The following is a 144179-nucleotide window of genomic DNA, read 5'->3' as shown; positions in this document are numbered from 1 at the left end:
AGTACCTGCTGGCAAAGTGTCCTACTTATTCCACATAGGATTAATCCCTCCCTGACATGATTAAAAGTAGCATGCATGTGTGCTAAGTTGCTTCGGTTGTGTCTGACTCTTTGCAACCCTATGAACTGGAATCTACCAGGCTCCTCTGCCCATGGGATTCTCCAGGCAAGAATACTGGAGGGGGTTGCCATACTCTCCTCTAGGGGATCTTCCCAACCCAGGGATCAAACCCACCATCTCTTACATCTCCTGCACTGGGAAAAACCTCACCAGTAAATCACTGATACATTTTTTTAAAAGACACTGGAAAAATCAGAACTAAGTTCAACTGGGAATTTGGATTTCCAAGTGTAATTTTAGTATTAAATAATAACTATATTAAAATTACTGACAGCAACTATCATTTACCGATTGTCCAGCATGGCTAAACACCATGCTAAAACCCTACATTAATTTTCTCAGTTATTCATTACCCTTCAGGTCACCATGTATATTCCGACCTCATTCAGTGTTGCCATTTCTTGCCACGTCATGCTCACGCTCACTGTCATCTCTAGATTTTTGCATGTACAGGCTGTGCTTTCTCCTCCATCACTGCTTCCCATTTTCTATGCACAGTGACTACCTGTGGCAGATTACATTTGGGGTCTGTATTCTCATAACGCTTTCCCTCATCTCCTTCATGGGCAGGAACGCTCTGAGGTCAGTGTAGCCCCACTGCCTGCCCCATATTTATAGAAATTATGAATTCAGTAGGATTATTTTCTTGATTTACCAATGAACAAATTGAAATGCACAGAGTTTAAATTTCCCAGCATCAAGGAGCATGTGCATAACTAAGATTCAATTTCAAGTCAATTGGAACCCAGAATCTGAATTTTAATAACTCTGTTTTTTTATGGTTGAGGGAGGATGCTATGTTATTATTTAAAATTGAAGTAATGTTGTGTCAGTTGTCAGTACACACTAAAGTGATATCTACATGTATATATTCTTTTCCAAATTCATTTCTCTTAGATTATTATATAACATTGAGTATAGCTCCCTGTGCTATACAAAGTAGGTCCTTGTTGTTTACCTATTTTATTATATAATAGTGTGTATATGTTATGTTGGATATATGACTTTGGACAAGTTACTTAAACTCTTGGAATCTTGTTTTGCTCATCTATAAAATTCTTAGTGTATATTGGGATGGGGACATGGTGGTAGACCAGATGAACTCTCTAGCTCATTTCACCTCTAGCACTCATGAGTCTAAGTATCTGTATGAAAGATGATTTATAGATAGAAAGTATTTGACAAGTAGACAAACATATTTATTGTTGAATTCACTCAAAGTCAAGACTATGGGCATATGAAACACTTTTCCACATTCAGCAATACTCACTCTCCTTAGCCAGTTTTGAAATGACCCATTCTTTCACTTTTGGGGAATTCTCACTCTTATTCTAATAGCAAAAACAGGTAGGTCTGCTCTTTTTCTACAAGAAAATTGCAGTTCCTTGATAGGTTAAGCTCCTTGGCTTTCAACCTCCTTGTTTATCCACTCAGGAAACTGGTTTACTGCCTCACAAAATAGCACACCCATGTGATTAGCACTTAATTATTCCCGAGTCAGTAGCTGGACTATAAGCTGAGGTTGAGTTAACTCACTCAAAATAAATCTGGATGTTGTTTGTTTCATTTGGATTGCAAAGTGACAAAATTTTGCATACCATCTACTACAGATTTTACTTATTCTGAAAGAATGTGAAAATTTCATCCGTTTCTCTTTTAATGTCAAAGCAAAAATAAATTACTTGGAATCTGATATCAAATCCTTCCACGTAAAAAAATATTTTAAAAATTGGCTAGATACACTTAGACACATATTTAAGTGTAAGCATTGCTCTGTTTTACTAACTTGGAAATCGTTAAAAATTTACGAAAATGGTTCACTAAGATATACATTATAACAAACTTTTGGGGTTCATTTTGTTTAGTTTTCATTAACTGTTTCCAAGACAAAATAAGCATTTAAGATGAAATATGAATGGGATTCCCTTTGTCAGGTGCAGTAGGCAACCTGGTATCCAGGTTTTTGTGCCGTTTCCTCCTAAATCATACTAGCGTTGGTCTGTGACTGAAAGGGTACAGCAATAATGTTGTCATGTCACTTCTAAGACTAGGTCGTAAGCTTCCTCTGGTTTTCCACTTTTGCTTTCTTTCTTGGATCAGTGGCTTTGGGGGAACCAGCTGCCCTGTGTTGAAGAGACCCTCAAGGAACTGAGGCCCAAAGCCAACAGTCATGAGAGGGATTCTAGGAGCAGACCTTTGGGTTTAGTCAAGTCCTTAGGTGACTACAGCCCAAACCAACACCCGGACTGCAGTCTCATGAGAACTACCCAGCCAAACCACTTCTGAATTCCTAACCCACAGAAACTATGACCTAATTAGTGTCTGTTGTTTTTAGCTGCTACATTTTTGGGTAATTTTTTCTGCAGCAGCAGATAACTAGGGAATGCACAGAATGAAGACGTTTCAATTATCATTTATATATCATCCTTTATTAAAACTAAAAAAAAAATGGAAACTGCAGTGGGTGGACTATATATAATATTAAGAAGACGGTATTATTATTTTCAAAGTAACATCAAAATACATAGTTTTTGACTTGTTGGTTTCTGGAATTACTTGGGTGTTAATAGAGCATTTGATTACTAAAATTTAAGAGGGATGTAGAAAAAGGAAAAGATTCAGTAAAGAAAATACAAAAAACTGGAGAAATTAGTCTCACTGGAAAATCTATGCATTATAATAACAGCAACTAGAGCAGTAGTTTTGAAAATTTTTGTGTTTTGGGTTGAGAAAGTCTTTTTTCAAACGAAAGCTTTTAGGGAACCTTGAGAGAGTGTAGCCAATATGTCCCCATAGTAGCTTCAGAATAAACAGAAAAGAAACTGGAAAGAAATGAGCAAAGGGAATTGAATGGGCCTCCTACTTGAAAAACTGTCATACGGTGTTGACTAGAAAAGCTGATAGAAAATATACTTACTTGCTTCTTAATGCCAGGGAGAAGCTTTCAGTATTTTACCATTCAGTATGTGGTTTGGTATGCAATTTTTGGTCGATATACTTTATCATGTTAATGACGTTCCTTTTGGTTTGCTAAGAATAGTTTTTTCATAAGTGAATGAAGAATTCTAGTACTGTTCTCAGACATAGGTAAATAGGAACCTTGCTCTTGCTTCGTGTTTTATAAGGCTTCACTCTGCTCTTCTCCAGCTGTGTCCTTTCCTGTAACTGATTATACAGGTCACATTCCAACTTAATAATGTTTCACCCTTCAACATCCTCACTACATTTGCTTCTTGACATCAAAATATAAGTATTATAAATGTATAAAATGACAATGTGAGCATTATAAATTATATACTGGTACAAAGTAATATATTTTTCTAGAAAAATTGTTATTATCTAGGTATAAAAAAAATAAGAGAACTCCAAATGCCAGAAATAAAAATAATACAAAAATTAAATAAAAACGTGATGTCTTTATTTTCCTGTGGGTAAACCAATAGATAAATTTTGTTTACCCGTGTAAACATTTGAAAGTCAGGAAATTTCACTTAATATGTGCACTTCAAAGTTTTATTAAAATATTTATTAAGATATTTGATAATACAAGGCAAAGAGTCTCAAATAAAAACAGCTGGTTGGAGCCATAAGCTAGTCTATGGAAAATTATTTAAAACTTACAGCTTATATGTGAGAGAAAATTTGTTAGAAGTTTTTCTAAAATTTAACATATGTCCTAAAAAGGTATTTGACATTAGCAATATAAAGTAGTGGAGTTGAAACAAAATCTAAACAATCAATAAAAAAGAACAATCTGTCATGCTAGAGGAAAGATTCAAATATATTCACTACAGAAGACATAAGATCATTGTCAAATAAAGAGGCAATTCAAAGTATGCAGACAAAAATGTAAAAAAAAAAGTATTATAGATACATGTCAACTAGTTATTTAACAAATATATTTTGTTACTTTTCTGGATTTTATGATGTTTGAGATACTTGTCAGATTTTATAATTTATAATTTATTGTGATTCCTTTGCTAAATCTAAATAAGTATTCATTGTTTATTTATATATACATATATATCTAAGCTTCCCTGGTGGCTCAGATGGTAAAGCATCTGCCTGCAATGTGGGAGACCCAGGTTCGATCCCTGGGTTGGAAGATCTCCTGGAGAAGGAAATGGCAACCCACTCCAGTATCCTTGCCTGGAGAGTCCCAGGGACAGAGGAGTCCCTGGGGTCGCAAAGAGTCAGACATGATTGAGCATGTGCACATTTATAAAATGAACTATTTTATTTTTATAATTTTGTATTATTTACTGGTTCCACACAACTTGGATCTATCCTTACCAGTTATCAACTGAGAGAGAGAACAGGACAAAAGATAGTCACATGCTAGATAATTCAAAAGAATATAGCTAGCACAGTGAGACATTAAGGAATGCCTTGGGAAAATTTATGAGGCCAAAGAACATTCTAATTCTCATTATGATCATTCCACAAAAAGCACAAATGAAGTGAAAATTGCTCTCATGCAATTTTGTTAGGGGGGAAAAAAATCACAAAAGAAGCAACAATGTGGAATGTTGGATCTGTTTTTAACAGATGCAATTTATGGGCTATTTTCAAGGTATCTATTATCTATCAAAACTATAGAGATGAAAATTCCCAGGCAGGTTATGCTATGAGACTATCATAAGTAGTTAAATTCACTGTTGTCTGGTCACTAAGTTGTGTCCAACTCTTTTGCAACTTCATGGACTGTAGCCTGCCAGGCTCCTCTGTCCATGTGATTTCCCAGACAAGAATACTAGGGTGGGTAGCCATTCCCTTCTCCAGGGGATTTTTCCAGCACAGGGATCGAACCTGAGTCTTCTGCATCGGCAGGCAGATTCTTTACTGATGAACCACCAGGGAAGCCAAAAGTAGTTGAACAGTAGTAAATTAGAATTACTTCCAGAGAATTCAGTAACCATTTTTCCTGCCTTCCCCTGGTATCAAATTAAAGATAAGAAGAAAAAAAAATGAAGATGAGAATGAAGGAGATAAGAAATGGGAAAGGACAGTGTGGGGGAAGAATAAAGGTGAAAATGAGATTGGTGGGAAAAAAAGCCATCCCATGCTCCATTATATATACACATTAATTTCCACTTAGACTTTTCCAGACTGAGTAAACTGAATTTTACTTAAGCACATTGTTCTGTAATGCAGAGCTGGAGTGCAAAGTTGGGCATGTATGCCTAAAAGACTTTTATAGTTATAGATCATTATTGTGCACTTTGTGAGTCTCAGTGCCCAGCAGAATCAGTTGTATGTGGAAGAAGACCTCTTCCAAAACTGCACTGCAAAAGTTTTCCTTTGGAAGGAATTTCAGGTAAATAAGACATCACTTAAGATCCAGATTGTGTGTGTGTGGTGTGGTGTGGTGTGGTGTGTGTCTGTGTGTGTGTGTTAGTCCCTCAGTCGTGTCCAACTCTTTGTGACCCCAAAGGTAGCCCACTAGGCTCCTCTGTCCATGAAATTCTCCAGGCAAAAATATTGGAGTTGTTAGCCATTTCCCTCTCCAGGGGATCTTCCCAACCGAGGGATCTAACCCAGTTCTCCTGAACCATAGGCAGATTTTTACTATCTGAGCCACCAGGGAAGCCTCATGAACCTGGTTTGGATAAGGAAATCCATAATCACCACAAAGCAACTCTGTGAACCAAATTTTGGAGGAAGACAAACATGATTTCTGATTACAATGAGATTCTGGCCACAATGAAAGGAGAGTCATTTTAACTCTTTGGTATGCAGCCAGTTTTTTCTTTTTTCATATAGGTAAGTATCATGAAATTTCATATTTTCTCTTCTATAGTATAATGATCAAGAGAAGAGTGCACAGGAGTCAGGCAGACAGGGATTCATTCTGCTTTCACACTTAGTAGCTGTTTAACTTGCATAAATTCTTAACCTCTGCAAGGCTGAATCTTCTTATCTCTGAAATGTGGATAATAATATTGACTTTATAGGGCTTTTGTGATGTATAAATGAGGGCCAAGGTCAAGTACTAACTCATACTTGACATACAATAGCCACTACTGACCACTCAAAAACATCAATTAATAAAATGATAATGAGAAACAAAACCACTCAGAAGATACAACTAGCTTCAGAGCAAACAGCGGTGTAATTTTCTTCCAGAAATAACTTTGGGATAAAGACCATTGCCAAGGAAGATATGAAACACGGCAGCAAATTTTCAAGATGATTTCTCCAATTGCGTGTATTATGGATTCCAAGAACCCTTCAAATCAGGAAAGAATGACAGAAGCAAAGACCTCCTTGAAAAGCTGTAGCTACTAGAAAGGACACGGGGAAGAAGGCAGTTGTTTGCGATCTAGCATCTTACTCGGAATTCAGACAAAGGCCTCTGTCCTCAAAAAAAAAAAAAAAAAAAAAACAACCAAACTCTATCCCAGCAGCTGCCCCTCAGCTAGAGCAAATATCAGCTTGTTTTTCAATCATTGCCCAGAATGGTGTCTTATCACTTCACCCATAACATAGGACTATTCTACAAAAATGGTGCTGTTGCAGGCCTGGCAGTGAGAGCTTCAGTTCATCTCAGCTAAGCTTATTTCTTTTGTTCAAAGGAGAGAAGCTGTTTACAAATAATCTGTGTATAATTAGTTACCTGGTTCTTAAACTGTTTTATTTTTATTTCCTCTCTTCTTGTGAAGCCATCTGGGAAAGCTGATTACTCCTAAGTCATTATAAGCTAATACGCAGTCTAGGTAGGCTGGGTTTTGAATCTCTCTGTTAATGCTGGTTAAATACTTAAAACTAATTAGACCATTTTAATAGGAGTCATTTATTATTATATAATGCTTCTTAAAGAATCTTATAGTTCATGCTGAGGTGTGCTACCAATTACATATTTATTAATCATAGTTTACATGCTCAAGTTCTATTATGTAGGTGTATAAGAAAAAGGTAATTCTCAAATGAAAGAAAATTACATCAATGCCTCTACAACTGCCACCAATACAAGGAAAGTTAGACACTCCTATGGCAACCCAGTCCAGTATTCTTGGCTGGAAAATCCCCTGGACAGAGGAGCCTGGCAGACTACAGTCCATGATGTTGCACAGAGTCGGACACAACTGAGCGACTTCACTTTCACTTTAAGGCTTAAGAGAAACCTTAAGACATTGAATACTGATATACTTTTCACATATCTCTCTCATTTCCAGATGCAAACACTTGATTTCTTGTCTTAGTGATTGGTCAAAAACAATGTAATTCAGACAGTAAAATGGAGCTGTGCAAAGTTTTCACATCTATCTTAATTCTAAGCCAAAGAATTCACCACCTCTCTGAATCTCTGATAGGTTAACTGCGGTTTCCAATTCAAGAGCTTCTAAGTATTCATGTAGTTCTAAAGAGACAGCTAATTCTAATATGAATGCCAAGTTCTCTTTTATGTTCCTTTGAGATAAATAAGAAATGAGTATCTACTTAAAAAGAAATTTTATGAGATATATGCAGGCTTCCTTCTCTCCTGCAGGAGCAAATCCGTGCTTGCTTAACTTTTTGTCTTTATTTTCAGCACCATAGTGCTTAAGCTCATTATGTGGTGGTGGTGGTTGGTGGTTTAGTCACTAAGTTTTGTCCGACTCTTGTGATCCCATGGACTGTAGCCTGACAGGCTCTAAGCAAGAGTTCTCCAAGCAAGATACTGGAGGGGTTGCTATTTCCTTTTCCAAAAATGCAGATAAAAATCTCAAGTCTCTCCTTGGAGCTCTGGTACATTCTAGAGATCCAAATGAGAAGTAAAAGGGATTGAAATTTCTTACTGATTCTAGTAAGTACTCACATACATACATACATTAAAAAGAATATAAAAAAGAATAAAAAATGTAACTGGCTTTCAGTTAACGCACTAGAAATGGGACTTACACCTAGGCAGATTTGGGTTCATCCTCCTGAATTTGCATCTAGTTCTATGCAGAAGTATCTTAAAACCTTATTAAGGCATCTAATTAAAGTAATGACAGAGAACTTCCACCAAATCTAATGAAAGAAAACAAAGATTAAATTTAAGTTAATCAGCTTTGAAATGTAAACAAGCACATTCAATCATTGAATGATTCCATTTATTTTTAACAGGTTCTTAGGAGTGAGTCTAAATAAACATCCCACCATTTTTCCTTGGTCTGCCCCAAATGTTCATTAGCATCATTAATCCATCAGTCAAAATCCAAAGGGACATTTCATGCCTGGGATAAACTGATTCCAAGTTTTTGATGAATGGAGGCAAGTAAGTAGCCAAGATCTTTCACACAATAAATTCTAAAATAGTGCTCAGAAGTGTTGAGAGTAGAAACTTAAAAAAAATTAAAATACGAAAGCAACCGGCTCGAACAATGAAGGTTGTCACAGGTCTGCGATCCCAAGACAGTAGTTCACTGCTTTGAGAAAACAGTACAGCTAGCGTTCCTGGTAAATTTGTCAGCAGTGCATTTTGGAATCTGTTTCCAGCCACCAGATAGTCGAGAGCAGAGGGAAATGTTTTTACATTTTGCAGAGTTTGGAGATGAAAGAACAAATTTCAGGGTTGATGAGGAAAGGTATCACTCAGCAGACGAGGAGCCGTCATGATGTAATCACATTCCTCCAAACAGTTTCACCAGTACCAAGAGTTAGCAGCCCAGAACCCATTTTGACATGAGGAAAAGTCTGGTTGATTCTCTGTATTCTTCCTAAGACAATTAATGGCTTGCTTTGTTGGTTTGTTTTGTTTTGCGGTTACGAGAGGTTTGCACTTCTAATTGAACAGAAGTTATCATTTCCCTGTGGGAGCTAGATTTACTATGAGCTACCTCAGCATCCTCACCATTTTTCTTGCCGTGACACATGATGGAAGAGGGAGGTATTCTCTGCTTAAACTTAGGGTTACTCATTAGTTCTGGCATGCTAGCTCTCATTTCTCTCTGATGCAATAAAACATATGAGTGAGCAAATGATCAAAAATAGCCAAATTAGTGAGGTCACAGCAAGTGTGCCTTCTAGTTTATAAGGAAAGTAAACCATTCTTAAATTCAGGGACATTGCCTGTGTCATTCATTCAGTCAACAATTATTTTTTTATTGTTGTAAGAACAATTTAACATGAGCTCTACCCTCTGAGCAAATATTTAAGTGTACAGTAGTGTATTGTTAACTAAAGGCAAAATGACCATACAATGGATAGAACACATTCATCTTGTGTCACTGAAATTTTGTAGCCTTTGAATAGCATCTCCACATTTTCACCCACCCTGTCCCTGGCAAGCTCCATTCTATTCTCTGCTTCTAAGTGGTTGACAAATTTTAGATCCCTCATGTAAGTAGAATTATGCAATCTCTGTCTTTCTGTGATTGGCTTATTTCACATTTGGCAGGATTTCCTTTTTTATTAAGTTTGAATAATATTCCATTGTATGGATATACCACATTTTCTTTATGCATTCATTCACTGACAGATATTTAGATCATTTCCAGATACTGGCTACTGTTAACACTGCAATGCAGACACCTCTTCAAGATTCTGGTTTCACAACTTTGAGATAAATATCTAGAAGAACTCATTAGGTGGCAGGCACAGTTCTCAGGGAAAGGGATAAATTATCAAGGAACAAATGACATGCAAACCCTTAATAGTGAGCTCATTCTACTAATCTGTTACAATGTTGTAGTTGTTCAAATATCCATTCTCCATGCAACCTCCAGAGTAATTTTTTGGAAAACAAGTGCAATCATATCACTCTCTTGCTTCAAACACTTCAATGGCAGACTTTGCCCTCAAAATACAATCCCAGATCCTTCCAGTAGTCCTGAAGTCCTGCACCTGCTAACCTCTGACCCTTTCTGAGTCCCCTCCTGCATCGTGCTCATCTTATTATTTCCATTGCTGCATTTCTGCCACCATGCCATCCTTTCAGCTCCTTGAATGCATCAATCTTCCTCAAGCCTGTTCTCTGAGGGGAAAAAAAAAACACCTCTTTTTTATTTTTAGTAAACCTGTCCAAATATTTTGTCCTTCAAATTTAGTTTAACTATAAACTCCCACAGGGAAACCTTTCAGGAGTTTCAGATTAGGCTGGAGGCCTCTATTACCCATTATTACAGAGCCCTGTATTTTTTAAATAATACAAATTATCTCAGCTTTAACTAAAACATATTTGTCTAAGACCCATCTCTCTCAAAGGACCATAATGGGAGGCAGGGGCATAAGGAGAGAGACAATATCTTCCTTACTTTCTACTACTGTGGGCAGCACAGTATCTGGTATGTAATAGAACCTTAATAAATATTTATTGAATTACTGCATGAGTGAAATATGTAGCATCCCAATGGCTTTCAAGCCCTCTTTAGTTATAGGACCCAGAGAGGACAATGGCACCCCACTCCAGTCCTCTTGCCTGGAAAATCCCATGGACAGAGGAGGCTGGTAGGCTGCAGTCCATGGGGTTGCTAAGAGTCAGACACGACTGAGCGACTTCACTTTCACTTTTCACTTTCATGCATTGGAGAAGGAAATGGCAACCTACTCCAGTGTTCTTGTCTGGAGAATCCCAGGGACAGTGGGGCCTGGTGGGCTGCTGTCTATGGGGTCGCACAGAGTCATTCACGACTAAGCATCTTAGCAGCAGCAGCAGCAGTTATGAGACCTCTTGTGTTAAGTGATTGTTGGGGAAATGGGTTAATTCACCCACCTTGACAGTTTTTAAGACACTGTGAATAACATAGTTTTTAAATTGCTGCCATTCAAAATCATCCTATACAATGGGATACTATTCATCAATAAAATTATCAATGACAAATGCTGCATCATGGATGAATCTCAAAAGCATTGCTAAATGACAGAAGCAAGATACACAAGACCACATATTGTATGATTCCATTTATATAGCACATCCAGAGAAAAGTGAGTTTCTGGATACAGAAAGTAGGTCCGTGGCTGCCTGGGAATGGGAAAGGGGATCAGCTGTGAGTGGTCATGAGGGATCTTCTTGAAGGGATGAAAATGTTCTAGTACTAATTTATGGTGATGGTGGTACCACTCACTCAAGTTACAAAAGATCATATACTTAAAATGGGTGGTTTTCATGATTTGAAAAATATATCTCAATAACGGGTTTTCTAAATTATTACTATAAACTATAGCTGAGCTATTTCAAATCCTAACAGATGATGCTGTGAAAGTGCTGCACTCAATATGCCAGCAAATTTGGAAAACTCAGCAGTGGCTACAGGACTGGGAAAGATCACTTTTTATTCCAATCCCAAAGAAAGCAATACCAAAGAATGCTCAAACTACTGCACAATTGCACTCATCTCACACGCTAGTAAAGTAGTGAATTCTCCAAGCTAGGCTTCAACAGTACTTGAACCGTGAACTTCCAGATTCCTAAAGGAAATCAGTCCTGAATAGTCATTGGAAGGGCTGATGTTGAAGCTGACTCTGACACTTTGACCACCTGATGTGAAGAAATGACTCGTTTGAAAAGACCATGATGTTGGGAAAGATTGATGGCAGGAGGAGAAGGGGAGGACAGAGGATGAGATGGTTGGATGGTATCACCGACTCCATGGACATGAAATGAGTAAAATCTGGGAGTCGGTGATGGACAGGGAGGCCTGGTGTGCTGCAGTCCATAGCGTCGCAAAGAGTCGGACACGACTGAGCGACTGAACTGAACTGATAGCTGACTTTCAACTGCCTTTCTTGACACTATTGTCTTTTGTTTCACTTCTTCCAATTTGACATTTAAGAACACATTAAGCTTGCATTGTTTCCTAACAGTTTCATGGGGATTCATCTTGTCCAAAGATGGATTACCTGTAGCAATCATATTTCTCTAAAAGCTCTATTCAGGCATCTAACAGGTAATTAGATACTCATTGGCTGGCTGATCCCCAGTCATAACATATTAGCCTTCTCTGAGATAGGCCCTCTAAAATCTCTTTCAGGGAGGAAAACGTTATGGAAAAGATGAGGCTTGAAATAGGAAAATGCTGCCTCTGTGGGTAAAATGGAAGAAACTTTGAAGAAACAAATGGAAAGCATCACACTTTCAGGCAATTACAGACTCTTGGCTGAAATTCAGCTTCAGGCTTATCTCGTGGGGAGGAATTTTTAAACACTTCAAAGTCCCACCCAGCGTTATAGCTGTCACCTTAATCTACCCCAAAAACATCCATTTCAGAAAGTTAAAGTTTCAGAGTATACTGCTGAAGAAATCTGTAATTGGAGTAAAATATAACTGTGAATGCCTTCAGGGATTTTTTTCTTTTGATATTGTGTGTAAACTGAAGTCAAGGATAAATGACTAAAGAACAAGAATTTCTTCAAACCGCACTGCAAAGCATAACGGCTCATTCCAAAACAAGGTTGAAGGAACCCAGAATAAAAATATCAGATTTTTTTTATTGCATCATGTTACACCTATCATCTGTGTCAATTATGGACACTAAAATGACTTCCAGAAAGAGGAACAAATATTAGTAGCGTAGGTTATAATCCAGAGATTTAAAGATTAAAGACATTCACAAGACATAAAATAGATCTAAGATTTCATTCTATTTTTAGAGTTACAGGACATGTCTATTTGATATTTTCACTGACAGTTTCTCCAGCTCAAAAATATGTTCTGGAGGAAAGGAAAATAGATTACTAAACTTTTAAAAGTAAAATATTGTTGGAGGTATAATACCCATATTAAAGAGCAAAATTTTCACAAGTGCAAATTGATAGCATAAAAAATATATATATATTGTGTGTGTTTACTGCTATTCCTCCTATTATTGTTTTCATTTACAAGATCCAACAGTGATCTTTACTTTTCACCCCTTTATTTTCCCACTCTATTTTGGAATACCTGTAAATGAATGTAAACTCAGTTCAGTTTAGTTCTGTCACTCAGTCATGTCCAACTCTTTGCGATCCCATAGACTGAAGCACACCCATTTCAAATCCTAAAAGATGATGCTGCAAAAGTGCTGCACTAAATATGCCAGCAAATTTGGAAAACTCAGCAGTGGCCACAGGACTGGAAAAGGTCAGTTTTCATTCCAATCCCAAAGAAAGGCAATGCTCACACTACCACACAATTGCACACATCTCACAAGCAGCAAAGTAATGCTCAAAATTCTCCAAGCCAGGCATCAACAATACGTGAACTGTGAACTTCCAGATGTTCAAGCTGGATTTAGAAAAGGCAGAGGAACTAGAGATTAAATTGCCAACATCCACCGGATCATTGAAAAAGCAAGAGTTCCAGAAAAACATCTATTTCTGCTTTATTGACTATGCCAAAGCCTTTGACCATGTAGCTCACCACAAACTGTGGAAAATTCTGAAAGAGATGGGAATACCAGACCACCTGACCTGCCTCTTGAGAAACCTGTATGCAGGTCAGGAAGCAACAGTTAGAACTGGACAGGGAACAACAGACTGATTCCAAATAGGGAAAGGTGTACATCAAGGCTATATATTGTTACCCTGTTCATATAACTTATACACAGAGTATATCATGAGAAATGCTGGGGTGGATGAAGCACAAGCTGGAATCAAAATTGCTGGGAGAATTATCAACAACCTCAGACATGCAGATGACACCACCCTTGTGCCAGAAAGTGAACAGGAACTAAAGAGCCTCTTGATGAAAGTGAAAGAGGAGAGTTAAAAAGTTGGCTTAAAGCTCAACTTTTAGAAAACTAAGATCATGGTATCTGGTCCCATCACTTCATGGCAAATAGATGGGGAAACATTGGAAACAGTGACAGACTTTATTTTCTTGGGCTCCAAAATCACTGCAGATGGTAATTGCAGCCATGAAATTAAAAGATGTGCACTCCTTGGAAGAAAAGTTATGGCCAAACTAGACAGCATATTAAAAAGCAGAGACTTTACTTTGCCAACAAAATCCATCTAGTCAAGGTTGTGGTTTTTCCAGTAGTCAAGTATGGATGTAAGAGCTGGACTATAAAGAAAGCTGAGCGCCAACGAACTGATGCTTTTGAACTGTGGTGTTGGAGAAGACTCTTGAAAGTCCCTAGGACTGCAAGGAGATCCAACCAGTCCATTCAAAAGGAGATCAGTCCTGAGTGTTCACTGGAAGGACTGATGTTGAAGCTGAAACTCCAAAACTTTGGCCACCTGATGCAAGGAATTGACTTATTTGAAAAGACCCTAGTGTTGGGTAAGATTGAAGGTGGGAAGAGAAGGGGACAACAGAGAATGAGATGGTTGCATGGTATCAACGACTCAATGGACATGAGTTTGAGTAAACTCTGGGAGTTGGTGATAGACAGGGAAGCCTGGCATGCTGCAGTCCATGGGGTCGCAAAGAGTCAGACACAACTGAGCTACTGAACTGAACTGAACTGAGGCTTCCCTGTCCATCACCAACTCCTGGAGCTTACTCAAACGTATGCCCATTGAGTCAGTGATGCCATCCAATCATCTCATCATCTGTCATCCCTTCTCCTCCCACCTTCAATCTTTCCAGAATCAGAGTCTTTTCCAAGGAGTCAGTTCTTTCTATCAGGTGGCCAAAGTGTTGGCGTTTCAGCTTCAGCATCAGTCCTTTCAGTGAACATTCAGGACTTATTTCCTTTCAGATAGACTGTTTGGATCTCCTTGCAGTCCAAGGGACTTTCAAGAGTCTTCTCCAACACCAGAGTTCAAAAGCATCAAGTCTTCGGTGCTCAGCTTTCTTTATGATCCAACTCTCACATCCATACATGGCTATTGGAAAAACCATAGCCTTAACTAGACAAACTTTCGTTGGCAAAGTAATGTCTCTGCTTTTTAATATGCTGTCTAGGTTGGTCATAGCTTTTCTTCCAAGAAGCAAAGATCTTTTAATTTCATGGCTGCAATTACCATCTGCAGTGATTTTGGAGCCCAAGAAAATAAAGTCTGTCACTGTTTCCATTGTTTCTCCATTTATTTGCTATGGAGTGATGGGACTGGATGCCATGATCTTAGTTTTTTGAATGTTGACTTTTAAGCCAGCTATTTCACTCTCCTCTTTCACTTTCATCAAGAGGCTCTTTAGTTTCTCTTCACTTTCTGCCATAAGGGTGGTGTCATCTGCATATCTGAAGTTATTGATATTTCTTCCAGCAGTCTTGATTTCAGCTTGTGCTTCATTCAGCCCAGCGTTTCTCATGATGTAATCTGCATATAAATTAAATAAGCAGGGTGACCATATACAGCCTTGACATTTTCCTTTTCAATTTGGAACCAGTCTGTTTTTCATGTCTGGTTCTAACTGTTGCTTCTTGACCTGCATACAGATTTCTCAGGAGGCAGGTCAGGTGGTTTTGTATTCCCATTTCTTTCAGGATTTTAAACAGTTTATTGTGATCCACACAGTCAAAGGCTTTGGCACAGTCAATAAAGCAGAAGTAGATGTTTTTCTGGAACTCTCTTGATTTTTCGATGATCCAACAGATGTTGGCAATTTGATCTCTGGTTCCTCTGCCTTTTCTAAAACCAGTTTGAACATTAGAAGTTCACAGTTCATGTACTGTTGAAGCCTGGCTTGGAGAATTTTTAGCATTACTCTGCTAGCATGTGAGATGAGTACAATTGTGCAGTAGTTTGAGCATTCTTTGGCATTGCCTTTCTTTGGGATTGGAATGAAAACTGACATTTTCCAGTCCTGTGGCCACTGCTGAGTTTTCCAAATTTGCTGGCATAGTGAGTGCAGTTCTTTCAAAGCAACATCTTTTAGGATTTGAAATAGCTCAACTGGAATTCCATCACCTCCACTAGCTTTGTTTGTAGTGATGCTTCCTAAGGCCCATTTGACTTCGCATTCCAGAATGTCTGGCTCTAGGTGAGTGATCACACCATCGTGATTATCTGGGTCATGAAGATCTTTTTTTGTACTGTCCTGTGTATTCTCTCTATGTCTTCTTAATATCTTCTGCTTCTGTTAGGTCCATACCATTTCTGTCCTTTATTGAGCCCATCTTTGCATGAAATGTTCCCTTGGTATCTTTAATTTTTTTGAAGAGATCTCTAGTCTTTCCCAGTCTATTGTTTTCCCCTAATTTGCATTGATCACTGAAGAAGGCTTTCTTATCTCTCCTTGCTATTCTTTGGAACTCTGCATTCAAATGGGTATCTCTTTCCTTTTCTCCTTTGCCTTTTGCTTCTCTTCTTTTAACAGCCATTTTTAAGGCCTCCTCAGACATTCACTTTGCCTTTTTACATTTCTTTTTCCTGGGGATGGTCTTGATTCCTGCCTCCTGTACAGTGTCACGAATCTCTGTCCATATTTCTTCAGGCACTCTGTCTATCAGATCTGGTCCCTTGAATCTATTTCTCACTTCCTCTCTATAATTGTAAGGGATTTGATTTAGCTCATACCTGAATGGTCTAGTGATTTCCCCTACTTTCTTCAATTTAAGTCTGAATTTGGCAATAAGGAGTTCATGATCTGAGCCACAGTCAGCTCCTTTTCTTATTTTTGCTGATTGTACTGAGCTTCTCCATCTTTGGCTGCAAAGAATATAATCAATCTGATTTCGGTGTTGACCATCTGGTGATGTCCATGTATACAGTCTTCTCTTGTTTTATTGGAAGTGGGTGTTTCCTGTGGCCAGTGCATTCCATTGGCAAAACTGTGTTAGCCTTTGGCCTACTTCATGTTGTTCTCCAAGGCCAAATTTGCCTGTTACTTCAGGTATCTCTTGACTTCCTACTTTTGCATTCCAGTCGCCTGTGATGACAAGGACATCCAAGACAGATGGGTGATTGTGGAGAGTTCTGACAAAATGTGGTCCACTGGAGAAGGGAATGGCAAACAACCTCAGTATTCTTGCCTTCAGAACCCCATGAACAGTATGAAAAGGCAAAAAGATGTGACACTGAAAGATGAACCCCCCAGGTCGGTAGGTGGCCAATATGCTACTGGAGAAGAGCAGAGAAATAACTTCAGAAAGAATGAAGAGAAACAACACCCAGTGATGCATGTGCCTGGTGATGGACATGAAGTCTGATGCTGTAAAGAGCAATATTGCATAGGAACCTGGAACGTTAGGTCCATGAATCAAGGTAAATTAGAAGTGGTCAAACAGGAGATGGCAAGAGTGAACATCAACATTTTAGGAATCAGTGAACTAAAATGGACTGGAATGGGTGAATTTAATTCAGATGATCATTATATCTTGGAGAAGGAAATGGCAACCCAATCCAGTATTCTTGCCTGGAAAATCCCATGGATGGAGGAGCCTGGCGGGCTAAAGTCTGTGGGGTTGCAAAGAGTTGGACATGACTGAGTGACTTCACTTACTCACTCACCATTATATCTACTACTGTGTGCAAGAATCCCTTAGAAGAAATGGAGTAGCCCTCAAAGTCAACAAAAGAGTCCAAAATGCAGCACTTGAGTGTCATCTCAAAAATAACAGAATGATCTCTGTTCATTTCTCAGGAAAACCATTCAATATCTCAGTAATCCAACCCGTAATGCTGAAGAGTGTAGATTACCATGCTGCATCTTCTCGTATGTGACTAAGGACACATGAGCCATGATAGTTCAAGTAAGTAGAGACTTACTTGAGTTAGTTCCATGAAATGTCCTGATTAGGATTTGAGACACAGAAACCAAATGTTACATTTTAATTATTGAACTATTAAATTTTTTTTTAATGTATGTGATATGTGAATTAGAAAGAGAATCTATTATATAAAAATCAGGTCGTATTTCTTCAAGAATTTGCAGGGACGATTCAGGTACTGGGCTTTGTTTTGAACATGGTCAAGTTTCTCCATAAATGAATCTTGAATAGACTCCCTAAAATAACCACAATCTTTCCTAACTCATATTGAAACTAGGAAAAAAACTCTCCTCTTGCTTTAAAATAATGAAATGAATTATTTTTCTGTGTTTTATAGCATTTCAGGTGTTTCATAATGGAGCATTTTCATATTGGCAGAAAAGGGGGCACCTGGTTCTTCTTTACTTTCCTCTGGTTTTCACTTGCAGAAAGTGGTGAGGGAGATGGTCTGGTGTATATTTTCAGAAGTACCATTTGGTGTTTCACTTAAGGAGACTGGTTCACCATCAAATCTGTAAATTTTACATGATATTGAACCTTTCTGGACTTAATTTCTTACTTATGGAATAACAGGGTAAGTATATAGTATGATCTTTAAGGTCTTTCCCAGTTTTTTAAAAAAGTAGTGATCCCTACAAACAGATCCTCATAGCCACGTAGAGCATGAGCCCTGCTCATCAGATTTGTAAAGATAGCTGTAGGCCATGCCACGGCAGGAGGCAGCTAGCAACATTATTTCTAGAGAACAACTAAAGCACCTTGTTCAGTCCAATCCAGTCACTCAGTTGTGTCCGACTCTTTGTGACCTCAAAGCCAGGCTTCCTTGTCCACCACCAACTCCTGGAGCTTGCTCAAACTCATGTTCATTGAGTCGGTGATGCCATCCAACCATTGCATCCTCTGTCGTCCCCTTTTCTTGCCTTCAATCTTTCCCAGCATCAGTGTCTTTTCCAGTGAGTAGATTTAACCAGAAAGCATAATGACACTTATGGCATCATACAAGTATCTCTTTGTTGCCCTTGTTAATTTTTCATCATATTTTAAAATTTGTGATTTGCCATGTAATTTGTGTTTATGCACATGAATATGTGGTATAATATGGGGGATATCTATGTAGAAATAAAATGAATACATTTAATAAATTAATTATAGGAGACAGACACATATGGAAGAGATATTTTCTAAGGCCTATTGGTGTATGCTTTTCTGTGTATGTGTGTGTGTGTGTGTGTGCGCGCGCGCTTGCGCGCGGACATAAGTGAAAGAGATGAACACATGGTTTTTACCCATCTGATGTTTATCCCTGCTTTGTTCTAGCAGCAGCTCCTCCCCCAGTTTTGTCACTGACACAGCCCCTCATTGTTGAGCCGTGTGAATTGGTGGGTTTGACCTTACCCTGGATAACAGAGGTGGGCAAGTGAGTCAAGATATCTGAATAGAGCAGTTTATCTCTCTGGTCACATTGACTCCGTAGGAAAAGGGCAGATTTTGAGCCAGATCAATGCGACTTGAATCTTGGGCTTTATTGGTGCTCTTAGGAAGGCTGAACTTTCTCATTCTCTGAGGATGTGTGAGATGGCAATCAGGAGGAGGGATCTGCAGCTACCAGTGACTGTCTCATTCCCATGAATGAAAATCGAGGAGGAGAAAGTCAACCAAGCGAACAGCAGAAGCAGAAGAGGGAGAGAGAGAGAGAAAGGGAGAGAGAGAGAGATGAAGATTTGAGTCTCCTGACCTAACCTGACCTAACCTCCTTCTTAAGTCTCCACCAGACTCTTCAACTCTTCAATTCTGGGAGTCAATACATTCCTCTTCTTTTTGCAGCCACTTTACTTTGAACTCAGAGACCCATGATTCAAATTGAGCATGTTTACCAGAGGTTATCTCTGTCTCCTTCTTTACTTCCCTTTGTGTGCACCTTTCAGATTTAACTCAGGCATTATGCTGTCTGAGAACACTTTCCTGAGTCTATTTTTCTTGAGTTAGATGAACATCCTTTGTACTGTGTTACACTAACCACATACTATTGTTATTATTTGTTAACATCTGTATTGCCTTCACTATATTTCAAGCTCTGTGTGATTAGAAACCTTTTTTCTCTTCCTTTGTATCCTCAGAACCTATGGGAGGCAGTTGGCTGCCATTTGATAAGTGAAGTTGCTCAGTCGTGTTTGGCTCTTTGTGAACCCATAGACTGTAGCCTACCAGGCTCATTCCCATGAATGAGCTAGCTCATTCCCAGGCTCCTCTGTCCATGGGATTTTCCAGCCAAGAGTACTGGAGTGGGTTGCCATTTCCTTCTCCAGAGGATCTTCCCGACCCAGGGATCAGACCTGGGTCTCCCGCATTGTAGGTAGACGCTTTACCTTCTGAGCCACCAGGGAAGCCTTGATAATTGACTAAATATCATGCAATAAAATTGCAGCCTTCCAAATTTTAAAGACAGAGAAGATGTTCCTGGTTGTCTTCACATCTCTGGGCCAACATGTTTAAATATACTTTTATTTTTACTTTCAACCTATTCGCCTATACATTTCCCCACCCCATCCCACTCAGTGGCCTGTCTTTCTCAATCTCTCCCTTAGGAGATTTTCACTTAATTATCCATTCATTCAATAAAAGTTTAAGGGTCTCTTAAGTCTTCCCAGGTGGCTCAGTGGTAAAGAATCTGCCTGCCAGTGCAAGAGATGTCGGTTTGGTCCCTGGGTTGAGAAGATGCCTGAAGAAGGAAATGGCGACCCAATCCAGTATTCTTGCCTGGGAAACCCCATGGAAAGAGGAGCCTGGCAGGCCACAGTCCATAGGGTCACAAAGAGTCGAACACGACTGAGCAACTGAGCATGCACGCACATGACTTAAGAACTGCACTAAACAGGAAGAATATAATGTTAGACAGAACTCAGGTTCTCATGTACATTATAGTCCAGGGTGTGAGATGGAGAACAATTGCAGTAAAGTCTGATTTGTGCTAGAACTGAAAAAAAGGTGAGAAAACTACAGTGGGATATAGTTTGGGCAAGTCACTGGATGTCTGCTGAAGGAAATTATTTTATACTAAACTCTGAGTGGTGAGCCATTGTTAACTGGTCAACTTGCCTGGGCCATTTCTTGATCTTCTTTGAGGCTCAAGACTGACCCAAATGTTATTTAGCTAATATGAAGAAATTGAGGTCTAATCCCAGATTCTGAACTACTGCACCATTTTAACTCTCTTCCGTATTCAATAGTGGTCCTCCTAACATCTGACTCTGAGGTAATACAAGTTTTTATGAGGAAGGTCATTTGGGATGAGGGCGAAGAAAAGTGAGATGATTTGAAACTTGGATTGGGAATCAGAGTAGTCTTGGAGAATTGCTAGGCTAAGGGTTTTGGTTCATTAAAAGTGATCAATAAAGGAAGTGATTGTACTAAGAAAAAGAAGATATGTTGGCCAGGAAGGAAGGAAAGATTAGGGAATGAGTTATCATCAGATAAAATTGACTTGACACTTTGATATTACATTCAAGAATGAGATAGAACTATTAGTTTAACTTACAAACATACAGTATGTCCAGTATTCATCATCTAACCCAGAAGTTTCCATTCCCAAAGTAGGCTATTAGAGTGTACTGATTTCATGGGCGTGTAGTACTTCTCAAGTGGAGAATCACATTATTCTCACCGAGGTCTTTGTGGATATAAAACAGCATTTTAAGAGAAAGCACGGTTTAGGTAACTGACTTCCTAACTCTAGAATTTTATATCATTAATAATCTGATAGCTTGACATAGCTGATTTCATGTGCTATTAGTAGATAGTAGTAAAATCCACTGTTACTTTTTTGCTTTTGGTTTTCACAATTTCAGTATAAATTTACTAGAGTAAGAGAATCAAATGATATAGTAAACTTCCAGAAAACAAACAAGGTGAAGTATCAAAGATGAAAAAAAAAAAAGATGTTAACAAGGCCCTAGGGATATAAGATTTCCCTGCACATTACATAGGGCTACTAGTGAGAATCCAAAATGTAAATAAGGTTTTGACATTCGAACAGCACAAAACTCCTACCTGTTTTGTTGTGTGAAATGTAGAGCATAGTGTTGCTAACTACAGAGAAATAGGAATGCGGACCACAGTTGGCCAGAAAGTCACTATTACAGAGATTCTGATGGCAGAATGCTCTCTGAGTTTAGGGGCAATTTATTCTGAATATTCACTTTCAATCCTGAGTCAAGCTAACTCCCATTTCAAGTAAAAAGATGCTTTAGATATTGATTAGGGAAGAGCTAGGTACTCTTCCAAAGAAACCTGTATGACTGAAGTTAATTTATTGCTTATGTGGAATCCAAATGTCTGTTTCTAATCAGCAGATGGCTCTCCTCCAAGCCCTTCCTCAGTTTTGGCTCCTCCATCTTCCATAGGAGGCTCCCAAGCTTGTCAGGATCACCTGCGTTAGGTCAGAGCCAGAGCTGAGAGGGTGGAAGAGGCTCAGCCACTGAAAGTCAGACACAGCCTCCACTCATCCGCATGGCCCCACTGATGGAGCTTGGAAAGCAGATCCTGCTGGGCAACTGGGCTGCTGAGGAATGGACCACATGATTTGTGGAATGAAAGTCTTGATACTCCCTCCTGGTCTACTTCTATCAACTCACCATTCATTTTTCTTTCTGGAACAACAACGGAACCTCTGTGACAGCTGACCTTTTGACAACACAGGGGTGAGGGGTAGCAACTCTCTGTGCAACTGAAAATCTGAGTACAGCTTTATAGTCTGCTCTCCATGTCTGTGGTTCGAGATCAATGGGCAGATATAGTCATACTCAATCGTGAAGTATTGTAATAGTGTGTGCATGCACGTCATCTCTTGGCGACCCCATGTACTCTAGCTCGCCAGGCTCCTCTGTCCATGGGATTCTCCAGAAAGAATACTGGAGTAGGTTGCCATTTCCTTCTCCAGGGGATCTTGCTGGCCCAGAGATCAAACCCATGTCTCTTGAGTCTCCGGCACAGGCAGATTCTTTACCACTGTGCCACCTGGGAAGCCCTATTATAATATTATAGTAAAAAATCCACAAACAACCAGACCCTTGGAGTTAAAATCTGTATTGTTCAAGGATCAGCTTGAACTGACTGAAGCTTAATAGTTCTCAAAGCTTGGTACATATTTTCAAACCAAAATTTTTATTAGATACAGGAGATAGATAGATAATAGGTAGATAGATAAATGCATAGATACTCAAAAAGTTTGCTACATATAAACCACCTAGGTAATTCAGACACATATGCTTTTTGAAAATTTTTGGTACCTTAATTTTTCTTTTCAATGTAATAATAAGTTGACTTACTTTTACATATTCTCAGTAGCAATTTTACCTGTCCTAGTCATCAGAACGGAGAAGGCAATGGCACCCTACTCCAGTACTCTTGCCTGGGAAATCCCATGGACGGAGGAGCCTCATAGGCTACAGTCCATGGGGTCGCTGAGTCGGACACAACGGAGTGACTTCACTTTCACTTTTCACTTTCATGCATTGGAGAAGGAAATGGCAACCCACTCCAGTGTTCTTGCCTGGAGAATCCCAGGGACAGAGGAGCCTGGTGGGCTGCCGTCTATGGGGTCGCACAGAGTCGGACAGGACTGACGCGACTTTGCAGCAGCAGCAGCAGCAGTCATCAGAAGGCAATGGCACCCCACTCCAGTCCTCTTGCCTGGAGAATCCCATGGACGGAAGAGCCTGGTGGGCTGCAGTCTGTGGGGTCACTAAGAGTCGGACACGACTGAGCGACTTAGCAGCCGCAGCAGCAGCAGTCATCAGAAAAACAGACTTCCTTTTTAGTCTTCACCCTTCTAGGTCTTTCTTCTGAAAGACAGGGCTGTGCCTGCGTAGTTCCTATCTCTTCATCAGCTCCCTTTCTTAGTCAGTCACATGTTATGTTAAATTGACTAGAGAAATTGTTTCCTAAAGGAAATTAAAGTGCAGGGTTAAGTGTTATACTGACTTCTATTGGTCACTGGTTCCAGTTCCAGCGATGCTCATACCTCATCAGAAGGCACACTAGAATTAAGACTTCACTTTCTTTGCAGACATAACAAAAGAAAATGACAGGGCTCAAACATTGCCTCAGTGATCAATATAATTGAATGATCTTAATTCCAAATTTAGTCCTATCTGAATTATTAACTTGTATTAAGAATAAAGTCAGAGTGAATTTTATTTGTTCAGTGTCTATTTCCAAAACTATAAATGTTGGCCATCCCAATGCAATTTTGAACCATTTTGTCTGCTTCCTTTTTTCTCAGTAATGTGAGAATCATCATCGGATCAGATGATATCATTTCATTCATTCTGTCTGTTATAGGAAGTATTGAATATAAACAATTTCAGAAGAAAGATAACTAAGGGAAAGGAGAAAAATGGATGACAAGTGGATGCTACTCAAAACTGGTAAGAAAAGAAGAATGGGCAAATAGCAAAGCAAAAATTAGCACCTGAAAATAACTGGAATCCAATAGCTCTTGAAACTGTGGAAAAGTGTTTTTGCATTCAGAAAACATGCCTTTATATTAAGAAAGAAACACAGAGCTTACTAGGTACTTTTGAAATCTAAACCCACTCCTATTCTCTCCTGCATTTAGAAACCAGGCCCTCTTCCTCTCTGAACCTCAACTTAATGCCCAGACTTGATGGGACAGTTCAGTGGTTTGGCTAGAACCTGTCTGAAACATGTATCAAAAGGTTTAGTGGCTCCCACTCACCACCGTTCAGCAGTCTTCATTTTTAAATGGATATCAGTCTTGTTGAAAGATTTACTTTATTGTGGGGAGTTGCAATATTTCTCTATCCTGCCAATAAGCTTCTGTGGTAAGATTAGCTCTGTCTTTTTAAAGAAAATAACTCTAGACGTTTACTTTATGGGAGCTGCCTTACTGATCATAGCTATTCATTCACATGGAATATAAATAAATATAAATACAATCAATCATGAGAAGACCTCAAAAATTCTTGTAACTCATTACAGATCAGTAGCCCAAAGTTTGGGTGTATATTTAAAAAGCTTATAAATTGAAAAGTTCCTAGCCTCTAATTTCTCAAAGGCATTCTTCTCCTTCTTATCTATTTTTAAAAATTATTATTCCCAGAGAATAAATACAATGGAAGCCATTATTCCTTCTTTATTCACAGATTTCCTTCTTAATCTCCAAGATTTACTATCAACTTTGTTATGATAATCATCTGCCCCAGTGATTCCTGAACTTTGTAATTTTACTTAAGAGCAATCACTTCATACATAAATAAAAATTGGAAGGCAACATGAGATTAACAGTCTTTTATTTTGCAAATTCACATATTACAAAAAGTCTGAGTAATGTCATTTTTTCATGAATCAAAAGACAGTTTTATACCCCCATTAAATCAATATTCTTGTCATGAAAAGTTTGCCACATTTTCCTTACGTTTCACATTCTGTTATTCTTTCAAAAACCAGCACATATCCATGTACCGATCTATAAGAACTCTTTTCTACTATATGATCACATAGTGTTCTTTAGTTACCTTGTTAATTTCATACTATATCCTATTTAGCATACTTTGAAATACATTTGAAATGCTCTTATGTGTGTAAGGGCATTCCTTTTAGTGAGTCAGTCTCTTGCCTTCTAATGTATGTCTAAGTAGAGAAGCAGCTCCAAATGAATGAATAAAATGCAAAGATGGAAGTATCTCCCAATCCTCTTTACATAAAAGGAGAATCTCCTCTACTTGATAGAAAAATTATTACAACTAAACAGTGCTGTACATAGTTGTTAATTTTCTCATCAATATGCACACTTATTCATGGACAAGGAGGACTTGCTAAGGTGGCAGTCTCCTTTAGAAACACTGGATGCTCACTCAAGGTAGCTCTAGTTGGGGGGTACTTATGGTAAGGATTGGGAGTTTGAAATTGTCAGGTACAAACTAGCATATATAGGAAGGATAAACATCAAAGTCTTATGGTACAGCACAGGGAACTGTATTTAATATCCTATGATAAGCCAGAATGGAAAAGAATATGAAAATTTGTGGTGTGGCATGTGTGCGGTCAGTCATGTCTGACTCTTTACGACCCCATGGACTGTAGCCTGTCAGGCTCCTCTGTCCATGGAATCTTCCAGGCAAGAAATACTGAAGCAGGTTGCCATTTTCTTCTCCAGGGGATCTTACTGACCCAGAAATCAAGACTTCATCTCTCGTGTCTCCTGCACTGACAGGCAGATTCTTTAGCACTTGTACCAACCAAGAAGCCATATAGCAACCTGGCTTCCTTGGTGGCTCAGAGGTTAAAGCGTCTGCCTCTAATGCGGGAGACCTAGGTTCGATCCCTGGGTCAGGAAGATCCTCTGGAGAAGGAAATGGCAACCCACTCCAGTATTCTTGCCTGGAGAATCCCATGGATGGAGGAGCCTGGTGGGCTACAGTCCACGGGGTTGCAAAGAGTCGGACATCACTGAGCGACTTAACTTTCAACTAACATGTATGCATACATACATATATATATATATATGTATATATGTATATAACTGAGTCATGTTGCTGTATACCAGAGATTAGTACAACACTATAAATCAACCATAGTTCAATAAAATGAAAAAAATGTGGGAAATTCCCTCAGAAATGCTTCAGAGGGACAACTGAGGGATAGAATCTTACCATCACCGCATAGGAAAGTGTAGAAGCATCTTTCCTCAAGAGAACAGGATATAGGTTTTAGTTTCAGGAGCCACAGAAGCAATAAAATCTGGACTTCTAAAATAGTGACCCACAAGTTAACATAACTTTCTACCCTATAGCTTTACTTTTCTCTCAATACCTATTGGCATTTTTTTTTTTGCTTTGCTACGTATCAGTTAAACTTCTGCTTCTTCATCGTTTCTGTTTCTTTGCAATTCCAGTTCACAATATAGCATAATAATAAGGATCATGGGTTCTGTACTGATATAGATCTGGATTTGACTGCAACCTCTATAAATAGTCAACAACTCAGACATATGTAATAAAATTTATCTCATTAAATTTTCAAAAATAATAATTAATTTAAATTAAAAGAAGAGATAATGCTAGTAAAATAGCTTCTCTCTTGCAGTGGTCAATACTAACGATCATTATCTTATTACTTTATTAGTTCCATATTGTGTGCATGCTAAAGTCGCTTCAGTCATGTTCAACTGTTTGTACCCCTATTGACTGTAGTCCACCAGGCTCCTCTGTCCATGGAATTCTCCAGGCAAGAATACTGGAGTGGGTTGCCATGCTCTCCTCCAGGGGATCTTCCCGGCCCAGGGATCAAACCTGCATCTCCTGCGGCTCCTGCATTCCAGGCAGATTCTTTACCACTGAGCCACTGGGGAAACTGTATTTCCATATTACTAATTTAAATTCCAAAGGAAACTATCTTTTCACTATCACCTCCCATAGCAAGACACTTCATGGGTATATAGTGAGCCTATAAATTGGCTGTCTTAGAGTAAGTTACCCAGTCTTGTCCTAATCACTATGGAAGGGACATAAAGTTAAGGTTCCAATAACTAATGTAAAATATAGTCCCATAGATTTACCCTCTAGTAGAAACCTAAGACAAGGCTGTTGTGCTTAGAAGAGCTGTGGGTATAATAGATTTATGGTATAATTGACACACTGAGTTCATTTACCAAGAAAGAATTAGGAAGATACTCTTTTGTGAAATAAGTGCACCTTATCCTATGATTAGCTATTTATGTAATATTGGGATTTGAGAGATCCTGGTATCTTACTAGTATTTCGCTGGTATATACATATGACATGCTGAAACTAAGAAATGGAAACCAACCAAAGGGAACTAAATAAACAGGCAATGCATGTAGTTAGAGGGTTTTGAACCTGTAGACATGTTTAGACCAGGTTCATTTCAACATACGGGCAGAACATTTGGTTAGTTTATTCTTACTGTATCCAAACCCATGATAACGCCCTACTTTGAAAGACAGAGATATAGAAACAGTATAATTACCGATGGAAAACTAGTGCAGATAAAATAAGAATAACCTAAGCTTTAATTCAAACCTCAAACCATAAGCCCAGCCCAAGACTTTTTTTAGGTTCTTATAGGTTCAGATAACTTTGGACTTTCAGAAAACTTTTTCTCAAAGTGACACTTCTTACTCTGTACCCACAAGAATAAGTGGGGCAAAAATAGAGTACAGGACAACTCCTGTTCAGAGCTTGAGTTCCTGGCTGGGCTTTTACAATTGCTTGCCAGCTGATGAACAAAAATGAAGAGAGAATGTAAGGGATATATGTAGGTAATCCAATTTAACATTCATTATTGACTCCCTGGAAGGCCCTAAAATGCTATCAGATGACACAGAATTTAATCTTAAAAAATAAGACTATGATTACATAATATCTAATCCACAAGAGCAAGTACAGAGTAAAATTCCCCATCTGTATACATCTTTATCTTTCTTGGTATTCTACTTCCTGCCAAATCTCAGTGACTTTATGACAATAGGATTTTCTTTTTACCAACTTCTTATTTTTTTCCCTATTTTTTCTATATATCCTCTTCTTGTTTTATCTTTTTTCCTTTCTTTCCCTCTCCTGTTTTATTTCCTTTCTTATGTATTAAATAAGGACTGAACGCACAGTACTCTACTAGAAAAGCTAGGGGAGAATTATAAGACCACTTCCGTGATCCCAGGAAGTGTGTCACCAGCTATCTATTTGTTCCCTGAACAGAGAGGCTGCAGAAGACTTATCCAACACCTTTCTAATTTGACTTTAAATTGAAATAGTCTGTATCACTTTCCTTTTCCTTTCATTTTTTATCTATTAATACAAAATTGTATTACCAAAGCATCCTTCCTGATGAGACTGTAATGGAAAGAGTACTGTTTGCCTGCCTAGGCCCCTCCTTCCCTTAGGAACCTGTTTCTTCTCCACATGCTCCATGCGGTTCTGATGAGATTGCTATGCAAGCCACAGCTGACAGGTCCATATGCAGGCCCAGGCAGAGGTGGCTAGTCATGCCTTGTTTATCAAATGAGCCTAAATGAAGAGAGTCCCTTTCCAGTGGCCATGTTCCTTGTAATAGGAAGGAAGCCAGTCTGAGAATGAAACCAACTATCCACAGAAAAGGGGGTATGAAAGCAGAGGAGAGGGTCCCGATGGAAGTATTCCTTGCCTCAAATTGAGCCTGAGACAGAGGAGAAACCCTAACTTGCCACACTTGACTCTGGAAACTTATGGGACATTCATAAAGAGGCAGCAATAATTCAAGTCATGACCAAGCAGAGTTTGAAGCACTTTAATTCTTTTTTCAGTTTGATTAGTTCAGTACAGTTGCTGTCATTATCATGAAGGCATCCTGAATGAGATAAAAGTTGAATGACAGACAGTTCAAGAGGGTGCTCAGTCTAAGAGAAAAGCTGCAATTTGTTGAGATGAAGAGGACTTCATTGTCCCAAGAGATGTGCCTGTTGGAGATTCTCAAAGAAAAAAGACAGGTGATTTTAAACCCTGAATTAATCTAGTGTCAAACAGAATTCCATTCAAATTCCAACTCTGTCTTTTAAGAACTGACCGACTTTGGGTGAGTTACTTGACCTTTGTATTTCTGTGTCTTAATGTTTAAAATGAGACAAAAATACAAGCCAAATTGCAAACTTATTTTAGGATTAGAAACACCGCTTGTGTACAGCTCTCATGAAAGTAGGTGATGCACAGTAGACACTAAATAAATGGTAGTCACTGTTATTGACGAACATTTCTGAGAGAGCCATGCCAGGGCAAGCTGCTCTGGTCAATTTCATTCTCTTCAAATGAGCAGAAATAGTTTTAGATCCTGTGGTCTTCTGCTGGCTGAAGGGAGGAGTAGCTGCAATGAAACCACTCCTTCAGGGAGAGTGTTACAGCTGAAGTCACCTAACGTGAGACAGCAGTGGGGTGGTTTCAGGGAGATCATGGACCAGAGAGGAAGGGACATTTTTGAAATGGATTAATCAGACTTTGATTTGTCATCTTCTCTGGTTATAACAGTGAGGTAACTATGTTTAGAGTGAACCCTTATAAATTGATATCCTTCAAATTATACGCACTGCAATTTTATGTAGGAACACCGGATCCTTCGTAGGAAGAGTCCAAAAAATGACCTCCTGTTTAATGCTGCTTATTTATTCAATACGTATTCATCGGTCCCCTATTACAGGTCAGACATTATGTTTGGTACCATGATAAAAAGAGTTAAGATCCTCTGCCTTCATAGAGTTTCCTGTCAAATCTGTTTCTTTAATCCTTTGTTAGGACTGATACTCATTTCCAGGGAGTTCCCATCTATGACCTCTGTAACTATTTTATGACTAATTTTTCCCCAAGGAATACATTGTGTAATTGGATACTGGCCAGCTGCATTTGTATCATCACAGGTTGAATACAATGGAAGAAACATTTCTAATGTGAGCCATTTCTGCTCTGTTTTTCATCATAACTTTGGTAAGAACCTGGAAAATGGCCTGGTGCTTCTATAATGCTTATTTTGACGTCTACTTTTGCTGTCAACTCTTCCAAATACCGTGTAACACTGGCACTTATTCTCAGTGGTTTGGCACAAAGCTCAGAAGCGATTAAATCAAAGTATATCATCCCCCCGAAAACTGTTTTTGTACATTTTTGTCCTTCAAGTTTCTGGCCATATATCAGCACTACTCTTTTTGTCTTTTTACTCTTATTTTTATTTTTTCAAAAAAAGACATGATCACCATGTTTTTTTTTACCAAACTTATTTTAGAGTAAGATAGAGTAAAATATTAGAGGGAGGCAGTACACAGAATGAGAGACAGGTGATTTTTACAGTACATTTGAAATGCTCAAAATGTGATTTTGAATTGGTGCTAGGGATCTCCAACTGGGGAAGAGAACAAGTATTCTGATTTCTATTTTGAAGATAAGAAATGGACACACCTCAGTTATAGTCATATGACAAATCAGTAGTGCTGTCCAGGAGGGAGTGTAGTCAAGATTTCTAGTCAAATGTGCCATTTACTTCATCAAATGAAACTGAAATATATGAATACAATAATGTCAATTCAATGAATCACTTGCTTCATTATCTTTGAGTTCTGCCTCCCATGATCTATGTAGGCTATTAAGCCAGGATTAAATAATGAGTCACCTACTGAACTTTACAACAATTCAGGCATAAAACAGACTCTGCTTTGCCCCAAACTTACTTTACCCATTGCCGGCAGGAAGAAATACAGAGAATGGCAGTTCCTACCTGCACATAGGCATATACATACACACACACAGGTATATGAACAGTCACACATGAAAGAAGAGAAAAGTGAAGAAGTGGATGGTTAAAAAATCAGTCTTTCAAAGGACTGAGACTGACTCCATGAAATGAATGCCCTTTCTCTGCAGAGCTTATTTTGAAAAAAAAAAAAAAAAAAAGCTTGAGATACAGAGGAAAAAGCTAACAAAGAAGCACCAACTCTATTCCAGAACTTGAGGTAGGCTTGTTATACAGGTTATCATAGTGTAACCTCTCAGACACTTTGATGTAGCTCTTATATTCATTATGTTTACAAAACATGTTTACAAAAAAGGAAGATTAGGTAGTTGCTAAAATCCACGTAGTGAGTGAGCGATAATCTATTATGCACACCGCATGTCTAACTGACTCCATAGCCCATGCTTTCCCTTTTCTACCATACTGTGTAATAGGGACTATTAGGACAAAATAGTAAGGTTTTGTTTTTGCACTTGCTGAATAGGTGGGGGTTGACTATCAGCTTAAAAATGAAAGAATGCTTCAGAAATATGTTATATCTCTAGTAGTTTATCAATAACATGGCATCCAAAAGAAAATTCTTTGAGGATTTTTTTCTGGATCTTTTAAAATTCTTTGGCTTCCTCACTGTGGAATAAATTGTGGGCTTCTTTTTCCCATCTATTTTATGGTTAAAGTCCCTTGTGGAAAATTTATTTATATGCTTTATTATTTCATTTATATTTTTGTTTTTCTCCACTGAGACTTCAAAATATAACATTTTTATGCTAATTATTAAAAGAATATGGAAATACAGAACTAATTTGATGCTTTACTATATTCACTAGTATTTCTTCTGATACGTGTGCTCACTTTGCCTTTTTCCTCCTATTAGTCAAATGTGATTATCTCTTACTCTGTATCCTAAGATGTTTGCATATATAAATTAGAAATATTGGGGTTAACTTCTATGTGTAATAAAGAGTAATGATTCATATACAATGGGCTAATCAGTCCAACTTTTGCTTCAAGGAGTTAAAATGTTATAGGCACCATTCAATTCCATATTGTTCATTTTCTCAGATGTTGTACTAATGAAAATAATTGTCATTTTTTTAAACAATTTCATGACTTTCATACATCTTATTTTGTCAATTGGTTTTACAAAGGGCACACAATAGCACCATCTTAGCATGGCTGGGTCAGGCCAAATGAGGTGCTGGAAAAGGAAGAAGCCACGCAGGAATGCTGCCTCCTGGCTCTTTTAATTAGGTACAAGCTGAAATACCCAAGGTTTCAGGAAAGAGGCTGCGTGAGTGAGTCATATGTATATCAAGACTTCCCTTCAAACCCCTGCATTCTTTTCTACCATGTCTAGTGTACACTATGTTCTTGTATAATTATAAATGTATGCTTCCCATCACCACAAAGACTTCTCATTCCTTGAAGGAAATGCAGCTTCAAAAGGCTTACATTGTGAAGGGCAGGCCCCCTTCTGAGAGCTACCACTGCTTCGGGGTGATTTCTCCTCTAACTCAGCCACAGTAATACCACTGACCAGCTTGGTGGCTGCATCTTACCATGTTGAGATTGGCCTGAGGCTTTGGCAGTTTCGACTTTTGAAAAGAGCATCTTTGAATTTTGATAGTGAAAAATCTCAGTATTGTCTAAAAATATACTTATATAGCATGCTCCCTTACTATCTAAAGAAAGAAAGGGTTCCAGGCTTTCGTGATTCCAAACCTCACACATAAAGGATTTTAAAGGAGAACAGGCACTTTAATTAGAGGATAAACTTCACATTGAGACTGTTTCACTTTTTGGTTGCTCAGAGTCAAAAGCAAAGTGACATCCAACAGAAGAAAGGATCTAGAAATACAAGTTTAAAATGTGATGATCTAAAAAAACATGTAACATACTTTAAGACAGTAGCAGTTTGAGAGGAAAATATGTTCTATTTTTAACCAACTTTTTTTAAACTCTAACAATTACACTTTTTGAAAGTTTCTCCAGATAGCAGCTTCCAAGTATGAAGTCATGTCTGTCAATAATTCTAACAGTTTACACAAACTTGTGCCAGGCACTGTGCTAAGCTCTTTTTAGGGGTAATCTTTCGTAATCTTTTCAATTAACCTATAGAATTACTAGTATTATCTCATTTAACATATGAAGAATCTGAGGTGCACAAAGGTTGAGAAAGTTGCCCAGAATCACACAGTTCCAAGGTTGTGTAACTAGGTTTAGACACCAGACTGTAAGACTTTATCGCTTGTGCTTATGACATGTATGCTATGCTCTCACAAATATTTAAGGCACCCAACGCAAAAATTGAAATCTGCCTCTACAGATTTTTGGTGGTGCGCAACCAAATAATATCCCCCCAAGTGTGTTCTCACAGTGGCGTATCAGAACTGACTTATGGCAGTCCCTCCACCTTATCAACAGTTTTGCTTTCTGCGGTTTCAGTTACCTGTGCTCAACCATGGTCTGAAATTATTAGATGGAAAATTTCAGAAATAAAAATTGTTAAATTTTAAGTTGTCTGCTAAGTCACATGAGGAAATTTTGTGCTGTTTTGTTCTGTCTGGCCCAGGATCCCCAACCATTGACATCTTCTGCTCCTGACATCCAACCATGGACATAACGGCCTGATGATCCAGGGTCACCTGAAGGAAATGATCCTCTCAATAGCAGCCACAATGTAGCTCATCGCGCACGTAGGTATTTTATCATCTTACCTCCTCACAAGAAGTACGCACGGCACAACAAAATATTTTGAGAGAGAGCGAGCTATCACATTCACATAACCTTTATTGCAGTATATTGTTCTATTATTAGTTATTATTGTTAACTGTTACTAATCCCTTACTATGCCTAATTGACGAGATAAATTTTATCATAGGAAATATGTATTAAAAAATACAGTACATAAAGGGTTTGGTACTATCTGTTGTTTCAGGCATCCACTTGGGGTCTTGGAACATATCCTCCACAAAATCCAACAGAGAAATAATCTTTCCTAAATGAGGATAACAATAAAAGAGGTATCATTTAATGAGTGTTTACCATATCCTAGGTAGTGCTAAGTGCTTTAGAGAAATGTTCTCATCTTAATCCTCTCATAGCTCTATCAGTCAGGGGTTATTATTTCCATTTTGAGTACGTGGTGATTTTGGCTTAAAGAAATTGTTTAACTTGCTCAGAGGCACATGGTAAGGTGTGGAGCAAGAACAGAATGGGCACCTGCTTGTTTTGATTCCAAGTTCCATGCTCTTGAATTGTAGCACTAAACTGCTTTCACACAGAAGGACACAAACATACCCAGATCCATTTACTGATCATACACATTGAAGCAGACATTCTACTGGGAAGTTTATATATGGAATTTCTTGACCTTACATACCCCTTTTACCAGTTTTCATTGTATTCATTTTTCAGATGAAAGGATATTCCTCAATCACTGGATTTTTTTCCCCCCACATAAAGTTTGGAGCAAACAAGAGGTAAGGTCCAAAGACCAGAGAGAGGAGACTCCAGTGCTGGTCTGACTGGGGCCAGTTCTCCTTTATCTATTCTATAACACTAGTAGGGCAAAGGAGGCCCCTGCAATCGCACACCCATGAGCAACTAAAATTGACAACCTACTCTGAGAATTCATGGAAATTTTCACACATCAACCTTCACTATCAGGAAGGTCACATTGAAACTTTAATGTAAATAATACACACTTCTCTCTTTAGAACTCTGACAACCACAGCAACTTTCACCCAATAGTCAGTAGTCAGTAGTAGTTATAATAATAATAATGGATTTTTATTATCCTTTCACTGTTCAAAATACGATTTTCACAGTGCTGCTGAAAGGCAGTATTCTCTCTTCTGCTTCACTAATGTGCTTGGTACTGAACTGGTTTTAGCACAAACTGCTTTTATAACCTTATACTATGCCATTGGCTAGGGATGAGAAGTTTTTATTGGCCTCACCACCGAATCTGCAATGTCCAGATAAGTAGAATCATTTTTTATGGTATCAGATGTTTTTTAGACACTCCTTCTGATACACTCTTATTGATGACTTTGCTTCCAAAAATACAAATGCAAGGAAAAATGCAGAAAATTATGAAGTGTTTTTCCAACTCTGTGTAGCTTGAAGAAGATGGAAGCCATGTTGTGAGTGACAGCAAAAGTTTCAAAGATGTTTCTTTCTCTTCAGTAGCTAAGTCATGTCCGACGCTTGTGACCCGATGATGTTTATCACTTACCAAAAGCTAAAACCCACCAATGACTATGCTGACTTAAACTCTAAGAAGGCAGAGGATTAAACAGTAGAAATGGAGATACAAAATATCAATCAGGAAGACCCATAAAACCTGGGAAGACAAGCACAGCCCAACGTGCCAACATGACAGGAGCCTCCAGATAAAGTGAAGAATCCAAGCTCCCACATGTGGGTGTGTTTGAACCAGCCATCAATGTCAAATAGAGTATCTTGAGTCATTTTATCTCAGTGATTCACAAGCAGGTCTGGGCCATCCCAAGGAGACTTTGCTTGATGCGCAAAATAAGATAATGAACCTCAAAGCAGCCTGAGATCTAGGCTTTACTCTAATCTTGGCTTAGATTCTGGCCTCATCTGTGATAACTTGCCCATCCTGAAATGATGAGGTTGGCACTGCCAAGCCCTGCCCAGCTCACCCTGGATGGTGAGACAGTGGTCAAAACCACCAACTGTAGGCTGAAAAAGACCCTCTCATCCTGCCCACCTCTGAACCAATTTTTACCCCAGGCAATTGGAATTAAGAAACATCATTCTAAGGTTGTCAAACCTAATCTCAAGTCACTCTCACTGCCATTTCAGCCTTGACCTTGGAATCTCAGTCTCCATCCACCTTGTTTTCCAATTCAGGTGATTAGATCTATGCCTGAGTCTCACATTTAATAACTTCTCCAATCCCCTAAGATCAATAAGCCTAGGAACTCCCTTAACTTTTCAGACAAGAGAGTTATGCTCTTAAATACCATTAGGTACTGTTGGCCTGCTGTCGATTGAATTCTTTATCAACATGTCCCACCAGCCTGACTAGAGCAATAAACCCACTCAGTTCTGGATACCAGGTCTGACCTTTAAATATCACCTGCCTTACTGCACAGGTATCTATGGATCACAGCACAGGTTCTGGGTTCAGACTCTGTGGGCTTGCAGTTTCCCCATTTCCTGGCAGGAGACTTGGGAAAATTCATTTCCTTTCTATAACTTAGTATCTTTGGCTAGAATAAAATTTAGGGTAATAATAACTGTGCCCATCTCATAAAGCTGGTGTGATTAATGAACTGATGTCATCAAAGTACATAATTATTCATTTTCAATAAATAGTCATCATTCATTTCTCATTAGAAATTATGCTACAAATGGGTGTAAAATTCCATTCGGATTTAAGCATTTGATCATGTTAGATGTTGTTCTGTTGTTCTTTTCCTTCCTATACCATGTTCTTTCTCCTATGTCTTATTGCCTTTTAGAATTGACGCTTCTGTATTTAGGACAGGTCCAGATTCCTCCTCTTCTATGCCTGTCTCATTCTACTGTAATCAGTGTTGTCTGGCCCAATAAAAGCTGAAGAATTGAAGAGATTAGGCCTTAGAATGGAGCAGGATAATATCCTAGGATTGATTTCTGAAGACTTTTTACTTATGTGGTTCTGGAATGGAGAAATTGATGAATTATTGATAAATGATGAATTGATGAGTTAAAGGTGTGCTTTGCCAAAGTTACTTGAAAATAATGCCCTCTTCTAAATATTATTATTATTTTATTTTATTTTCTTGGGCTTTATTTTATTTTCTTGGGCTCCAAAATCACTGCAGATGGTGACTGCAGCCATGAAATTAAAAGATTTGCTCCTTGGAAGCAAAGCTATGACCAATTTAGACAGCGTATTAAAAAGCAGGGACCTTTGCCAAAAAAATGTCCGTCTAGTCAAGGCTATGGTTTTTCCAGTATGGATGAGAGAGTTGGACTATAAAGAAAGCTGTGTTGAAGAATTGATGCTTTTGGACTATAGTGTTGGAGAAAACTCTTGAAAGTCCCTTGGATTGCAAGGAGATCCAACCAGTCCATCCTAAAGGAAATCATTCCCGAATATTCATTGGAAGGACTGATGCTGAATCTGGAGCTCCAATACTTTGGCCACCTGATGTGAAGAACTGACTCATTTGAAAAGACCCTGATGCAGGGAAAGTTTGAAGGCAGGAGGAGAAAGGGACGTCAGAGGACAAGAAGGTTGGATGGCATCACCAACTCGATGGACATGAGTTTGAGCTAGCTCTGGGAGTTGGTGATGGACAGGGAAGCCTGGCATTCTGCAGTTCATGGAGTTGCAAAGAGTTGGACATGACTGAGCAATTGAGCTGAACTGAACTATTATTCAGTCCTGTGTGCTTTCAAGTGCTATCAGAAGAAGGGGAGAGAAAACAGTCATGTACCATTTCTTCATATTTTCCAAGAAAATTTTATCTTCAGACATACTTGCTCTTCTTAAGTTTAGCCAAAAGCAGCTGATACACTGGCTAGATCATGATTCCTGTCGGTCGATCAGACACAAGTCACTGCCTCATGTCTTAGACACTGACTTTTCAAAGCAGCAATACAGCAACTCTGTTAAACTCAAAGAAACACGGAATGGTATCTTCTTAATGCTTTTTGATTCAAAAGAAGTTGCCATTCTTACCTGCTGACATAGGAATAAATCTATAGGAACCAAGTCAAGAAAACTTATGTGCAATTTCCATTAATAGGATCTCTGTGGCAGGGAAGAAAGAAACAAAGCCAAGAAGAGCCATCAATAAATTTTTCATTGTTGCTGAATCAGGAATTGGTAGTCTGAAGGGTTTACTTAGCTCAATTTCTGATTGAGGATTATGGCATTGTGGTTCAACTGGATAAAGCTTAAAGACTTCCTTTTATACTATTTTTAGTTTCCATTTTTTTCTTGTGTTTTCTGCCTATTTTCTTTAATGTCCAAATATTCTTCCTTACAACACGAAAGTTTCTTATTGATGGAAGATTGATTCATCACTTTACGGTCTTATGAGAGCTATTTCTTCTGAACAGAAAAAAAAAAAGGTATAAATGTATATATTCACTACTTCTAGTGTATTGAAATCACAAAAACATTGTATATTCCCTCAACTTTATCCAATTTCAGTAAGTGATAGATAAGCTGTCTAGGTTTTGGTGGGCAGAAAGCTTTATCACAATTTGATTCAGGGACCAGGCTTTGTAAAAACAATGACAGAACAAAAAGAAATGGCAGCTATAAGAACATTTTTAAAAATCGAGATTGCTTAACTTGGAGAGAGAAAATGATAACAATGCTTAAATATATCAGAGTGAAGATAACCAGTTTCCTTTTCTGTTTTCCCCAGAAAAGATAAAACTTGAAGAGAATGTTTAGATTTTAGTAAGAATGTGGGTTGACATATGGAAGAATTTCTTCACTTAGAAAAATTGAATTCTAACTCATGGTCATGGGCTCTTGATCTCCAAAGACATTGAAACAGCCTTCCATGTCGGATATTATTTATATAAGATTATAAGATGGCAAGAGGCCAGATCATGTATTTTCTCAGTGTTTGTCTAATTTTGTAGTAAAAGTCATGGCTACAAAGCTTCGAGCCCTTTCCAGGTGCCAAGTACTTTTTATTCATTATTTCATTCAATTCTCAGGGTGACCCTAGGAGGTTAGTATCACTAGCCTTTTCAGACACAGGAATAGGTTCAAATAGGCTGACTAAACTGCCCAAAGTGTCAGGGGATGGAGCTGAAACTTGATCACAGATCACCTGTGTCCCAACCTTAAATTTTTAACCATTAAGTGTAAATGTACTGTCATTATTGTTACCAAAAACCCAGCCTCTCTGTATACCAGTGCCCAATCAAATCCCAGAGACAAGAGTTTTATGTGAAGTAGAAAAGGACAAAGACAGTAAAGAATTCACCTACAATGAAAGAGACATGGGTTCAGTCCCTAGGTTGGGAAGATCCTCTGGAGAAGGGAATGGCTACCAGCTCCAGTAGTCTTGCCTAGAGAATTTATGGACAGAGGGGCCTGGTAAGCTATACCCCATGGGGTTGCAAAGTGTTGGACATGACTGAGTGACTAACACTTAGAAAAAGAGAGCTTTATTGCTTTGCCAGGCAAAGGAAGACACATCAGGTTTCTGCCTCAAGAACTATGTGTCTCCACCCTGGAGGGTTTTTATAACAGTGTTCAAAGGCAGGGAGTCTGACAAGATTAGGGTGTGAGCAGGGTGTGCACTCACTTAATCTCACCTCAGGTGGTCTGGTCTCCTAATCTCATCTCCTGATGAGCTTCCCTGGGCCCTTTAATCTTGCCTCAGGTCCTTTCTTGGCTGCTCCTCCTTGATTAGCAACTGTTACAATACACCCTTTGGAACTCAGGAAAGGTCAGGGAGGCTGGAGTTCTGCCTACGAGAAATGAGGGACAGAAAAGCCTCCATGCCTGGGAGCCCCACAGGGTCCCATTCAGTCTCACTGTAACACTGACCTCCATATTGAAAAATGTCAGAGTTTAATTTTGAAAACCTGTTTCACAATCAAGTTTTTTCCTACCCTCTGTCCATACTCAGCTTCACTCTGAATTTCAGTTGTTGTTTTTTTAAACAATGCCTGTCTTTTTTTTTTTTTAATTCCTATTTCAGATGTCAAGATTAGAACCTACCATTGAATCAACCTTTTCAGCCCTATCAATATTTCATATTTGAAATGTAACTCAGCTGAATACTGAAAGGATAGGTGTGTCATGACCAATTCAATCACTGAGACATAGAAACTGTAGAAATAAAGCTCAAAGCCTTTGGTTAAGAATAACCAGCTTGTTCCTGATAGCTACACCCCAGGCTTTTCTGTCTACTTTTACTTCCCTGTGAAACAGGCTTAAGCCACAGCATCTCAGATTAGAAATATTTTTCAGGCAAATGCCTGTCGGTAGCATAAGCAGGGTTGGCCTGAGAAAAATCATAAAGTAGGTCAACTTCAGTTTGATCCCCACCCAACTGTTTTCTCAGCATCCTTGTCCATGATCCATTTCAGGTTCCGCTTCTATTCTTCCTACCCCAGTGACCAGTGTTTAAAGGCTTGAGATGCTTGATACAGTCTCACCTTTGGTCTCCTTCGTCGCCACTTCATATCCATATCAATGCCTGTCTGGGTTTCTGTTTCTCCTGTTGGTTTCACTATTAGGAAAAGTTAAAGTTAGTTGAAAGTTAAGTCGCTCAGTCATGTCCGACTCTTTGCAACCCCGTGGACTGTAGCCCACCAAGCTCCTCCATCCGTGGGATTCTCCAGGCAAGAATACTGGAGTGGGTTGCCATTTCCTTCTCCAGGGGATCTTCCTGACCCAGGGATCGAACCCAGGTCTCCCACATTAGAGGCAGATGCTTTAACCTCTGAGCCACCAGGGAAGCCAGGCTACCATATAAGGAATCTCCTACCAGCAGGTTCAGAATCACATTGTACCTATTGCCTGTTATTCCTGACAAAAAGATGATCTCTTTAGAAGAGGCTGTATGCCAAATTAACTTAACATCTGCAACATACCTATCTCCAAAGCAATTCTACTTGTTAGAGAAACAGAGGATCCTGGTTGGTTGACCCTAGGTCATGCCTCATCCCCCTAGCAGAAAATGGGTAGAAATATACTGGTAGATTCACCTGAAGTATACAGAAGAAGTTTTACAATAAACATAGATTTCCATCACTGAAATAAGTGATAAATGTCACCATAAAGGGGAAAAAAAAACCCTTCTATTTTGCATAATCTTGGCTTTCTTTCCTGATTTGGGAAGATCTTTTATGTCTTATTTCACTCTTGGTTTGTAGAGTAATATATTGGACATGATATTTTAGTCAAGGATGAGTCAATTGTAATAAAAATGGAAACAATCTAGTTTTGATGCATCATTCAACCTTCCTTTCATTTGGAAGTCAATGTCAGATTATGTCTTTATTTAATATTATTGATAAACCATTCTATTTTATTCATGAAAATTCAGATTTCTAATTTCAAGTATACAAGTATATATTTTAAAATATTTAAAAGTCAAAACTGATCATTTCTGTTTAGAAAGTGAAAGTGAAGTTGCTGAGTCATGTCCGACTGTTTGTGACCCCATGACTGGAGCCTTCCAGGCTCCTCCATCCATGAAATTTTCCAGGCAGGATACTGGAGTGTGTTGCTATCTCCATCTCCAGGGGATCTTCCTGTCCCAGGGACTGAACCTAGGTTTCCCACACTGCAGACAGACTTTTTACCATCTGAGCCACCAGGGAAGCCCAAATCCCACAAATATTAGATTGAACCAGTTGAAGTTACTGATATTTGACTATTTTTGACCTATACATAGGGCAATCTCTTATGGATCAACCTGATACATATTTACCATCTGGCTGGGTATATAGGTATATTTTTTATATGCTCCATGTGTTATAGTCATTAAATGTGTGACAGTTTTTGGAGAAAAGAATAATCAGATTAAAATGATTGTTGGTTTGATGATGAGTCACTTGTTAATCAATTCAATGATTAGTGCAGATTAAGTGATGAGTAGCCAAACAACTGTGCAAAGAAGTGCTATTGTTATTTGGTCATTGAAAATAATCAAAATATAACTTTGCACCAAGGCTTTTTTTCTCTCTTTCTCTCCCCTAACAGCAATGTGAGAGTAATCAATTAAGAATTTAATCTACTGCTTAGCACTTCATTATTGTAATAATTAAAACAAAATAATTCTATGTACTGTATAAAACAAAGCAAGTGGTTTCCTGAAATTTTAGATACAGATGGTTTCTGTAACATATCTATTTTGTTCATACCTAAAGTAGGCTTTCCTAGGGAAACTGGGCAAAAACAAATATTCTCATTCCCCAATGTTTTCAGCTGTGGGTATGTGCTATATGTGAATGTTATAAACGACAGGTAGTGGCATATACTTCTGAATTGCATGATATTGTGATAAAAGAGATAAAACAATTTCTTTTAATATGCTTTAAATAATGCATTATTTTATTAGGTTTTCTTCAACAGTAGTAGTAAATTCAAACTCTCTACCATCATTCGGTAGCGTTTGAAACTGTCTGACTATTCTATGAATATCTTAGGAGAAAGAGATGCTATGTATTTTTGATATGCCACGTACATTAAAGGCTGGCGGCATTTCAATATATGAAAGTATATGTAAATCTTCAATTATAGAATGATAGATACCTTAAGAAACAATAACATTTTCTGAACTGATATAGATTTGTTTGACATAGGGAAGAGAAATAATTGTTTTAATGAAATTTTAGGCAATAATGCTGGTGAAGGAATTGTATTAAATTTCAAAAGAAAACATTTGTATTTTGGCCAGATCATATGTCATAGAGCATTCAGATTTTTACAGATAGAAACTGTTTCAAACTGTACCATGTTGCTCTATTATATCAATTGGTGGTTTCATTTATGTAAAACTTGAGGTCCTCATATCTTGATAAATCACAGATGACTAACACTTGCCTCCACTGACATTTCTACCATTCTCTGCTGCCATACTTATTTACACTATGACTTATTCAGAACATGTAGGCCAAACAGTGTTTCCATGAAAGACGAAAAAAAGAAAAGCTAATTCACTATTCAATGCTTGTCAACATACACAGACGAGATCCATTCTGGATTTTGTAGAGAAAAGGCCATGTAGATCAACTCAAGCTTTGGCATATAGCCATGTTGTTTCTGCCAAATTAGATAATTAATGAATTTGAGTGGAATACATCAACATTTTTAAAGAAAAGTACTTCTATTAGAGGGGGTGATATTTCTTTTTATTTTTATAAGCACTTACATCACACTAAATAGGTACTGGATATTGTTCTAAATGCCTTACATATAATAATTCACTCGATATTCATAACTACTCTATGTAGTAAATATTGTTTTTATCCCCATCTTGTAGATGGAAGAACTAAGGCACCGAAAGGGTAAGTAACTTCACCAAAGTGACACCATTAACAATGTCATCTGATTAAGAAAATACTCTCAAGTACTTCCTTGGCCAAACCTAATGGAACTTGGTTTTAGTTCCTACTTTCTGCTTGTTTCTTCCTAACACTGAATCTAAGCTCTAACAGCTAAATATTGGGTTGTGTCCTTATATATGGATTTCTAGTACTCTGGTGGAGGCTGAGCTAAAGTTCTTTCTCATCAGGTCCATTGTCACCATCTATGAGACTGGTTTCTACTCTTAGATTCAGCTGGGTGGCAGTTACCTGATGGGTGACTGGTTTGGTCTCTGCACCCATCACTTAGACCTCTAAGCACTACCTGTTCCTGAAGACTTCTGGTCAGTAACTTCCTATTAATCTTCTACCTTGATGGCCTACCTGAACTCCCATCTGTTCACTTTCTTTCTTTAGATGTAATGATAAAAATTGCAATTATTCAGAATGATGTAAATTGTAATTACAATGGATTTTTAACGTCTTGCCATATTTGATTAAAGCTATTTTAAAATAAATTATTGTACATAAAATTAGAACCCTTTGCATATTTTTTCCTAATTGTATTCTTTTCCCTCTCCAGTGATAAATAACCACTAACTTGAAATAGATGTACAATATTTCCATGTATGTATTCTTTTCCTTAAATGTGGGTGTATCCACAAAAAAATTCATGGAATTGCTCTAAGTATGTGTTCGCTTCTAATAAATAGCATCACACTGCATATATCATTTGACTTATATCTATGGAACTTTTTTCAAATTTAATACTGTTGATGATACAATTCTATTTCATTTTTGTTAATTGATGTATACTACTGATTATCCAATTTTACTAATATTTATTTGTTCATTATAACATTGGTAAGTAGTGAAGGCACTTCCAGAATGTCTCTATTAAAATTCACATTCAAATTAATAAAAAACTTTATATCTACTTGTATGCATGTGAAATTTTTCACGTGATCAATTGTCTTTAAGGTTTTTGACTTTATGCCCCCCACCAAGAATTTTTAATCTTTTTTGAATCTCATACACTTTTTAAAAACTAAACTCCAGACTGTGTTTGGATTTCACCTATTGCTCCACTGGTCCTCTTGTGTGTGTGTGTGTGTGTGTGTGTGTGTGTGTGGGTGGGTGGGTGCGTGTGTATGTGTGTGGGTGTGTGTGTATGTGCCATATCCAGGCTTCCACACTGCATTTTGTTGTTATGTTGCCCCAGTTTCCTTTGGTGTGCGATAGTTTCTCAGTCTTTCCTATTTTTCATGATTTTAAAAACATGGAGGAATATTGGCTAAATAGTCTGTAAAACTCAGATTTTCCTGATGATCTTCCTCATGATTAGCCAGGCTTAAGGGTTTTAGAAAAGACTGAAACAAGGGTGATATGAACTTCTTATCAAATCAGCTGGTACATGATAGCCATATGATAGCATGGTAACGTTAACCTTCATCACTTGATTAAGCTAGTGTCTGTCAGGTCTCTCCACTGTAAAGTTATTTCCCCCATTCTATACTTTTGAATCAAGTTCCAAGTCTAGCCCACCCTCAGTGGAGCCAAGGAAGACGTAGCTCCAACAACTGATGAGGGAATATTTACATATAATAAACTGAAAGTGAAAGTGAAGCCACTCAGTCATGTCTGACTCTTTGTGATCCCATGGACTGTGGCTACCAGGCTCCTCCGTCCATGGAATTTTCCAGGCAAGAGTATTAAAGTGGGTTGCCACTTCCTTCTCCAGGATATCTCCCCGACCCAGGGATCAACCCAGGTCTCCTGCATTGCAGGCAGATGCTTTACCCTCTGAGCCACCAGGGACTCTTCTTAGAAATCTTAAGAATGGTATCTAAAATTGTTCATCTACAGATTTAAATAGTTAAGAAACTCAGTTTTCACCAGTTCATAACACTGACATCCTTAAATAAAATGGCTACATCAATAGACTCCAATAGAATTTAACTGCTACGGCCATTTGATACTGATTATAATGCATTTTATAATATCACATTAAAGAGTTCTTTTTTAACAATCAGAAATTTAACATTGTTCTTTTTTTCCTTTGACTTCATACTCCCATTCCTATCTCCTTGGAGAAGAATTTAATAAATCTAATTCTTGAAGTATTTTATTAATGCACTTTTAATTTTAAATGTATTTTTAATTTGAAATTATTTCTTCGAACTGGAAGATTCTAATTGTTAAAAGCAAATCTCATTCATGAACCGAGTTTTCACTGCAACTGCTTTTAGTAGACAATTGATCACAGCAACATACACATATTATAAATGTAAAAATGATTACTAGACAAAACGATAAAATATTTCACAGGTTGTCACACTGCCACTCAGATATAGAACCAAGCTGTTTCTTCATCCAAAGCCTTCATGTTTTTGCTATTGTGGTGTAATTTCAATATAGTAAGATAAAAATTGTTTTAGTGTTTCTGTAACTTGCATTTCAAATGCAGTGTTGACTTTGAAACAAATCCAGAAAAGAAGATGGTTATAAAGAACATACTATATTTGTAATGATTATATAAATATTAAAATTTACTTTGCTTTCTATGGTTCAGTCAGGCTTCCCTTGTGGCTCAGCTGGTAAAGAATCCGCCTGCAGTGCGGGAGACACAGGTTTGATCCCTGGGTTGGGAAGATCCCTGGAGAAGGGAAAGGCTACCCACTCCAGTATTCTGGCCTGGAGAATTCCATGGAGTAGTCCACAGGTTGCAAAGAGTCAGACATGACTGAGCAACTTTCACTTATGGTTCAGTTCAGTTCAGTTCAGTTGCTCAGCCATATCCGACTCTTTGCGACCCCATGGATTGTAGCACACCAGGCTTCCCTGTCTATTACCAACTCCTGGAATTTACTCAAACTCTTGGCCACTGAGTCGGTGATGCTATCCAACCATCTCATCCTCTGTCATCCCCTTCTCCTCCACCTTCAATCTTTCCCTGCATCAGGGTCTTTTCCAAAGAGTCAGTTCTTCGCATCAGGTGGCCAAAGTATTGGAGTTTCAGCTTCAACATCAATTCTTCCAATGAATATTCAGGACTGATTTCCTTTAGGATGGACTGGTTGGATCTCCTTGCAGTCCAAGGGATTCTCAAGAATCTTCTCCAACACCACAGTTCAAAAGCATCAATTCTTTGATGCTCAGCTTTCTTTATACTCCAACTCTCACATCCATACATGACCACTGGAAAAGCCATAGCCTTGACTAGACGGACCTTTATTGGCAAAATAATGTCTCTGCTTTTTAATATGCTGTCTAGGTTGGTCATAACTTTTCTCCCAAGGAACAAATCTTTTAATTTCATGGCTGTAGTCACCATCTGTAGTGACTTTGGAACACCCTCCCCAAAACAATAATAAAATCTCTCACTTTTTCCACTGTTTCCCTTTCTATTTGCCATGAAGTGATGGGACCAGATGCCATGATCTTCATTTTCTGAGTGTTGAGTTTTGACCCAACATTTTCACTCTCCTCTTTCACTTTCAAGAGGCTTTTTAGTTCTTCTTTGCTTTCTGCCATAAGGGTGGTGTCATCTGCATATCTGAGGTTATTGATACTTCTCCCAGCGATCTCAATTCCAGCTTGTTCTTCATCCAGCCTGGCATTTCGCATGATGTACTCTTCATATTAATTAAATAAGCAGGGTGACAATATACAGCCTCGACATATTCCTTTCCCTATTTGGAACCAGTCTGTTGTTTTCATGTATAGTTCTAACTGTTGCTTCCTGACCTGCATATAGATTTCTCAAGAGGCAGGTCAAGTGGTCTGGTATTCCCATCTCTTTAAGAATTTTCCAGTTTGTTGTGATCCACACAGTCAAAGGCTTTGGCATAGTCAATAAAGCAGAAGTAGATGTTTTTCTGGAACTCTCTTGCTTTTTTGATGATCCAGTGGAGGTTGGCAATTTGATCTCTGGTTCCTCTGCCTTTTCTAAAACTAGCTTGAACATCTGGAAGTTCACGGTTCACATATTGTTGAAGCCTGGCTTGGAGAATTTTAAGAAAAGAAGCTGGTTATAAAGAACATACTATATTTGTAATGATTATATAAATATTAAAATTTACTTTGTGTCTAAGGTAAAAAAGGTATTAGTGAATTTACAAATGTTCTAGAAGTCAGTAAAAATGTACGATCAAAAGTAATTTCTACAAAATTTCCACAGATTTTGTTTTTTATAACTCCATGAATTATATGTTTCTTGAAACTCCTTTTATCTGAAATATAAACTCAAAAAGGTTAAAAACAAATTCTTTTATATTACTAGTTGTAATTACCAGTTGCTGAAAAAGTGGTACCTTCATAAGTCATTTGTGGAAGTACTTAATATTTGCTAGCAAAGAATAGTAATTAAATTCAAAGTTATTACTATAGTTAGCAAATCAAATACTGCATAAAGAAATGACTTTGTAATTGATGATAATATCTAAGAATTAAATATTAATTATATGTTTTACAAACAAGAAAAGTACTTTACAATGTATACACTAGATATCTTTTTGTGAAAAAGAGAATAATTTAATATAATTTGGTAGTTATAGCTGAGGACTATTTCACGTATAACTGAAAACCTCTAAGGCTTAGAAAAGTATGGGGTCAGGAATAGCCAAGAAAATAAAAACAGTCAATGAACCAAATTATCTGAGAAAATGCCTTAGTTTTGATCTATAAAAAACTATCAAATAAATAGACAAAACCTTTTCCTTTTATGAATGTAGAAATGAAGTAAAAACTGACTTTAACTTTCATGTTTAGAATTTGAATTGTTTTCTTCATGATTTTGTTTCTATCTACTAAATTAGTAGGCATATCTAATAAGTCTAAAACATTAGAGACTTTTAGCTCTCATTTTTAAAAACTTGAAAACATAATAAACATTTATTCAAGCAATCATTCATTCATTCAAACAGATTTATGGTTTCTCTCCTAGATCTTCCTGCTTAGGGAATTTTCATTAAACAAATTAATTTCTAATTAAATATACAATTTTAACTGTAATTGTGATCATTATTATTAGAAAATTGTACCTTGAGAATGTGTATCTATAACAAACACAGAAAACCATGTCAAAATCTTAGATCATATCCCAGCCCCAAGCAAATCTTCATTGTAGCTCTGGGTTGGAAATATTCAGGATTGTTTTAAAATTAAATGCCTACGACACATTTTTACTTTATGCATGTCAACCCTAAAAGAATGTGTTGTTCTGTTTAATAATACAATTCCTGTGCTAAAAATGAATCTAAATGTAGGATTATTTTTTTCAAGCAGGGGATTTGTTTGTTTATTTATTGCTAGATCACCTTGTCTTAGAAAGGATTTACAGTGAATCAATTGAGATTAATTCATCATTATATCATAATCAAGACAAAATATTAAGGAGTTTTTTGCATGTAGATGTTTTATGATTATATCAGTTAAATATCTTTGGGATTTAAAAAAAATGTATTGCTACATACACTTTTGTCTTAACTGAAAATTAAGCTTTAAGTCTAAATTAAAGATAGCAGAGATATGGTTGTATTCTAGATCAGCCACATTTCTCACTAAGATTTCCTAAAAAAGGCTTTGCATCTACTGGTAAGGATTTCAAACAGTTGAAACATGCTGAAAACCTGTCCTAAAACTGAAAGATAGAGTCACTTTCAGGGATTTTACCCTCAAAAAAAAAAAAAAATCGGCTTTTGCAGCATTTATAATTTCTATTCTGGAGTAGAATAGAACATTTAACATAGTGTTTCTGTTCAGGCTCACGTTCAGTTACCATGCACACTATAAGAAAATGATAATTCTACCTTTTTAACCATGATATTCTACAAGATGTAAACATATTGATTTATATTAGGTTAAAGCCATTCTCTGCCTTGTTTGTGGTTATTGGACATGAGCTAATTTGTGAAAAGCTGGATTAAAAATAAAATTAGGAATTAATTTCGAGAAGCATGACTTACTTTTCTGACTGCTTTATACTGCTCTTTGGCTGCTTTAAATCAGATCAAATTTTTGCCAAGTTTATCATCAGGGACAGTTCTCACAGACTCTCAGGTTACTAACGGCAGCATTGTCAGAATCAGATATCTGCTAGAGGTCCTTTGAAAGTCCTCTTATAGAGAAAACATGAAGAAAGCCAACTGGTTCTAGGTACTGTCATCTTGGAAGTATCTTTACGAGGTTATGTGGTGGACACACAGGCACAAATGTTGTAGGATCCTTGTCTGCCAAGGAGAGAAAGACATTCCTGAGAGTTTGCTGAAATTACTCACACATTTTACTTTAAAATTTTATTTTATTTATTTACTTCTGACAGCACCAGGTTTCAAGGCATTTAAAGTAATTTTAAAATAGCATGAAAACTTGAAGGGAAGCATGGTCTTGGGGATAAGGTAGAATGTAGAAGATATGCAAAGTTTAGTTTTTATGTTAGTGTCAAAATGTGGTTAATTACCAGTTTAGTGAAGATGATATGGTTGGATCCTCTGTTTACTGTATTAGCCCCGTTTATTTTAATGAGGTCTTATGCTACGTAAGTATGAATTCCATACTAATGCCCTATATCCACCATGATTGGGGTCTCTTTGTTGGTCCTATGTTATTTGAGGGAGAAAAATAGAAGCATCCCAAGTATCAGCTGGGGCTTCCCTTGTGCCTCAGTGGTAAAGAATCTGCCTGCCAGTGACACAGTTTTGATCCCTGGTCTTGGAGGATCCCACACACTGCAGAGTGACTCAGCCTGTGCACCACAGCTACTGAGCATGTGCTCTAGGGCCGGGAAACCGCAACCACTCAGCCCACGTGCTGCAACTACTGAAACTCAAGTGCCCTAGAGCCTGTGACCCAACAGGAGAAGCCACCGCAATAAGAAGCCCACACATCCCTAGAGAGTAGTCCCTGCTCCCTACACCTAGAGAAAAGCCTGAGCGGCAATGAAGACCAAGTGCAGTCAAAATCAATACATAAGTAAATAAAATTATATTTTTAAAAAGAGAGCAAAAAGCTTTCAAAGTAGGCTGATAAAGACGAGGTGATCTGATATATAGCCTTCAACCCATTTCACTGCCTAAATACAGAAGGATACTATGATTTATCAAACCTCTGTTTGTCATATCTAATATCTGTTTCATCCTAAGAAGCAATCATAAATGAAACTTAAATTCCTCAACTGGTTATAATCTGATCACCATTTACTGTTGTAGAGTCAACTTGATCCATTAAATCCAAGTAGTAGATTCAATTGTAGACCCTCACAATATTGAAAAGCAACATCCCCAGGATTTCTAGGCTCTCATCAATTGCCCAGAGTTATTTCCGAAAAGTGCAGATACTATTTTCTCTGTTCTTCTTAGACACAAAATACTTCAGGAAATCTTGATCCTTATCTCCTTCCCATTTATACACCACATTCCTGCAGCCAAATCTCATAAAACGACTCTGATGTTTTCTTGAAGAAAAAGAGTGTGAGTTGAGGGTGGTAGTGAGCAATTTTGTTTCTCAGCTCAGAATCTCTGTGAGAAAGTCAGGTTTGACAGGTATTTATATTAGCCAATTATCTCACTTTTGCCCACTTTTCTTCCATTTTTAATTTATACACTTGCCCCAAGTGTAAAACACATGTTATTTTTGGCTGCCAAGTTCTTGTCCCATTCCTGTGCACTCATCTGTGTGCTTGTTCCACCTTTAGGGTCCAAAGTTGAACTAACATCAACTACAAGGGAAACAAAGCCACCTCTGAACTTTAGCTGTCAGCATAAGTTGAAAAGAGCAGTAATGGGAGCAAGATGTGGTGTGGGATGTATTTTTGAGGATGGAGCCTCACCAGGGTTTATTAACCTTTCTCACTCTAAGCTTAGGCTAGAACCCATGTCATAGTGTCACAGAATTCATTCCGTACAATGTCATTCTTGTCATTCTTCTTACATTTACTACCACTGTTCTGTCAGAAACTTATTAGGTTGGTGCAAAAGTAATTGTGGTTTTGCATTGCTAAATTTTGCCATTTGATATTGGAATGCATTCTTAAATAAACATGGTTATGTTATACATCATTTTAATGCACATTTCTACTTCATGCTTTTTTGCTAATGACTTATTACTTGCTGTGTATTTTATATTTATTTTAGACCATGGAAAAGATGTTAGACGAAAAGCAAATTCAAGTGATTTTCTTATTCAAGTTCAAAATGGGTTGTAAAGCAGTGGCGACAACTCACAACATCAACAATGCATTTGGCCCAGGAGCTGCTAACAAAAGCGTAGTGCCGTGGTGGTTCAAGGAGTTTTGCAAAGGAGATGAGAGCCTTGAAGATGAGGAGTGCAATGGTCTGCCATTGGAAGTTGACAATGACCAACTGAGAGCAATCATCAAAGCTGGTCCTTTTACAAACATTATATTTCAGTCTTCCCTTTATTGAAGCAATTTCCTACCATACTTGACTTTGTTACCATTTTAGAGCATTGAACCCTTGAATTTTAATTGGTAGACGTGGACTTTCTCTAAAGAAAAAAAGCACATTTGAAAAAGTGGACAATGAGAACTAGCAAACCAGAAAAGGGTAATATAAAGACTCATTCCACATCATAGAAACAATTGTTTCTTTACAATATAGAAATTACAAGAGAAGAATTTCTTCATGTTATTTAAGTAAGCCAATGTTTGCAGAGGTATGAAGTGGAGCCACTGCTAGCTTTTACCATGGGAACTCTCTATAGCCAACATTTTCCTGATAAATCAGAGCTGAAATCCTTGGATTCTGCTACACAGATTCTGGTCTACTGTTAAATATTTTTTAAAATTATGTAACCATATTGGGGTCAGAAAAATACAGTTTTGGGGAAATCTGGAAAACATATCATGATGTCCAAATCAGTTTCAGATCCAGGCTACAGGATCTTTGACTCAAAAAATATTAATTGAGAACTTACTACATGAAATACCTTTGCTGTTATAAACAAAAATGAATATATTAAGTTCTCTGCAATAAAGAAGGCAAAATATCTTGCAGGTCAATCAAGATATACATATAACTATAATAAAAATAAGAATTTTTAAGTCTCAGCATTTACAAAAATATGCTACAGTCTTCTGAGGGAAAATAATAATTTCAAGCAAATGTGAACAGAACAAATGGTAAAGAGAGAGGGATGAGTTGATTAAAAGTTGTCAAGATTTAAGCAGATGTACATAGTATGGTTAAGAAGGTGAGGATTTCATGGAATGACTGGAATTATAGTATTTCAAAGTTGGAAAACCTTTAAAAGCAATGTTGTAGTATCAAAATTTTTATAGTACAGTATGAGGCTTGGTATATTTATAGGCGAATAATGGCATAACATGGGGTTTCCCAGGTGGCTCAGTGGTAAAGACTCTGCCTGCATTGCAAGAGATGCAGGAGATGTGGGTTTGATCCCTAGGTCGGGAAGATCCCCTGGAGGAGGTGGCATGGCAACCCAACCCAGTATTCTTGCCTGGAGAATCCCATGGACAGAGGGGTCTGGTGGACTACGGACCATGGGGTCACAAAGAACCAGACATGACTGAAGTGACTGAGTATGTATGCACACAATGGCATAAAGTGATTTATGCTGAGTTTACCAAAGGGTGTTTTCTATTCTGTGATGAATGCTCTTTTATCCTTTAAAAATTACTTTGAGGTATCATTATTTTCTATGAGTTAAGTTTATCCAAATATTCATTTTATAGGTGCTATCTTATGCTCTTATGATCTGAAACATACCAGGTAATGATGGTCTTTGGATCATTCAGATGGTTAACTGCTTGGCATTCTGTTGTGAAACAAAGGCAGAATGGGTGAAATGCTGTTATTTTTAACTCATGGCGTATCCATGATATTTTTCTCCTAACTTTAATGATCGAAGCTGCTGTCTGTGACTCAAGTTTTTTTGCTGGGTCTGCTCACCACGCAGGAAGAAACTAATCTTCTGCGGTTCAATAATTTTCTTCCACATTTTGGCACTCCTGCCAACACGTGTGTTGAGGTCCCCCATGACCATCAGGTTGTCAGATGGTAGAGCAGCTGTGAGGAGTTTATCCAGATCTCTGCAGAATTTCCCACTCATTGGAATGTAGGAAAGTCAGGATGTTTGCACTGACAAAAAAATAAATGGTCATTTAATAAGTCTACACACTGACCAGGCGAGCTGGAGACAAGTAACCACTTAAACACTCAGTGTCTGAAAATCTTTTCCCCTAAAGTCTCATTCCTCCTCATGATCTGTCTGTAATCACTGAGGAGAATTATTCAAAATATTTTGTTTCTAATACGATTCCTTAACAGGAGTTTCTCCTCATGTTTTTGCAATTAACAAAAAAGACCAACAGAGAAGCCATATTTCCACGATCAGCCTCCCAGAGTCTGAAACAACCCCACCCTAACTCCCCTGCCATCTTGTAGTGTCAGCTCTAAAGAAGAAAATTAACCCATTGACACCTCACAATATACTTCTAATTGCAAATTGCAATTTACCAGGGTCCTATACCAATTTAGCAACAAACCAGACTGAATACTTCTGCAGACCACACTAGGTTGAGCAGTGAGGCAGGTTTTTGCTCTCTGGGGAGAATCTTCAGAATCCCTGGCCCATGTTATGTCCGTAAGATAGGTACAGAGTCTCAGGAGAATGAGTATTGTGTTCATTAAGGTGTTTATTTTATTTTCTGTCTCTTGGACTGGGAAACAGGACAAAAAACATATGTTGGGGAAATGGAAGACATTTCATAGCTTACAATATTAGGATTAAAAATTATAATATTTATTATAAAAAAAGGACTCCAATTACCATTTTACTGGGCAGAATCTTTGCAAGATGTATGCAAACGAGAAATGGAATTTCATCTTTAACTCATTATATTTCCATAAGAAGCCGCATGGCTTGACTTTAAAGCATAATTCCACCCTTTAGTGAAGAATTGGCTTTTATTTTTTGTTGTTTTTATTTTTGAATTAGAACAGCAACTTCATTCTTTGTAAGCAGATTTTACAGTTCATAGAAGTATATTTCAAATTTCATTTTTTAAAATATAAAATGTAATACTAATTGAGGAAAACAGGTAAAACCAGAGGCTAAAGTCAATTTTTTAAAGAAAATAAATAAGCTTTTGATATCAAACCCTCTTCTGAAGTGAATTTTCTCATTTAGAAAATATCCCAGATGCTTTTTTTATGGCATTGTGTCTAAAAGGAGATGACTTGAGAAATTTAAAAAAAAAAATTCTTGACTTGCTGATGGCTGCTAATCTCTCAAGATGTTATTACATAGTCCCTTTCTGTGAAGCAAACTTAGTGGGGAGGAAGAGTACAGAACTTCTGCTGAAGTATAAATAAATGAAAGCTTTTTGTTTAAAGTAGAGGAGCTGGTTTTCCCCTGTTTTTATGAGCAGAGAAGGAGCTTTGAGATCGTCATTGTTCATAATGGAGCCAGAGGTTTTGAAGAATCCACCTGTGCACAAGATGCTCTCAGACATCCTTGAGGGAAGCCTTTTGCTCACCCCTCTTATTGGTAGAACATTCGTCAGCCTGCAAGGTGCTACATTCATCAAATTTTTATTTTTTGCAGAGGATACTGACTAGATTATAGAATCAGCAGTTCAGTGGTGGGCAAATGTTTTCTGCGAAGGATTTGATAGTAAATGTCTTGGTTTTGTGGACCATACAATCTCTGTTGCAACACTACTCTGTGTTTTCTAACAATGAAAGCAGCCATAGATACCATGGGAATGGCCGTGTTCCAATAAAACTTTATTTATAAAAACAAACAGTGGGCCAGATTGGGGGGCAGAGTTTGGCAAGCCCTGGCTTAGTCCAAGAAAAGATATTCCTCCCTTGTCCTGCACCTCCTCAGCCCCCATACATGCAATATATACACATGTACTCAGCCTCACAGAGCTATGAGCTATACAGGTCAAAAGAGAAAATTCTTTCACTGTCTAAAATCAGTTTCCACCCAAGTTTTACAAGCTGGTTAAACTTCAGTGTCTAGATTTAGGCAGTTTCTGAACTGTATGATTCTTTCTGTGCACTAAGATAAGGAGAGATAAAATAGGTTATGTGGTGTTGGTAGAGAACTTAAAAGAACTTTTTCCCCTGTGCCCAAGAGAATTGGCACCACTATTTGTTTCTCTCTTAAAACGTCAATATGATTTAGAAATGCATGTTTAATCAGGAAATTAAGTTATCTTAAAAAGGAATTGCTAATGGAGATTCTGTCAGAATCCCCGCTGCCATTATTAAATGGGAGAGAACTGCTCCTTTCAGCATTTTTCACACCCTCATTAGTCTCATCCACTAAATCTTACCCAAAAAAAGATAATTTATTTTTGGCCTCATTCCGAAATGTTACAGTGAGGTAATCAAGGTGAATCTTTTACCTTGTCACATCCTAGCCTGATGTTCCCCTTTTGTGTTATTCCATTCTGTATAGAAGAGCTTCCAAGGATATTAGTTTTTGGTTCTTTGTCCCCTTTCAGCTTCAAACACAACAGATGTGATGTGTTTATTCAATGGTCACTAACAAACCTGAGGCACATTCTGACTCTGTGCATTGCACAGAAGAGGCTGCATGGGACAGACAGGCATCCAGATGAGGAACACAGGAGAGGCAGGAAGGCTTGAGAAGCCTTCCACCATCACAAAGCTTCAGGGACTTCCCTGGTGGTCCAGTGTTTAAGAATTTGCCTTGCAATGCAGGGGAAGTGATTTTGAGCTTTGGTCAGGGAACTAAGATCCCACATGCTGTGGGGCAACTAAGCCCATGTGTTCTAGAGCTCATGTTCCACAACTGGAGAGAAGTCTATGGACCACAACAACGACCCAGGGCAGCCAAAAAAAAAAAAAAAGGATCAGGCAGAGGGGGGTCACCTCCTTAGTCTTTGTTCCTATTTGCAACTCTTGCTATGTTCTTGGGAATGCCGCAGCAATTCCTCCACCAGAGGTATTCCCTATGACCACCTACTAAACTCTTGTACACTTCCTCCATTCTTTCTAGACACTAATGGGAAAAGTTCAGAGCTGAAGAAAAAGCTTGATAGCTCATCTGATCCAGTGGTTGTCAAACCTGGTAGAGCATCAATACCATTCAATGTCTTTGTTAGGATGAATGTTTTCAAACCCTTAAGAAATTCTGATTAAGTAAGCCAAGGGATGGAGAAGGCAATGACACCCCACTCCAGTCCTCTTGCCTGGAAAATCCCACAGATGGAGGAGCCCGGTAAGCTGCAGTCCATGGGGTCGCGAAGAGTCGGACAAGACTGAGTGACTTCACTTTCACTTTTCACTTTCATGCATTGGGGAAGGAAATGGCAACCCACTCCAGTGTTCTTGCCTGGAGAATCCCAGGGACAGGGGAGCCTGGTGGGCTGCCATCTATGGGGTCGCACAGAGTCGGACATGACTGAAGCAACTTAGCAGCAGCAGCAAGCCAAAGGAAACTTTATTTCAATCCTAGTCCATGTGTGAACGTGATGCTTCCTCTAACTGTGGACCAGAATTTGGAATTGTTTATTTAGTCTGTCTCCTCATTCCAGAGATGAGAAAGTACATTTTGAGAGGTTAGGTAAATCACTAAAGTTCACCCAGCCAGTAAATGGCAGAGCTGGGCTCTGGATCAGTAAATACTGACAGAAGTGCAGCTACTTCTTAAGGGTGGACCCACAACCAACTTCCCTTATCAAGACTAGAACTCTTTTGTCTGTACTTAGCAGCCTTCTCAGCACAGTATTCCAGGCAGCTAGTACTGATGGCGTGAGTTGTCACATAAGAGGAAACATTTGTTACTCTAAGATAGAACACCAGAGTTGCCAGGTACCCATTTTTGAAACAGATGGTCTGATATTTTACATTTCTATCAGGTAAAAGGAAAAATCATGCAAATTCTGCTTTGATATTTTTAAAATGTCTTGATTATAAATCATGACCCTTTGAAAATGGATGCCAGTGTTTATGAACCACTGATGACTGGGTGGGGGAACAGAACAGATTTTGAAAAAGACCAAATATTTAAATGGATCTATCATATGTTCACCCAAGCCCATAGCAGTTACTGGTGGCAATCTGCCATCGGTGGAAAATTATCCTTATACATTCAGTTCAGTTCACTCAGTCGTGTCCAACTCTTTGCAAAACCATGGGCTGCAGCATGCCAGGCCTCCCTGTCCACCACCAACTCCCAGAGCTTGCTCAAACTCATGTCCATAGAGTCGGTGAAGCCATCCAACCATCTCATCGTCTGTATCTCCTTTTCCTCCTGCCTTCAATCTTTCCCAGCATCAGGTCTTTTCCAATGAGTCAGCTCTTCGCAGTAGAAGAGCCAAAATATTGGAGCGTCAGCTTCACCATCAGTCCTTCCAATGAATATTCAGGACTGATTTCCTCTAGGATTGACTGGTTGGATCTCCTTGTAGTCCAAGGGACTCTCAAGAGTCTTCTCCAACACCACAGTTCAAAAGCATCAGTTCTTCGGTGCTCAGCTTTCTTTATGGTCCAACTCTTACATTCATACATGACTACTGGAAAAACCATAGCTTTGACTAGATGCACCTTTATCGGCAAAGTAAAAGTCTCCACTTTTAAATGACCTGAAATAGCTTAAATGAATGCCTTAAATGAACTTAAAATGACTGTTCAAAATGAACTGAGAAAATCTGTTTATTGTTGATCTTAGGCATGAAAGGAGAAACTTATGTGGGACACAGAGTTTTTGAAGGGATCATTTCTGAGAACATTCAAGTTTGTACAGGTATGAAAAACTTCTCATGGTCCTTGGGGATTACCAGACTTGGATATAGGGATGCAAATTCAATTCCTTTAGGCTGTGTTGTGAAACATCCTGTGTAATAATACAAACTGCTGTTTGAAAGCAAGAGAATGGGTGTACTTTTAGGCATGTAATAACCAATTAATGTGCACAGGAGATATTAACAAAGTATCTGAAATCTGTACAAAATTACATGCCAGAATAATATTACCAAGAATCTGGGATAGGGGGTCCCAAGTGAGTACAGGTGAATTTTAAGTTTATGAAATGTATCTTGTAAAACAGAACAGATTTTGAAAAAGACCAAATATTTAAATGGATCTATCATATGGTTCACCCAAGCCCATAGCTGTTACTGGTGGCAATCTGCCATCGGTGGAAAATTATCCTTAAAACATCCCTTTAGCCCTTCATTTAAGGCAAGCTGAGTCCATACATTAAATATATATATGCATATAATGATATATATTCATTGGAAATGAATATGTATGTATGTATGTGTGTGTATATATATATATTCATTGGGAAAGACCCTGATGCTGAGAAAGATTGAGGGCAAGAAGAGAAGGAGGTGACAGAGGATGAGATGGTTGGATGGCATCACTGACTCAATGGACATGAATTTGAGCAAAATCTGGGAGATAATGAAGGACAGGGAAACTTGGCATGCTGCAGTCCATTGGGTCTCAAAGAGTCAGACATGAGTGAATGACTCAACAACAGTAACAACAACAAGCCTATATATATAGGCTTTCCTGGTGGCTGAGATGGTAAAGAATCTGCCTGCAATGCAGGAGACATGGATTTAATCCCTGTGTTGGGAAAATCCCCTGGTGAAGGGGGTAACCCACTCCCAGTATTCTGGCCTAGAGAATCCCATGGACAGAGGAGCTTGGCAGGCTACAGTCCATGGTGTTGCAAAGAGTCGATTACGACTCAGTGACTAACACTTTCATATATATATGTATGTATGTATATAACTATGTGCTGTGCTGAACTTAGTTGCTCAGTTGTGCCCTCCTCTTTCCGATCCCATGACTATAGCTGGCTAGGCTCCTCTGTTTTGGGGGATTCTCCAGGCCAGAATACTAGAGTGGGTTGCTATGCCCTCCTCCAGGGGATCTTCCCAACCCAGGGATGGAACCTAGGTCTCCCGCATTACAGACGGATTCTTTACCATCTGAGCCACCAGGTAAGCCCATATGTAACTATGCCTACCCTCAAATCCCCACAAACAAAAATTCCAGACTTCTTTTCATCATGAATCTGTCCTGGATTGTACGTTCTCTAATGTAGGCACTTTGATGTTCACTATTTTCTTCAGCAACATCCCCATTGCCTGGGATACAATGGGAGCTCAAACATTTGTTGAATGAGTAAATATTTGAGTAAGTGGATTCCCATTATTGATTTTTCTTTCAAATACTATAGTTATTGCTCTTTCTGCCAACAACTTCTGCTTTTCCTTCCCAATTTTTTCCCTCCTGCTTCCTATCATCTTCTATGCAGACAGTGACTTGTCCATCCTCATAGTGACCCATACTTGCAAAGGGGTTAGAGATGATGCAGGTGTTCCATTGGGTCCCCATCATAAAGCACATTTATCCTCTGGATAGAAATAATCCCTTCCAGTTGCTCTTCATCTCTTGCGCATTTATTAGTCTAATACCATGACAAGACTTCATGAGGGTGATAAACTAGTGTGCTTGGGGAGCTGTGGTTATTTCTAAATGTTGAATTTGATTTGCTATTGACTGCCAATTCCTCCCTGGACTCAGCAATGTCCTTGAAGAGTCTTCCTGTCCTTCTTAACAACTGTCTTCCTCTGTCTTACAGCAACTGATTTGTAACTATGGGTCACTATTTTGACCGGCTGCCAAGTACGGTATGGCTGAATTCATTTTATCATTTGTTAGGGAGCCACAGTATTCTTGACCATATATTTAGCAGGTTTATTGGACTAAGTTTTAAGAAAACTCACTGGAGCAAATAAATGAGTACCTCATCTGATACTCAGGGGAAATGCTCACACTCTAGGTCAAGAGGTGTACGGAAATGAGGATACCAGCAGTCTGAAAGATGAAAGCACTTTGTCCTTGAAATAATGAGTGGATGAATGCTTCTGATAAAATTCAGGAAACATAGAAAGTTCCTATTATAAGTAGAATTCTTCTGAAAAGTAACACTGATCTTAAAGACACAATTATATCAAGTGTACCTTTGTCCCATCATTTTTCTCTTTTCCTTTCTCCTTTTCCTTCTGAAAAATAAAGAATTATTCATATTCATTTCCCTAAACATGAATACTCATTACAGTGTATATTTGCTTGTGGTTTCTTCAATGGTGAATGTACTGTGGAAGTCATTGTTTTAATTGTGTGTCCATTATTTGATGTTAAGGGCAGCATGTTGTATTGCATGTGAAATCTGTCCATCCTCTATCTATGACATTTGTAGCAGGTCCAGAATTTGCATCTTGCCAACTGCTTGCCTAAATGTTTAGATTAATTAAAGGATTATGACATTAGAATATAGTTCAATCTATCTCAATTCCCTAGACTACATTAACTAGTCATTACTAGAAACCTTCTGATTGCATTAGCATTATTGGGGGTTATGTAGGAAGAGGAGTGGATCTTGAGTATAGAGAATAGGGCTGAAGATAGCAAAGATGGAGTAGGAGAAAAGGCATTTTCAGTCCTATTTATGGACCCATGCAGGATGAAGTCCTGACATCAGTGCCTGTCTCCACATTGTTATCCCAGGAGACATCACTATAAATCCCCATCACTTCATAAGTTCTGAATAAAAGAGAATGTCTCAAAGTATAAAGGGTTCCTTTCCTTGGTGTAAGTCTTCCTGGACAAAAATAAAAATAAAATTCATCTAGGTATTCAGTCATTTATCAAACATTTACAAGCAGCCTGCTAGGTTCCAAAAACTGTTCTAGACACTTGGGATACATCAGAATACAAGACAGACAGGAATACCTACATTATGGACCTGTCACATTTAAAAATAACAAGGTGGCTACTGATGTCGAATTTCTGGTTCAACAAAATCCTGTTATTTCATGTGTTTATGCAATGAACAGTAAATGTGACTGTGTATTAGTCCCTCAGTCATGTCTGACTCTTTGTGACCCCATGGACTGTAGCTTGCCAGGTTCCCCTGTCCATGGGATTTCCCAGGCAAGAATACTGGAGTGGGTAGCCATTCCATTCTCTAGGGAAATGTGGTTAAGGAAGCACAAATTTCTCAAAATCAATGCTAAATATATCTCTTCAATTACTCATGATAATGCTTAAAACCACATTCTTATTGGGCAATCTTATAGTGAGTTATCAATCTGTTTTAATCTTTGAGGGCTCCCAAGTATGATGTAAATAGCCCTGGGAGGACTAGTCTCTAGGATCCCAACCCAAGCATCCTCATGAGTGCTGGGGAAGAAAGCAAGCACAGAGCAAGATGATAGCCTGGCAGGAGAGAGGAGGAAGGACCTCCAGGAGAAGAAAACGGGCAGTCACTGGGGAGCAGGGAAGGTCCCAGCTGCCAGCTTGCATCTTACTTAAATGTTGCCGAGAGCCAGCCTGGATTTACAATATTCATTTCTAATTAGTATCTCAATATCATTAGCAATGCCAGATTTCTGTTAAAAAGTTATGTCCTAGAGACTATTTCAGGAAGTCTTCCCCTTTTCATCCTCCCAATGTTTCTTTATATCAATATGTTCTTCTATATGTTGTGCTTACATGGAGAAGTCAGTAATGATCTGGAAGAGTATATGAGCCCTTGAGAACAGGTGACCATAGTCCTGTTTATAAACTTTGAATTTAGATATATACAAACAAGCCAAGGAGGCATGTGAACACTGCACGCAAATCTCACACAGACATCTGTGTCCTAATATCTTCATGCCTGACTTGGTCACGGAATATATCCTACCAGTAACTAGGATTCTCACTTGAAAAAACTCAACTCTGCAGCTTTAATAGTTTAAAATTTCATTACTGAGAAGTTCACCTGAAAGAATCTTTTTGAAAATAAATTCTGATGTGATCAACAGAGATGCATTTTTCTTTGTCCCTCCACCCCCCAATTTCTGGAACTGGAGTGTTTTTACATGTTGAAATGTTATAAATAGGTTTACAGGTGTAGCCATATAGGCCCAAAGGCATTTACAAACAAAAACTGAAAACAAAAAGCAAATCACTCTAATCTCCTTTGTCTTTTAAAAGGACCCCTGACATTGAAGATTGCCAAGTCTCACATGGAGATGGAATGAATGGATGTCATTAATGATTTATCTTTGGAGATTGAATTTAGAATATGATTAAGCCTCAGGATTCCTCTATCTTCCCCACGTCATCTAAGGCTGTATGTTGCCTTCAGCAATGGACACGCCATTAATCTGTTACTGATTTGTGACTATTTGGACTTGAATCTAACTCATTTCTTTTGTTCACTTCCACCCTATTATTTTTGGAAATTGGAAAGGAAACATGTAAGTTTCATTTGAAAAATTTAGTCATGGCCTATAAGGACGGCTTCGCTGGTGGCTCAATGATAAAGAGTCTGCCTGCCAATACAAGAGACGTGGACTCAATCCCTGGATCGAGAAGATCTCCTGGAGGAGGGAATGGCAACCCACTCCTGTATTCTTGCCTGGGAAATCCCATGGACAGGGGAGCCTGGTGGGCTACAGTCCAGGGGATCACAAAAAAGTCAGATATGACTTAGTGACTAAACAACAGCAATGTAGTAATTTCCTGTTTCCTTTGATGGATGCCTCATTGATATAAGTATTTCCTCTGAATTCTTTCCCATCCCAGTCACCTCTGCCCCCATACACAACATGTCTGTATAAGGGGGAACAAGTTATTTCAAGACACTATGAATTTATGAACAATGATTTATTTTTGCACCTTGGATTTTTCCTGTAAATGAGTTATTATACAATATAGGTATAAAGGGCAGTCACCTCCCAGTGGCAAAGTATCTGAGAAAACAAATTCTTGAAGACAAATTTGCTTGGTGACCATTATACCAAAGGGAATTGGGTGGGCACAAGGGATTTGTAACTCAGCAAAGAAAAAGGCCAATTATTTATTTTTGTTGAGAATATTAATCAAAATATCCTCCAGATTTAGAATCTCTTATAAAAAGTATTGGTTCAGATGCCTTGGGTTGCAAGTATCAGATACCCTAATTCAAAATACTAAACTTTAAACAGTAAGAACGTAATACTTAAGATCACCGGAAGGCTTTAAGTAAGGAGGCTCGAGGTGAAGTACAGCCAGCAGCTTCTAAGAACCAGAAAGAAGTCAGGTTCTTTTCATCTCATCATCTCTAGCTTGAACCTCTTCAAGTTGCCAGTGCTATATGTGAATTATCATTGCCAAGCACAAAGTGTAGAACAAATTGAGGTCAGAAGGGAACCAGATAGATCTGATTCTGGCACCTTCCAGCTGTCTCAACCTTAAGCAAGTTCTTTAATCATTAGTAGCCTTAGTTTTTATCATCTGTGTATTGGTGACACCTTCATTAAGGGGTTGTTAAAATAATTGGAAAGAGTAGGTACACATGCCTGAGTTAGACACAATGCTTGAGTTATAATAAATTTTCATGAAATAGTAGCTGTTATTTTTGTTATTAGTTCAAGAAATAGGTTGCTGGTTAGAGAAACTATACAGGGGTGCTATTTTGGCCCCAATGGGCAACATGTTAAGAAATCACTCCTCAGGATGGGTCATGTTTAGAGCTTGCTAATCTTACCCATGTTGTGTTTATTTTTCTATCTTAGTTTGACCCTGTATCAGCTAGAATTCAGTCAGGATAGCAAAGTCTCTATAAAGACCTAGAAGGGAGGTATTAGAGAACCAGAGAAATGGTCATTAACTACTCTGCCCAAAGCACAGTTTGTTGCTTGCTGGAAAAGCCAAGGTGCCAAGCAGACCTGGCCACTGTGGTGGGGCCAGCTTGAAGAGGAAGATAGGCTCAACAGAAACTGCAGCATCTGGGGAAGCAGTTCCTGTTGAGTAACTACAGCCTTGGACCAGGTCTGGGGACATAACCTTCTGAGAGGAAGGGCTTTTGCTTTGTTCCACCTTCTAAATCTCACGCCAGCTCCCTCTTTAGCCAACTGTCCCCTAAAACAACACAGAGAGGGGGATTTTGGTACAAACTTACAATCAATTAACCAGCTCTAATTGCAGGAGTCGGGGTGGGAAAGAGGTTCCCTCCCTTCATATATATATATATATATATATATATATATATATATATATATATATATATATATATATATATATTTACTCATTTACTCCTTCTCTTGTCCCCAGCACTGTTTGAAAAATAGTGTCTAGATTACTGCTGAAGGAGTCTACTTTTTGAGAATGTAACTCATTTTTGCCTTAGTTTTTAAAAATAATTTAAATATAAACTTGGTATATATATATATATATATATATATATATATATATGTTTTCAAAATATAATCAAGTGCAAACTATACTATCTGTAGGGCTTCCCAGATGGCTCAGTGGTAAAGAATCCACTTGTCAATGCAGGGTATGTGGGTTCGATCCCTGGGTCAGGAAGATCCCCTGGAGTAGGAAACACCAACCCACTCCATTATTGTTGCCTGGGAAATCCCATGGACAGAGGAGCCTGGTGGGCAACAGTCCAGAGGGTCAAAAAGAGTCAGACATGACTAAACACGCAGACTATCTCTATACTACCCTGATATTTCAGCAGGTAAGTACCACTGATGGTGTTCAAGCTCTAAATCTTGAAGCTTTCCTCTTTAAGGTATATCCCACCCACAGGGGCAACTGACCAGAGACTCGAGGTTTCCTTCTTCCTCTACCTGCAGGAGGAACTGCAGATGCTTTTGCTATCGGGAAGACTGTATCTCTCTACGGACCAATTTTCATTTTACTGCCACCTGCCACATATAGCTGCCACCACCCCAGGCTTTCTGTGGTTCATTCCTGTCCACATCCTTGGGTACAGAATATGTCCTGGTCAACCCTCCTTTCTTCTTCCTACCAGGAAAAAAAAAAGAAGAAAACAATTCTGATTCTTTATGAGCCTCAATCAAGAAAGGTCAGTTTTTCCATCATATCCTGAGAGCTAAAATGGAGTGCTAGAGATATATTCAGACATAACAAGGAAGGGATCTGGGATTTGAAAACACACACAACTTCTGTTTCAGGTCATTTAGAAAGATTTTTGGATTATAGGAGCTGATGGTGGACAGATGTGTCTTTATAGTTCTGAGCTTAAAAAAAAACAACAACTTTGCAACATCTGATGAGAGTTTAGGAAATCTACATCTACCATGATGCAAATGGATTTGAGCTAGTATGTTTTTGTCTTTTTTTTCTCATGGGCAAGAGACTGGATGAATGGGAAAGTACTTACTAAGTGCTTTGGAATAAAGGTATTGTACACAACACACACACACACTTCATCAGGCATTCTAAAGCAATACTACAACTGCCCATTCAGGACCACACTTGCTTAACTAAGACAATGAGTGATATTTGTTTTTCCTGGTGTATCTTCAGGAGCATACACATAGGTTTAACTGAAAGATTTTTTTGTGGGGCGGGGGGGCTCTGTTTTATCTCCATGGTTACTCAAATAAAGCTACAGAAAAGGCTGTTATACTCTGGTCCTTTACCCAAATCCAGAAAGGCATATTGGGAGATACTGAACATAAGCAATTATTTCAGCACAGAATTTATAAAACTTCAGTCACACAGAACCTGGATGGAAAGCATCAAGTTCTCATCCTGAATTTGCCACTGTTTTAGCCACAAGAGCTGGAGCTTTACCTCTCAGCTTTAGTCCTCCCATCCTCATATCCCTTATTCTACCTATTTTACAAATCTCTCATGTGAAGACCTCATACGGTGATGAATATGACAATGCTCTAAAACCTGAGAAAAGCTATCCAAATACAAGATATTATATGTTACAATTTTTACTGACTGTCTCTTGCTGAGCAGTTTAGAGAACCAGCAATGTTACAAAAGATTAAGATCTCAGCTTTGCATCTCAATGAAAAACAGGACTTCCAGGACTGCAAGGCCCTTCTAACATCTCTCCTGGGGGTGGGGTGGGATGGGGGAATGCCTTCTGCTTAATCATCAGCATCACCACTTCCTCCACTGAGAGCGATATCTCATGATGAATTACTCTAGAAGTGACGTAGCCTCAACCCTTTCTAAGAGGGAGAAATCTAAGCTAGTCATAGTATTTGTCTTCAGATGCAACAAAAACAAAAATCAAGGTCCACAGAAACATTAATTTTGCCACTGTGTCATCGGATGCTTTAGGTTTACTTGTTCCCTATGCAAAGTTGCTCACCATGTTTTATAACATTCATCTGCCCCACTCCGGCTTCCCTGATAGCACAGTTGGTAAAGAATCTGCCTGCAATGCAGGAGACCCCGGATCAATTCCTGGGTCAGGAAGATCCCTTAGAGAAGGGATAAGCTACCCACTACAGTGTCCTTGTCCAGTGTTCAGACACGACTGAGAGACTTTCACTTCACTTCTGTCCCACTTGTCTTCTTTTCTTCTAGGTAGTAATGAACAACGATCACTTCCTCATCTGTACACTCATTCCACACATTAGGGACCGATTCTGGGCTGAGGACTGAATTTAGTCTTGGTACAATGATGAACACAATCTCTGTCTTCACAAATATCATAGTCTACAGCCAGGGAGAAGCAAGTGTAAGTGTATTATAGAAAGAGGATATGTGCATATTTGAGCCCAGGACAGAGAATATTTGAGGAAAAATTAATATTAATCTCTGTTTGCCCCACTACTAGGCTGAGAGCACTTAATGCAGTTTTAGGGGATTCCCTTGGACTTCTAAACTGAGTCCTAAAAGCATGAGTAGGACTTGGTCCTACTAATTTCTAATTTAATTTCCCTTATATTATCCATGATCTCATATTCTCTTGTTGACTATATCCACCATGTTTATTTGGCCATAAACAACTGGCAGTCTAAGCCACCACTGTAATTGCAACTTTCAGAAATAGTTTTCTGGCATCCACCAGATAGATGTAAGCCTGAGCTGAAATCACTTAGTTGCCTCTGGATTATTAGAGGAAAAAATTGATAATACTGATGACAGAACTACTTAATAAAGCTCTACAATAAATTATTATAGTATCACTTCATTGCTTCTTCTGTTCTCAACAAAATATTTCTGAATAACCCTTCTTCGGAGTCTTCAAGCCAGCACATTCCAATTGGACCCCACTACCAACTCTCAAGAGGTACTCTGAATGTCCTAATGTTAGTTTGAGCTTCATTAAGGATATTTTAACTGTCTTAAGATAGGTAATAAAAATCATACACATATTTTGATTCATTGATACCTACTGATTTGTGCAGATAAACTTATTTCTGTGCAAACCTCAGAGTAATATCTACTCTGTTACCCTGCAAAACTATTTAAAAGCTGTTGCCATTGCAACTTCCTTGTACATATGAATTAGGACTTGCTCAATTTCATAGGAAGAAAACAAAATGTATCAACACATTGAATGCTAAAACTTACTTGGTTGTCATCTACAATACTCATTTTCAGAATTTTTATTTATCACAATGACCTCTTTATTTTAAATGACTTCATGGTGCATAATTGCTAGTAATTTGAACCTACAAATAGAAAAATATGTTTTCATACATTGGTATTCTGTCAAAGAATTTTGCTTTGTAAAAAGATCCCTTTGCTAAGTATGCTTGAAAACTGTTGATCTAAACTCTTGTCCTGCTTCATTTCTCATGCACAGTAATCATCTTTGCAGGGTTTGAAGTTTCAACTTATAAATACAATTCAAATAAGAATAAGCTGCTGTTGTTGAATCGCATGGATTGATTTTACCTCCCAATGCTTCTCACAGGAGTTGCAATATTGTTGCTTTTAAGGGTGACATTGATATCTGATATTTGGCCCTTTGCTTTTATTTTAGAAGTATTTTTATATATTTTTATAAGTTTAAGAGTGCAAAGAGTTGGACACGACAGCAGCTGAACAACAATAAAGAGTGTTACATCACATAATTATGCAAGGCAATTTGTTGCTCCACGAAGTTCGGGTTCTCCTTTCTTCTGTATACCTTGTCATCTCCATGCTTCTTTTATTTTCTTCATTCATTTGTCATGTTATTTTTGGCTATGCTGGGTCTTGGGTGCTGTGTGGGCTTTTCTCTGATCACGGGGAGTGGGAGCTACTCTCCGGTTGTGGTGCATGGGCTTCTCACTGCAGCAGCTTCTCCCGTTGCAGAGCATGGGCTCTAGGGCACACAGGCTGCAGCAGTTGCAGCATGTAGGCTCAGTAGTAGTGGCTTACAGGTTCTAGAGCACAGGCTCAAGAGCTGTGGCCAGTGGACTTAGTTGCTTCTCAGCATGTGGGATCTTCCCGGATCAGGGATCGAACCCGTGTCCCTTGTGTTGGCAGGTGGATTCTTTACCACTGAGCCACCAGGGAAGCCCCATGCCTTTTCATTGTCATGTTTTAGGACTGCCTGGTATCCAGGTCAGTTGCTATAACCTGAATTGACTCTTTCAGGTATTAGTTCAACTCACTCTTACCAAAACCACACTTATTCTGTGTCTAACTCTTCCAGAGTTGATGCTAATTCTGCTCTTTGATAATGAATAAATACAGTTCCCTTTTCATTAAAAAAAAAAAAAAAGCATTTTAACCTAAAGGGTAAAGTGAAGTGAAAGTGAAGTCGCTCAGTCGTGTCCGACTGTTTGTGACCTGTGGACTGTAGCCCACCAAGCTCCTCCATCCATGGGATTCTCCAGGCAAGAATACTGGAGTGGGTTGCCATTTCCTTCTCCAGGGGATCTTCCTGACCCAGGGATCGAACCCAGGTCTCCCACATTGCAGGCAGACGCTTTTTAAGATTAAAGCTCATGTGTTAATCTTGACTTTCATTGTCTGTGACTTCACAGTCAATGACTGCAAACGACTCATCAAGGGGTAGGACATTCTGACAGTGTAGGCAGCCATGTGAATAGATCTTGGCTACTTAGTGCCAAATTATCACAATATATTGTAAAAATACTACTTATTTCTTAATTCCCATACATGTACAAGTCTAAAAAATTATGTCTCAGTACCATTAACTAGGATCACTCCAATTTTGTCTGATAAGTAAAGACAGATTTTTGGTAGTGATGAATGTCAATATTTATTGACAGAGATAACTATTATCACAGAGGAATCAAGGGTCAAACTTTATATGAAAATATGTTCTCCTGACAACCGTCAGTCAAGAAGCTGCTGTGACAATATTCTGTGAATTGTCCAATTATCAGATGATTTTAATTGTATGTATCCACACATTTTTCATTCTGTTCCTAAATGTTGTAATTTATGAAGTTATTATTAAAACTGCTTTTTAAGCATGCCTGGGAATTGATGGTATGTAAGACATACTTTTTCTATCAGTAAACCATGGAACAGGATTTTTTTTTCCCCTCTGTTATCATACTGTCTTATCAGAACAAAATATTTTTCACTCAGTTCAGCTGTACACAATAAACATGCAGATACCTATATCTACAATCTAATTATTAACTCCACTCCAGATCATATTGCCATAGACTTTGGAGGAGCGCTTCCTATTTTGTTATGAAAATTTCTCAGGCATCTGAGACAGGGATCTTTTCTACTTGGTCAAAGTGGGAATTAAAGACCCAAACTCCTTTTCTTCTGAAATGAAGAGCTTTCTAGGGGGCACAACAGTAAAGAATCTGCCAGCCAGTGCAGGAGACGAAGGAGAAGCAGGTTCGATCCCTGGGTCGGGAAGGTCCCCTGGAGGAGGAAATGGCAACCCACTACAGTATTCTTGCCTGGAGCATCCCATGGAAGAGGAGCCTGGCGGGCAACAGTTTGTAGGGTTGCAAACAGTCATACACGACTGAGCATGCACACTCTAAGAGAGAAGTTGTGCAGTAAACAAGATCTCAGCAAAACACAACATCTAAACAAGAACACTTAATTATGTTTGAGTGCTGTTTTTTGAAGTTAATTGTGAAGGAGATGAATTTCCATTGAATCCTAATAACATTCCAGCAACTAACTTTCTAAAGAACACGTACACTGTAGGAAGCTTTGGCATAGTGTTCCTATAGCACACACAGTGGTGTCTCAAGTCATTCAAAGCCCAAAGATTGGAGCAGAATTAGCTAAAAAGTTTTCTCCTGTAGAATAGTTAAATTATCCATTTACAATGGAGTAAAACAAAAAAATGGTGTAAATAAAATTGTATTTAAATACAAACTGAACATTCTTGGCATTTCAATAGTCATAAACACAATACTTTTGGTTTTCTATTTTAGGGTAGCCATGTTGAAATAGCCTACATTATAACAAATTTAACGCAAACTCATTCTGATGTTACTCCAATGGGTTGAAAAATTTTAATTGCCTTCTTCTAAGAATATTATACTCCCAAAGAACAGCAAAAACAGGAGAGATGCTCGATTATTGTCGCCTATGGTACACAGCTGGTAAAGAATCTGCCTGCAAATCAGGAGGCCCTGGTTCGATTCCTGGATCAGGAAGATTCCCTGGAGAAGGGATAGGCTACACACTCTAGTCTTCTTGGGCTTTCCTGGTGGCTCAGAAGGTCGCACAGAGTCGGACACGACTGATGTGACTTAGCAGCAGCAGCAGCAGAAGGTAAAGAATCCGCCTGCAATGCAGGAGACCTAGGTTGAGAAGATCTCTCAGAGGAGGGTATGACAACCCACTTTGGTATCCTTGCCTGGAGAATCCCCATGGACAGAGAAGCCTGGTAGGTTACAGTCCATGGGTTCACAGAGTCAGACACAACTGAGCAACTAAGCATAGCACTTTGACTTATATTGTTTTGGCTTTTTCCTAGTAGTATATGAATATACTTAAATAATTTTAAAAATTCAGGATTTACTTTAATTCACTTGGCACCAAAATTTCCCAGTTGGTTGGAATGTGAAAGAAGACAGTAATACCAATAGGCATTTGTAATACTGTCAAATACCTATGAATTGAAAAGAAAGCTGACTCTATGATCTAATTAAATAAAGTGGACGAGTATACTTGGCAATTCTGAGCTGAGAAGATTTGGATGAATTATGAGGATACATACAAAGGTAAAACAGGACAAAGTAGATAAGAATCAAAGTAAAGTTTACTTTCCTCCAATATGTTGTATTTTACCCTAGCGATTCACTCTTATAAATAAATAAAATATTTCACAAGTTCTAAGTACATAATAAGTGCTTAATATATATTAAATATTATTACCTTATCATCATTATTATCAGATATCTGTTGCATGTTTTGTAATAAGAGATGGAACCTAATTGACTGTGAAAGAAGAATTGAATTGGTAATATTTTCACATAAATATTAAGGTGATGGCAACACGGAGCTCTCCTATGGTGCCACATACCATGAAATAAAATAAATTAAATGTATCGGGCACTGGACCTGTGCATTAGGAAAGTAGGGAGGTACCATTAGTCTCTTTTGCAGACTCTAAGTCTTTCAGCCAGGTTTCTGGGCACTGATCTGTTTATGTGGGGCTTCCCAGGTGGCACAATGGTAAAGAATTTGCCTGTCAATGCAGGAGACACAAGAGACGTGGGTTCAATCCCTGGGCCGGGAAGATTCCCTGGAGGAGGAAATGGCACCCCACTCTAGCATTCTTGCCCAGAGAACCCCAAGGAAAGAGGCACCTTGTGGACTACAGTCGAGGGTGTCACAGTCAGACATGACTGAGTGACTGAGTACGCACACCCATGAGCTGCTGATGTAGAAAATCTGTTCTCTATGTGTGAAAAAGTAACTCGGAATCCCTGGGAACATCCTATACTGCTTACCCGTGACCTGCATCCTCGGCTTAAAGCTTCATTCCATCACTTCAAATGTCATGGCTTCATGTCAATGAACTTTAGTTTACTTTCAATAAAGTAAACTAGCAATCGATATTGACACAAAACAGTCTCACCATGTAATGGCTACCGGTTATGAAAATCAGTCAAAGAAACAGGGCCTTAGAATGTACTCCCTGAGTGACAAGGTGTTCTGACAGAGGATCTTTCAGTGTTTAACCATCCATCTCCACCTCATTCAGGAAGTCAATCTCACTGCTGAAGGTGTTACTGAAATATCAAGTAAAAAACTGTGCAGAGGAAAGATGACTCCTCCCAACAGCAAGTTCAGAAACACAAGATGAGACATCTGTGGCGAAGTGACTGAAATGTGTTCTCTACTGCTCTGTCTTATGCAAGTGCTCCCCTCTGAAACCATGTTATAAAAAAGAATAAAATCGCTCATAGATTCTTCTAGAATGTCTGAGCCTAACTTTTTTGAAACAAGTCTCTTGAAAGGAAATGGAAAAACTGCATTCCAATATCAATATATAAGCCCTAAGAGGACAATTCAAATATAAGAAATATGGTGTGAGAGAGTTAAATATCCTTTTTTTTATTATTAAAAACTGCTTGAATTCAGAAATGGATACTAAAAGAAACAAGGTAGACTTAAAAATAAAAAGAGACATTAAACTTTCTATTAAAAAAATATAGCAAGAAGCCCAAATCAGGATTGCTTTAGTAGGTCCAATATTTTGTCATTTGCACTATCCTTTGTAACATTTTTTAAAAGTGTAAAATAAGTTATTTTCCGGTCTCATAAATAATTTGTCTGTGGTATGTCTAATATTTACTATAGACTACTCGGGAAGAAAAATGAATCTCACCAAAATCTCAAGTCAGGATAAAAATGAGCTGCTTAAAGAAATTACCCCTGGGGAAGTATAAGAGGCAACATAGTTTATAAGTGATGGGAAGGCATGAGGTTGGGATGATATTTTTTCGCTGAGTAAAATAACTTTTATATATACATTCTTGAAAATCCCCATGCAGCTCTGGGAGAAACATTCCCCTTCTACTGGAATAAGACCATATAGCAATGGCACACTCTTTTATTAAGCTAAATTTCACACATTCTTTCTCATATTGCCCCTACTCCATCACTAAGTCACAAAAACTTCTCAGTTAAAAGTCTCATTGATGGACCTATATATTATCATATTAAGTGAAGTAAGCCAGACAAAGACAAATATTATGCAATATTGCTTATATGTAGACTCTAAAAAAAAAAAAAAAGACACGAACTTATTTCCAAAACAGAAAAAGACTCACAGACATAGAAACCAAACTTATGGTTACCAAAGGGGAAAGTGGGGGTGAAGGGAGTTAATTAGGAGGCTAGGATTAACATATACACACAACTTGTTCAATACATTTTTTTTTTCAAAAATTCATTTCATCTCTATCATTTATAAGGTCTATCAAACAAGGAGATAACCATGAATATAAACATGATCAACATCCTAAGAGGCTACAGGGTGACACTTTCTAATGTTCTCAATAACATCACAGGTTAAACAAAAATCAGGATATATCAAACTGAATCAAGTGGTCCTTGTGAAAAACACTTCAGCACCAGCACCCCTCACCTTATCTATTAATTCTTGTAATATCTTTTCCTCTTTAAGAACAACTGTTGGAGCTGGCTTTCTCTCCACTTTGGATTCGAGCTGAACCAGGAAGCTGAGGGATGCAGGAGGAGTCTGTCACCAATGTTTACTACCTCTTTTAAATGAAGCCTTCAGAAACATCCTTCCTCTTCAGCGCTCTGGTTAAATATGTACTCGGGGCCAAAGCACCTGCTGACTGATTTCTCTATTTCACATGATAAGAGTTGAAACCATTCTGCAGGCTTCCTGCTTGCCCTTCAAGTCCTGCTCCAGGTTATTTGCTCTAATTCTGTTTTCTCAGCATACTTAATAGCACACACACAGATGCTATCAATGGCCTTATTTAATCCTTTGCTGGTTCTGCACAATTCCTATATATATATATATACATACATATATAGTACACAACTTGAAACCAAATTAAATTTGCCCTTCAGCTTGTAAAGACCCTGAAGATTCTAAGATGGAAAGCTGAAGCAAAATTAGTGCCTCTACTTTTATGTCATCTATTATAAACTATGGGAAGAAGGTAAGTTAAGGCTTTCCCTATCGTGGTCTTCACAGAACTGGTGGGAGAAAATTCTATTTCTGATTCAGGATCCATTGTCTCCTTTCCTTTTTCACCCCCCTTTTACCTCTCCAAGCACTTCTGGAGAACATAAATGAATAGGAAATTCTGATAGTCTGATCATTTGTGTGTAGACCCAAGGTCATTTTTTGATTATGAGCTGCTGTTGCTCATTCCTCAAAGATGTGACCAATGAGTTATAGAAAGGCTTTTTCTTCTTACCAGGAAGATAGCTTTCTTGCACCATCTTCCCTGACAAAAATAGACACTTTTGGCAAAAGGTACCCATGGATACCTATATATCCTTGCCTTAGATGTATGAACTATTATATTACCAATGATTACTCTCTGTCCCCCTCTCTCTCTCTCTGTATCTCTCTTGTACAGAAAATATATATTTTTTCTGAATTATTCAAACAAGTTCCAATCATCATGAACTTTATCCAAGAACACTTTGGCATGTATTACCAAAGAACAAGGACATTCTTCTATAAAACCACATTCTCTCATAAGCCCCAAATTATAAATAGACACAATAATATTATTTAATGTACTTATTCCATATTGAAATTTCCCCAACTATCCCAATGTTTTTTATATTCAGGATCTAACCAAGGATTATAAGAATCGTGTTTAGTTGCCATGTCTTCTTCATCATCCATCTTTTATGCCATTGAAAATTTCAACAAGTTGGCAGGTAAAACAGCTTACAAACTGTCCAATCACTTCCTTATGATTAACTATTTCTCCATGGATACTACACACACAATGTTGTGAATTTCCCATTATGTCATTTTAGGAAGCACATGTTGCCAATTGACTCATGATTGATGATGCTAACTTTGGTTACTTGGTTGAGGCCAAGTCTACCAGATCTTTCCAGTGTGAAAGAACCTTTCTTTATCTCTTTGTAATAAGTAGGTAATCTGTGGGATGATACTATGAGACCATATAAATGTTGTTTCCTAGTTACAATGTGCTTTATACTGTGTAGTGTGTAACACCATTCATTGATGGTCTTTGCCTCAGTTAATTACTAAGTTAAGATGGTTATTTTCCAATTTGGCTATTCTTCTTCCATTTGTAAGCTGTATTTTTATGTAACAATACTTCTCCTTTTTCTTGAGTAATACTATGGATATAGGACTCGTTCTTTATTCAATTATTATAACACTAAATATATATGACAACATAAGAAGATGATTTGTATGTATTAAAATTATCAATTATGAAACCCACACCTGGATTCTTTGTTATTCTTTTAAAATCAGTGGTCATGACCAGTATAGAACTCCTGAAATATTTATCCCATATTTATAGTGTTGCAAGGTTTTCAAATGAGAGAAAAAGAGAAATGAAGTCTTTGTTTCTTGGAACTTGTTACACTAATCAGATAGCCAGTTGGCTATGGGACTTTTCACTTATGGAGAAAACAGAACTAAGCATTGAATTTGTCAATTTGGACCATGACAGTTCTCTGCATTTACAGAAAAACAAGTCTTCCATTTTGAGAAGTTGAGTTCTCTGGGAAGATAAAAATAAGAAACTAATTAACTGAGATGAAGACAGAAAAATATCCAAAGAACCAGCCAACACACTAATAAAAGAAACCCAGAAGCAATCAAAATACATAATTTGACTTGTATAGGCTTATAAGAATGCTGATGGTGAGCAGGGCATTTTTAATAAGAAAACCAGATGTGAATACATGTGATCCAAGTCCTCCCTTTCTTTCCTGGCCTTATGCAGTTAGTTGCATAGTTCAAAACTCAACCACTGTATGAAGATGGCAGTCTTCCTCCATACAGTTTTAGGTAAATCTTGGAAGAGATAAAATGCAAAAGGGGTAGCTTTTCTTAGTCATAGAACTAAGACATTTTCCACAGGTTTTCCAGGTTGTTCAGTGGGTAAAGAATCTACTTGCAATGTAGGAGACATGTTTGATCCCTGGGTCAAGAAGATCCCTTGGAGGAGGGCACGGTCACCTTCTCAAGTATTATTACCTGGAGAATCCTGTGAATAAAGGAGCCTGGCAGGCTATAGTCCATAGGGTGGCAGAGTCAGACATGACTGAAGCAACTGAGCACGCGTGCACACAGACATTTTTCACAGAAAAGTTCAACTACATTTAGAGTCCAGACAATTTTCCAAAAAAATTCTCTTTTGAAAAGATTACAAAAGTTCAAAAGGAATATCTTTAATTATTATCTTTTGTGTCAACTTTCATTTACCCAAAATTGTTCTATCATCTTCTCTCTATGAAACAGTAATATGAATCATAAGTATATAAACTTATTTTTATAAAGTTATGATGAGAAAGGAAGGAAGGTAAGAAGAAAAGACAGAAGAAAGGAAGAGAAAAAGAAAAAAACAACAACTTTCCATATCAAGGTACCTACAAAATCAAGTTAAAATGATGAAGTCCAATGGCTTACCGTGTGAATGAAAGTCACTGAAATAGAAAACAATGCAGTTATGTTTCAGAGGTCCAAACCTAGTTCCTTAAGGTATGTGATTGCTTCCATACTGGGGAAATGGTTCTTGAAACTTACAGAGGGAAGGAGACAAAGTGAGTGAGAGAGCTTAAACCTGTAAAGGATAGGCAGAGATGGAAGAGTTTTAAAGTAGTGAATGAGTATAGAGCCTGTAGAACAAACTGTGATAAGAGGTTATGAAAGAAAAAATAGGCAAAGTGATTTTAAATCACTGAGAACTACAAAGAGAAACAACAACAAAAGAGATCCATGCTGCTGCTGCTGCTGCTAAGTCCCTTCAGTTATGTCCGACTCTGTGCGACCCCATAGACGGCAGCCTACCAGGATCCCCCCGTACCTGGGATTCTCCAGGCAAGAACATTGGAGTGGGTTGCCATTTCCTTCTCCAATGCGTGAAAGTGAAAAGTGAAAGTGAAGTTGCTCAGTCATGTCTGACTCTTAGCGACCCCATGGACTGTAGCCCACCAGGCTCCTCTGTCCGTGGGATTTTCCAGGCAAGAGTACTGGAGTGGGGTGCCATTGCCTTCTCCAAAAGAGAGCCATACCATAAGCCTAAAATTTCACATAGTTATCTCATTTAATTCTCCCAACAGTTCTGCATAATAGGTGTTATGATTCCCATTTTACAAATTGTGAAATGAAGATTCATGGAGCTTCTCAAGGTGGGGCTCCATGGAAAATACTTCCCTCACTGAGAATCATCCCCCCGGTGAATGATGGAGCTAGGGGTCTGATCCTAGCTCATCCCCTTGTCCAAATTTAGCTGTCCCAACCAAGTAGGCATTACAGGTGTGTGGTTGATTAGGGGGGGTTCAACCTAGAGGTATGGCTAAGGGGGGAAATGGAATTTCACAGCATCTGTAGCAACAGCGCACTGAGAGGTGAGCTACTGGCATGGTGACCTGGCTTCCTGAGAGCAAGCAGACAACTGTATCCAGAAATGAGTCCACAAAACACATTCTTTAAAAATAGCTTAAAATAGAATTATCACCTTAAAACTAGGTAAAATGATGCCATGTGATACAGTTAAAATCTAATTAATACAAGTTGTATGTGATCAGGTCCCTTCTGGAAAGATGCTTTGACATTGCCCATTCTGATGACTAGTGCCTTTCCTGGGATATAACTGCAATGTCCTTGTTTAAACAAATAGCAATGAATGTCATGCACTCAGGGAAATGTTTGCTGTGAATTAGGGTTTAGAATTGTTCTTCCCTTTGGTCCCATTCCAGGAGGCAACTGACTGGTTTCATAATGGAACAAACCTAAAAGGATAAATCAGGGTGACCCACTTGGAGGCTTTCTAAAACAATGGCTACATCTGCATTTCTAAAAAGAAAAACAACTCAGAACATCCCAAATCAGAACCATGCCCAGAAACAAAAATATCCGCCTCGGTAAAGAGGATGAGCCCTGGAAGACATTTTAGCATCCTGTCATGTCAAGCTGATGATAATAGGTTTTAACTGGCACTCCCACCAAAGCCATATCATTCATTACCTTGTCAGAATAAATCTACCTGCTGTGTCACAGGTTCGATTAACAAGTCCTTACTCATTTGTAATTGCATCTTAATCTGAATTTGTGTACACTCCTTCATACAAAATGGATGTTTTTAGATTACATATTATGGGGACTGGTGTTCTTAAAATGAAGAGCAGTTTTAAGAATCATAGGCTGGCATCAGGATTGGTCTTTTCTTCCCTCTACTTCAGTTCAGTTCAGTCGCTCAGTCGTGTCTGACTCTTTGCAACCCCATGGACTGCAGCGCACCAGGCTTCCCTGTCCATCACCAACTCCCGGAGCTTAATCAAACTCATGTCCATTGAGTCGGTGATGCCATCCAACCATCTCATCCCCCTGTCCCCCCTTCTCCTCCCACCTTCAATCTTTCCCAGGATCAGTGTCTTCAAATGAGTCAGTTCTTCACAGCAGGTGGCCAAAGTATTGGAGTTTCAGCTTCAGCATCAGTCCTTCCAATGAATATTCAGGACTGATTTCCTTAAGGATTGACTGGTTTGATCTTACAGTCCAAGGGACTCTCAAGAGTCTTCTCCAACACCACAGTTCAAAAACATCAGTTCTTCAGTGCTCAGCTTTCTTTATAGCCCAACTCTCACATCCATACATGACTACTGGAAAAACCATAGCTTTGACTAGATGGACTTTTTTCAGCAAAGTAATGTCTCCGCTTTTTAATATGCTGTCTAGGCTGGACATAGCTTTTCTTCCAAGGAGCCAGCATCTTTTAATTTCATGGCTGTAGTCAGCATCTACAGTGATTTTGAGGCCCCCCAAAATAGTCTCTCACTGTTTCTATTGTTTCCCCATCTATTCACCATGAAGTGATAGGATCAGATGCCATGATCTTAGTTTTCTGAATGTTGAGTTTCAAGCCAAATTTTTCACTCTCCTCTTTCACTTTCATCAACAGGCTCTTTAGTTCTTCTTCACTTTCTGCCATAAGGGTGGTATCATCTGCATATCTGAGATTATTGATATTTCTCCCGGCAATCTTGATGCCAGCTTGTTCTTCATCCAGCCTGGCATTTCACATGACATAATCCGCATAGAAGTTAAATAAGCAGGGTGGCAATATACAGCCTTGACATACGCCTCTCCTGATTTGGAACCAATCTGTTGTTTCGTGTTCAGTTCTAACTGTTGCTTCTTGACCTGTATACAGATTTCTCAGCAGGCAGGTCAGGTGGTCTGGTATTCCCATCTCTTTAAGAATTTTCCATAGTTTGTTGTAATCCGCACAGTCAAAGGCTTTGGAGTAGTCAATAAAGCAGAAGTAGATGTTTTCCTGAAACTTGTGCTTTTTTATCTTTAAATTAATCCTGGGAGGCAGCGTTAGTATCATCACTCACAAGACAGATCAGTTATTTCAAAAGACTAGCATAGTGATTCCTAGCTTATTCATACCCTGTTACTGTTACCCAGATTTTTTAAATTTTAATTATTTTTCCCCTTTGGCTCTTTAAGATTTCAGAACGTATCATAGCAAAGCTTCAGGATGCTTTGCTCCACATGGCAATTGAAAGTGTTTACTGAGTTAGAGTTGTTTGTGCCCATAAAATGCAGTCGAAATATGAACTCTGCCTCATTTCCAGAGCATGGCTACCAACTGGCCACTGCAGGAGTCCATGCAGCTGGAAACAAACACTAAAGTTATTTGGACTTGAAAGCTCCTGGAAAGTATTTTAACAACTCCCAAGGGTTGGCAGTTTGGCAGATAAGGCCTCTGGCTAAGAGGCTCTCTGATGAAACTCTGTCTGCACTAAGAGGTGGGAAGAGAACTCACAGTAAGTGGGGGCACACCCTCTGCCAGGCACTGTCCGGAACAGTTATTAAAGACAGCTGCCACCTCCCGACACATTCCTGTGGGCCACATGCTTTACAGTCATTTAACGCATTTCTACTGTTGAGGCAGGTACAATGATTCCCATTTCTCAATGAGGTACAATGATTCCCATTTCTCCCTCTTAGGTTGAGAGGGTTGGGTAAGTTATCTAAGATGATAAACCTAATGAGTTGGAAAAGGGGATCAAATTTGGTTTTGTCTGAGTACAAATGTTCTGGGTCATATACTACACTGCCACCTGATTGAGTCTTTTTTTTAATTACCCTTAAAAGGGAGTTGAGGGGTGATGCGAAGTTAATACAGAGATAAGCTTTTGAAACAAAACTGCAGTTGGATGTGGAGTTGTCCCAAGAGGCTCCCAAGTCACAAAAGCCAGGTTGGACATTCCATGTAGATAGCAGGGGATCACTGGCATGCTTGAAGCCGGTCTGGTAAGATGTTGACTGGGGACCGGATCTGAGCATGCATGAACTGGGGATTTTGTGACTGGTTGGTCAAGCAGCAGGAATTAAACAATGCTGGTGGAGGCAGCAGGTAGGGCAGAGTTGAGAAATGTTTGCCATGAAATTGGATGGCAGGGCAGCACCTAAGCTCTATACACCCTGTCTGAACCTGCGGATGCACCAAACAAATATCCACATAAAAAATAATAAGAAAAAAACCTGAATTCTTTTAGTTTGAGGTTGCCACAGTATGCTGGATCTTCTATTTTGGATGGAAACATCTTATTTTTCAATGGATAGCATACGACTGAAAGTTACTTTTCAAATTAGTGGGAACATTTTTAGAATAAAAGCTAACTGTCTCCAGGCAGTCAACAAGAAGAGCATATTAATCTAATAAAGATTGACTGGCCTATCGTTCCACCTTGAAATAAATGAGAACAATTTGGACAACCAAAGCTTTCATTCAAACAAAGTCGTGCTGTGTTTAAGATTCATCATTCGTCAGACATCCTGTAAACTTTCTCCCATTTTACCAGCACCATGACTGAGCACCAACAAAGAGAATTTTTCTATATTGTTTTTTTTTTTTGGTTTATATTGTGAAAGTTCCATATGAAAACGCTTTAGCACCATATATCATAATAAATATTGGGTTTATTAAAACTGTAACAGATATTAATCATTTCCAGTTGTGAAGCAATTGCCTAAAAATTGTGAAGCACACAAGTAGCTATTTTCATAAGTAAACATTCGTTTCTTAAATTCAAAATTACTTATTAAATACTTGCGATATGCCAAACCTGCCTAAGGAACTTGGAATACAGCAGGAAGTCAACAGGTAAGAGCAATAGGTTAGAGAACGTGACACTCATTCTCCCCATTTGTCCTTCGCCTGCCAGGTAGAAACTCAGCAGTGGCTAGTCTTTCCTACTCTCCAGTGGCTATAGCTGTATCTGAGCTCAGCTGACTCTGAGCTCAGCTGACTCTGCCTTCTTTCCTCATTCCTCTCTCCTAAAGAGTATTAAAGATGGCCCACTGTTGTTAGTAGCTGGTTTCCTTAAAGCTGTCTACACCTCTGAAAACCATGCCTTTATTAAACTCCCTTTAATCCAGCCGCCTGAGTGAGCGCGCTCTCTCCCTGACTCACACCACTGTCCTGACTCACACGCCAGCCTTGCCTCCTATAAACCCAACCCCTTGTTCCCAAAGTCTAGCCACACTCCACTTCTTGGCTTCCTTTGAATGCACCATCACGTCCCATTACTCTGTGTACTGTGTGTGCTCTTTCCTCATCCTGGATTGCCCTTGACTCCTGTTTCTACCAGTCCAATTCCTATTTGTTCTACAAGAGTTACTCAAATCCCATGTTCTCTATGAAACCTTTCAGAATCCCCCAAGGTCAAGTAACCTGTTATCCTCTCACAAGGTTTTGTTTATATTTCTATTACGATGTCTTCCAAAGTTTAGTCATTCAAATGCCACTTGTACAATTTTTATCATATTCTTCTACCACCGTGTATAGGTTAGTCTGCATAAATCATTCCATGCCGCAGTAACGAAAAAGTGAATCTCAGTGGCTTAACAAAATGACATTTTCTGTTGGTTCATTCAAAGTCCAGCATGGATCCTGACTTCTCTCTAGGGAAGAACAGAAGGCAGAGGGGATAGAATGGTAGAGGGTCTTACCCCGACAATTAGACATGTCGCCAGGAACATGCCATACTCCATTTCTGCCCACAACTCACTGATCACGACTAGTTACATGACCCTGCCTTACTGTAGGGTTTCCCTGGTAATTCAGGGGGTAAAGAATCCACCTGAAATGCAGGAGACCCTGGTTCGATCCATAGGAGAAGGGAAAGACTATCCACTCCAGTATTCTTAGGCTTCCCTGGTGGGTCAGCTGGTAAAGAATCCTCCTGCAAAGTGGGAGACCTGGGTTCCATCTCTGGGTTAGGAAGATCCCGTGGAGAAGGGAATGGCTACCCACTGCAGTATTCTGGCCTGGAGAATTCCATGCCTTACTGTAAGAGGCAGATAAGTAAAGTCCTCCCAGGAGGCAGGAAGCAGACCAGATTGGATTCAGGTGAATGCTAGGAGTCATTGCTACTTATCTGTACTAGACTTTGCAAAACCTGTGGGTTTTTTTTTTTTCTTTAAATCGACTCCTTTCTTTCTTCTTACAGAGATACATTTAAACAGGAAACTATCCATCTGTTAATAAAAAGCTTCTATTATATAATACACCTTTTCTTTTTAACCTTTGTGAAACAAAATGACAACAATTTCAAGCTAATAGTCTACACATCACTTAGATAACATCCTATGTGCCATCCTCTGGGAAACATCATTCTAATGGAAAAATAGCTAATATCTTGGAGCACTTGGCACCTGTCAGCATGAGTTCTAAGCACTTCACAGGTATGGATTCATTCTATTCTCCTAATGACTCACAAGTGGTAGATGTGTGTTATAATCCACATTATAGAGACGAAGCATGAGAGACTCAGTGTTTTCCCTAGGTCACCTTAGTAGTAAGCAAAGCAGAACATAAACCCTAGCAGCCTTATTCCAACAAATTCAAGTTTCACCTAATCTCCATCACTTGTGTTAGCAACAATAGGGCCATTGCTCTCTTTGGATTCCCAACACTAACCACACTGCCTGGTATGTTTCACGAGCTGAATTCATTTTTGCTTTCTTGCTGAACAGATAAAAAATGCCAGAACAAAAGTACAGGAATGACATTAATTTTTTTTTTTTTTTAGAGGCAGTCCAGTTCAGTTGCTCAGTCATGTCTGACTCTTTGCGACCCCATGAATCGCAGAATGCCAGGCCTCCCTGTCCATCACCAACTCCCGGAGTTCACTCAGACTCACGTCCATCGAGTCAGTGATGCCATCCAGCCATCTCATCCTCTGTCGTCCCCTTCTCCTCCTGCCCCCAATCCCTCCCAGCATCAGAGTCTTTTCCAATGAGTCAGCTCTTTGCATGAGGTGGCCAAAGTACTGGAGCTTCAGCTTTAGCATCATTCCTTCCAAGGAAATCCCAGGGTTGATCTTCTTCAGAATGGACTGGTTGGATCTCCTTGCAGTCCAAGGGACTCTCAAGAGTCTTCTCCAACACCACAGTTCAAAAGCATCAATTCTTCAGTGCTCAGCCTTCTTCACAGTCCAAATCTCACATCCATACATGACCACAGGAAAAACCATAGCCTTGACTAGATGGACCTTAGTCGGCAAAGTAATGTCTCTGCTCTTGAATATACTATCTAGGTTGGTCATAACTTTTCTTCCAAGGAGTAAGCGTCTTTTAATTTCATGATTTTGGAGCCCAAAAAAATAAAGTCTGACACTGAGGCAGAGGAGGCAATTTTTTTCACTGCTCCAAAAATTTTAAGTGAAAACCATGATAATTTAAATTCCAAAACTGTGTTCCCTTTATGGCACTATCATGTCACTGACTCAATGGACATGAATTTGAGCAAACCCTGATTGATAATGAAGGACAGGGGAGCCTGGAGTGCTGCAGTCCATGGGGTCACAAAGAGTTGGACAGGACTTAGCAACTGAATAACATCATACAGCACTATATGATCTTAAGAGCTTGTTAAGGTCTATTAAATACACCTAGGGAAACCAGCTGGAGATCCATGTAGTCAGACCCTACTCCACACATCGTCAGGATCCCAGGCCACAATGCCTCCAGGCCCCAATGCCTCCAGGCCCCATAGGTGACTGAGCCCTGTGACATTCACTGCTGCTACTGTGGATGTTTTCATTCTGTAACTGTGAACCTCAGCTACTTTTTGGAGAAGGCAATGGCACCCCACTCCAGTACTCTTGCCTGGAAAATCCCATGGACGGAGGAGCCTGGTGGGCTGCAGTCCATGGGGTCGCTAAGAGTTGGACACAACTGAGCAACTTCACTTTCGCTTTTCACTTTCATGCACTGGAGAAGGCAATGGCAACCCACTCCAATGTTCTTGCTTGGAGAATCCCAGGGATGGGGGAGCCTCTTGGGCTGCCGTCTATGGGGTCGCACAGAGTTGGACACAACTGACGTGACGCAGCAGCAGCAGCAGCAGCAGCAGCAGCTAGTTCTTAAGGAGGTCACCTAGACTCTGTTAAACATGACAAGTGTCATAAGACTATGCTACTTACACTTCTTGCTTTGTCCAGGCAATACCAAATGGTCAATGTAATGATCTTTTTAGTTTGTACAAATGGATAAGCAAATATTTTATCATGTAGCTACTTATTAGCCTGATGAGGGCAATAATTACATTTGATACCAACTTGGGTTTTCTCCTCTTGAGTTACCACAAAGGAAAATAGCATTAAAGTGATTTGAGGGAGGAGAAGAGGCCATGTTGGAGAATAAGAAGGCATTTACTATTATGTTAGGAGTATTACATGTTATCTCATTTAATCTCAACTACTCTGAGAAATAGATTGCAGGGTCTCCATTTTAACAAAGAGGAATTGAGCCTCAGAAAGGTTAAGTAACTTGTTCAAGGTCACATAGCTAGAAAAATCTACTCAGTTGTGTATTCTCCCTCCATCTAGCTTCTAAAGAAATTATGCTACTGTTTTGCTACTGTTTTTAACTGCTAGCAATAAGGAGGCACTTAAAAATTAAAAATAAGATTAAATTTCAAAAAAGGAAAGTTCTTGCCCAAAGTGTTTTCACTAGCAGTCCACCATAAATACTGTCTTGGTTTCTCCCTAACTTTACCATTACATCTTCTATTCGAGATCATGAAAGAGCCTTCTGCTCACTTTTAACAGGAGGCCAAAGCCATTTTTCATTACCTCTTTGTCTTTTTTTCTTTCCTTCACTTAGGAATTTTAGAGAAAGGTAAAAGACACATGGAAATAATAATAATAAAAATAATGGTTAGCATTTATTAAGTGCTTACTATGTGCCACAGAACTGGTCATTTAAGTCTCTAGTTAGACCAAATAAGATTCATAGACAATTCAAATAAAAGTTATCTTTTTTTTTTACACAAAAAAAGGTATTATGAAGCACTTCATCTAAAAAAATAAAAATAGAGTAATGCAGAAAAATGAGATGGAGAGTAGCCAGGAATGGTGTCCACCACTGGGACTGTCAGTTGTAAGAAAGGATTGTTGTTGTTGTTTAGTTGTTAGGTAGTATAAGACTCTTTTGCAACCCCATGGACTGTAGCCCATCAGGTTCATCTGTCCATGGGATTTCTCAGGCAAGAAAACTGGAGAGGGTTGCCATTTCCTTTTCCAGGGGATTTTCCCAACCTAGGGATCAAACCCATGTCTCATGCATTGGCAGGAGGATTCTTTACCACCGAGCCACCAGGCAAGTCCAAGAAAGAGGATTATGAGATGTCTATTGCAGAAGTGGGAGGTATGGATGACCTAACCCAGACTAACAGGATAAGGTGAGAAGTAAGGCAAGAATGGATCGTAAAGAGAAACCCTAGTTTTAAAAAGACATGGGTAAAATAGAGATTTAATGAGAAGGAAATTCCAAGACCTAAAATGCATATGAAAAGGAACTCACTCAGTTGAGTAATGTTTAAGGGTTTCATGGAAGCCTTGAGATGACTAGCAACTGAGTGATACAAAATAAACTTTTCTTTTATCTTAAATAGTGGGATTTAATTCTTCATATGGTTTTATGACTTCTGATAAGAAAGATTATGTTTTCATGTTAGCATGTCATAAAGAATTTAAAATGTGCAGGCTTTAACTAGATGCTCAAAAACCGGAGTTTTAATAGGTGTTTTGCAAGTAATGTACTGCAACCCTATATCAGAGGGTTGGAGGCAGCATATGAAAATAGCAAGGTTTGTGGGTGTGAAGCTCAGGAAGTCTACAGAGAAACTAGCCAGTGATTGACAACTAGGCACATTCTTTAGCCGACTCAATATGAATTTCAATAAATTTAAGAATTGAGGGCCTCAAGTTACAAAAGTGTTCTCAGTTAAATAAAGTCCTTCGAGAACTAAGCCAAGTTGTGACTCACATTGCACTAAAAAGAATTTTTTCTTGGGGGAGGGGAGTGCTGGTGGTATGGGAGATGATTGTCCTTTAAAGTATTTTACAAAGCTAATCTTTGCATCTATGTTGAAGTCTCTTAGAACATACATAATTAAAGTTGTGTTTAAAATTGTTTGCATACTATACATAACTGATATTAAATTTCTCAGATTTTAAAAAATGGCTAAAATGAAAAAAGTATTTAATTAAAAAAAAACAAAACACCAAACTTCAGAGAATTTCCAAATCAAAAATATTATCACAATCATCTGTGCCACAAAAGCCAAAAATTGTCTTAAAGGAACACAATTTAGTCATGGAAAGAAGCCACATAAAATTCCTGAAGAGTAAGATGGCCTCTACTACAGACTCTATATTCCATATTTGGGGAATGTTAGAAGAGGGGTTGTTTCTTAGCAGTAAATGATCTGAAGGCATCAGGTGCTATAAAACAGGTATTTATGAGGGGTAGCACCTAAATCTTGTTCTTTCACAGTTTATTTTTGGCCCTTGTATGGGAAACTCTGTTCTTAATGAATTTTAGGATCTACTCAAAAATATCAGAATTTCACTATGTAGTTGATTAGAAGGAAGCAAATGTGTGGAAGTTATAACAGTGCTGGAAGAGTTTACAAATGTAGTTGGATAAGGCAGTCCAGAGATTAGCAAAAGGAAGAAGAATCAGCTGTGATGGGGGTGGGAGGGTGCCAAGGAGGAAAACATTACTGAACCCAGAAGTCAGGCTGCTTGGTCCAAGCTGGGATCTTGGAGGACAGATAATAATAGCTAATTCAGTTCAGTCACTCAATCATGTCTGACGCTTTGCAACCCCATGGACTGCAGCACGCCAGGCCTCCCTGTCCATCAGCAACACCTGGAGCATGCTCAAACTCATGTCCATGGGATCGGTGATGCCATTTAACCATCCCATCCTTTGTAATTCTCTTCTCCTCTTGCCCTCAACCTTTCCCAGCATCAGCGTCTTTTTCAGTGAGTTGGCTCTTTGCATCAGGTGGCCAAACTATTGGAACTTCAGCTTCAGTATCAGTCCTCCCAATGAATATTCAGGGTTGATTTCCTTTAGGATTGACTGGTTTGATCTCCTTGCTGTCCAACGGATTCTCAAGAATTTTCTCTAGCGACACAGTTCAAAAGCATCAATTCCTTGGCACTCAGCTTAAATCATGAGTAAATTTGATGAAAAAGCAGTCATAGCCCACTTTGCAGATGGTAGCACTGAGTCTTAGAGCTGTAAAAGTCTTGTCCAAGGTATACATTTGGTAAATGCTAAAGCCATTGTACAGATCCAAGTCTCAAAGTCTCTACAAAGTATACATGCTCAAATTTTAGCTTTAGTGCTAATGTATATGTGAATTGCCTATAAATTATTATTGGATAGAAATGAAGTTTTAAAAGTATACACAACCTATGTGAGCAGAGGCATTGTGCTTCTTTTCATGCTTTTCAACAGCTTCAGATTCCTTATCTTTTCATGAAGACTTTGCCTTTTTGAATCACAGATGTAGGACTTTGTTGGAGGATCCTCAAATTTTATATTTAAGATTATATAGAAAAGTCATTTATTTTCCTTAGCAACTAGAGCTGTGTTGATCAGAGCCAACAGTCTTCTCCCTTGGATTAATATTACCCATTTGAGAGCCTAAAAGTGTAAATTAATGGCAATATCTAAGTATACAATTAGACTGAATCCACAGTTCCACTGAAAAAATTTACCTTTGGATTTAATACTTAATAAAGTTAGCTTAGCATAGGTTCCATGGATATATTAATAGTAAAAGTAACCGCTAAAAAATTGGCAAAGGACTAGAAAAAATGAAGCATTATTTTTTTCGTACATTGTATTTGTTGAAACAATGTTCTCCTGTATTTCAGGGAAAATAATCAGATGGCTCAAGTGGTAAAAATCTGCCTGACAACACAGAAGACACAGGAGATGGGGATTCAATCCCCAGGTCAAGGATGATCCCCTGGAGGAGGAAATGGCATCCCCTCCAGTATTCTTGCTTGGAAATCCCATGGACAGAGGAACCTGGTGGGCTACCATCCATGGGGTTGCAACGAGTTGGACACAACTTAGTGACTGAGCATAAGCAAGCATTATAAGTCCTAAGTTAAAACTGATATTTCCCAATAGCAGTCTTTCTTAGCTTCTTTTTGATGATGTTCTATAGTTGAATATATTGCAGAATATTTTAATGTTCCAAATGATATCCAGACTAAGAATGATATATAAAGGCAACTTCCTGGCTCTGTTAAAATTTCCTTTAGCAATCAAGTATTTGAAATGTCTGAAAAACAGATTCTTCTTTGGCTATTCAGTTTTTATTACCATCTTTCCTCCATTCTTTAACAAGGTTTCAATTATACTTGTAACAGTCTCCGCTGTGACATATAATAGAAAAGCAATCGGCTTTTCATTTTGTCCTTCCCGCCTTTCTTACCATAGCTTTATGATCACATAATAATTTTAGCTATCATTTACTTGTGTTTGAATGTACAAACTGATATTTTGCTTACTCCTTCCCTAGGGTTGTTCATCTGTATTAAACATCTAAATACTTTTAAAACAAGCTTAATAAATCCTTAATGAAATCAAATTGGAACCAATACAGACCAATCACTTGGAAAATTATGTAGGTGTGGTTCATGTCTAACTTATAGCCATTATGTTAAATCATGAGGTCTGGGGCAGCTGGTTGAATTTATATATTAAACATAAATTTTCTAAGTGACACTTTTTCTAATACATTATGATTTTACTTTTCTGAACTTCAAGTCTTATTTCATTAAAATGACTCAAATAACTACACTAGAAACTCACAAAAATTTTAATCAAATTTAAGGTTTATGGAACATGTCACCTAAAAAATGTAAAAGCTCTATTGTTCTCATTTCTTTTTTGTTCCTTCCATTTAAAATCAAAAGACTTATACTTGATAGAAATGGAGAGTAAAGGACTGAATGTGAACATATTAGAAATCCAAATAGGAACAAAAATTACTTTGTATTCTACTCAAATGACGAGATCATTTTTTTTTTTATTAAACTATTGAGAGAGATCAATTTATTTCAGGATGTGAACAATCTTTCTGTGAATACAGACTGGAAGAATAATTTATATATTTTCTCTTTGAATTAATATTAATTCAGAGGCTAGATTACCTGTGTAATATTTCATATAATAATTCTACAAGTGATTGAAATTCACTTGGAAAAAATTCAATAGAAAAAGGCAATATTGAAGTTGGGATGGGAAGCAGTATAATGTAGATGGTAGGAGCTGTGGGAAGCATGAAAGTATGTGTTAACAGGATGGTTGTTGTTGTTATTATTTTACTTATTATTATGCTTTTTGTTGCTCCAACTGCCTTCTAAGATTGACGCTCTCCAGAGGAGGGCCCTTATTAAGCTAAGCACATTAGTATGTTTGACTGCGTAGTCCTGAAGCTTGGAATCAGAAGAGGTAAATTCATCTGCATGGTAGTAGAAGGAAGAAGAGAAAAAAGAATGACCAACTTAGTGTAAAATGTAACTGCTTCTTATGACTCCAAATCTGCTCTGAATTCTACTAAGCTTTGAAGAAGCGTCTTAGGAGTGAACCTGCTGCAGAAACTTCTGAGGGAGCTGAGCTGTGCATCTGGGCAGGATGTGACATCCAGAGGTAGAGGGAGCCATGAAAACAGAATTCTCTAGAAATGAGAAGAATCATGAAAAATGCCATGGAATAGCAAGGTTTTAAAAGTCATTTCTTATCTAGAGTCCTTCAAGGAAGATCACAGCTAAGACGTGGGTAGTTTCCAAGAGGTCTGGAACTTTATCTTGTTGGCGTAGCATTCTTTGGGACTACTGCATAATAAGTAATCAACGTGTGTTTGTTTAGTGAATATTCCTCTTTCAGGTCAAACTGTATCCTTATAGTAATAAATTTCAAAAGTAACCAGTACCCATTTATTCCTTTCCCTTCACTTCTTTTCTATACCCATCAATCTCTGGCACGTCTTCGCTTGCTTTAAGCCTATAATGACAGCATCACACCAAATTATCTGAATGAAAAATAAAAAGTTCAGTGAGCCATAGGCTTACTATATTATAAATGAAAATAATATGAAATTTAGTGGTTCAAAACGCATGAAGTATTTCTTCTTAAAATCATAAAGTATTTCTTCTTATTAACCAATCATCAATGTAGTTCTGTAGACAATGAAACCTATTTTTAATAATTTTCCAGTGCTCTGTCTCCTCTCCTGACATCAATACTAAAAGGATCAGTCATGCTGTTCAAATCAGTGGCGATTTAAAGCAATGTAGAAGAAACCATGAAAAGGAAACCAAAAATTCCACACCCGCCCACCTGTGTTTCAGCTGCAAAACTTCCAAGATGAAAATCAACAGAGAAAAAGAGACCAACAGAGAGAGAGATGGATAAAGGAGAAAGCTAGTCTATGGAATTGTCCTTGAATCAGAAATGGAATATCCCCTTTGACCCTTTGTCAAAGTGCTGCTGCAAAATTATATTGTTCCCTGATGCAGCTTTCTTCAATGAATCAGAGTGCATAATCCAAATGAAATCACACTGGGAAAAATCAAAGATTTAAAAACTATATCATCTCACCAGAAAACAACTATCAAGACTGAGCTGTTGGTAACTTCCATCAAGATAAAGACTGTTTTACACATTGTTGTTGTTTAGCCACAAAGTTGTATCTGACCCTCCTGCAGCCCCATGGACTGTAGCTCACCAGGCTCCTCTGTCCATTGGATCTCCCAGGCAAGTATACGGGAGTTGGTTGCCATTTCCTTCTTCAGGAGATCTTCCCAACTCAGGGATTGAACCTGTGTCTCCTGCATTGGCAGGTGGATTCCTTGCCACTGACCCACCAGGGAAGCCTGTTTTATACATTATTTCTGTCAGATCAGAGGATTTGCTTGTTTGTTAGACCATACACCTCTTCAAAATGAATTATAATAAAATAATATCAAGGGGAAGAATATTAACATTTTGGCAGTGCAACTTCTTAGTCCAGATGGGGAACCACTTCAGCTTAAAATGTAATGAACAGGGAAAAAAGATGCAAACCTCTGTGCACTTTCTTCAATTCATAATCCAAATTTTCTGATGTGTGCCTCCTTAAAATGTTTCCAAGTCTAGGGTTTGTTTAAACAATATATTTTAGTAGAACTCCATGGATGTCCATTAATCTACTTGCAAATACACAGGTCATAGAGCAGAGTGAAGTTATTTCTTAAGTCTTCTATGTGGAAGAAACAGAAAAAGCAGTGTACCTTATCTGTCCTAAAGAATAAAGCCTCAGCTCACCAACACAACTGGTTATGTAGCTCGTTCTTCAACTACTTCAAGGATGATGATTTCACAAGTTCTTGATCACTGAGTCAATGTTCATTTTATCTTCTTGTCTAGAATTCTCTTCTTATACATTTTAAATGATCATACTTTACATTGGGTCATTAGCCTGAATTCATTCCTTAGGTGGCTGACAGCCCAGAAGAATCTATTCCCAGATTGATAAATTGCCTTTATCCATATCTGTTTTTCCAAGTGAATGTTAACTTAAAAAAATTTTTGGAGATCATTTTAATCCTATAGAAAGTTGCAAAAATAGAGAAATTTCCCATATATCCTTTAGTCCTTTGTGTTATTATCTTATATAACCTCATACCATTAGGAAAACCTAATAAATGAAAATTGGCACAAACGTATTATCAAAACTACAAATTTATTTTGATTTCACTAGTTTCTCCACTAATGTTGTTTTTCCACATTAATCCAAGATTCCACATTACATTTGGTTGTCATGTCTCTCTATATATCTCCATTTCATGACAGAATTTTAATCTTGTCTTTCCTGATCTTGCTACATTTGATGAGTTGCTTGTTGTTTAGTGACTAAGTTGTGCCCAATTTTTTTGCGACCCCATGGACTGTAACCCACCAGGCTCCTCTGTCCATGGGATTCTCCAGGCAAGAATACTGAAGTGGGTTGCCATGCCCTCCTCCAGGAGATCTTCCCAACCCAGGGATCAAACCCACGTGTCTTCTGTCTACCTGCATTGGCAGGTGGATTCTTTACCACTAGTGCCACCTGGGAAGCCCACAAGAAAGTATGGCCACCACCAAATTTAAAAGCGCTTGTTCAGTCAGCCCACTTTTATCCTTTATCAAGTATTTGATGATCTATGTTCTAGATAAATATGTGCAAGGGTTTGTCTCTCCTCAAATGTTGGTCTATTTTGCTTGCTACCACAGCTTTCTGAAGGGATCAAAAAAAACGTGAATTTGAAGTTAATCCGGCTTCTCTACTCATTGTAAAATTGGTAGTGATGCTGTTCTAGTTTATTACACCCTAGAGGAGATCTGCTCCTTTTACTAAACAATCACACATGAATCTATTTCTAATCAATTTTTTTTTAATTAGAAAAGTAATTTCCATTTACTTGAAATTTAAAATGTACATATTGACATTTGAGGGGGGAAAGGAAAGAAAAACAGTTTCAGAAGTTAAAGCTCAGTCATTCTGCCCATGTGGGAGAAAAGAAACAATTAAGTTTGGTTTAACCTGGGGTGAACTGTCATTTAAGTGTTAAGACAGGATGAGGGGAATACTTGCAATGCTAGAGCTGGAGCTGAAAATGAGATAGAGGCTATTCTGGAAACGAGGGTGAGAGGCTGCTGCTCTGTCACATGAGACCATGACTGAATTCCCAAACGTTTCTCTGTCTCGACTATACTGGCCTTAGTAACAAGTAAGGGCTGGGGATAGGTAAGAAAGTCTATTATTCCCAAGTAGACCAGGAGCTGACTGTGGCTCAGATCATGATCTTCTTATTGCCAACTTCAGATTTAAATTGAAGCAAGTAGGGAAAACCACTAGACCATTCAGGTATGACCAGATTTAAGGGACTAGATCTGATAGAATGCCTGATGAACTATGGACAGAGGTTCGTGACATTGTACAGGAAACAGGGAGCAAGACCATCCCCAAGAAAAAGAAGCACAAAAAAGCAAAATGCCTGTGTGAGGAGGCCTTACAAATATCTGTGAAAAGAAGAGAAGCAAAAAGCAAAGGAGAAAAGGAATGATATACTCATTTGAATGCAGAGTTCCAAAGAATAGCAAGGAGAGATAAGAACGCCTTCCTCAGTGATCATTGCAAAGAAATAGAAAACAATAGAATGGGAAAGACTAGAAATCTCTTCAAGAAAATTAGAGATACCAAGGGAACATAATGGAAAGATGGGCTCGATAAAGGACAGAAACGGTATGGACCTAACAAAAGCAGAAGATATTAAGAAGAGGGGGAAAGAAAACACAGAAGAACTATACAAAGAAGATCTTCATGAACCAGATAACCAGATAATGGTATGATCACTCACTAGAGCCAGACATCCTAGAATGTGAAGTCAAGTGGGCCTTAGGAAGCATCACTAGGAACAAAGCTAGTGGAAGTGATGGAATTCCAGTTGAGCTATTTCAAACCTTAAAAAATGATGCTGTGAAAGTGCTGCAGTTAATATGCCAGCAAATTTGGAAAACTCAGCAGTGGCCACAGGACTGGAAAAGGACAATTTTCATTCCAATCCCAAAGAAAGGCAATGCCAAAGAATGTTCAAACTACAGCACAGTTGCACTCATCTCACATGCTAGTAAAGCAATGCTCAAAGTTTTCCAAGCCAGGCTTCAGTGATACATGAACCATGAACTTCCAGATGTTCAAGCTGGTTTTAGAAAAGGCAGAGGAACCAGATATCAAATGGCCAACATCCGCTAGATCATGGAAAAAGCAAGAGAGTTCCAGAAAAACATCTATTTCTGCTTTATTGACTACACCAAATACTTTATGTGGATCACAATAAACTGTGGAAAATTCTGAAAGAGACCCCCTGACCTGACTCTTGAGAAATCTATATGTAGGTCAGGAAGCAAGTTATAACTGAACATGGAACAACAGACCAGTTCCAAATAGGAAAAGGAGTACATCAAGGCTGCATATTGTCACCCTGCTTATTTAACTTCTATGCAGAGTGCATCATGAAAAACACTGGGCTGGATGAAGCACAAGCTGGAATCAAGACTGCTGGGAGAAATATCAATAACTTCAGATAGGCAGATGACACCACCCTTATGGCAGAAAGTGAAGAAGAACTAAAGAGACTCTTGACGAAAGTGAAAGAGGAGAGTGAAAAAGTTGACTTAAAGCTCAACATTCAGAAAACTAAGATCATGACATCCGGTCCCATCACTTTACAGCAAATAGATGGGAAACAGTGGAAAGAGTAGCAGACTATTTTTTTTGAGCTCCCAAATCACTACAGATGCTGACTGCAGCCATGAAATAAAAAGACGCTTACTTCTTGGAAGAAAGGTTACAGCCAACCTAGACAGCATATTAAAAAGCATGTTTGGGAATGCATGTAAGAATTAAAGATTTTAAAATTTAAAAAATAAAAAACTAAAAAAAAAAAAAAGTAAATTCAAAAAAAAATAAAAAAAAAATAAAGAGTACATGCTTTCCCACTGAAAAATAAATAAATAAATAAATAAATAAAAATAAAAAGCAGAGACATTACTTTGCCAACAAATGTCCATCTAGTCAAGGCTATGCTTTTTCCAGCAGTCATGTATGGATGTGAGAGTTGGACTAAAAAGAAATCTGAGCACCAAAGAATTGATACTTTTGAACTATGATATTGGAGAAGACTCTTGAGAGTCCCTTGGACTGCAAGGAGATCCAACCAGTCCATCCTAAAGGAAATCAGTCCTGAATATTCATTTGGAGGTCTGATGCTGAAACTGAAACTCCAATCCTTTGGCCACCTGATGCAAAGAGGTGACTCATTTGAAAAGATCCTGATGCTGGGAAAAACTGAAGGCAGGAGGAGAAAGGGATGACAGAGGATGAGATGGTTGCTTTGCATCATCAACTCAATGGGCATGAGTTTGAGTAATCTCCAGGAGTTGGTGATGGACAGGGAGGCCTGGCATGCAGCAGTCCGTAGGGTCACAAAGAGTCAGACACAACTGAATGACTGAACTGAACTGATGCCGTCTTTTCTCTTTAGGGTAGTAAACATTTTCCAGACCAGGAGTTCATTTAGCTTTTCAAGGAACATTTGTTTTCTATCTAATGGCATGCACTATCTTTAGTGTTGGGAATAAGTAATGAATAGAATTTCCCAAAGCAGCTCAGAAAACAGAATGAAGGTGAATAGACATGTCAGCTATGTGATAAAAGATACAATAGAGCTGAACACAAGATTTAATACTGGCAGAAGAGTGGCATATTATGATGGTTATGAGAGTGGTTCTTGGAGTTAGGCTCAGTAGGTTTGATTTGGGCTCTATCGCTTACTAATTGTATGCCCTGGAGCAAGTTAATGAACCTCTTCTGTGTCCTTTTCTTAAAATAGGAATAATAGGGTTACATGATAGAGATTTATGAACATTCAGCATGATAATATTGGATTGAACGATATGAAATTGTCAAGAATCACCTCCTTTTGATCTACAGAAATGGCAGTTTCATATGGTTGAACCCCATGCCTTAAGTACTCAGCACAATGCTAAAAAGTTCTGTAGTGTTTTTAATTGTGCCCTCTTTGTCAAATATATATATATATAATATAAATATATTTTATATAAAATAAAAATATATTTATTTTAATATAAATGTAGGTTATATATATATATATATATATATATATATATACACACACACATGAGATCTATGGATGAGACCTTATTTGGAAATAGGGTCTTCACAGATACAATCAAGTTAAAATGAGGTCATACTGGATTAACATCAGCCCTATAATAAATGACTGCTGTCTTTATAAGAAAAAGGAGAGAGAGACATGAATACCCCAGCACAGAGGAGACACACAGGGAGGAAGGTCATGTGCAAATGGAGGCAGAAATTGAAGAGCTGCATCTGTACCCTCCAGGAACATCAAAGATTGCCAGTGACCACCTTAAGCTACAAGGAAGCATGGAAGGATCCTTCTCTGGAGTTTCTAAAGGGAGCATGACCCTGCTGACACCTATTTGAAATTCTAGACTCCAGAAGTGTGAGTGAATAAACTTCTGTTGTTTTAAGCCATCAAGTTTATGGTAATTTATTGCATAGCCTTAGGAAACAAATACAGGTAGTGATTGCTCAGTAAATGTTATCTGTAGTTCATCATTGAAACAGAGAGGGGAAATTATTCACTTTGTCAGAGAAAGAGCTGCTCAAGGAAGACTTTAGTAGTGATCATTTAAAAAGAAGAGGGAAAGGTCATTCCAGATGAGGAAATGTCATGAACAAATGTATCAAGAAATAAATGTCTACTTCTACACAAATTTGATTGGAAGGTTGCAAGAGCCCTAGGAAAATGTGATTTTAGGCATGCTTGGTCTTTGATGGTCTTCTTAAGCTATGACAGCAATATGGTTTCTGTGCCATTGACAATAAAATTTCAGAGTCATTTTTAAATATAAGAGTTATGTGATCTAACCGATATATTATAAACAGAACTCTGGCAGCAATGTATGTACTAGAGGAGAGAGGGGGAGGCTTCACAGGTATATTGAAATTGTCATGGTTTAGGATTATACAGTCCCAGAAGGAGAATAGGCAAAGAAGAGGAAGATAGAAAAAATATTTCAGGTGTAGAATTTATATAATGACATGCTATTTTGAGTGACTTAGAGGAATAAAACTATTATTATTTCCAGATTTCTGGTTTAGGATACAGACAGATTGAAGGAACATTTACAAAGACATGGAACTTAAAAGACAGAATTTCTTTAGTGAGAATAATTAGAGAAAAACTGAAGTTGAGGGAAATATCCAGGTGAAAATTGTGTAAAGCATTTGGACACAAAGATTTGAATATTTGAGGAGAGGTCTTTATTGGCATTACAAACTTTAGAGCTATTAGGTTTTAGATCGAAGTTGAAGGATTGATGGTAAATGTGCTTATCCACAACTGGGCAGAAGGATAAAAGAAGACAGTTGAGCAGAAAAAGAGGGACACTATCATGAAGACTGAAAAGCAGGATTAAAAAATTATAGCCTAAAGACACAAAGATAATGAAACGGTACAGTGGAAACAGTGTCAGACTTTATTTTTGTGGGCTCCAAAATCACTGCAGATGGTGAGTGCAGCCATGAAATTAAAAGACGCTTACGCCTAGGAAGAAAAGTTATGACCAACCTAGATAGCATATTCGAAAGCAGAGACATTACTTTGCCGACTAAGGTCCGTCTACTCAGGCTGTGGTTTTTCCAATGGTCATGTATGGATATGAGAGTTGGACTGTGAAGAAGGCTAAGTGCTGAAGAATTGATGCTTTTGAACTGTGGTGTTGGAGAAGACTCTTGAGAGTCCCTTGGACTGCAAGGAGATCCAACCAGTCCATTCTGAAGGAGATCAGCCCTGGGATTTCTTTGGAAGGAACGATGCTAAAGCTGAAGCTCCAGTACTTTGGCCACCTCATGCAAAGAGTTGACTCATTGGAAAAGACTCTGATGCTGGGAGGGATTGGGGGCAGGAGGAGAAGGGGACGACAGAGGATGAGATGGCTGGATGGCATCACTGACTCGATGGACATGAGTCTGAGTGAACTCCGGGAGTTGGTGATGGACAGGGAAGCCTGGCGTGCTGCGATTCATGGGGTCGCAAAGGGTCGGACACGACTGAGCGACTGAACTGAACTGAAAACCCAAAGAAGAAATTTCAAGAGAAGGATTATGTGAAATCCTACAAAGCAGTTATAGCAGTCAGGACAGACTGAATGATGCAGTGGTAACAAGCACATCCCAACTGTTTATGACTTAACACAGAAAAATCGGGTTTCTTCTCCACATACAACATAAACCACTGGGAGGATAGAAATTATCTAAATTCTTCAGGAACTAGGCTTATGAAGGCTCTACCTTGACACATACCTGGAAAGTTACTAAGGCAAGGGAAGGGGAACATGATGAATAATGCAATGGTTTTTATTATTTTTTTAATCTTGTGGGCATGTGGCACATGGAATCTTAGTTCCTGGACCAGGGATCAAACCTGCACCCTCTGCATTGGAAGCCAGGAGTCTTAACCACTGGACCTCTAGGGAAGCCCCTGCATTGGCTTTCAAAACTTCTACATCTGCTGACACACTTCATTGACAAAGTCACACCCCAATGTCTAACATGGCAAAGCCAAACCAAGTGGATGGCAAAGAACAATTTTATCACGTACAAAGAAGAAGAAACACAACAATCATGTAAAAGTCCTAAAGAAGGGGACTTGAGGAGAAGAATAAAGATTTGAGAGAGATACTCTAGGAAGTCAGAAGCACTGGTGATGTGATACAAGCAAATGAACTGCTGAATGAGACTGAAGCATGTGATAAGATGGGGACCATTCCTTTCCAATGAATGTGGGCAATATGTTTATGGGATTTTTCTCAGCCATTTTCAGTGGCTCTGTCAGAGGGAGAAATAAAACAAGAAGTTGGCTTGACACAAATTTGTAATTGATCCATATCAGTCAGTGAAGGAAGTATATCTGACTGTGACTGAATAGTTAACAGAATTGACTACAAGTTCCAGTTTGGCTGGGGAAGAATATAAAGATGTGATGGGACAGGTAAACTTGAAAACTAGGGAGAGGCCAAGGAAATGGGGATTATTATTATTATTATTATTAAAAATAGGGAGAGGCCAAGGAAGTGGAGATTATTATTATGACAGTGATGTGGATGTTAAGAGGTCACGAAAGATCAAGAAAGATACAAAACTTTTGGGCTTCCCTGGTGGTACAGTGGTTAAAAATCCACCTTGCAATGCAGGAGATACCAGTTAGATCCTTGGTCCAGGAAGATACCACATGTTACAGAGCAACTAACTGAGCCCAAGTGTCCTTGAGCCCATGCTCCCCAAGAGAAGCCCCCGAAATGAGAAGCCCATGCACTGAGCTAGGGTAGCCCCCACTCGCTGCAACTAGAGAAAGCCTTCAAACAGCAATGAAGAGCCAGCATAGCCAAAAATAAATTAAACATTTTTCTAAAAAACTGATGTAGCTAGTTTCCTAGGATTTCTTGACTGCGATTGAGAATCTCCCTTTTCTCAGACCTTGGATTTAGTGTCCTTTTAGGGTTATGTAGTCAACTATACTATTAGACTTTGATGCAAATCAGTGTGTATCGATAAGCAGAGTTCAGGCATTGGAGCAAAAGCCATCTGAGTTTGAGTCTTGCTCTAACATTTATTACTGAATTAACTTGAACAAGTTATCTTGTCACTCTGACCTCTTGTATAAGACCTCTTGTATTTTTCATGTATAAGTGGTGATTCATTCAACAAGTAAATATTAATTATTCATTTAATAATGTGTATTTATAGATTATCTACTATGAGCCAGACATTCGACTTAGCCTGGAATATAGTGAGTATACAAACTCAACTTTACATTTATCACGGAAGGACCAGCTAAAAATGGAATATTTGGGTCTCTGATCATATCTGGGGTGACAAATAGTCTTCCTTTTTTTTTGCTTGGAGAATCTGTATTACTTGTAGGAAGTTATGACCCCCAGACTCACAAGCTCAATTATGACTGAGCACAATCAATAATGGCAATTTAGTTTCCTTTTCTTAGTGTTTGATCCAAAGATGAGAACATGGCCCAGCTCAACCCAATTAAATGTAATAAGTATCAGCTAGAGGGCTTCCAGGAAAAAAAAAAAAAAAACACCCTGATTAAAAGAAAAAGCCAACAGGAATTGGGCTTCTTTATCCTTCCCATCCTGTTTCTGCAGTGGAGGTCCCATCATGTGAGAATATGTTGCTAGCCCTATCTCAGTTATTTTGAAATCATGAGGGGAAAGCTAAAAAAATGTACTAGTTGACCTTTTTATATTATTGAGTGGATTTATTTTATATTATTGGACTAAACATGTACATCCAGTCTTCATGCAATGTGAAATAATTAAGTGCTTTTGGTATTCATATCATTTCAAGTTAGAAATTCTGAAACATAAACATGTGAAATGACTCACTCAATGAACATAAGTCTTTCCTCTGTACTCCTTCAGGGTCTTATAATTTATTTAGCTATGACAAACCTAGACAGTGCCTTAAAAAGCAGAATCAATTTGCTGACAAAAGTTCATGTAGTCAAAGCTATGGTCTTCCCAGGAGTCATGGTCAGATGTAAGAGTTGGACCGTAAAGAAAACTGAGAGTTGAAGAATTGATGCTTTCAAATTGTGGTGCTGGAGAAGACTCTTGAGAGTCCTTTGGACAGCAAGGAGATCAAACCAGTCAATCCTAAAGGAAATCAGTCCTGAATATTCATTGGAAGGACTTATGGTGAAGCTGAAGCTCCAATACTTTGGCCGCCTGATCTGAAGAGCTGACTCACTGGAAAAGACACTGGTGCTGGAAAAGATTGAGGGCGGGAGGAGAAGAGGGCAGCAGAAGATGAGACGGTTAGATAGCATCACTAACTCAATGGACATGAATTTGAGCAAACTCTGGGAGATAGTGAAGGACAGGGGAGCCTGGCATGCTGCAGTTCATGGAGCTGAAAGAGTCAGACATGACTCAGCAAGTAAATAAACAAATACTTAACTTGTCTTTAGTATCATGTGTGCATATGTGCATGTTCTTCGCTAACTAGACTGTAAACTTTCTTTAACCATTATTTCTTTTCTTTCTTTCTTTCTTTCTTTTTTTTTTTTTTTACAACAAAAGCAATTTCTTTCAGCCTGGAGTCTCTCCCATCTCATAAAATGACCTCCCCCACCTCCCCAATCCATCCAGACCTACAATTCCAAAACAGCAGAAATATTATGGATTACTCATTTTCCCTCCCATCCACATGCTATCCATCCACAAGATCTATCAGCTGTCTCTAAAAATGTGTCTAAAGTCTATTTTCATTGTAACCCAGTCCAAACCATCAAGATCTCTAGCCTTGGTTATGGGCTGCTGCTGCTGCTAAGTCGCTTCAGTCGTGTCTGACTCTGTGCGACCCCATAGACGGCAGCCCACCAGCCTCCCCTGTCCCTGGGATTCTCCAGGCAAGAACACTGGAGTGGGTTGCCATTTCCTTCTCCAATGCATGAAAGTGAAAAGTGAAAGTGAAGTCGTTCAGTCGTGCCCGACTCTTAGCGACCCCATGGACTGCAGCCCACCAGGCTCCTCCATCCACAGGATTTTCCAGGCAAGAGTACTATGGGCAATGGACTCCTAATAACTGGTAGTTTTGGACCACCCTCCGCTTCCCCTTCAAATCTTTCCCAAAAAGGCAGTCAGAATGACTTTCAAAATTGTAAATTAAATAATATAACCACCTCTTCTTAAAATCTCCCTGATAGACTACCATTGTGATTAAAATAAAATGCAAAATCCTGGCCTCAGGCACAAGGCTCTCACATTCTGGTCCCTGACTCCCTCTCTTATTTATCACATTCTATGGCACCCCACTCCAGTATTCTTGTCTGGAAAATCCCATGGACAGAGAAGCCTGGTAGGCTGCATTCCATGGGGTTGCTAAGAGTTGGATACGACTGAGTGACTTCACTTTCACTTTTCACTTTCATGCATTGGAAAAGGAAATGGCAACCCACTCCAGTGTTCTTGCCTGGAGAATTCCAGGGATAGGGGAGCCTGGTGGGCTGCCATCTCTGGGGTCGCACAGAGCCGGACACAACTGAAGTGACTTAGCAGCATACCCTCCAGTCACACCAGCCTCCTTTTTGTTGCTCAAACGCACAGAGCCTTTTTTCTTTCACAGTGAATTTGAACTTGCTCTTCCTTCCACTTTCCCCTATGGCTCCACAAAGAGCTGTCTCCTCTTTACAAGGTCTTGGCTCAAGTGGCACCTTTGCAGAAAGTTGTCCCTTGATCCTCAATCCACCATGTGTAAGAGGGATTCCCCTACTTTCATCCTCTGTCAGCATTACTATCTTCATTTTCTTTATAGCTCCAGAAGCAGATGATCTAATATTAGCTTGTTACCTTTTGCATTTTTATTGCTTGTTGTTTATCTTTCACCCAAGTAGAATGTAAATTCCAGGAGATCAGGGACTTTTTCCTGTCTGGTTTATAATACTGAATCCTAGCATTTAAAACGGTGCACAATAACTGCTTACTAAATATTAGCTGAATAAATAAAACTTGGTGAACTCTTTCTCCTCTTTATCCACTCCAGCACTCAACATGGAGCCATGATTCAGGGCTATTCAGTAGATATCCATTTGTTCAATATATGCTTATTGAATATCTTATATGAAAAGGTTTGCATAAGACATGAGAAAATACTAGTAAAGAAGAAAGAAAATTGAAATTGTCCTTGTAGTTGTGCTTCAGAATATTTAGGAAAACCCTTTACCTCTATGAGCTGAAAGACCTTGATTTCTGCTGATTTCCAAGGTGTGAATGTAGTTCAAATCCAGAAAAGCCATAATTTTTATTCTTAAAATGCTTGTACTTCCCTTTTTTCAATGTCAAATGAATAACTACATTTTCAACACTTGATGATCCTTATTATCATGAAATATTCTGCAATTAACAAAAATATTTAGACAACATTCATTTGTAGAATCATAATATAAAGTATTCTCTGTTTTAAAATGAAATATTGCCTAAGGCTAGTTCTTACCAGGAGTCTGTGCTTCCACATTACATATGCATTAATAGTTTGTCTGAACTTGACAATTTTTTATTTTTCCTTGGCAATACAAGTGTTTCTCTTACATTCGTGCATCTGAATGCTCTCTTCTGGTTGCTGATCTCAAGTCCACAGCCTCTCATCTCTTTTTTAGCACTGCTTTTAGTTACAACTCCTGTTAACTCCTTACTTCCAAGAGTCATTTCTTTTAACAATAACTGCTCTTTACCAGTAAAGATTTTTTTCCTCAGAGAAAGGCAGAACTGGATGTGAAACAAGCAATGGTACTAATTTGCCTTCAGATATTCCAGTGGGGCTTCTCCAGTGGCTAAGGGTAAAGAACCTGCCTGCCTTGCAGGAGACACAGGAGACGTGGGTACAATCCCTTGGTTGGCAAGATCCCCTGCAGAAGGGAATGGCAACCTACTCCAGTATTCATCCCAGGAAAATCCCTTAGATAGAGGAGTCTGGCAGCAGCCTACATGCAGCCCATGACTGAGCAACTGAGCATGAATTCCAGTGATTGAAATAGACTATAAATAATAAGAGAGAACTCAAGGAACATACAAAACGGAAAGCAATCTCATTGCCTAGCAATCAAGGTAAAAAAAATCTTATTATCTTTACCTCTCATATTCAGTATTATCTACAACTGAGCACATAGGAAAAAAACTGACTACACAGAATCAAAAGTTTTAGCTGTAAGTCAATTCAAAGTACTCTTAAAGCATCAACTTATTTATATTGAAGAGTGGTGAGATATTTAGGTTATGCATAAATTAAAGAAATAACTTACAAAAAGCAAAAAGGCAGCATATTTATAGAGATGATGAGCAATGCGAAAGTGGCAGAAGTGTCATGTAAAACAATCATCACAGCTCTCCAAGAAAGACTCAGAGCAGATACTGGGCACACTGATTTTCTGAAGATCTGCAAATAAAAGAGAAAGTTGGAAAGCTACAAGCCTAAGCAAGATACAGCAGTCTCAAAGGCAAGCACAAGCTTCATAGATGGTGAATAAAAGCCTTTGGAAGACAGGAGGGAAGCTTACCTAGAACTTGAACAATGTCAGAAGTTAGGTAAGTTAGTTTGACAATGACATTGAGGATAAAAGAGTACCGGATAGTTGTAGAGTGTAGCTATTTGGAAATAATAAAGCAATTATATATTTTTTCAATTAAATAGCTTAAAGTTGTACGAAAAGCAACAGAGTAGGATGTTAGATGTGGAATCAGTTTAGAGTTTTATTGGTAAACTTCTATTCATCCCTCAGGATCCAGCTCAAATATGTCAAGTCTTCTTTGAAACTTAATGAAGGATTGGACTGTTGTTCCTGAACCTTTCGTCATATTTCTGTTATAGAATTTGCATCCTTAGATTCCCCATGTGACTTTTGCAGTGCTTCTCACTAGTGTCAATTGAGTTTATTTCCTTGGCTCATCCATCATGAGCTTGGCCATTAGACTTCCTTTGGTCAATGGAATGTTTGGATGGAATTACTGGATGGAATGTGAGCAATAGTTTTAAACATATCTGTGCCATTTGGGTTGGCCTCTTGCATGGCTGTAATTTCTGTGAGAGGAGAATCAGTAATCACTCCCTTCAACCAGGTGTATGAATGAATATATACAGGGTAGACCTGATTCCGACAGGAAGCTTGTCCAGCCTGACCCAGACATAGCAAGCCGACACTGGCTGAACCACAGTTGATTTGCAGAACTATGAGCCTGAAAGCTAGTGGGTGCTGTTGTAGGCCATTGCAATTTTGAAATTGTTTGTTACATGGCAAGATTTATTGCTTTACCATTTTAAATATTCTCACATACAGAATGTCCTCTTCCCTGTCATGGGCTTTTATTGTATTCTGGATCTATAACTATTACAGAATCTCTCAACTGGTAAACTCCTGTGCTCAAACATCTGTCTCTCTTAAAAAGCTCCAGGCAACTCTACTGTAAGGATTTATCATATTGGTGCTTTATTTCACTGTCCTCAAACTAACTGGCCCAAAGCACAAAACTGTATGTATGTAATAGCACTGCTTTCTACATGCAAATATTCAAAGGGAAGATATCAACATATTTGTAAGACAAATCCAGTGTGAGAAGTTCTGAAGCATCCATATCTTATTCATCATATATGATTTTATTTTAAGCTTTTAAATCTCTGTTTTAGAGGCAGAAAAATAAACCACAGAAAAGAGTTAAATAAACTATGTGGTATCACAAAAAATATTTGCCTGGCATTCACAAAGTTAAGATGGTCAGTTTAAGTGCTAAGTCAGTTCTAACTCATTCTTATTTATTGGAGCCTATTAAAAAGCTAATGACTACTCTATTCAGGCTCTATTTTTACATAACATACTTTTATGTTGCTGAGTAAATTCTGTTTAGACATAGCTTTTGCTCATATGAACTATTTTTGAATAGATAAAAAACAGTGAAACCAGTTCCCAACTCAGAGGCTTAAATTACCCACACAACTGAATAGCTGTGGATGTAAATACATGTTAGGATGAAAATGTGGAATTTATCTGTACCGTTTAGGAAACCAATTTAATACTGAGTTCTGAATGTAGGGCTAGAAAATTACAATAAAATTTGATTTATACCAAAGTGAATAAACTGGAAGTCACAAAACTCTTAAGCCCCAAATTATCAAGTGGTTTTAAATAGGAGTCTATTAGGCTATTGGCTATAACTCTTGTTTTCTTAGCACCAAAGTGAGTAAAGTATTTATTTACATAGGATAGTTTAAATACACTACCAAATGAGGTTGCTTGCTTTTTTGTTAAATGGGAGTGGACACTTTGCTATAGGCAGGTCTCCCCTAAGGACTTTCCCTCTGGGAGTTGCCCTAAAGTGAAGTGAACATCCTCATTCAAGATCACATCTCCCTTCCCTGTGGTAGCCTGAATTTAAGACTGGCTGATGCTGGCATATAAAAGTGGACTCAGCTCCAAATTGGGGCAACTCCAAAGAGTCATCTCAGCTTTAGATTTCCAGTAGAAATAGCTGGAGATCGCCATTGAGACTGCATCCCAGACCAACCTCTCCCAGGGCCCAGGGGTGCTGTCTCCACTCCCCCATAAAATTGTTGGTCCCCAAAACCTGTCTTAATAAACTTCTTTTACACTAATATCTATCTCACTGTCTCTTTCCTAGGAACCTGGACTACAGTACAAACCATGCCTAATCAATGCAACTCAACAACATTAATTGAATTGAATCTACTTTCATTAAACTAGGAGTTAGGACAAACACAAAGAAAAAATGGTGGTCTTGCCCTTTAAAAGCTGATAGTTATAATAAAGAAGCAGAGATGTAAACACAGAATTATCATAAAGTGAAGCCAGAGGTGAAAAAGAGGTTAACTGACCACCGTTGTTGTTCAGTTGCCCAGTCGTGTCCAACGCTTTGCAACCCGATGGACTACAGCATGCCAGGTCTCCCTGTCCCACACCATCTCCCTAAGTTTGCCCAAGTTCATGTCCATTGCATTGGTGATGTCATCCAGCCATCTCATCCTCTGACGCCCTCTTCTCCTTCTGAACTGACCACTTTTTCATGTTTGTTACCTCTGGAAGCACTACTGACTGCCCCACAAGCTCCTTATAACACTCAAAGTTAGTCACCATCATAAATCTGGTTATTGCAGTGAAAGCCGAAATGATAAGTTCCAGGTTCAGGCAGAAGCATTTTTCAGCTGGAGGTTTATTCCTCATCTTTCTCTTTCCCTGTTATGGCAAACTGGAAGCCTCCAGCTGAAATTTCAGCATAATGAGAGACAAGCAGTCTGCTTCACAGTGGCCTTTGCATAGAAGAAAAAAATAAACCCTCTGATGTGTGAAGCCTCAAGATCAGGTGGTTTGATGGTATAGGATGGCATAACCTAGTCCCTTAGACCAGTCTGAATAATAAATGCCTACTTACCTATACACATTTGGTGAGTAAGGTAAGACTTAGAAGAAATTTCCCAGATCTATGATATTTAAACTGTGTACTGAGTAATTTGGTTCCTAGGTAGAGAAGAGAATTGCCTTTTTTTTTTTTCTTTCTTTTTAAGAAGAAGAAATAGACCAATGACCTAATCAGAACTGGTGAGTCAGGAAACAATAAGCTTCTAGAGTTTGAACACTTAAACCAGCCGAGAGGACCTCCATCTGTCCAAACAGTGATAAAGTACGTGATAAAGTATGCAGTTAAGTGTGGGCACACTTTTCTGGGAAGGTGTCTGCAAGAATGTTTAGAGCACAGTTTAGGTGAAATGCAGAGGTAAGAGATACAGACGAAGAAAGAAAAATGGCAAATGGCCTGAAATGAGGCCAGAGAGCTAGAATTTATAAGGGACTTCACAAGTCCTCTAAAGAAGTTTGGATTTATTTTAACCTAGGCAGTTTATTAAACCAAAGATAGTATTCTGCAATTTCTTCTTGCCCAGTTCATTTTTATTGCGGTCCAAAGTAGGAAAAGTATCTCTTATGATTCTAAGGACAAAGTCTAATTTTTCACTTGGACCTGAGGACCTCTAGGATTCGAGTCTTGCTAACTTCACCAATTATAGTAGTTGGTGCCTTACTCTCCAAGAGGAACTATGTGAATGTGAATCCATGCTCTGTCGATAGCTACCTATGTGTTGGTCGGGATTCCCAGGTGGTGCCCATAACATCGTCGGCTAGTGGTGCCAATGCAGGAGAGGCAAGAGACATGGGTTCAATCCCTGGGTCAGTAAATCCCCTGTTGAAGGAAATGGCAACCACTCCAGTATTCGTGCCTGAAAAATTCCATGGACAGAGGAGCCTGGCAGGCTCCAGTCCGTGGAGTTGCAGAGTTGGACATGACTGAGCAACTAAACACATGTTACTGTCAGCATCTGTAAAATAAAGAGAGTAACACTGCTTACCTGAAAGGTTTGTAGAAAATATTAAATGAATAGATAGATGTAAACTATTTACATTTTAAAAACTACTGACACAGCATGTGATCTCAAAGAGCTGAGAGTGCTGTGTTGATTCCTCAGCTTCTACACCTTACCATTCAGTTTCTGGGATAACATCTCTTTATTCTTCGATTCACAGAATAGATGTTGCTTTTTTTCTGAGAAGGATTCAGTGGTCCTCCAGCATTCAGTTAGGTAATTATGCCCTTCCACAATACCTTGGATTTTTGAGTAGACTGTCCTGAAATTTAATCATATCCTCACTTATGTATATCTCTACACAGACTCTGGTAATTGGAATCCTACTGAAGAATTTTCCTTAGAGGCATAACATGATATGTGTGTGTCTAAGGAATCACTCTGGCTGCTGGGTTGAGAATAAATTCCATGGAAGCAAGTCCCCAGGTCTGATGAGAGTTAGAAAGCAACTGCAGAGGTCTAGGTACGAGATGATGGAGACTTGGACTGGGGTAGGAGCAGTGTGATTTTGATCTACGATTGTATCCTGGACATGTTTTTCAAATTTTATTTTATATTGGAGTAGAGTTGACATGATGGATATATTTTGAAAGTGAAGCCATAGTTTTCTGATGGATTAGATGTGGTATGTGAAAGAAATAGAAGAGTCAAAAGTGATTCCAATTTTAAGGGTGGAGTTACTATCTACTGAGAAAGAGAAGACTATGGCAGAATAGCTTTTGGGGAAAAAAAATAGAGGAGTTCAGTTAGAATGCTGGATTTGGAGCATTTATTAGACATCCAACTGGAGATGACAGTTGGATACACAAGAATGGATTTCAATAGACAAGTTGCTTAGAGATGTACATTTGTAAGCTGTCATCACATAAATGATCTTTTAAGCTCTCAGACCTTAGAGTACCAGGACAGTGAATATAGGAGAAGAAGGAACTGACACCCAAATTTTGTACACCTCTGACATTTTAAGAGGTCAGGGAGCCAGAGAATGATCTGAGCTATAATACCGCATTAAGCAAAAGAGAAAGAAAACTGAGAGCATATAGTGGTCTATTAAGCAAGTAAAGAGAATTTGGGAGAAGATTCTTTTTTATTCCTTTTTTTAGGAGAATAGGAAATGGTTCAGTAGAGGGCAAAGAATAATGATGTCACAACGGAAGGCGAGTGACAGTGCTTGCTTACTACAGTGCTTCCCCTGAGTTGGCACGAGGGAACAAGATCTGACACTCAAATGGAGTGATTGGATATAGATAGCGCTATGCATAGTTCTGGAGAAGGAAATGGCAACCCACTGCAGTCTTCTTGCCTGGAGAATCCCATGGACAGAGGAGCCCGGGGGACTACAGTCCATGGGGTTGCAGAAGAGTCGGACATGACTTAGTGACTAAACAACAAGGATAATTCATAGTTCACCTCTGATGACAACACAGCAAGGCCAGGTCTAGGGATGTAAGGCTGGTAGAGGGAAATGTGACAGAGGGGTTTTTGAAAGTTCCCCTCCTTAGCTCTTTCAGGTTTTTAGTCATCAGCAGAGCTTCAGTTTCCCTATGTGTAGAACTACATGCTAAGTCACTCCAGTAATGTCTGACTCTGAGCGACCCTGTGGACTGCAACCCACCAGGCTCCTTTGTCCATGGGATTCCCCAAGCAAGAATACTGGAGTGGGTTGACAGGCCCTCCTCCAGGGGATCTTCCCGACCTAGGAATCAAACCCGCATCTCTTATGTCTCCTGCATTGGCAGGCAGGTTCTTTACCACTCACGCCACCTGGGAAGCCCATGTATAGAACTAAGAAATTAGAAATAGCGTATTTCTGTGATTCTGTAAGTGGGTAGTAATTTCAGAAGTACACCCTCAAAAAGATTCAAGAGCTGACTATCAACTCTGCATATTTGATTAGTAGTAGAGAACATATAAAGTATAGTTATTACTACTATTATAGTCTCAGAAAATGAAAACTGTCCCATGTTTTATTATATTTTGCTAACATGACAGTCCCACAATTTCTGGCACATTTATGATTTCTATAGGAACAAGTGCAGAAACTGTCTTGGAGATTGACATAGCCCATCTGCTTTAAAAGAGCTTGCGTTATAAAATGCCATATTTTCTCCTAACATCCTCCCCTTACTGAAGTAGATTTAAAAGTTAGTATTATTAAGAAATCATCTTTTGAAGTAAATATCTATGTAGGATCATAAAAAGCTTTCTTTAAACAGAAGTAGTTAAATTGCAGAAAGTTGGTTAGCTCAAGTTTCTTTTTTTCTCTTAATTCAGGATCATTAGTGTTTGACTAATGATGCGTTCCTATTTTTCCTTTAACAACGAGCTAAAAAAGTAATTTACAGTAACACAAGAAAATAAAAAAGAATACAGCTTCTGCTCAAAGGGGACATGCTTTCCATTTCAAAATGCTGGCTTTTCCAGACCAAGGCTCCACTTAGGTTCTGAAGCCACTATAGATGAAAACAAGGGATTTTCAAAAATTATTATTATTCAGGTACAGTGTCTGAGAGGGGAAAATGCTGCCTTAAAATCTAGTGGGGTTTTGTTGCTGTTTACATCTTACCATTCAGTGTTTTTATTCTTTCAGGTAAAAAGATCTCACAACTTCTATGCAGATGAACTGTCTGCATTTCAATTTAAAGTAATGGTGTGAGCAATTTCACTCCATTACTTCCAGCTCCAATACGTTCATAGTGCCTGTGTTAATGCCTAACAACAAAACATGAAGGGAACAAAGGCTTCTAATTTGTATAATGGGCTTGAGTGAGATGGGCGCTTTCTCCTCATGGATGAATACACTAAGCGATTAAAAAATTTTATAACCCAGAAGCATACGGTATGTCAACATCACATGCCACTTTCAAGCAAATATACTGAGGAGAAGCAAAATCCTTTTCATTATGGAGAGTGTCTTGTCAACACAAAGTTACTAGGAAAATTCATTCATGCTGCATATTTGCTGCATCAGTAGGTCATAGATTTCTATGTTACTGAGTCTGAGTATTTTAAGAATGAATATAAGAAAACAAAAGCACAGTAAAGTTGAAACTCCTAATCCTTCAAAATCAATTTGTGGTACAACTGTAAATAATATCTACGAGTCTGCTTGGATTAAAAGCTACCATGAAGCTTATGAAAGGGGCTAAGTAGCTCAAGCGCTTGCAGTTGAGTCGAGTGGTGTATAGAGATTCATACAGCATAATCTGCTAATGCTTTTTAACAGGTATGCATTGGGTAGAGTTTTCAGTTACTTCAAAGATTAACACTCAAATGTGTATCCTGGCAGATAAACACAAATTAGACAGATGACTGCCCATGTTATCTTCCGATCTCACTAGTATTTTTCCCATAAAGATCAGTGAGCATTTGAATTCATAGTATATTTGTACCTTTTTTTATCAAAAGTATGGGCTATCGGTATTTTTGATTTGGAAATCAAAGCATGCATTATAAATTACATTAAACAGGTTGTTTCAAAGTTTGTTGCAGATAATTTCAGCCACCATCTAAAACACGCAAGTGTATCTAAATACAACAGCCAAAAAAAGAAGGTATTCATTTGAAAGCTGGTCCAGGTAAATATTTCTTTCTATGACATTCATGCTAACCAGATCATGTTTCCAAATACATTCTTTGATAAGTGTAACAGACATGACAAATATTTTCTCACAATATTAAATAAGTGATATCTTTCTGAATGCATACAAAGATATAAAAAGGGAAGTTCAAAGTCCACAGTCTTAAATTGCATGTTTAAACTAGATTCCTTTGGGCCATGCCTATCTGAAATTAATACAGTCCCTTAAATCTTTAGGACAGCATTTGCTTTACTTGGAAATAGGCAATCTTATATTATAAATTGCTCACAATGGTATTTTCATACGATGTCAAAATATCTGTATATAACTGAAAAAAATGTAGTGAATATGATAAACTATTTCTACACTTGACTGATTAATTACTACTTCATTTTCAGGTTCATTAATTTGTTTATTCAACCAATATTTATTGAATGATTATTATTCTATATGGTTGAAGACAGTAGAACAAAAGAGACAAAATCTGGCCTCATGGGGTTTACATGAGTGAAGATTGGAGGAGTTAAATCAAATTTATTATGATTGGAATTGACATTAACCAAAATATTAAGTTAAGGTATAAAAAGTAAGGAAGAACAACTAGCAGAATCACAAGTCATCCTTTTGTGTACACTAACACATGAAACTAGTAATTTGTTTAATCAGTATATTTTACTTTTTTAGTACATGGGAATATTTGCTGAATCAGGCTTCCTTTTTCAATATAAAAGTATTTTTAAAACTAAAATCATAAAACTCTTAAAATTCAATAATAAATAAACTCATAGCCCAGATGAAAAAAGGCAGCAAAATATTTGAGCAAATATTTCACCAAAGAAGATGCACAGATGCAAATAAGCATATGAAAAGATGCTCAATATTACTTGGCATTGGAACCACTGTAAACAATGACATACCACCACATACCTATTGGAATGACTGAAATCTAAGAAATTGCTGCTGAGGAGGTAGATCAATAGAGTTCTCTTTCAGTGCTGTTGGGGATGCACAATGGTACAGACACTTTGGAAGATACAATTTCTTACAAGGCTGAACATCATCTTACTGTATAATCTGGCAATGGAAATCCTCAGCATTTATCCAAGTGATTTGAAAACTTATAGCCACACAAAAATCAGCAAGTGAATGTTTAGAGCAGCTTTATTTATAATCACCAAACATTGGAAACAACCAAGATGTCCTTGAATGGGTGAATGGATAAACAAATTGTATATCCTGACACCGGCAATCATTTTCTATGATAACAAAGCAATAAGCTATCAAGTCATTTAAAGATATGGATGTCTTAAACGTACATTGCTAAGTGAAAGAAGCCAGTCTAAAAAAGTTACCTATCACATACTTCTTTATGACAATCTAGAAAGGTCAAAAGAGGTGTCAGTGGTTGTAAGACATTCGGTGACTAGGAAGAGAGTTGAACGTATACAGGAATTTTTTAAGGCAATAAAACCATTCTGTATGAAACTATATCCATTGGTCAAAATCTATAAAACTTTACAACACAAGGAGTGAACCTTAACATATGCAATTCAAAAACATAACTTAGGAGGTTAGGGAGTGGGGAGGGAGCAGGGGATATACAAAACAAAATGCCAACTGAAAAAATAATCTAACTTTATCACAAATGTATGAAATGACTCTGAACAGAGTGATGGGAAAAGGGACAGAAGGAATGCTAGAAATGAGTGGAATAAAGCTAAAAGCAAAGGAACTGTATACAAATACTCTACTCTAGTTGATAAAGTTGCATCCCAATTGAGTACAGGTTAAAAATTCTGAAAACATTAATGTATGTATATTAGAAATGAACTTTTAAGGGAATGGATGACAAATTGGGAGCCCAAGTTTTTCATCATTAGGGTGTGAAGTTACAGATAAACAAGGGGAAAAGGCTAGAATAATGCATTTGGTAATGGATTAGAGTTGGAGACCGGAGAAGGCAATGGCACCCCACTCTAGTACTCTTGCCTGGAAAATCCCATGGGTGGAGGATCCTGGTAGGCTGCAGTCCATGGGGTAGCAAAGAGTCAGACCCAACTGAGCGACTTCACTTTCACTTTTCACTTTCATGCATTGGAGAAGGAAATGGCAACCCACTCCAGTGTTCTTGCCTAGAGAATCCCAGGGATGGGGGAGCCTGGTAGGCTGCTGTCTATGGGGTCACACAGAGTCAAACACAACTGAAGCAACTTAGCAGCAGCAGCAGCAGAGTTGGAGACATCAGTGAGAAACATGTTTAACTTATACACAGGTTAATATACACCCATATATTTTTTGCTCTGTCAGCTGAGAGGACTTTGTACTAAGAATACCTGAATAGCAAGGAGAACACCTATGGGTCAGATCTTGGCTTATTATTCAAATAAGAGGAACCAGGCATCATTGGAGAAATAACTGCTTATAGGACTGACACAGGAAATATTCAAGATAAGCCTGCAGTATTTATACTACCAGAAACTAAAGAAGTACTCCCCCAAAATTGTTTTTTGATTGATACTGCCATGTCAAAGGGACTTTGGAGTAAAGTCAAAAGAATTCCCCAAGCTGGCAAAATTTGAGCAACAAGATAAATGAAATGATATTGGAGTACAACTGAAAATATGAACTAAATAACTATGAGTTTATAATGATATGAGTAAATCACTGAATAAGAAGGTGAATAGACAAATATCCCTTATAGAATAATCCAGAATAATTTATTTAGATATTCTACTTCTAAGAAGGTAGAATATGAGTTATCACTTCTTTTGTAGGGGCTGCACCTAGTGACTTTTTTCCAAAGAGTAAAATATGGAAAGAAGGGAAAAGAATACCTTTAAATGGAGAAATCAAGCAAGTAATATCTCAACCAGATAATCAAGATTAACATCAATGGTGATAAGTCAGGTTTTTAATATGGACCATTGATATGATCTGATGAGAATGGCACTTGACCTCTCTGGTTTTTCACCCCAAATTCCATAACTCCAGTCTTATCATAAAGACAACATCAGACCAATTCTAACAGAGGATGTCCTACAATACTTGACTAGTACGTCTGTCAAAGTCATCAAAAACAAAGAAAGTCTGAGTAACTGTTATAGCCAACGGGAGTCTAAGAACACATGATAAACAAAATATGATGTAGTATTCTGGGACATAAAAAAGGACATTAGGTAAAAACTACAGAGATTAAAGTATGGTCTTCAGTTAAACAATAAAAAAAGTAAATTCCCACTTAATTTCTATAGACTTCTCTCTCCTCTTCCCACTCTGATCACTCTTATATTCAAGGAATACAAATGGTTGTATAATCATAGCTTTCAGAACACCCAGGGAATTGAGATTTCTCAGGAAACTGAGTATTCTACAGAGGGTGAAATATTAGTAAAATAAATTCCCCACCTTTTCAAACAGTACATACTCAAGTTGATTTAATCTTTTCTTTATGACTCAAGGTCTCTAGGAATAATAGTTGGATACAGGAATTTTTTGCAGGGAGGGGCGTTGTGCATTGTCCTAATTCCAACGACTTCTAAGACAGAGGTAGCATCCCTTTTTGAAAAAACCATTTACACACATGCAAAGGTACTATTCTCTTTTGGGAGCATTACATATGCCATGCCCCTAGCTCACCACAATCTCTCTTGGTTCTTTATTACGGTTCCTTCTCACTGTTCCATCTGGTTCTGGACATAACTGGACTTCCCAGCAGTAAAGAATCTGGTTGCAGTATAGGAGATGTGTGTTTGATCCCTGGGTCAGAAATATCCCCTGGAGAAGGGTATAGCAACCCACTCCAGTATTGTTGCCTGGGAAATCCCACGAACAGAGGAGCCTATAGGCTATAATCCATATGGTTGTGAAAGAGTCAGACATGACCTAACAATTAAACAACAACAGCTGGGCATAACTATCTGGTCTTATCTGAGAATAACTACCATGTTACATCTTGTAACTGCTCCTCACCTCTACTTGTTTCAGTCGTGGCAAGGGTCATATCTCAATATTGGGGTACCACTAGGGTGGGCTTGGTAACTCATGAGTCCTATTGGTCATGGGAAGGGCATTTCTGATACCCCCCCTTTTTTAATGCATCTTCTTTATTTTACTTTAATTTCAGAACAAAATAAACTAAACGTGATACACGACATCTAAAACCAATGTCAAATGTGGGAAGGGATAGGGCTTGAGGCTTGTGTATCCTGCTTTAGAAAGAAAGCCGGAAATAAAACCAAGAGACATCAACAGAGGGAATCAGGTGGGCTGGGGTCACTGGGACTGCTGCTGGGGTTCCACGGGAATACCTATGAGAAAGGCATTTCTTGAAGACTTTATATAAAATAATATCCACTATCCGGGGCTTCCCTGATGGCTTAGTGGGTATAGAATCCACCTGCAAGGCAGATGATACAGGAGACTATGTGAAGGAGGATATGGAGGATATGGCAACCCACTCCAGAATTCTTGCCTAAAAACATTCCATGGACCGAGAAGCCTGGCAGGCACAGTACAAAGGGTCACAAAGAGTCAGACACAACTTAGTGATTAAGCACAGTAACTGCCTAGCTCTTTTTCCTGATTTATTTTCTGTAGCACTTATTACCATGAGATTTATGTGCTTATTTGTTTACTTATTTATTGTTTATCTTCCCCATTTGAATGAAGTTCAACAAAGGCAGGCACCAGGCCTTTCTAGTTCCCTGCTCTACATCCATGCTTACAGTAGTCCTAGTTAATGAATATTTGTTAAATAAATGAAGATTGAACTTTCCAGGGTCAGAATGTTCCTGTGTTTCTGCAAAATTTTTGGAAGTCTCTTTGCTTTGTCTAATCAACTTCCTCTACCCTAACAGGAGTTACAGCAAGCATTGATGAATTAGACTTGAGTAAACCATGGTTGATGGTCTGTGATGATCTCAGATAAGGATCTATCTAAATTGTGTGTATGGACTTTATGACATCAATGTTGGCCACTCAAAGGTCTTAAAAATTTCTTGGCCACATTCTGGAGGTTTTATGTGAAGCTGTTAGATTGTTACACTATGAACTGAAAAAGAGTTAACTTATTTTAATTCAATCCTGAAAAAATCATGCACGGTACAGGAAGTATTCTTGGAAGCAAAAAATATATTCCAAAGCCAAATATAAGCTATTTTTTTTAAATATTCTTTTTAAAAAATCACATATTTGTGTCCCTTTTAGTGTACTCAAGAGAGAATTAGATTAATATTGACAAATGTCACTAATTTTATTTTCCCCAAACATTTTCAGATCATAAATAATATGCCCATATCCATGGGAACCACAAGATAACAGATTTTTTTCTTGAGGCCACATTGCCCCTATAAAAATATTTTTAACAGGCTAAACTGTCACTCAATTTAGAATAGTGCAAAATGCATTTCCTTTTGGCAATAAGCGATATTTTCATTTATAGCCAAAACTGATCACTGTAAAACTCTTTTATCTTTTTATATAGTACTGTGGAGTTCAAGGTAGTATCACAAGGTCAGAATGAATATAAAACCCATCTTTATTCAAAATAGATTAATAAAGACATAGGAACATTCTGTGCATAGCCCAACACCAAAATGTCAGAACTGCTTTCATTATGGAAGAGTACCAATTGTTCTTAACACAAATCAAATATGTAACAAAAGAAATAAAATTACTTTCAGCTTCTTCACACACCTACTTATCTCACAAAATTTAAATATTCAGGGAGCTTGAACTTCTAGTTTTATTCTCCTCTTTTCCTTGGCACTCTACATTTAAAGACTGTTTTTCTTACATCTTGCCTTTTGGAAAGGTCCACATTTGGCCTTCTCATGAATGTTACTCCAGTCTCATGAAAAGTGGGTCATATAAACACAGAATGTTTCCTTAGCTGAATTCCTTCCGGTTCTGTTGTCTCTTTCTATACAATGGAAAAACAATAATAATAATAATAACAAAGATAAAATTGTGCCCAGGCAGCATCCTCTTTTACTTTAGCTGCTTGGTCCCTCCTGTGGAGATGAAGTGACCCAAGATGGCAATGTGCCTCTTGGTTAATTACTTACAGGAGTCATTTTCTAACACTCAGATTCAGAACACGGGTCTGATGTAGTCAAGAAATGTTTACGTCACAGTTATCAATTCCAGTTCAGGAGCCTAAGGAAAATAAGTAGAAAAGGAAAAGATGTGAACATACAGAAATACACATCAGCACAAAACTATGAAATGCACATGCAAAAAGCATTCATATCTGAAGCAGACAACTCAAAGAGAATTTACTTTTATTTAGGATTTGCTGCCCACTTTATTGGAGAAGGCAATGGCAACCGACTCCAGTACTCTTGCCTGGAAAATCCCATGGACGGAGGAGCCCGGTAGGCTGCAGTCCACGGGGTCGTGAAGAGTTGGATACCACTGAGTGACTTCACTTTCACTTTTCACGTTCAGGCACTGGAGAAGGAAATGGCAACCCACTCCAGTGTTCTTGCCTGGAGAATTCCAGGGATAGGGGAGCCTGGTGGGCTGCCATCTCTGGGGTCGCACAGAGCTGGACACAACTGAAGTGACTTGGCAGCAGCAGCAGCAGCCCAGTTTATGGGCTTCCCAGGCAGTTCAGAGTTAAAGAATCTGCCTACAATGTAGACTCAGGTTCAGTCCCCAGGTTGAGAAGATCCCCTGATGAAGGAAGTGGCAACCCACTACAGTAGTCTTTCCTGGAAAATTCCAGACAGAGGAGTCTGGTGGGCTACAGTCCATGAGGTTGGAAAGAGCTGAACACAACTGAGCATGCAGCACGCACATTACAGTAGTTGACTGTCCATACACATTTGTGCTGTGCTAATATGGTATTGCAAAGAGACCAAACCAGTCGATCCTAAAGGAAATCAGTCCTGGATATTCACTGGAAGGACTGATGCTGAAGCTCCAACACTTGGGCCACCTGATATGGAGAACTGACTCATTGGAAAAGACCCTGATGCTGGGAAAGACTGAAGGCAGGAGAAGAAGAGGATGACAGAGGATGAGCTGGTTGGATGGCATCACCAACTTGATGGCCATGAGTTTTGAGTAAGCTCCAGGAGTTGGTGATGGACAGGGAAACCTGACATGCTGCAGTCCATGGGGTTGCAAAGAGTTGGACATGACTGAGTGACTGAACTGAACTGAATATGGTATTGAGATCCAATTGCCCAGAGAGGAACTATAATTTGTAACCTCTCCCTCCTCTTGTATCTGGAGGTTGTCGTATCACTATTTCTCAGCAGTGAAACATGGGCAGAAGTAATATGGATCTCTTTAAGGTTAGGGGATCTAAGAATGAGGTGGACCATCCATTCATTGGCTGCTTTCAAAAGGTGATGAGGTCCTAAGGGATAATGGAATTATGATTATAATAAGATTGGCCTTGGAACCCTATGAACTACCACATGAAGACCTGGCAGCCAACCAGTAACACCTTCAATGAATTATTTCTTGAAGGAAACATACACTTCTCCTGCTTTAAACTACTGTAACTTGGGAGTTTATCTGTTATAACTGCTAGTACTAGTTAACACACTTTTTCCCATACAAGTTTAGGATTTCATTCCCGATTGAAATCTCACTCTTTCTGGTATACCATTTCAAGTCTCTGTTCTTCAAAGAAGAGTTATCTAATAGTTCCAACTTCTACTGATTTTTCCTTCCCTGATTTCCCCTGTATTGTCTATGCTATATTCCAGTGGTTGTCAAACCTGGAAAGACACCAAAATCAACTCAGTAAATTTTTATAAAAAAACTTAAGCCTCAGTTGACCTTATGATTTGGTTCTCTGATGATGCAAAACTGTGGACATGCACTTTTGAAAGCTCTCCAGAAGATGCTGACACACTCATATTTGGAAACTTCTGGCATGTAAGAAATTTAAAAGTTTTAATTTTCATTCTTTTTGTTCTTCTCATCATTGCTCGGGAGAGTCAACAACTTTAAATGAATAAATATCCATCCTTATTCACAGTGCACAAAGATTTCCCCATGTGTGAAGCAGCTTCATCTCAAAAGAATACTTTCAAAACTCTTGAGGAAGAACACATGCCTTCGCAAAGCACCTCTTATAGGGGACCCAAAGTTGGGTTTCATATTTATCTGCTTTCAAGCTGGTTTTAGAAAAGGCAGAGGAACCAGAGATCAAATTGCCAACATCCACTGGATCATCGAAAAAGCAAGAGAGTTCCAGAAAAACATCTATTTCTGCTTTATTGACTATGCCAAAGCCTTTGACTGTGTGGATCACAATAAACTGTGGAAAATTCTGACAGAGATAGGAATACCAGACCACCTGACCTGCCTCTTGAGAAACCTATATGCAGGTCAGGAAGCAACAGTTAGAACTGGACATGGGACAACAGACTGGCTCCAAATAGGAAAAGGAGTAAGTCAAGGCTGTGTATTGTCACCCTGCTTATTTAACTTACATGCAGAGTACATCATGAGAAACGCTGCGCTGGAAGAAGCACAAGCTGGAATCAAGATTAACGGGAGAAATATCAATAACCTCAGATATGCAGATGACACCATCCTTATGGCAGAAAGTGAAGAGGAACTAAAAAGCCTCTTGATGAAAGTGAAAGAGGAGAGTGAAAAAGTTGGCTTAAAGTTCGACATTCAGAAAACGAAGATCATGGCATCTGGTCCCATCACTTCATGGGAAATAGATGGGGAAACAGTGGAAACAGTGTCAGACTTTATTTTTTTGTGCTCCAAAATCACTGCAAATGGTGACTGCAGCCACGAAGTAAAAAGACACTTACTCCTTGGAAGGAAAGTTATGAGCAACCTAGATAGCATATTCAAAAGCAGAGACATTACTTTGCCAACAAAGGTCCGTCTAGTCAAGGCTATGGTTTTTCCAGTGGTCATGTATGGATGTGAGAGTTGGACTGTGAAGAAAGCTGAGCGCCAAAGAATTGATGCTTTTGAACTGTGTTGTTGGAGAAGACTCTTGAGAGTCCCTTGGACTGCAAGGAGATCCAACCAGTCCATTCTGAAGGAGATCAGCCCTGGGATTTCTTTGGAGGGAATGATGCTGAAACTCCAAAACTTTGGCCACATCATGCAAAGAGTTGACTTATTGGAAAAGACTCTGATGCTGGGAGGGATTGGGGGCAGGAGGAGAAGGGGACGACAAAGGATGAGATGGCTGGATGGCATCACTGACTTGATGGACATGAGTTTGAGTAAACTCTGGGAATTGGTGATAGACAGGGAGGCCTGGAGTGCTGCGATTCATGGGGTTTCAAAGAGTTGGACACGACTGAGCCACTGAACTGAACTGAACTGAACTGAAGAATACTATCTTATACATACTTCAAATGTGGGGATAAATGGCAAATATCTAAAACAATTTTGTTAATTAGAAGGATTGAATTTATTCTCATGCTTTCATATTCTTCTTCTTCTAGTAAGTAATAATATCCTGAAAGGCAGGGTTTTGCCTTAAGAATTCTAATTTAATTTTTGTCTCCCCAGACTTCCCAAATTTATGGAGACTGAAGGAGTCACACTCTTCCTCTATTCTCCTCATTTTTTAATGTAAAACATTCAGCTTCATGCGAAGTCTCACACATTAATTTTTGGGAGTCCCTAAGGAAGTCTGCCATGTTGTTACGTTGTATGTTTCTTTGAGAACTTGAAGAACCAAGGTACTTAAAAGTTAAAGAAATAACTTTCTCTTGGGCATCACAGGGACATTATTGTTCATTCTAGTATATTATGAAGACCTTCATGGAAACAACTCTTCCCTTAAGTTAGGCTTCAACTCCTAGGGGTAGACCAGAAGACCAATGTTTGTTACCTACAGTCATTTCTATTTTCTTTGCCATAGGCAATGAACTCCTTCCTTCTAGATCCTGTGACTTCTACTGTCAAAACCACACACACAAATAAACTCCTCTCTGTCTGCTTACCTACAGAAAGAGATGTAAGAGAGACCAACAGAATGTTAATAAGCAGTTAAACTAAATTTACATTTATATTGTTGATGGCAGTGATTTTAGTATTATGTCTCTAAGTAATTCACATCGTGAATATTTAATATTGACTGGGTATCTATAACATAGATATGAGTTTAATTTTATAGATTTTATACTTTCTATTAAATATGAATAGAATATTATTCACAAATCTAATCCTTGAATTTCTCTATTGGCCATAACTTACATACAACAGATGTGTGCACTTTTAGGGACAGGCGTAATAAGGTTACATTTATTTTTTATTACCTTCAAGTGGTCTGTACCTTTAAAGTTATCCTTAAAATATTAATAATTTTATATTTTAACATCAGAGCTTCGATTTTTCCTTGTTCTACCAAATGAGTTTCATTCTGTACTGAAATTTTTTGGAGTGTTTCGTATGTTCACTAGCCTTACATTCATTTTCATCCACTTTGGCTTAAGATATTTTAAGCTACAATGGCTGAAATGTAGTTTAAAATTAGGTTAGTTGGTTTCCCATTCCCGAGTCCTTGTGTCTTCCGTAGTCAGATAATAGTTAAGTTGGTTTCCTTTTCTAAGTTAATATGCCTGGTAGTGATTTAACTTTTTTTTTCATAAATAACTGCTCTTTTAGGGAAAATATTCTTGCTTCATCAGACAAACACAGGCCAAAACAAAAACCACAATTTTCCCCCCAAGATCATTAAAGGAGGGACTAATTTCTAGGCTTCTGTTTACTAGTTCCTTGTCATACAGTCTTTAGTCAGCTATGTTATATAGGTGATGATATAAATATCACGATTATTTGCTTTCATTCAATTAGGAAGCTGACCTAGGTCTTCCCTGGCCAGAAACACCATTCTACAAAATATCATCTTAAATATGAATACTGCTGTTAAGTCGCTTCAGTCGTGTCCAACTCTGTGCAACCCCAAAGACGGCAGCCCACCAGGCTCCCCTGTGCCTGGGATTCTCCAGGCAAGAACACTGGAGTGGGTTGCCATTGCCTTCTCCTACTGGCTCTTTTTTATGATATGGCCATTTTCTGACGTGCGCTAAACACTTCTGTTTCCTCATGTCTTATATTTACTATGGTTGTTAGAGTCAGCTCTAATTTCAATAAACGTATAAAGCTCCTGTCCCACTGCTTATTTCAAGATTCTCAGTACATGTTAGTTATTATCCCCTATCTTTACAAGAAGGTAATTATACAATTTTACAACTAAAGCATCCAGATTTTGTAAATAAAGTTCGAATCTTTTAATTATGCAACTGCACCTGTTGAATTTAAGACATTTAGTCGCATGTTCTACCAGCTTACTTAATTATTGCTCAGCAATTTACTGCTTTCTTATGCTCTCATCTGCCAGTGAAATAGAGAAATCTTCCATTCTGTAGTAAACTCATGGAGAGTTTTCCTTGTGGTTTAAGAACAGCCCAACATACTGGCTATTTTTAAAAGCTCATGATAGTTGCTATCTGCCCTGGAACACATTGAAAACATAGCTCTGAATAGAAACTAACAGAAGCTGTATCTCATGATTCTAACTTAAGGGTAATTGCACATTTTAGTGGAATTGAAAAATGATTAAAATCTTCCTTCAAAATGGAGTGGTTTATCCTGAACATGTTATACCAGATGTGCATACAACCAAAAAAGTCAATTTCTTCTCAGAAACCTTAGGAATATTTTCAAATGGATAGAGAAAAATATAAAACTGTGATTGAATGTTATAATGACTCCCATGTGAATTATTGGGTCTCTATGAGAATAGAGGGATACAGAGGAAATTTATAAAATTTCAGCTCCTGGTACAGCCTTCTTTAAAACTTACTTTTTATTCAGGGTTGTTCTGAAGCTCATTTGAGCCAAAGTATATGAAAGTTCATTGCAAACTGTAAAGCACTTTCCATATAAGTGAGTAACTTATATGGAAAATGAGTTCATAGAAAATGAGTTCAAACATGAATAAAAAGACTTCGGTGATCTAAAAATCTATATACCATCCAATAAACATATAAAACTCTTTGATGAGTGATTCTAAACATAAGTCTCAAGTCTCATTCAGAATTTTTAAATCAGTTTCAGTCTCAAGCTGCATTCCAAATAATCTACTCTCTTTCCTCTGTGAGCTCTCCTATGCAGATTCGCACACAGTCATTATTACTTTTCATGCAGTACTCTGGAGTAGGGTCCATAACTGCTTTCCTATTTCTCGCACCTCTCTAAAATTCTGCTGGCAGCCAACTGCAACTATAATCAAAGCAATGGGCCAGTTCAAGTGTTTGCAAAAGCATAGCGTTTTGTTATGCAATTGAAAAATAAATACGGCTTTATCTTTCCAACCATCCAGCTTTGTTTCTGCCAAAGAGTGGTAAAAGTGAAAAGGAAAATATTTGTGGGAAATGGGTGAAAATAATGAGAAATGTAGCAGATACAGATGGTATCGCTCAAGTTAGAGATTTCCTAATTTGGAAATTTTATGAAAATAGATCGGCTGGCCACTTCAGCAATACCTTGCAAAGTAAGTGGTTCCATAGGTTAAGGCAGATCTCAGTTTTGCAGCCCCAGAAATATGATTTTTGTCATTGCTACTCTAAATAATAGGCTTCAGTAAATTGATTCATGCCAAGCACAGTCATCAGATTCTGACCTGAATGTCCCTGAATTCTTCACAAAGAAAAGCATGAGTGTGAGCAGTTATGTCAGTGGCTCAATATATCACTCCCTCTAGAAGCAAATTTGTAAGAAAAGTTCAATTATACTAGAAGGTGAGCAAAGGAAAGGAAAAAGTGAAGCTTGGTTCAGTCCAACTTCAGATATTGCTTGGCACCAAGTATGCTAAGATAAATAAGATTGTATACTTAGGAGATCAATGAAGTAGGGAACCAAAACATAAACACATTATTTTCTATCAGCCAGGGCTCTTAGCTGCAAGTGACTGAAACCAACTGTAACTTTTTCATGCAAAATAGTTTCTTAAAACTAGAAAGGGGTTGCTCCAGGAATTGCTAGATAATGATGTCAGGGCCATATAAAAAGGAATCAGTTCAGTCGCTCAGTCGTGTCCGACTCTTTGCGACCCCACGAATTGCAGCACGCCAGGCCTCCCTGTCCATCACCAACTCCCAGAGTTCACTCAGACTCACGTCCATCGAGTCAGTGATGCCATCCAGCCATCTCATCCTTTGTCGTCCCCTTCTTCTCCTGCCCCCAATCCCTCCCAGCATCAAAGTCTTTTCCAATGAGTCAACTCTTCACATGAGGTGGCCAAAGTACTGGAGTTTCAGCTTTAGCATCATTCCTTCCAAAGAAATCCCAGGGTTGATCTCCTTCAGAATGGACTGGTTGGATCTCCTTGCAGTCCAAGGGACTCTCAAGAGTCTTCTCCAACACCACAGTTCAAAAGCATCAATTCTTCGGTGCTCAGCCTTCTTCACAGTCCAACTCTCTCACACCCCAAATCACATAGGAGGACCACTATGATGGGGACACCACTGCCAACATCTCCAAGCAAAAAACACTGCTCCTCACCCTCTTTAACTCACTTGAGTGGTACACTGCCACTGCCCCACTGCCAGCTCTCTTCTGCCATTGTGACCCCAGGAGCTTCAGATGCTTTCTAACAGCAATGCTGAGAGAGTTCCTATAGTCCCTGTAACTACTGGGTTGGTACAGCTAATTGGTGGAACCTATATTATGTGTTTGCACATCACCTGTAAGGAAGCTGGGGTAAGCAAACATCTGGCATTTTCAACTCCTGTGGGACATTAGCCACTGGTTCCCTCAATATGGATGTAGTTCTCAAGCAGAAGGAAGTCGAATTCTGTGCAACTGTCGACAATGGTCAATGTCTTCTACAGTTTCAGTGTAGTAAGGGAAGTATAATAGTAGAAGCATAAATGAAGTTATATGAAGGCAGAATACACTCATCAATGAACTGGCAAGAGTATTTTCATTATTATGGCTAAAAGCTATAATAATCCTAAACATTCATCCGCATTAAAGTCAAGACAAAGAAGCAACAGCAAGAACTGACATTAGCCTAGTACACAGGTAGTTCAAAATAGCCTTACAAGGAATGAATTACTCTTTTCATTTGCAAATGTAGATGTCAAACTTCAGTCAGATCAAGAAATTGGACTCAGATTGCCAACTGATACGCAACAGAAAAACGTACCAAGTCAGGCATGTCTGCTTGTAACAAATCTGCTTTTTATAGTGTATCAAATGCATTTTAAAGATGTTTTTGGTTCTGCTCATCCCATCTAGGATTGACCAAAGTCAGGAGGACTGTCTCATCATAACTAAACACATGAGATGGATTGACAATTCTGAATGTTGAATATTGAAGATCATGCCCCCTTCTCTGGGCAGTGCTGAATATCCCAAAGACCTAATCTTATAATTCTTATTTTCTGGACATCATGTAGATAATGCTTTCTTGATAGTACATTCTTGGTACATTCTCTATTTATGCACACATATCCTAACTAGGTGGATGATTTCTTTAAAAGTCCATCACATTTCAGCAATAAAATATAGCTCAGGTACCTGAATTAACCTTGAGTATTTCCCAATTCTCCTATGACCCACATTTACAAAGTTTATCACAGGGTGGGAATAACTCTTACATGTGACTAATCTTTTCTTTTATATTTTGATTCATAACAGTTTTTGTGCCAGAAAATGAATTTATTTCTAATTGGTACAAGTACCTACAGTTGCATTTCACTGCAGCCTATGTTCAGAACATACTCTCTGTATAAACTTTAGACCTGCACATGTCCATAATCGCAGCAAAACTATGCTCCAGAATAAAATGCATATCAACTCTGCCAACAGCCAACAGAATCATCTGCCTGTCAAATGTCAGATTCCTCCCTGTTCCTCCCTCTCATTTTCTTCTCCACTGGAGGTGGCTGACTCCCTGTGAATTACATTTCCCAGATTCCCCTTCCCAGTGGCTTCTCATGGGTTCTGATGATGGTAGATACTAACAAGAATATGGAAGGCAAAAAAAGATATGGATGCAGAATATTTCGTCTCTAACTCTCTTTTGGATTTGTACCTTGGTGACCCTAGATTCCACTAAGACTCTAATAACACTTTTCATTCTTTTGTTGTCTCAGCTCAAGAAAGTTTAGTGGCTTTCAGATGCTGCTCATCTCTGGACTGCCTCATTGTTCCCTATTTGCCTTACTGCTCTTCCACCCTCTTTGTAAAATCTTCATAATACAGTCTCTTGATTTGGATACTTGATATCAGTTCTGGTTTTCCCAACTGACCTCTGACTGATATTTCTCTCAATAGAATATAAATTGCAAATGAAAAGAAATACATGACTGTTGAAATAAACAGAAAATATGAAATAATTAAATAAATAATTTTGAAAGTGCCAGCAAGAAAAAAGGTGATTATAAATGACAAATTAAACCTTAAAGATTTAAAAGTCCTTGCCCATCCAACTGATAATAATGGGCTAAACCTGAGACAAAGCAATAGAAATTGAGACAATAGTAATAGAAATGGGGTGGGGGGGAACCTGTTTGATTGGCTAAAGATTGGCATCAATTAATTCTAAAAGTATACAGAGGTTTGAGGACATAAAGTCTAAAAGAAGAAAAAGAATACTTCTGGTCAACCCAACATCAGAAACCTATTCCATTCCTTAAGCTTAAGACCCATGCAGATCTTCAATTGCAAAGATGTATGACAAAGCAACAGGAGGATGCTGCAGTTAGTTGAAGATCTCTCTAGAAACTTCCAGAGATATGCAAGGAGAGAAGTCACCTGCCTCAACAGAAGTGCCATGGAGAATAATCTTGGTTGAGAATGATGCCCAATAAGCTGTATATCAGCAAGGTGGAGAAGAGTCTCCTTAGCTTTAAGCATTTGATAGAACAACTCATCTTAAAATTTTATGAAAAAATTTCCAGAGATTAACTATAAGATTGAACTCCTCCTAGTGACTTACATGTAACAAAGTAAACACTTGTGGAAAAGTACTCTTAGGGTATACCTCATTCTTCCTTTATAGGAAAGTCATAATGATAAAATAGTCAACAATAAAAAAAGATAAAAATTCATCTTAAACTTGTGCTTACAAAACCCCATGAATCTCTTTACTAAGATTTCCCCAAGGGGGAATGATAACATTTATTTTGCAGTCAGTCCCACAAACAACCCAAGAGAGTTCCAGTTGTTCTACGTCCTTAGCTGTACTTGAGATTATCAGCCCTTAAATTTTAATCATGCTAATAAATCTGTAGTTACATTTCAATGTGGTTTAAACATACACTTCTTTAAAGAATAAAGATGTTAAGCATTTTAAATGTTTTTTACATGCAATTCATATATCCTTTTTTGGTAAAATGCCTATTCAATCTTTTACCCATTTTGTACTAAATTATTTTATTTTATGTAATTTTAAAAAAAGCTCATCTTAAGTTTTGTTGTTGTTGTTATTCAGTCACTAAGTCATGTCCAGTTCTGCAACCCCATTGCCTATAGCACGCCAGTCTCCCCAGTCCTTCACGATCTCCGGGAATTTGCTCAAATTCATATCCATTGAGTCAGTGATGCTATCTAACCATCTCATCCTGTGCTGTGCCTTTCTCCTTTTGTCTTCAATCTTGCCTATCATCAGGGACTTTTCCAATGAGTCGGTTCTTCACATCAGGTGGCCAAAGTATTGGAGCTTCAGCTTCAGCATCAGTCTTTCCAATGAATAGTCAGAGTTGATTTCCTTTAGGATTGACTGGTTTGGTCTCCTTGCAGTCCGGGCTCCCAGGAGTCTTCTCCAGTACTACAATTCAAAAGAATCAATTCTCTGGCACTCAGCTTTCTTCTATGGTCCAGTTCTCAGCATTAAGAAATAACAAATTATTGGAGCTCTATGGAATCAACATTCATGTTAATTACTATTGAAGAGTTATCTGGAGATTTCAATTGAAACTTGAAAAATTTGAGAACTGTTGTGAATGGCATTGGCCAATGGCTCAACAGTTACTTTTAGTTACAACTCTGCCATTACCTCCTCTTACCTATGAACAGAATAACATTCTTAAAGGAAACTAGAGAAGGGCATGGCGACCCACTCCAGTATTCTTGCCTGGAGAATCCCATGGACAGAGGAGCCTGGCAGGTTACAGTTCATGGGGTTGCACAGAGTCAGATATGACTGAAATAACTAAACACAATAGTTTAAAAAAAAAAAGCAAATAAAAGCCAGCCACTAAAAGATAAAACTTTAAGATTTTTAAAAGTTACAAGTGGTATGAGGATACATGTGGGAAATGTAGCTTCTCTAGATATGATTTATAAGAAAGTCAAGAGGCACTCCACATAGCTCTAGAATATGAGGATTCAATAGTGTATGAGGGGCGGTGAATCTCAAAAAATGAATTACTATGTTTGCTTCACCAATATCAGAGGTTTAAAGAAATTTCTTTTGGTGGAGCTAGCAAAAAATAAAAATAGAAATCAATACTAGATACAAAAATATCAATATATTAAACTTCTTAAGTGATATAAAGATGATTACTTTATCCAAAGAAACTTACATTATTCATTTGATTCATTTAACTAATTTTTTTCCCTTTAGCCAGACAAGGGCATTCTCTTAATAACTATGTGGAAACAAATGATTGTTCAGCTTCAATTGACTCTTACTTAAAAACTTATGAAATTAACATAATGGAAATTTGCCATAAGCCAACACAAACGAAAAGTTTGCAAAACACACAAAAAAGTCATGTCTCCTTTCTTTACTAAAACACTCATTGCTCATCCAACCATGTAGAGCTGTAAACTATACCTCAGTTAAATAGCATAGTATAGTGAAGGGCAGTACATTTCAACTGTATAAAGTGCATCAGAGCATTACGCACAGCGAGTGTGATGGAAGAGGCTGATTGCCTTTGGGATTGCAACTATTTTGACGCTACCTACATGAGGCAAGAACACTGCTGTTACAGCCACATACTGTGGCTATTGTTAGAAATTCTGACTGTCTGCATTTAGCAACTGAGAATATGAAAACAAACATGGTTCCAACTAAAACAATAGTCAAAGTAACCTTTTCAATTGAATTGTTGCTTGCAGTAATGGAATTGTAGTACATACCACGCCGTGTATTTGCAATCATTTCAGCTGTGTTTCTTTCACTGAAGATGCTTTACACATCTTTAATAGAATCTTAAAAAAAAAAAGTCAGATTACTTGGCAGTCTTTGCAGTTCCCTGGTGCTTTTATTTATCTTGAAGGCTGTATCTATAATTGACACAAGAAAGCAGGAACTAAGAGGGTCTAACTACAAGGACTAGAGGATGAAAGAGGGTCCCAATGGGTCGTGGAAGTACAGGACTTCAGTGCAGTGTGCCTTTGGACCACTGACTATACCTGACTGGATCATTCTGGATGAATATCAAAATTCACAGTGATATCCTTATGTTTCCAGGCCAACCTTTCTCAAAGATTTGGGTAGTGAGCTTAACAGCGAACCTGGCTTAGCTTTGCTGGCACTTGCTATTTTGAGAAAATACTCAAAGGTCCTTCCTGTCATAAAACACTGGATAGAGGAAAGCTAGGAAAAGTCCAACTTTAATTTCATGAATTTGTACTTGCAAAAACACATATCTTCACCAAAAATTAAGAAGACTTGAGAATTTGGCTCCAGGCAAAATTCCACTCCTGGGACAGCAGGATTGAATGCAGATTTCTGCTGTAGGCAAAACCTCACTATTATTTCTAGACAATGGGGCTTTCTGTAGTGAAAATGGTGGTGCTCTGCACATAGGATGGCCACCGGCCAGTTCCCAGTTTTCTCCAGTGAATTTGCCAGATTGGCTAAAGGAGAGACTATTTTCACACAGACTGGTAATATGTCTGATGAAACCTGGGGGGAAATTAATCCAGTTAACTTAAAAAAAAAAAAAAAAAGCTAAGGATCTGAAAGCTCAGAAAAAAAAATATATTAAATTACTTCCAAGGGGTAGAGTAGAGGCTCAACTTTTCTTTACAATCTGGAGGAAAATCACCATCCAGTAAGCTCTGCATTTGGTTGATGTCCTCAGGGTGATTTAGCTCAGTGCTTCTCTCACTTTATTGTTCATATTGAATCACCTGAGGGTCTTCTTCGTCTTCTGACTCTCACTCTGGGGGTCTGGAAGTAGGCTGAGAGTATACATTTTAACAAGCTCCATGTGATAACTGGCCTGGCTGGTCTTCCCACCATGCTTTGAGTAAAAAGGATTTAGATGATTATATGATCATTCACCTAAGCATTTGATTCACAAAAACTCAATCCAATAGCCCCTCCACATCCATGGGGGATACATTCTGAGACCCCAAGGTAAGATGCCTGAAATCAGATAGTACCTCACCTTACATATCCTAGGGTTTTTTTTTCTATTTATATATACCTCTGATAAAGTTTAATTAGGTACAGTAAGAGATTAACCATAATACTTAATATAAAATAAAATAATTAAAACAATATACTACAATAAAAGTTATGTGAATGTACCCTCTCTCAAAATATCTTATTGTTCAAATTGAATGCCTTTTCTATTGTAACTAAACCCCACAGATTGTGGCTGTAACTTTTCTTTATTTTGCAGAGTCAAGTAAAATTAACAGGAGCTTCATAAATAAATATTGGTTAAAACAAATTTAGTCTTAGAAAAGCTAGTTCCATTTAATCTTTAACAAATGTAAAGAATATGAATGCTTCATACTATGTAAAAAATATGGATGCTGTAATCACTTTGATGAGTAGCAGAAATTAATACAACATTGTAATTAACTCTATTTCAATAAGGTAAATATTTTAAAAAAGAAAAAAATGGATTCTGTGAATCTTACATCTAGGGTATTAATTTAATCTTTCAAAGGATGTTCTTTTGCACATCATATCCCTGATTTCAACTGGCTGTAACTTTGTAGTTTAAGGTCTGCTAGCAAAAGAAGCATAGATTCCTTTTCCTGCTTCACAATTTCATGGAAAGATTTGTTCTTACTGTAGATCTTAGCAACCTCAGTGTATTCTTTCCTTATTAAGTTGCAAAGTCTACAGCATTTCTTCAGCATATCTGAATTGCCAGCATCACTATTCTTGCTCTTTGGGACCATTCTTGAGTAAAATAAAGGTTACTAGGATATAAACACTGTGGTAGATGCCTCAACATTCCATCTGATAACTGGGATGGCTACTAAGAGAGTACTTCATGGGATATACAAGACAAAGTGACGATTCACGTCATGAGTGGGAGGGGGATGGCGGGAGATTTCATCACACTGCTCAGAAAAGCAAGCAATTTAAAATTTATGAACTGTTTATTTCTGGAATTTTACATTTAATATTTTCAGGCCAAGGATGACCACGGGTAACTGAAGCCGTGGGAAGTGAAACCCCAGATAAGGGAGGGACTACTGTATACTTAATCAACTAAAGAGAACAATTGACTGAAGAATGATGTTACTGAAAAAGGTGCCTACATACCATGGACCACAACTCAGCAACTAAAAAGCATAATCTATCAAGTTGGATAGATTTCCAGGGAATTATACTCAGTGAAAAAAAGGAGGGTTCGATCCCTGGGTCGAGAAGATCCCCTGGAGAAGGGCATGGCAACCCATTCCAGTCTTCTTGCCTGGAGAATCCCATGGACGGAGGAGCCTGGTGGGCTACAATCCATGGTGTCACAAAGAGTCAGACATGACTGAAGAAATAGCACAGCAATGGTTAAGGATGAAGGTGGGTGTAATTACATGCAGATATTGAATTAGAAGCTAAGGGTGCACAGATAAACCAGAATATTGGTATGTGTAATATAATGTCCTCACCTTACAGATGACAAAGGTACAATTCAGACTCTTGTCACTGTTAAACAACAAAATATCTTTGAGGAATGCTCATTTTATTTCCAATTCACTCTTTATTCTATGAATTAATCTCTACATAATGCACATGACTGACTGGGTTCTATTGCAATGCAAAGCTGTTTTCAAACTTCAAATTTTGTGAAATTTATTTAAAACAGATCAAAATATACTCATCTGAAACATAACTCGAGTTTCTAAATCTAGCAAATATTTCAAATTTGTAAAGAGATATCCTAACAAATAATTAGGTTTATAGTCTCACATAGAATCCTCCTTATAGAATTAGGGCAGATAACAGTTATCCCACTTACCAGGTGGTACAGTGGTGAAGAATCTGCATGCCAATGCAGGAGGCACAGATTTGATCCCTGGGTTGGGAAGATCCCCTGGAGAAAGGAAGGACAACCCATTCCAGTATTCTTGCCCAGGAAATTCCATGGACAGAGGAGCCTGGTGGGCTTCAGTCCATGGTGTCACAAAGGACAGACACAATTGAGCACACATACACAAAAGTTATCCCAGCATCTCTTGCGAGGGCTTTGTGATCCATTTCTCACCTTAAATCTATCTCCAAACTGTCCCAAGTTGTGAGTATGGCAGACAGTATTGGTTGCCTACACAGAGATATTTTTCTTCTTCCTCCTAGCTGAATCTCAGTCTACACTGGTAGCAAAATGCCCATCTCAAGCCAGGCAAGGCAATCTGTGCTGGATAGCTTTCATCTACCTATCCAAATCTATCCTCCCTACATCCTCAGACTGTTCTCTACCCCACAGATTGACCTTTAGGGGCAATATCAATGGACTCTTTCATCATCTGGCTTGGGGTGGATTCAGTGGATTCAGTGGGTGGATTCAATGTCAGCTAACTGATATTCAGACAAGTGAGATGAGTAAGGCTAGGGTATTTTCTTTTCCAGTCCTTGTGGAGTTGCTGTTGCTATGTGCTGGCTATATCAAATGACCCAAGGATATAACTCCAGTTAGCTGGTACTCTCCACAGGACTCTCTCTTCAGTTTCAATAAATATTTCTTCCATTTTTTCCTTCAGGGCAAGGTGAGAGGTGGAACCCCACCCCCACTCTTGCCAGCCCCCAGTGAAGGCACTGTCCCTTGTGGGTTTCCCTACATCTCATCCATATTTTTGATATATAGGTGTTTTCTATTTGTATTTCCTGCCTGTTATTCATTTTCTCAGTCTCCCTTTCAGCTAGGAGTGGTTAGGTGGTTCAGTTTTTTCCAATAAACATGAGCACTTCAGCTAAGAAATTTGGGGAATAGCCTTCAATTCAGTTCAGTTACTCAGTTGTGTCTGACTCTTTGCGACCCCATGAACCTCAGCATGCCAGGCCTCCCTGTCCATCACCAACTCCTGGAGTCCACCCAAACCCATGTCCATTGAGTCAGTGATGCCATCCAACCATCTCATCCTCTGTCATCCCCTTCTCTTCCTGTCCTCAATCTTTCCCAGCATCAGGGTCTTTTCAAATGAGTCAGTTCTTCGCATCAGGTGGCCAAAGTATTGGAGTTTCAGCTTCAACATCAGTCTTTCCAATGAACACGCAGGACTGATCTCCTTTAGGATGGACTGGTTGGATCTCCTTGCAGTCCAAGGGACTCTCAAGAGTCTTCTCCAACACCACAGTTCAAAAGCATCAATGGCAGTTCAAAAGCATCTTCTGCGCTCAGCTTTCTTTATAGTCCAACCCTTACTCCCTGATAAAAGACATAGCAGCTTTGGTATAGCAGCTTGTCTCCTTCCTTGATTTCTAATTTAGATGTTTGGAGCAGTACATGACACATGGAGTGACCAATCTGTGATTATGAATCTCAGGATAGAAGCCAACAAGCAGATGATGGCAAAGTGAAGAAGGATGCCAAAATCTGGGCTTTGATGACATTGTTAATGTGCAGAACTGCCTTATCCTGACTACAACCTTAGACTTCTTGATAGGGATGCAATAAATGCCCTTAAAGTTCATATTTCTATTACTTTGATTTCAGTTATCAGCAACCAAATCATTCCTATCTGCCAGAGCAATCTATCTTTATCACAAATACAGTCTTGCCATTTTCCTGCTGAACGTATTCTAGTGGCACATCTACAGCAGAACTTCCAGCATAGTATGAACGTCTTGGCTTTATCCTTGTCAGTTTCCCCACCCCGGCATGTTTCACCTTCCATGCCACACTGCTCATTCCCATGTTCTGGAGCTCCTCACAGCGTGGCATTCTAGCCTCTATGTCTTTGTGTTGAGAGCTCTCCCAAGGAATATCTTTCCTATCTTCTTTCTCTAGCTATCTCTTATTCATCTTTCCAGAATACACGGGGTAGATAGGTCAGCATTTTTAATTAGAGAGAATACAAATCTACTCTGGATTATTCAAGAAGTAAGATTGATGGAAGCAATTTGGGGTAGTTCACAGAAAGCTGTGAGATGAGGTTTAGAAAGTGACCAGGAAGAAGAGAAACTGACAGCCAGAAACAGAGGAAAACTCAGGTGAAATATGACTCTGGTGGGCCCTGCTACAGCCTTTCTGAGGAATGGATACCTCAGCTTACAACACAACCAGCGGTGGACAAGGGAATGCAGTGTCGCTGTTGCGGCCCTCTGGGACCAGAATAGGAGAAGGAAATGGCAGCCCACTCCAGTGTTCTTTCCTAGAGAATCCCGTGGATAGAGCGGCCTGGTGGGCTACTGTCCATAGGGTCACACAGAGTCAGACACAACTGAAGCGAATTAGCATGCATGCAGGCACTGGAGAAGGAAATGGCAACCCACTCCAGTATTCTTGCTGGAGAATCCCATGGACAGAAGAGCCTGGTGGGCTGCTATCTATGGGTTCTCAAAGAGTTGGGCATGACTGAAGTGACTTAGCAGCAGCAGCAACAGCAGCAGTACCAGAATGAAAATCCTATGGTTCATGCATCTTTGCCTCACCAACTTCCAGTTCCAAACCTAGGGAAGATGCATCTGATTGAATGAGTCTAGGTCAAGTACTGATTCCTGAACCAAGTGAGTATCTAGTTATTATGCTTGCTTTGGAGGGAGGTGTCACATTAAGAATATTCACCCACTAAAAAGGATTGACTGGTTTGATCTCTTTGCTGCCCAAGGGATTCTCAAGAGTCTTCTTCAGCACCACATTTCAAAAGCATCGGTTTTTCAGCACTCAGACTTCTTTATGACCTAACTCTCACATCTGTACATGACTACAGGAAAAACCATAGTTTGATTACATGTAATTTTTGGCAAAGTGATGTCTCTGCTTTTTAATACGCTGTCTAGGTTTGTCATAGCTTTTCTTCCAAGGAGCAAATGTCTTTTAATTTCATGGCAGTAGTCAACATTTGCAGTGATTTGGGAGCCCAAGAAAATAAAATCTGCCACTGTTTCCATTTTTCCCCCATCCTGCCATGAAATGGTGGTTGAAGTTTGGAAGTGCCTAATAAATAATACCACTGTTCTCCCACTATCTGGACACCTCCAAAGCTTGGAGTCAATTGAAAGACAGACCCAAAGAAAGTGTGCAAAGAGAGAGTGCAAAAAATCATCTCAAATAGTGACTAAACTGTCAGGGAATGTAGTTTAAGACTGTGACCAATTTGACTTGCAGTCTCCATCTATCATATTTTCTTCTTCATTTGTAGTCAGGTTTCTTTTCTACTTCCTCAAACCCCAGACACCTCTCCATACAGGCAACATGGCTTCTGATCCAGTTATTCTGGTGACATTCTTCTTACAGATGCTTCCAATTCCCTCTCCGTTGCTCAACTCCAGGGAGACTCACCAGTCCTTATATCCTTCAATCACTGAAAGTTTCACACTGTTGACCACTCCCTCCTTTATGTAACTCCCTTCTAGGTTTTTCTTCATATTCTCTTGGCTGCCTTTTCTCAGCTACTGGTAAATATTTACATTTCTTAGGGATTCATCTTTCACTCCCTTCTATTTTATTCAATTCCTTTTCCACAAATGCCCCTGAGACATCATATCTAATCCTGAGATTTCAGTCACTATTTCCATGTTACCTTGAATCCCAGCCTTTATTACTGCCTGTTCTGACTGTGTTTTTCAGAGTGATCTTTCTACAAACCAGCTGTGATCATGCTTTAAACTTTTCTTTGGCTCCTGATACAAACATTTATATCCTATTCCTCATGTTTCCTTGGAGAAGGAACTGGCAACCCACTCCAGTATTCTTGCCTGAAGAATCCCATGGACAGAGGAGCCTGGAGGGCTAGAGTCCATGGGGTTGCAAAGAGTCGGACACGACTGAGTGACTAGCGCACACACACGTTTCCTTGGGAAATGTAAACTAGCATAACGTTTTTGGCTAATCCCTTCACCCTCTCTCACATATTAGTAAAAGAGAAGTGATTTAATCTTTCTGCTGAATTTTGACAAAGGAATTGATCTTGAAAGAGTCAGCACCACCTGAATCCTTGTCTGATTTTGTAGGGGGTACATTCTGAGCTGCTATCCTGTCGTTTGATAATGCACTGCCTTAATGGTAAAGAATCTGCCTGCAATGCAGGAGACCAGGGTTCGATCCTCCTGTCGGGAAGATCCCCTGGAGAAGGGAATGGCAACCCATTCTAGTATTCTTGCCTGGAGAATTCCATGGACAGAGGAGCCTGGCGGGCGACAGTCCATGGGGATGCAGAGAGTCAGACATGACTGAGTGACTAACACACACACATCTGAGAGTCGCAGTTTTGGAGAAAGTTTGATTCAGGAGCATACCACAAATATAAGTCATGTCTGCAGACCAGCTTTTGTCCATAATGTTGGAAATGCTCTCAAAACAGTGTCAGGATAATAGAACAGACAATCAAAAATGGATCAGCAAGGTAGTCTCTACTTCTGCAGAGGGGTGCCCTATAAGACAAAAGGTCTGGGAGCAAGCGCACCAAGTAGGAGGTCCGCTGGGGTTTTATCCCTTAGACGCAGGTTCCCTCCCCTAGCTCCTTATGGGCTGAGGACCACAGAGTCACAATCTTTCCCAGATGTCCTCTAAGATTTTTACTGGCCAATGGTGTCATGAGCAATACTTGCAAGCTCCTGAGTGGAGGACTGTTTTCCCCACCCCTTTAGTTCTCTGTGCATGCCCAGGGTAAAATCCCATGAAATTAGCCTGCTAAACTGTTTTTATAAGGAAGGAGAACCAGGAAGGGGAGAGACCAAAGGACTGGCAACAGAGCTGCCATCTTTAGAAACCTTATTCACAAGGAGATATATATATATATATATATATATATATATATATATATATATATAAAATATCCTATTCAGCTAAAATAATGAATGTGGATCATTTCTCTGTTTCTCATATCTTCCCTTTTGATAGAAAAGAGTATGTTTTCCTACAATAAAAAAGGCAACAATTTCATTGACACTGTCCCGACTTCTGACTCTCTGAGGTTGACTACCTTGAGAGGAAAGCCACATCTCTCTCTACAGAAACTAAAACCAGTGGAGAACATATCGGGCATTCTAATTGCTCATTAATCAGGCTTCCAAACTGAAAAATTCCTTTATGTTACTTCTATCATTCTCCATGTTTTTATCCTTCAAGGAAGGAACACCAATTCACTTATCTGTGGTGAGTTCGGTAGGACAGAGTGGACGCAAATGGCATCCCCCTTCTGGATCTTTGGAATCCACCTACCTGTAGAGCTTGCTGCTCCCCACACAGAAAGATTCTTGTCCTTGTGGAAGTAGACTGCAACTTGGGGTATATGTTTATTTCAGTAGAGTGTTAACAAATCCATTTGGCCACATAAGTAACATGTTATATTGTGTTTCTCAATAATAAAATGGATATCTGGGTATTCATTCGATTCTTGTATATCTCTCTCAATAGGTTCCAAATTCAGCCAAAAAATGAATGTTACTTATTGGATCCTTTCAAATGCTCGAAGTTTCCCATATATTTACATTCTTAACATGAAGTATGAGACCATCAACTTTCCTCACCCCCCATGATCTATGACATGGGCTAAAACACAGTTCCACATTTATTGAGTACCTATTAACGTAACACCCTGTGTTAGAGTAAGAAGATAAATGAAATGTGACCCATGCCCCTCAGGAGTTCACAGCTGAGCAGTATAAGTTTATATTTCCAAATGCAGATTTGAGGTATAGTTCCATGGTGTAGATTCTTCAAAAAAAAAAAAAAAAAAACCCAAAACTGTAACAGAGAACTCATCTAAAGCAAGACTCATTTAATTATGATCACTGGGGGCAAGTCCTGGCCCCATGAGACTCCAGAGTCTCATGGCTCAGAAGATAGGGGTAAATGAGACAGAGAAAAACGAGAATAAGATCTATTTAGTAGAGCACATTATAATCTAGTTAACATCGGAAATAACAAGATGAAAATGCACAGCAATCTGCAAGTGTCAATGAGATATACATGGACATTCATATTCAATAGAGGTTTGTAACCTCCCCAGAACCATAGCAAGCTGTGCCCATCTTATAGACAGATAGGATGAATCCATACTTATTGTTTCAGTCATGGCTCAGGTGATACGATAGGCCGCAGAAAGATATGTGTCCTCATTTCACAAAGAAAAAGGCATTGGCAAGATTGGAGAAATTATCATATAAAACAAGTAAGTCCTGGTAACTTAACCTAAAACTTCATTCTCTTATTAAAACTTGGCCTCAAATAAAATGTTGATTCTAAGACTTAGAAATCTTTACACCAACGTTGTATTGTTCAGTCCTGTCTGACTCTTTGTGACCCCCTGGACTGCACCACGCCAGGCTCCACTGTTCTCCACCTTCTCCCAGCTGTCTAACCATCTCATCCTCCGCTGCCATCTTTTCCTTCTGCCATCAACCTTTCCTGGCATCAGGGTCTTTTCCAATGAGTTGGCTCTTCACATCAGGTAGCCAAAGCATGGGAACTTCAGCTTCAGCCCTAATCAGCTCCCTTAAAAGCAGTGTGAAATGGTTGGCGTGACATGGCCCAAACCTACCTTCAGGCTTCAAAACAAAAGACATGTTAAAGAAGTTTCATTGGACCCTGGAAAACATGCACAAGGATTGTTGTATTAACTGAGGTAGAGTTAATATTTTTCTAATTCCCTTTGTACCTCATTTTCACAAATTCTAATTTCACTCATGTAAGAAAATAATCAAAACAGGTGATACGATTTTTTTCTATGTTTTAAATTTTAAAAGTCCCATCTGTCACTAATTACACATTTATTTCATTATGCAGCACTATAAAAATAATTACTTGAGGTTTTTTGTCAACAATTTAGAGTTTAAAGTAAATACTAATTATTTTTGTTACAACTGTGTATTAAATTGAATAATTCACTGCTAGACATTTCTGGGGCTTCAAATAATTCTATTTGAACTACATAAGACAGCAATTATTTAATTAGTGACACATCTGCCAATCCTATAAGTCCATCTTATAATATCTGAAGACATTTTCCCTTCTCATTTCTCCTTTCTTAGAAGCAGAGACAGACACTTCATGTGTAGATTTCAGAATTTTATAATGATGTATGTGACCTGCCCAGCCACTGGTCTGCTCAGTCACTCTCTCAAAGCAGCAAAGATTCTAAGCAGTTAATAAACGCTCACAACCGTCGTGGCCTTGAGTTGATAAAAATGTATCTAGAAAACTGCAGTGCTTTCTACTTTAAGTGACTTCTTTTAGAAATTAAAATCTCTTCCCCAAACTCCAACCAGAAGTTGCTGTGAGTTCCATTTGGAACGTGTGCTAATAATAATATTTTCTGGAATAATAACAACAGGTTTGGATTTAATTAAACATGTTGCTCACTGAAGCATCTGTTCTAAACATTAATGAATGGCAGCTCCTATGGGATATCCAAATGGAAGTGTTTTCACTCCATCACACTATCCTAAAGTGTGTTTGGAATTTTCAAATCATTAGTTGGTCTTTGTTTTGAGAGGCTTATCCAGGATAAAAAAGCAATCTTTCCTCAAATCATATTGATAGATGGAAGCCATTTAGGGGGAGACAATCAATCATAAAAGCAGTCTCTGAAAAGCTGTTATGCAATCCACAGTATTAAGAGTTGAGTTTTCCTTCCTGTTCACACATAACTCCCATTATCATGCATGAGAGTTAGTCTCTTATCAAGAAAAGGACACATCCCTTCCCAATTAGGCTAAGCTGCTTTGGGCGGAAGCCATTAAAAATAGCAGACATGGAGCTCCAGAGACTACAGCTAACCTTAACAAGAATTGGAAGCCACCTCTGAAATAGCTATTATTAACTTGGAAACGTTATGTGAATAGAGAATTTCTGAATTCATGGCTTGTTCACCACTTAAAGGAAATCATATGAGTAGGAGTTGTTTATACAATGGTGCTATGCTTATCAGGCTTTATTAAAAATAAGTTGGTAGAGGGCTTCCCTGGTGGTTCAGTGGTTAAGGATCTGACTGCCAAGGTAGGGGACATGAATCCCCGGTTCAGGAGGTTTCCACATGCTGCAGGGCAACTAAGCCCATGCACCACAACTACTGAGCCTGCACTCGAGAGCCCTTGAGCTGCAGCTACTGAGCTCGTGTGCTGCAACTTCTGAAGCCCGTGTGCTCCAGAGCCTAGAAGCCACCGCGATAAGAAGCATGCACGTCACAACTAGAGAGTAGGAGCCACTTGACACAACCTGAGAAAGCCTGTGCACAGCAATGAAGACCCAGGACAGAAAAAAATATTAATCAATTTAAAAAAAGAAGTGGATAGACTTAAGTTTCAGAAAGACAGTGACTAAGTATTTCTTATCAATCAATCTAGCCTTACCACATAGAGCAGTGCTAGGCATAATAGGAACATTAAGATATTTGTTGAATTCATGATTGAATAAGACTAACACATTCTTTTCAATTCAGCAAGCATTTATTGAGACTTTACTTGACACTAGATCCCACGAGGGACAGAAGATGTATTTACCGTATGTGTGTGTGTCTATGTGTGTGTAGATATCTATAACTGTATATCTATCAAATGGAGAAAGAGAAATTCTGCTGTTGGAGGGTTCGTAATCTCTCAGATGACACTAACATACAACTAATTTATTTGTTATTATACAGTCAATGCCATGATAAAAGAATTCTTAGGGTGCGGATTTGCATGAAATTATGGGAGTTATGGTATTAATACATGACATCTTAAACAATTTGTTCTGCAACAAAATGGTACATTTTTGTTCAGACAATTTGAATTAACCAGTAATATAAAATGTTCCTAAGTATGATCATCAGAGTCAGCATGCTTATTTTGAAAAATATATTTTCAAAGGAATTAATAAAGACTTTATATCATACCAAAATAACCTACTAGGCTTTTTAAAACTCTTTGGGAACATGATAGATGGATTATGTGGACACAGAACAAAGAATTACGATGCCAGAAGGTACATATGCCAAACTGGGGAAAGCCATGATGGTATGGATTTCTTTGGTCAGACTTGGGAAACATTTATGATTTATCACATCTTCTCACAGAAAAGACAATGATGCATCAAGTTTGATCTCACACCTTCCAAAGCATTGGATGCTTATGAGTTCATCCAATGGCAAGATAACCCATGCTGGATTCTCCACCAAAGAGATATTTAGTAGGGTACCATGCACTGAGCTCTGACAGAGTCTCACAGGAGGAACTAAGGAGATTGCTTTTAAACCAATCCAGGGACCTCATACAGGGCTTTTCACATGTAGCAGTAAAGACTATAAACTTGTTCATTTCATCTTCACAAGAACTGTAATGCCACAAAAACTGTTGAGGGCTTATTTTATGCCCAGCATCTTAATCAGATTATTTCATTTAACCTTCACAACAGTTATGGGGTGAAGCCATCTCTCTTCTGTAAGTGCAGAAACACAGACTTTGAGTAGTTTATTTATTTGCCCTAAGTCTCATAGCTGAGCCAAGATTTGAAAGCAAGGGATTTGATTCTAGAACCATAATTTTAACCTCTGGAAAAAGAGGACTGATTTTACTTGACGTGCTGAAAACACAAGCACACACGCACATACACAAACATACACGCAAGTGCCTATTGAGTAAGCTCCCTCAGTGGCCACATTTTGTAACTCATAGCGCTTCCACATCTGCCAAGATTATTGCACCAGTGGTAAGCGCCTGATCCAAGCGCAGCCAGTATAGTCTGGTCGACATCTACTGAAACTGTCTGGTACCAGAACTCTGATTTGTATGGCCAACAGTAATTAATTAAATCAATGAAGCTCACTGGTAACAGTAATACAGGGGCTAGAGCTATTGGTAGAAGGCAAAAATTGAAAACATATTGAGGAAAGCAGGCAAGAAAGGCCTGTGGCCAACACAATCAATGAGTAAGTAGAGGAGAGGGTGAGGTAGCTGGCTGGCACTGAGATTAGAATTGGAAAGACACAGCTAGAAAAGCAAAAACACAAAAAGGCTGACTCATAGTATTGATAAAACATGAGTAAGGATCCACAAAGTCCTCCTATAGAAAATGCTGTAGATAAGCTGAAACTAGAGCAATGCTGAATCACTACTCAATTCTTATTCAGGAAGAAATTGTTTCACAGTCAAGTCCCAGGGAAACTGGTTTCTTTCTTTGGGGCTGGGCCCTAACACTGTCTTCGGGTTTCCACAATGCTTTGATGTATGGCTTAGTTGGCTGTAGCCTTAGTATTATCTGTATTTATTTTCTGTTGCTACTGTAACAAACTACCACCAATTTAGCGGTTTAAAACAATGCAAATTTATAATCTTACAGTTCTGGAGATCAGAAGCAAAAAAATGAATCTCTGCGGGCTAAAATCTAGGTGTCAGCAAGACTGCGTGCGTTTGCTTCCCTGGTGTCTCAGATGGTAAAGAATCTGCCTGCAATGCATGAGGCTCGGGTTTGATCCCTGGGTTGGGAAGATTGCCTGGAGAAGGGAATGGCAACCTACTCCAGTGTTCTTGCCTGGAGAATTTTATGGACAGAGGAGCCTGGCAGGCACAGTCCATGGGGTGGCAAAGAGTCAGACACAACTGAGTGACTAACCCACTGTCCAAGACTGTGCTCCATCTGCAGGCTCTAGGAAAAAATTGTTTCCTTGACTTTTCCAGCTTCTGGTGTGGCTCACATTCCTTGGCTCATGGCCTCTTCCTATTTCTCCGAAGCCAGCAGGAAAGCATCTTCACATCTCTCTGACCAACACTGACTCATCTGCTTCTCTCCTTTCACTTGTAAGACCCTTTCTGAGGACAGCGAGCCCATGCAGAAATCCCTGAACAATCTCCCCATCTCCAGGTCAACTAATTAGCAATATTAACTCTATTTAAATCACCTCTAATACCTCTTTATTAAGCCTTAATTCTCCTTTGCCATGCAATACCACATGTTCATAATTTCTGCTATTGAAGATGCAGACATCCATAAAGGAAGGGAAATTATTATGCCTACCACACAACTTATATGCTTAGAATAAACTTCATAGTACCTAAGGAAACGTCAGTGAATCTCTGATTTCTGTAACCACTAGATGATATTTTGCCAGTTGGAGTAGGCCTTCTGTTGCAGCTAAAAAATGTCTGGATTTATAGGATTTCAATCCCACATAATCAATATTCATATTATTCTCCTGCTTGGTTTGCTTTTTTTTCCTCTTGTCTATTTCCCTCTTACTCTCCTAATACCCTGTTGTGAAAATTCAACTCTTGCAGAACAGAAATAGAGACACAGACATAGAGAATAAAGCAGGGAGGTGGGGTGCAGTGCATGGGAGATTGGGATCAATATACACACACTATTGATACTACTTATAAAATAGATAACTAATGATAACCTATTGTATAGCCCAGGGAACCCTACCCAGCGCTCTGTGGTGACCTAAAGGGGAAGGAAATCCAAA

Source organism: Ovis canadensis, chromosome 9 (genome assembly GCF_042477335.2).
Source record: "Ovis canadensis isolate MfBH-ARS-UI-01 breed Bighorn chromosome 9, ARS-UI_OviCan_v2, whole genome shotgun sequence".
Taxonomy (NCBI): Eukaryota; Metazoa; Chordata; class Mammalia; order Artiodactyla; family Bovidae; genus Ovis; species Ovis canadensis.
The sequence above is the reverse complement of the archived record's forward strand: the minus strand, read 5'-3'. Positions refer to the sequence as shown.